Source organism: Microchirus variegatus, assembly GCF_963457635.1.
Source record: "Microchirus variegatus genome assembly, chromosome: 16".
In the NCBI taxonomy this organism is placed as follows: domain Eukaryota; kingdom Metazoa; phylum Chordata; class Actinopteri; order Pleuronectiformes; family Soleidae; genus Microchirus; species Microchirus variegatus.
The window spans coordinates 13544042-13688220 of NC_139817.1; the positions used below are offsets into that span (position 1 = coordinate 13544042).

At 39.7% G+C, this 144179-nt stretch overlaps 3 protein-coding genes across 3 annotated transcripts in view; 2 read left to right on the plus strand and 1 right to left on the minus strand.

The window, feature by feature from the left end:
- Nucleotides 1–17783, plus strand: part of znf618 (zinc finger protein 618) — a 24376-nt gene extending 6593 nt beyond the window's left edge. Inside the window, exons 4-14 of the mRNA XM_083903257.1 lie at nt 2093–2182; nt 3155–3235; nt 3702–3791; nt 4186–4275; nt 4431–4520; nt 6294–6371; nt 7796–7840; nt 8462–8539; nt 9278–9436; nt 11167–12254; nt 13104–17783. Coding sequence (XP_083759383.1) covers nt 2093–2182; nt 3155–3235; nt 3702–3791; nt 4186–4275; nt 4431–4520; nt 6294–6371; nt 7796–7840; nt 8462–8539; nt 9278–9436; nt 11167–12254; nt 13104–13646 — 2432 coding nt within the window. The 3' untranslated portion in view covers nt 13647–17783. The remainder of the gene's footprint in view (nt 1–2092; nt 2183–3154; nt 3236–3701; nt 3792–4185; nt 4276–4430; nt 4521–6293; nt 6372–7795; nt 7841–8461; nt 8540–9277; nt 9437–11166; nt 12255–13103) is intronic.
- A 16191-nt stretch (nt 17784–33974) lies between these two features.
- Nucleotides 33975–115033, plus strand: pappaa (pregnancy-associated plasma protein A, pappalysin 1a; the record flags this gene model as incomplete). The annotated part of the gene is made up of 22 exons (XM_083902231.1): nt 33975–34365; nt 39231–40335; nt 46177–46322; nt 46645–46938; nt 47591–47783; nt 48038–48159; nt 55405–55906; nt 66674–66802; nt 66904–66995; nt 69086–69282; nt 83798–83908; nt 84900–85035; nt 85157–85370; nt 89398–89572; nt 96394–96577; nt 96760–96961; nt 97047–97251; nt 97857–98004; nt 98201–98316; nt 102071–102142; nt 103042–103140; nt 114929–115033. The coding sequence occupies 22 exons, from the start codon at nt 33975–33977 to the stop codon at nt 115031–115033; spliced, it is 4938 nt and encodes a 1645-aa protein (XP_083758357.1).
- Nucleotides 115034–125093: 10060 nt separating this feature from the next.
- astn2 (astrotactin 2) overlaps nt 125094–144179 on the minus strand; it is a gene marked incomplete at both ends in the record, with an annotated part of 321802 nt that continues 302716 nt past the window's right edge. The window contains one exon of the mRNA XM_083902351.1: nt 125094–125331. Coding sequence (XP_083758477.1) covers nt 125094–125331 — 238 coding nt within the window. The remainder of the gene's footprint in view (nt 125332–144179) is intronic.

Below are 144179 nucleotides of genomic sequence, written 5' to 3' on the forward strand. Positions count from 1 at the left end.
AAATTAATGTGGCCAGCCAAAGTGATCATGAGCACTGGTTTTCCAGGTAATTTGGTTTGTCAAAGAAGTAGTATAAGTATTGAAGAATTCTGGCTGAAATGTTGTGGAGGTGTGCTCGGTGTTGGGAGAGATTATTTTGGGAGTGTGGCAAGAACAAGCTCCATGTAATTCTGGCCAAGTAGGCGTTAAGATCATAAACGGCTCTATAATTAAAAATAAAAAAAAATAAAAAATTGAAGGTGGGGTGTGGGGGTGGGTGTTTGGCTTCAGGTAACAGTTAAACCAGAAAGTCACCAAAAAACACCCAGCAAAGGTTTATTCTACTATACCACATATTTTCCTGTTTACACTACTGTTCAAAAGTTTGTGGTCACTTAGAAACGTCCTTATTTTTGAAGGAAAAACTTTTTTTTTCAATGAATATATAGGGCTGGGCGATATGGCCAAAAAATAAAATCCCAAATTTATTTATAAAAAATTTGGTAATCGATTTAAAGACAAAACAAAAAAACTAAAGACAAAATAATTATTCATATGATGTACTATGTGTAAATGCATGACGTTTTACACACACATACACAGTGTCTGGACTAAAATACAGCGACAGCGTGATGCCAGTCGCGGACCAGACTACCGTGTTAAATATTGACATTTTAGATTTTTCCCTGGTAATTTTAAGAGATTAACCCACGTTTTTGGGTTGTTAAATATTTTTAAATGATCTACAGTTCGGCACTGTTCGGTTTGATCGTTGTGTCGGAGGTCTCCCGGAGCAAAGACTCAGTCTGATTTACAGTCACATATAACGGTAGCTCTCCGCTCGTGATCAGCGGTGCTGTCCCTACTTGTGCTACTCCTTTTTGTTGAAATGGGCTTTAAACAAACTTTGCAGCATGCAGTCACTTGTTCCACGTCTGTCGCTGCAAACCCAAACCAGTCCCAAATCATAAAAGATACTAGTCCTTTCTTGAGAACACAATTCTCGCACTCGTGTGCATGTCCGGAGGGGAAACAAGTAGGGGGGGTTCCGCACGGAAGCTCCCGAGGGCAAAAGTTGTGCCGTATTAAGAGGAGAAAACAATCAATGTTTTTATTTTTAAAATCGTCCAGAGCAAAAAACTTGAATTATTCGATGAAATCGATATATCACCCAGGCCTATGAATATAGCTATTTCTGATTAAATGAATCAGAAACACACTCTATACTTTGTTAATGTGTAAAACGACTCTTCTAGCTGCAAACGTCTGGTTTTTAATGGAATATGTACATAGGTGTATAGAGGCCCATTTCCAGTGTTCTAATAGTACATTGTGTTTGCTAATCGCCTTAGAAAGCTATTATTTTATTATTTATTATTATTATTTCTAATTTTGTCAATGTCTTGACTATATTTTCAGTTCATTTTGAACTCTTTTGATGAATAAAAGTGTGACTTTTAATGGAAAGCACAACAAAATTCTGTAGGTGACCCCCAATTTTTGAACGGTAGTGTAGATATTACAAACTAATCTAAAATCCCCCTCAGGAATCCATTTGCCTGAGTCTTTTGTGTCTGTTTTTCAAAGGAAAAACAAATATGCCCTCTCTGCCCCTTTTACACAACTTGGCACCAGAGACGCTCATTAACAAACCCGTTTAATATTGCAGAAAATGAAGAGTGCAATAAGTTACACATCTTCAAAAAAAAACTGTGAAATGACCTATGACTCGGATTCTGATATTTTATACGACACAGTCGCATAGATTTCACAAGAAAATATGCAGTTCAAGTCTGAGCCTAGCACATTTCTAGATGTGCCAGTCACTACTACCCAGATTCAACATTTGGAACTGGGATTTTTTTTTTTTTGTGAATTGAATTACTCTGACTGAATTCATCTTTTTTCCCCCAGGAATTCTTTGATTTTCAGTACAAATTTCAACCCAAGCAAGTGAAGACAAAGTAATGAGGCTTAGAAAACACAGAGAAAACTACATTTATTTATGTTTTAAGTGAAACAACTGAATGACTGCACTGTTTATCATTTCTTGTAATGCACAATGTCTGCCTGCATACATGCTGCCTGTGCTCCTTTGTCTCTTAATCTCCAGGTAGCTTCCGTTACTCCTGTGACATCTGTGGTAAGAAGTACAAGTATTACAGCTGCTTCCAGGAGCACCGTGACCTGCATGCAGTCGATGGTAATCATGAATTTCAAATCGTATTCTTGTCTTGAATGTATTTTTCTTTCCGTGAAACTATTTCGACAGAAAGTTGAAGCTGTTCACGGAAAACTTCACATTATTTGACAATGTTCTCTAGCAGCAAAAGCTGAATAGCACGGTAAAGAGAGTAGACCAAAGGAAAAAAATGGGGCCTCTTTTACTGAAAAATTCAAGCAGTAGCCTGTTGCCGACAATAGTCTCAAGTAGGGATGAAAAAAACATTGGCTTTACAATCTATTACCGAATATACAGTAGGCAGACATGCCAAGATCCTCCGATATGACTAATGACTAAAATAGTAGGCTGAATAGGCGGCTACCGCCCTGACTTCTATGCTGGTGCCCACTCCAACTATTATTTTCTTTATGTTATGTTATTTTGCACAGTGAAAATAAATGTATGTCTTTATCTGCTGCAGCATGAGTATATACGTATTCATTAATTTCACTACAAAAGATACTAAATGACTCTGCACTTAGGCGCAGGGAAAACATGTATTTATATCTGTGTCGGTATTAGTTATTGGTCCAAGCATTCCCGAAATAACAACAGAAAGTCCAAAATTGTGCATCTATAATCTCAAGTGGAGTCCATGAGAAGGTAGAGAAAGTTTAAATATATAAATCAACAGTGGGATACCTCTGTCTTTTTCTACACTGAACAAAAGTTAAACAGATGCACATACGCTTTAGTAACCTGAACATGTATTACAATAAAGGGTTAACTTAACCTTGTCATACTGTGTGCACAGAAGGGCAGGGTAATTTAGAGACATTATGTTATTTGAGCTTGAAGACACAAAGTTTGCGTGAACCCAATGTCGTTTGACAAAGTAGCTCGATGAAATTTGAACGTGTGAATATGATCTATACAGAAAAAAAAAAGCTGAATTCATCAGCATTCACGAGAAACAAAATATCCTCTTTGTTTCTTCCCCATCTCTCTCAGATCCTTATGAACAGGTAGTGTTACCTGTGGATGGCCTTAAAGAGGAGGAGCCAGTCGAACCCTATCAGAAAATTGGACCAAGTAAGACCGTTTGTTTTTAAAGTTAGTTTCATGTATTTCATAGGAAATGGAGGCACAAGGTGACTGGAAACATTGATGGAGACAGTCACAGATCAAAGCAGTATTTACAAAGCTCACTTTAAATATGGTTGTGTCAGAAAGAATTGGGATGATTTGCCTCTGTACTGCATTATCTAAAGGTTATTTGATATTTGTTTCAGGTAATATTTTGCTGATTAGTTAGATCAAAATCTGAAATTTGATTTGAAACACGTTTACTTGTCTTTGAAACTCACATTACACAGCTTGAGTCCACCTGTGTCCAGTTGAGTTCATTGGACATGGTTTGTAATAAAAGCCTTATGTCATGGAGATGATCCATATTTAAAAAAACGAAAAAACGAAACAAAAAAAGCACTAAGCATATGAGCGCTAACTCCACACTGGAAAGGTTTCAGAACATGAGTCCAAAAGTCCTCCTTCGCAGGGGAAAAAGCTCTCGCCCACTTCAGCAGAGACCGTGGGTTCATTCGACGGCAGCGGGTGTCCCTTCAAACACAATTGGCAGTGTTCGCAGGTGGGAAGCCTGCACTTGTCACTGCACTAATGACCTACTGATTTGGATAATGTGAACCTCCACACACAACACAGGGAGCCCTGTGTATTTTTTAATCTTCTATAATATTTTGGGATTAACGTTAAATCTAAAAATTGGAGTTGGGACTTTTCACTTCAGTAAAGATACAATCAGAATCACTAGCCCCCTCCTTCCTTCTTTCCTTCCATAATGTTAGGACTTCCTTTTTTTCCTGCTTCTCCTTAATGACACAAGGCATGAATAACAAAACAATTCCCCCTCGCCTTTTTTCAATGAACGCAACTAATCACACAAATTGGCTATTGAATCATGAAAGAAAACACGCAGAAAAATGAAAACAAAGCCTTGTGTGTGTTTGTTTTCTCGTCTTCAGAAACTGGGAGCTATGTTTGCGAGTTCTGTGGGAAGCAGTACAAGTACTTCAACCCCTACCAGGAGCATGTTGCTCTTCACACACCAATGGGTGAGCCCATTTTTAAGTCCAGCTCCTCGTTGTAGTCATTCTGTTTGTTTGTACAATCATGACCTGTGATAAATATGTGTTATGAAAGTGCAGTTATCTTGTATTTTATTTCTAAATGTTTCTAATTGAACTGCAATTAATATCTCTTGGCACAGGCTCCTTTGATATGAATGCATCACGGGTACAGGAGTGTGGAAGTATGGATATGAGTAAATTTGGTATCAGCCAAGCTGCTAAGATAAAAAGTAAGTGTTATTTATTTTCTTCTCTTTTTGTATTTTTCAGTTAGTTTTGACTGGTGAAAACTATAGCTGGAACAATTAATACTAAATTAACTTAATTAACTATTTTGATAATCGATTAATCGGTTTGAAGCATTTTAGCTTCTTAAATGTGAATAACAAAGAAATCATTAAAAACTGAATCATTTTGGTTTTTTGGACAACACAAGACATTCGACAAGGTCCTCATTTCCAGGTTTGCCAAACACTGATCAATGTTTTTTTTAACGTTTTCTGACATTTTATGGACCAAACGAATAATCGAGAAAATAATCAACATTTTAATCGATTACAAAATAATCGTTAGTTGCAAGTGCAAGTGCATTAGATTAGCCAGCAGTGATGTAGACATTTTTTTGAAAGTGGCTGCAGGTGTTGACTTAACAAATTGTAATTCTGTTGTAAATTAGTCCATTGGGCAGAGATTGATGCTAATAAAATGAAAAAAAAACAAAAACAGACAACCTATATGTACAAAACCATTACTCCAAACAGCACTGTGACTCTTGTCGCCATCGTGTGCACACTCATGAAACTGGCAAAGCTGGATTTGAGGGCTGTCACCATAAAATCACCGTCCTGCTGACAGAATTCTTTAGAAATGGACACACATACCATACTATTGCTCAAGTGTGTTATGTTACACTGAGCGAGTGGAACAAGGATATAAGTTTGACTCTAAAGTGGTGTTTCCACTGTGTAGAACAGTTCGTTTCAGTACAGTGCGGTACGTCATTTATTCCGTTTCCATTAGGAATAGTACTCAAATAACGCGGTGCGGTCAGAGTGGAGCAAATGCCTCTTGATGCTTGATATCGTCCCCCATTATCGTCCACTGTGCTGCGCTCGATGTAGTCGTTCATTGACGTTGCGCCAGTTCGACGTTATGCTCCACGGGCATCGGGCACAGCCGACAACCCACCATTCTAAGCTGTACCAAACTGTACCAAACCGAACCGTACCAACACAGCCTAGAGAGTGGATCACTATGTCCTTGCCACTGAATTGTCTTCCAGACATTATTAACCTTTTGTGAATAGTTTGTGTGTTTTCCTTGATATTTTTATTCCTGCTCATTCTGTTAAACACATAAAATCTCTGTTTAAAACATTAATTCAACATTTTATATGGATTAAATCGATTTGTTATTTTTCTTGTTGTGCTCGTCAAAGCTGGTTTGTTACTATGGATGAAAGATAATGAAGGGAATACTTTAAATAACTAACATCTGTCATAATTATTTCAATTTTAGCCTTTCTTTATCTGAGCACATTATTTGTAGTATGTTGTTTACAATGCAGACACTTTGAAATAACTTTTTTTCTTTGCTTCACCAAAACCTTTTTCTCCAGCTGTCATAAATCATTGATTTTTCTCCCAATTGGTTCTGTATTTGTGGCAAATGAGTCCTCCCAATCTTTCTGCTGAGAAGCACTCTGTTATAAAGAACTATTTAAAGCACCACATACTCACATCTTAGAAGTGGGTCAATAAGATGGATTGAAGAAGAGGAATTAAACCAGTATTTAAATGTAATACAAACATTTGGATCCTTTGTCAAGGCTGTTAGCGTGATTGATTTTTCATGCTAAACTAAAATTAAGTTTAAATTGCATGTCATTGACTTGGCTCCATTTTAACTGATGATTTGTTAATAATTTGAATTAGAAAAAAATGTATGCACATGATTTAGCACGGTCATGTCCCTCATTGTTTCTCCTGCGCTTTCGCCAACAGACAGTCCTTTCAGGCGGAAACTGGAGAGTGCAATTCAGTCGAGTCTGGTTGACACAAATAGCTCGCAGAATTCAAGCGGTGAGCTCTGAATCACTTATTATACATGGATGTGACACTGTGTGTGGAAATGTATTATTTCTGCTCAAAGTGTCAAAAAATATTTTCAGTTTTGCCACAGTGCAAGTAAATGTGAATGCTAGTACAGATAGAAACACTATTTCTGGTGTTGAGGATGTAAAGAAGTTTGTACACTACTGTTCAGAAGTTTTAGGTCACTTAGAAATGTCCTTATTTTTTGAAGGAAAAGCACTTTTGAATGAATATAACATTAAATGAATCAGAAACACACTACATTGTTAATGTGGTAAACGACTATTCTAGCTGCAAACGTCTATTTTTTAATGGAATATGTACATAGGTGTATAGAGGCCCATTTCCAGCAACCATCTCTCCAGTGTTCTAATGGTACATTGTGTTTGCTAATCGCGTTAGAAGGCTATTGGATGATTAGAAAACCCTTGGGCAATTATCTTGGCACAGGTAAAAGCAAAGTTTGAAGGGCAAAATTATTATTTTGAATAGAAATCATTGTTTCTAATCCTGTCAATGTCTGACTATATTTTCTATTCATTTTGCAAGTCTTTTGATGAAAGTTTTAATGGAAAACGCACACAAAAAATTGTATAGGTGACACTGAACTTTTGAACAGCAGTGTATGTCTACCCTGTTAGTTTAGAAAACTCTTTTTGTCATTATTCTACTCAAAGTATCAGCTCAAATTTGACATTTTTCCTTAGTATCTGCATTTTTAACTGACTGCTGAAAGCTGATTCATGCTCGTTTATGGGTGTTTTCTTTTTTTTCATCTTCAGTTTTTCCATGCACAAATTACATAGTGGGAATCTACCGTCACAGGCAAATGCACTCAGATGGTTGTCAAACTCCACTGTTACTGGATACTCCTTTTTCCTTTGTGCCATGCTCTAAATCCTAAAGTGACCACCCACCTAGCAGCCATTTTGCTTTTGCAAATAATAAGAAACAATAGTTGGGAACTCTACTTGGTCTTTGGTCTAAATTAAAATTGATGTGGTCTTAGTGTTTTAATCACTGTGTTTACTACAGTACATGTGATGACTTGTTAGGATTTTACATCTTTGATAAAGGGCCAGTAATTCTGTCTCTTGTGCATGTTTGCTTGGAATTTAAGGAACAAAGTTGTTTGCTTCGGGTAAGATTTCACTCAATATGTGCCAGTAATGTACACCGTGATTCACGTTGCTGACGCTTTTATTGAAAGCAATTATACTAAAAGTGACAGAATAGCTTTGCCCAGATCACAGGGATATAGAGTAAATGCTTTTCATTGCAAATCATGCTTGGATAAATACAAAAATATACGAGAAATTAAATAACACAGCAATGCGATATAAACAGCAGTATAGAATCTTTCACTGTTACATTACATTTTTTTTTTAATTTCCCTTCCTCCCCATCCATAGGAACTCCGAGCCCTCTGGTGGCTGGCTCCTTCCCTGCAACACAGAGTAAGTCCAACCCCGCCTTCCTGCTCAATCAATACATACTGTACTGTATGCATGCAGCACTCCTTCTCATATCACCTTTTATTTCTCGTGTGCTTCATTTTTTTTTCGTTAAACTGGCTGTGTTTGGTGCTTTGGGTCTTTAATCTACGATGATTATACGGATTATTAGCTATAAGTAGCTTTATTATCAGGATGGATCAGTCTTACTGTACATCAGTATCATATATATATACACAAGATGCAGAGTAGCTTTTGTTTTTGACAGGCTGACAGCTAAGCATTTGCTGATTTGTGCTTTTTTCTTTCGGTGTTGTTGAAGCAGACAGCAAATAGGTGGTAGGTGATATGCAACAGAGGACTGTGGAACACAAAATACAAAATCCAGTCTACAACAAATGACACATTACAACACAATTTCTCGATAATCCTTCGGCAGATTGAGCCAACTTGGGCTCCAAAACAAATCACCTTGGTCTAGCTGACTTTCAGGGCTGCTCCATTTGGCAGAGATCCAGTATAGATCAAAGATTTAAAAAAAAAACAGGCTGCACAGTATTTTTTTTTTTTTTACTTTTTCTCCGACAAAGAGTCAACACTCTTCTGGACCTTGTGATTTTTTAGAACCCTACACTTGTGGTGCCTGTGGCATCCAGTTCCAGTTCTACAACAACCTGCTGGAGCACATGCAGTCCCATGCTGGTGAGTCCACGACTACAGATGCATGTTGCGCTCGACAGGGAGACGAATACAGAACGCAGAACACACCCTCCGCTGCTGCAGTGCATGTGAAAGTCATTACGATTACGCATAATCCGTTTATTGTTTGAGGTTTAGCCATTGAATTGTTGAGCAAAATTTGTATAGTTGCAATAATGAGTTAGGAGGGTTGTTGCAGATCTGGATCTGAGGCTGCAGGATGCATTTTTTATTTTATTAAAAATTAAACCTTTAGTGCATCACAAAATAAGACACCTTGTCTTCTCATTATCTCACTGATTAAGTAATCGATTAGTTTATAAATTGTGAAAAGTAACAACTATGTCCAATGGCAAGCACCCACAACTGAAAGTCATGACAAAATAATTAGGTTAATTAATATATGACAACTTGAATATCAAGCAAGCATTTGAGAAGCTTTATCTACTATATTTTTTACTGGATACATTATTCAAATTACAACTGAATAGTATAATCGATTTCAACAAATTTGCACTGCGGTTTTATGATACAGTTTGATAATTAATCGCTGAGGGAGGACAAAGTACTCAGTTATTTTCATTTCCTTTTCTATCTCCTTTTTAATTTTGTGTCACGATATGATTATTTGCTTTTTTTTTTCCACTGGAAACTCTTTCACACACACACACACAGTTTGCCCATTAAATTAGCACAATATCATCACCTGTGCCCCGATCTTCCATGTCTGTGTCCTCTCAGCTGATAATGAGAACCACACCAAAGGGGAGTCTCCCAAAACCTCTGCAGCCACAGGTCCTCAGGAGCAGCTGTGGAGAGGTCCTCAGGCTCAGGCCCATTCCTCAGTGAAACTACAAATCCAGCCTCAAAGTATCTCCCAGAGAAACCACACGCTCCTTCGTAAGTACTGCCATCAACCATTTTCATTGCAGCCTGTTGGTTATTGTATATGTATGGATAACACTTTGCAGCAGGGTGGTTAACAGGCATGCCATATAACTGTAATATCCTTGTTTAAAATAGCAGCAGGGACATTTTGTTTCTTCTCTCTCTCTATATGTCCCTTTTTTTCTACTGTATCAGTCAAATAAATGTTTTCCAATTTCTGTTTTTATAACATTCTCTGTAGGCTTTGCTAGTTTATTGAACACGTGTCACAATTACCTTCCTGATGTGATGCCCGCAACTACTTCTTTGGCAAGGTGTTTGATAGAAAATGGTAGCAATAACATGACGATTATGCTGATTTGAACAAATTCTCACCTTTGTTGGTGCCATGCATGGTTTGCAAATGTCTCCACATTCTGAGTTTAAAGTGAATATATTATCTGTACAATTCTCTGACTGTGTACATTTTCTGTGAATACACTACCGTTCAAAAGTTTGGGGTCACTTACAAATGTCCTTATTTTTTGAAGGAAAAGCACTTTTTTCAATTAATATAACATTAGATGAATCGGAAATACACTCATTGCATATACATTGTTAATGTGGTAAACTGCATTTTGTATGCATATTCTAGCTGCAAACGTCTGGTTTTTAATGGAATATGTACATAGGTGTATAGAGGCCCATTTCCAGCAACCACCTCTCCAGTGTTCTAATGAAGCAGTCCCCAACCTTTTTTGCTCCACGGAATGGTTTAATGTCGGGCAATATTTTCACGGACCGGCCCCCTAACGCTCTCTGGTCGCTATGGTAACACTTAAACGTGCCTTCAAAATAAGATACACAAAACAGCTTTGCAAGTGGGCGTGCACTGCATGTAAACATTTCATTAATTTTGATGTATTTGTTTCAATCACTGAATGAAGCCTGTCATATTTGGGACAAGAGTCAGGACCTTAAATTGCTTGCACAAAACTAATGATCAGCACTCAGCATTTGTTCATCAAAATCAGTATGCGCCGAGAGCGTCGGCGGGGCGGGAGAGAGAGAGTAAAGAGTGTGAGTGAGGTCTGCGGTCTTGGCGATTAGGTCAATTACGTCGCACAAGTAAGCAAGTTTTGCGACCTACTCCTCGTCACTGAAATGTGCTGCCAGCGGTGACTTATTTTCTGAGAGAAATCTCTGCAACGGTTCTCGTAATTCAAACACTCTGGCCAGTGATCTCCCTCGGGATGCGTCAAGAGTGAGTCATAGACAGATTTAAAGTGGGATCCGGTCATTTTTCAAAATAAAACATTGTTCAGACCCCGGTAATAAATAAAAACGGAAATAATGTAAGTTATTTATTCTTTCTGTGTGGCCCGGTAACAAACCAGGGGGGTTGAGGACCACTGTTCTAATGGTACATTTTGTTCGCTAATCGCGTAAGAAGGCTATTGGATGATTAGAAAACCCTTGAAAACCCTCGTGCAATTATGTTCTTTGATGAAAGCAAAGTTTGAAGGGCAAAATTATTATTTTGAATAAAAATCATTATGTCTAATCTCATGTCTTGACTATACTTTCTATTCATTTTGCAACTCTTGATGAATAAACGTGTTACTTTTAATGGAAAACAAAAAAATTGTATAGGTAACTTTTGAACTTTTGAACGGTACTGTATTTCAAATTAAAACACCGCTAATGATGTTTTCTCATTTGCTCTGCTTTCATATTCATCTCACTGCTGTTTGCACGGGCAGACAATAATGGACTGCCTGAGAAGGAGCGACAGCAGGTGGCTGAGCGCCTCTTACGGGTAATGTGTTCAGATTTGAGCATGCTAAATGTGCTCAACAGCAAGGACTTCCTCAAGTTGGCACAAACCCTCGTGGATACCGGTGCTCGTCACGGTGCCTACTCCACCCGTGATGCTCTTGGCAACATGAGTGCCTTGGCACTGCGCCAGCTGCCCCGCATGTACAACCAAGTGAAAGTCAAGGTCACGTGTGCTCTTGGCTCTAATTCCTCACTTGGCATCGCTGTCACCTGTCACTCGCAGATGATTGGACCAGATGCTTGCTATGTTCTCACAGCGTACCAGGTGGAAGGGTCGAGACTGAAGCGATATGTGCTTGGAGTAAGGGAGGCTGAGACGAGGGAAGGGCCTGAGCAGGTTCAACACTGGGTTCAGAATGTGCTATCGGAGTTTGTGATGTCAGACATTCGCACTGTGTATGTCTCAGAGCCAAGAGTGTGGTCAACAGGATTTGTGGGATCAACTCTGGGTAGCAGTGGACGGGGGAGGATATGCCTCCGCTGCGCTGGGTGTTCACTTGGCGCAGTCGTCCAGGCCGTACTTGGGAAGCGCAGTCTCCAGGCTCGAGGTCTTCATGAGTTGGCCGAGCTTCTCGCGACGTGCAGAGATATTGCCTCCTCCACCACACTGGCTTTCCGCGAGGAAATGTTTACCAACACATCCTCAAGCTCTTCTGATGAAGGTTCACAGGTTGTTCCCACTCCGCCTTGCTGGGATCGCATGGCTGAAGCTCTTCTTCAGGTCCATGCCCACTTTGAACAGATCTGTGAGGCTTATGGACGCAGCAAGGCCACAGCTCCAGTACTCCAAGGTCTCAACAAACACCTGCTCGGCACGCTGGCATCTCTCTTGACCCCTTTGCGCCTGGCAGCTCTGGAGCTGAGCAGCCAGAGGAGACCAACCTTACAGCAGGTTCTGCCCGTCTACCTACGCTTGGAGAAGTTTTTCACATCCAAAGCAGGAGAGGCTGGAACTGGCACAGCTAGTAAGCTCTGCCACTACTTCCTAGAGGCACTTAAAGAAAACTTCAAGGTAATGAATTTGTATCACTTCCATCCAAAACTTGTCATTTTGCTGTTTGAGTGTGATTATGCCTTAGTCGGACTGCTTCGTTTTCCAATACATTGTCAGAAAAGTCCTGAAATAATATTTTTTTTCCTCAATACCAAATATCAAAACACTCATTTCTGCTCTTTATTTAATAATTTAAAACATTTTCAAGTGATATGAAGAAATTATTTTAAGTAAAGCCACAAGTCTCACTAGTACACAAGTTTTTGTCATGTACCAGTTTTTGGTACATGATGGGCGTTAAGTTGCTCCCAAAAACGACCCACCTCCTAGTAAATGACAGTGACATTATTTACGTCTAAATGACGTTAGATAGATACTTATCTAAAAAGTGTTGGACACGGTGTCAACATTAACGCATGACGCATTTCCATTACGACTGACCGGAAAAAGACACGCGTGATGTCATGTTTACTCCCGGTTGTTAAAATGAGTCTCTAAAGTAATGCTAAACTTTAAAAACAGAGGCATACATACGCAGTACACCGGTACGCTGATTATTTGTAGCGCTGCTCTTCTCCGTTTAACGCTCCAGTTCAACTGAAGGTGTGCTAACGGCGCTCACGCAGCTAATGGAGCTAACTGGTAAACAATGATTCTGCGGCACGTAAACATGACGTCATACACGTCTTTTTCCGGTCAGTCGCCATGGGAACCTGTCATGCATTAATGTGCATTAACATTGTTGCTGTTAACGTGCCCAGCACTAAAATAAACATACATTTGTCTTAAAATGATTCCAGGGGGCATATAGTTGCATATAATATGTTTTAGAAAGAATTAAGTTCACTGAATTATTTCTCTCTCCAGGTTGAACGTGCTCACCAAGTTGCCATGGTCCTGGATCCACTGCTCAAGCTTCGCTCAGTGCCGGCTTACCAGCACGAAGACATCATTTCACGTGCCTGTGAAATGGCTGCTGAAAACAGGGATGGAGGTATGACGGGTGGTGGTGGTGGTTCAGGCGAAGATCGGGACACCGACGGCCCCCCGACTAAAATAAGCCGCATTGAGTGTGGTGGAAGTAATGGCGGCACCTCAAGGGGGGCATCCTTGTGTACCATGTCTGGTAACGATGAGAGTCAAAACAAGGTTCGACAAGAAATCTTTCAGTACCTGGCCGAGCCTCTTCTCCAAGGTACACCTGATCTCTTCCACTACTGGAGCTCAGCAGTGGGTGAGAAGTTTCCCAGGCTCTCCCGCCTGGCTCTGTGGCTCCTCGCTGTGCCTGCGGTGGGCATACACGGGGAGTGCGTGACTGTGTGCGAGCAGAGCCTGGCCATGAAGAGGAGGCAACAGGTAACCACTGAGGAGATGAACAAACTCATTTTCCTTCGCTCTAACATGGGCTAGAAGAAAAAGCTCCAACCAACCCTAAACAACCGAACCCTCACCTCCAACAAATGACTCAAGACTATTATTTATATACTGTAGGGTTAGATCAACCGTAAACTTCAATGTGTATGGACAATAAATACTTCTCCAAACAGATATTTACAGGAAAACTCACATTGTATAGGTTGCAGACGCCCATAAAAAAGCTTATTACATATTTTATATGGAGAAAGGACTGTTGTAAAGTACTGTGGAAAAAAAATGTAGGGGTGGAACGTTAACTCTCAAAAGGCTGTTGTGTTTGGTTATGCCACACTCGGTTTGGGATGCACATGGAAGCAGGGACTAGATTCTGTCTTCTCTTGGCCAGTCATTTGAATTCCTCCAGGCTATATTGCTGTTGTTCTCACTGGATGATGGCAGAATTTTCAGGTATATTCAGCTTTCGCTGCTTGAAACTACTGTCATAGACCTCTGAAAACAAACTCACGTATCAAGGTTTTCAAAGAGGTCAGTGTTAAATACTGTATCGCTTACAGTAAAGTCATCATTTTCATTGGTGTATGACAAAAAAAGAAATCAAGTAGTGGATCTTCACTGCCGTTGTTTCTCCGACAATTGTGTACTCGGTTTATGATTTACAGATTTGTTTTTTTTCTACCACTGGAAATGACACATTTCATATCCAGCCATGGGAGTTGTCTGTGCTAAAACTATTTACAGCAAATTTGGTTGTTACATCAGTGGTCTTGAAATGTAGCTGCAGATCATTTGCATGCACTGCACTGCACTGCATGCATTTTTCACCCAGAAGGAAAAGAAAAAGAAAAAAAAACAGCTGATAAAACATGAATTCTGGTATGATGCCTCCTCCTTAATTTAGGCAGCGGTCTAAATACTCTACTGTTGGGGATTTTTTGAGCATGGTATCAGAACCTGTTTTGTGATCAGCTTTTAAACTGATTTCATGTAGCCTTACTATATTTCCTTTGCTGGATTGCACCAACAAGGACTTGCGGAACATACTGAATAAATTAATCTTATTTTATCCTTAAATACTTGATGGTACAACCCAGCTTGCATGTTAGTAAATATACAAAAACAACATGTAGAGGCCAATTTGTGTGTTTTTAAATATTTTCCAGGGCTGGCATAATTCAGTAAATGCCACATCAGTTAGCTTTGTGAAAGGACACTTGCGTGTCCATAAGTTCCATTAATACACTTTTTTTTTTTCTATGTTGAAGATGTTCTGCCTGTGCGTTGCCGTTAGATAAACAGCAGTAATGTTATTAGCCTTCAGTTTTAGCTTTTGGACAAGGATTTATTTCTTAATTATATAAATCCTTGTGTGGTTGCCCACTGTATGTGTGTGTGTGTGTTCAAAGCTTAATTAGAAAACTTTTTTCACAGAAAACTTATTATTGCTACCTTTTTATTTATTATTCTTTCTGCATTATTCTTTCTAATATAAATTTTGTCTTCCTTATGTGAACCACATATTTTCATTTTTAAGGCAATAAGCTTTATCACGAGGCACCGTTTCTAACTCTCTCTCGTTTAAAAAAACAAAACAAAAAAAACACGACTGTTGTCACGATGCTCCTGCAGTTTTAATATTAAGAATATATTATTTTCTCTTTGTGAAATCAATGGGATCTTCTCAGGAATGAGTGCACCCACGCAGGCACCGCCACTTTTTCCTCACTGAACCTAAAACTCACACAACTGTGACCTCAACGCCGAGGCATGTACTGAATCGTGACTTTTGTGAAACGTTCCACCCCAAATGCAGTTGGTGCCATTTGCAACAAACGGGAACATAAAAACACACTTTTAGGACAAAGCAAATTCTCACAGTACATTCATTAAAGTTACCACATGCATACTAATGAAGTCAAGTTATTTATTTTTCTAATGGATTTTACAATACATTTACACGAGCTAATACCTCCTAAAAATGACTTGGATGAATGGAAGTTATACTGTAATACTTTGTTTGTTGCCTCTGGTACTAATCGGTCAACTACTAGTTTGTCATTTGTGTTTTTTGGGCCTTAAGTCTCTCTTTCATGCGATCACTTTAATCCCTCAAGTCAGAGCCAATGCCATGCCTTTTTCTATTGCTCTTCGATTGCCTTCTGTTCACCATCTTTTTTCTGAAGCTTGTAGTTTTGTTTTCACTGCTGTCGACTCCACAGGACTCACTGACAAATGGTTGAAACAGTGTCCTCTGGTGGTCTAAATGTGGACTTTTTTTTTGTTATTTGAGAAGTGCTTTATTCCTATCTTCCCAAGTTTTAAAAGGTTGTAAGTGAATGACTTTTTAAATGATCTCAGTTCAATAAAGCAGTCCACTATTAATTGCGACATGGACACACACCCAAGCACAACTGTTCACTGTATGAAAACAGACTCCCTCATGTTTACTATATAACCCACTCTTGACCTAAATGTTAAACATTAGCTGCCTAACATATGCTTTAGATTGTCTTTTTTCCTCATGTTGACGAACTGAAGGCCGCTGTAAAACACAAGGTGCGGTCTCCGTTTTGTTTTTTTCCTGCTTAACAACTCTCACTGTTTTTGGTTGACGATACAAATACTGCTGCACTGTATTTGAAATGAAGAAGTGACTTGTTTAATCCCTTGTCACGATCAAATTATCACACTTAACTGTCTACAAACTGCACCACCGTCACCCCTGTGTGGACTGTTGTGATTGTTCATGCTTTATTTATCACCCACACTGACTGAAGTCATTTTGTTACATGGTTGCAGGAGGCACAGAAGTAATCAGTCTCGGTATGATGATGATAATAATATTTTTGTTCCATCTAAGTACAGCCTCTGTGGGTTTTCATATGATATTCAAAACGCATTTGTCGGCCAGTCTCATATGACAGATGTGCTTTGAGTCACGTTTTTATGTTCACTGCTGTTTTCGACCTGATTTATCTATTCACAAATTTGTATTTTTTAGTATGAAAAACAATTACTGTAGATGAAATTTATTTTTTCTTTTACAGTACCAGTCTAATGTTTTACCTCAGTACTCAGGAGGTAATATTGTAACTTTTACGTGATTGGAAATTAAGTTGTTCATACAAAAAAACAAAACAATTATAGCTTCGGTCAAAGAAGTAGTCGATAAACTGTACATTGGTCTGCCGTTAGAGCAGTGCTACTCGATTGAACTGATGGAGAGGGATTTGTTTCTTTTCTGTTTTTAAATAAGTATTTTAAATAAGATATGCTCTGGGACAAAAATGCCATTGTTGACTTAATGATGTCAACGGAAATTTTACTTAAGAATAACAACTTTTTGTTAATTAAAATGAGAATTATATCTAAGATATGCATGCTTTTAGTAAGAGTACAATATATAAAGTTATCAGCCAGTGTTTCTCATCGGACGGAAGTGAATCATATTGGTGCAGAGTAGACGTTATCTAAAGACATGTCAACGAGAGATTAACAAGCAAACATGGACTGAATTTTAGCTTTCTGAAGGTGAAAGTAGCGACGTTGAGCATGGGTTTGGTGTTAATGGGCTGACATCATCCATTTTCAGAGGATGTATATACAAGAAAAACTGCTGTTTTTATGCCACAAGGGGGCGCCTTTATTTCAGAGATAAAGTAGGGAGCACCAATAACATTATACCTCTTTTTTCTACAGTAGCATTTCAAAAGGTTTTGATATAATAGGAAAACTCAACTTAGATACTGTTGTTAGAAATCAGCTGTAAGTTTTATTTTGTTTCAGGATTTTAACTTATTCGGATAATAAACATTCACTTGTAAAAACAAAAAAAAATGGTATAAGGATGCTAACATGGAGATCTGTTTTACTCTGGATTATAGTCTGTATCATCAATTCAGGTTAAGAAACTAGTGTTGCTTTTATCCTATTTAACAGGCATTTCTTCCTTTTATACTCTGCTAAAATGCAAAAAAAGAAGAAAAAACAAAAACCGTGTTTGATTCTTTTCATTTTTGTCTTTTTTTATCGCAATTTGGCAGCAGATTCCTGTGTAGATTCAGATCTGAGTTGTCTTATTAGTAAGCCTAATTTATACTTTTGTAGCAACACTATTTTTATATAATGGCAAAGAAACAGTTTAGTGTCTTTTTCTTTGTTTCTTTTTTTTTTTTTTTTTCCTGTGTCATATATGGCAGCGCTGTTCAATGTTTCTTGAATACATTACCCACTGTAGTATGTGATGTGTGAATAAACTCCAAATCTGTGTCAGGCTGTTGTGTACATGCATTTTGAGGAATGAGAGGAGTTTTCTTTTATATCCCTGGTAAAGTGTGTATTAAAGGGTTTGGAGCTAAAAAAAAAAAAGCTTCACCTCTGCGTTACCTCTGAGCCGCCTTTGGGGTGCAAGTAGTTTCTCTTAAAAGTCAAAGGGCAAAATAAATGTTTAGAAAACCTGCTTTTGTATTTATGAGCCATGAGAACTCTATAAGTTATTTGACCACCATCTTGTAAAACGAGGTCGGGCTGCGTATATTTTTTAGTATGAATGATGTCTCCCACCTCCAGAGAAGTAAAGCGGAGGTTTCCATGCAGTGGCTGAGAGAGAGACAGAGGGCCTCAAACACATGTAGAGGGGAAGAGGCCTTATATAAGGGCAGAGCGATTGAAGACTCACACATGGGGAGTGAATGTACAGAGGCTGCTTAGAAGTGCGTGCAAAGGTTCCCCAAGGGCTACGGATAGGGCAAAAGTGCGAGGGGGCGGGGGGGGGAGTGAGACAGAAAAAAGGGGAAAGAGCGAGCAAGTGTTCATCACAGCCTGCTGTCGTCGTCGTTTCTTCCTCCTCTCGCACCCGGGTCAGTCGGCCCCCAAGGTGCAGCAGTCTGCAGCCGTGCAGAAAACACTCACACTCTTGTCTCCTCCACTGCTCCCAACACTGGGACTGGAGCCTAATTTGCAGCACATGCGTCCAACTTTGCCCCAGCCCCCTTCCCCACACCACACTCTTCCTCCACTTCTCTAACAACTTCCTTTCCTCTGTACCCCCAGTGCCTGCTGACGCCCCCCCCCTCAGCTATTGTTTCAGTGAAACATCACGTTTGTTTTCACTCGAGTTGACCCTTCGATTGACCTGCCCGACAGACGATTGCTTCCGTTTCCTTGTGGATTTACAAATATGTCCAGTTGCAGATCAGATGTGGAGCAGGTTTACTTTCACACACAAATCATACAAGATTTCTTAGTATTATTATTATTTCTCTGTATGATATTATATAGCTTACTACTGGGATAAATGTAGCAGCAGTTCAGAAGAAAAAGGGGAAACCCCCCTCTGTGTGTCAGTATGTGAACACTAGGTGGCAGTCTCTGACAGATAATGGCATCTCCTGCAGCAGTGGATGTTAATCTGATACAACTATGAACTCAGAAATTAAGACTTGATTTATAACCCAATGCTTTTTTTAAATCTTTCTTTGTTTATTGGTCTTATGGTAAAATGAGTGGACTCTGCTCTATATGGTGAAGATGTCGGGACTGGCTTTACACTACAGGACGATATATTCTGCCGAGACTTTAGAACACAGCCTAACAACCACTCAATAATCCTAAAACTGATTTTGCCTTCATTTAGGCTGTGAGGAGTGGAAACTAGTGTTATGGAGTTATTGGACAGTGAGAGGAGTCCATCCACCCATCTTTATCCTCCATATTCGGGTGCCAATCTCAGCTGACATAGGGTAATAGGCAGGATACACCCTGGGCCTTATGGCGATAAACAACCATCCACTCTCACATTCATACTTGTGGTCAATTTCGAGTGTCCAATTTTCCTAATCCTCTTATTGCATGTTTTCGGACTGTGGGAGGAAGCGAGGGAACCTGCAAACTCCACGCAGAAAGGCCCTTGATGTGACCGGCCCTACACCAACTGTACAGCCCAGTGAGATGGAGTCAACTGAGGAGAATCCCCTGACAGCAGGAAAACATGTAAACACTCCGAAAACTGATGGCAGTGACTCGGTAGGTAGAAGTGTATATTCAGCATTTGTATTTGTTGTTGTTTTTTTTTTGTCCAACTCCATTTACTCTGACAGAGAAAGTTCTGTCAACTTTCCTTTTGCCCTTGGCTGTTACACAACCAAAAAAATTCTGGGGGTTTTTGATTTTCCAAAACCTAAATCTGACGGTGCAATCATGTAACCTTTCTCCCACCCCCGGCACCGACAAGGTTATCACCTTCAGCCCGATGGATGGACATCACAGCTGTCCCCGACTTGTCTGCCCACTGATCATTGGAGGGACAGTGAAGGACAGGTGGAAGGAAGTGTTCTCATCCTCTACTCTTTTGTCCCGCGTTGAGGACTCGGTGGCACCGGCGCTGTAGTTTCTCCCACTCAGCAGGTGTTGACTTTTATCAGTAGTGACATGAATGTACAGAAGTGCCAGGGCGCATCCTCCCAGCTGCTGTCAGGTGTCGTTCCCGCTAACGCTCCACCTAGCCCCTGACCTCACAGGCACCCGGGCGCGCCTGTCTGTTTGCCTGCCTGCCTCTCTCCCACTGCACACCTGCACACATAAACACATTCACACACATCAGACACAGACTCCGATTGAAGTCTTTTTTTTTTTTTTTCACAGAAGGCCAAAAATACGACGTTTGTGGCTTTCTCGCGAACCTGTCAGAGTTTCTGGGTTCTGGGCAAAGTAACATATGATGGTGACACATTGATGCCTTCACTGACACAAATGATGTGCGTCCAGGTGGGTTTTTGCCTTTTTCTTTCTTCTTTTTTTTCCGTGCTTTTGACTCCTCCTGTGTGCCAGCCCACAGTCTGTGAGGAATTTCACTGCCCATTACAGTAAGCAGAGCAGCATTTTGAATATTTCATATCCGAGTCAGAGTTATGAGATGACGCCGAAGTGTGAAAATAAAATGTTTGACTCTTGGCTCGCGGAAAGGCGAATGTGGTCATTGTGAAAAAGCAGGTCAAGGTTAAATTTGCTCTGTGGATATAAATAGCCCCCTCGGTGCCGTCCCCCTGATCTCACCGTTATTATTTATTTATTGCTGCCATGATCTGGGGAACACGTCCATCCGCCGCCCATGCTACTTCACACAGCTAATGACAATGACATGAGAAGGACAAATCTGCATTTCAGAGCCTTTTAATTCAGGCTACGTACGAGGTTAAGTGTAACAGGCCCTATTGTGTTTAATGTAACTTGTCCGTTTGGATCCTGGCTTGCTTTTGCTGTTCCGTTTCCAGGTTATAAAAATGACTCCTGTTCCCGACATGACTCTGCCTTTTTTTTTTTTTTTTTTTTTTTTAAACATAATTTCTCAATTGTATAATAAATTTTCATCGACAGAACCCAAGGCTTGACAAGTAACATTGCACATACCAGTAAAATTGTGTTATTTGGCTAGGAAATGATTCAAAATGTCAGAAGTTGAAAATAATCAACTCCTCTTTCTTGGCTCATTATACGATTGGTTCCTTCTGTTGCAGTTTTTTTTTTTTTTTCTTCCTCTCCTCTGTTTTGTCTCCGTTGTGTCTGCACAGTCTTAGTGGTCCATTCAAGATTTTCATAATTTGAATTGGTCTCAAGTTTTGGTTTGTGTTCTTTTTTGTGTTGCTCGGCTGATTCGACTCAGTTGACAACTTTATATCAGGGTGAAGTGAATTTCAGGTGTCTGATTGAAGTGCTCTGAAGGTAAAACGCAGCACTGATTGGATTTTAAAGTCGACATATTATACCCTATTTCTCCAAGTTTAACTAGTTCCATGGTGTCCTAATGAACATGTCTGTGACATGCTTTGGTCAAAATACTGTAAGGATGAAGCACCACAGCAGTTCAATCACCCTGCCAAAACAGCACTGTTCAGAACGCTCGGTTTTGAGTGCCTGTCTCTTTAAATGCAAAGGAAACTACGTCAGCGTCACTGAGGCTCCGGCAGCTAACAGCAGTTAGCATTTGGAAAAGCCATCATTTGCCGACTCTAGCCGGCACATTGTCGTCATATATAAAATGTATCCACTGGACACGTAAATCCTCAGGCTGGAAGTTTGTGTAGAACTCTGTGCTGCACTGTGCAGCCAAAAATAGAACACTTTGCAGACTTCCGCTCTTCCGGATAATATTGCTCTCGCTTGCACTCTCGCGTTTTTTAGGGACAAAGCAGAGCTCCGTGAGACAACAATTCCAGGAATGTGACGTAGCAATGAGTGCGTAAGTCAACATATCTCCTGTACTTACACAAAAACCTGAAGTCATCTTTTTTCACACTTTGCCTACTCATAAGACCTCCAAATATAGTACCAAATATAAGTATTAAAATTATTAAAAAGTTCATTTTGCATAATACGTCTCCTTTAAAGTGTCATCACTTTTATTTTATATTGTTCCGGCTGATTTTAGAGCGTCCCCCTGCTATGAAATCTGTTTTTATTGCCACATGTCATTGCCGTGTTGTGTATGTGAATATCGCCCCCTTAGTTGCAAAAGAATTATCTAATGCCACTGAACAGCGCAGGCCAGCTTGCACTTTATGCTTGGCTCCTGGCCAATTATGTCATGTGTGGCGTCGCTTTGAAGCCGAGGTAAAGAAAGTATACTTTTAATGATTTAGCATCGACTGCCTTTCTATTCTGTATTCCATTATCTCATTTCCATGATTTGTAACTACTCGGAGGCAGGAATTATTCCTCCGGGAAAATAATTTCTTGGCACGGAGGCGGACACCTGAATTGAAAATACACACTGGGCAATTTTAATTTGAGAGGATACTGAAAAATGACCCATTTGTTAAAGCCCTGTTTGATAATCAAAGCTAATGGATCATTTCAATTTTCATAACACTGCAATTGCTTAAAAAGGAAACAAGAAGCAGCTGCTTGTGTCTTGTAATTTGGATATATGAAATGAGAGGGTTTATAATTAAATGAAAGTATGCTTTTTTTGTGATTGTAAAGCTTAATTGTTTTGGGTGTTTTTTTTTGTAAGTGATTTAAGTTGAATCAATTCATTTTGTTTTAAATGACTGCTGCCAATGAAGTACATGTGTGTGTCTGTGTGTGTGTGTGTTTTATAGAGATTTTAAACTGCCACAAAATGACCAAAACAGCATTACAGGTGCATCATCATGACGCATATCACTCACCAATGTCCCCGTCCTTGACAATGTCACACTAAACTGAGGAACAACAACAATCTTCTGGGATCTGTTCAGTGAGCCTGACATTTTCAAACTCTCGTTTTCTTAGCCCTAATTCTCCCTGTCACTCTCTCTCCTTCGCTTTGATGGTAGCCGGTTTCTCATTGGCTGGAAGCGCAAAGACAAGTTGATTGATCAGGCTGGGGGGTATTGATCAAACTGATCCTCTGCCGTGACCCCTGACCTTCTGATTGACAGCAGCCCCAATAATGAGGCCTCAGAACAGAGAGTGTGGTATGGAGGTGGGTGGGTGAGGGTGGGGGGGGGTTGTTTTGGGAAGGACATCTGTGGGGGGAAAAAACCCAAGGGGATGGGTAACACGCACGCACACACACACCACATACCATACAAGGCCCCAGCTCAATCAACTTGGTGCCATTGTTGCATGGCGTTGCCCCCGATAACCCCAATTTGCATAATCGGCTTTTGCATTGTTTGGCCTAGACACATTAAGGTACCACATTGTATTGTTGACTGCAAATCAGCACGTGCCCATTGTTTGCTCATCTCACTGTAGTGTTATGTATTGTTTACTAATGCTGCAGCATGTGTTTTTCTGCTTACTGACTTTAGCTTTGCACTAAACGCATTATTTTTCTCCCCCCAGGCCCAGACTGTGTGAACGCAAATTGTCCATAAACAAGCACAACGTTGCTTATGTACTCCATAGAGCACTTTGACCAGCTGTGACACCAAAAGAGCATGAGGTATTTCTGTTTTAAGTCCACAGCTTCTTTTTTTTTTTTCTTCTTCTCTTGTTGTTGACTGGGCACCATTTTCTGACATTTTACGGCGATACTGAGCTGAAGGCACTTTTCACTGTGGTATATTTGGACTTACTGGCCTCTTTATTAGGTACACAGGACACTTCTTCTGCTGCAATAGACCAACATCTCTTTTTTCAGATGCTTCTATGTGAAGTCTGGAGATGGCTGTGCAGGAAAATCCTAGTAGATGAGCAGTTTTTGAAAAAAAAAAAACTTGACTAGCCTGCGTGGCACTTTGCGTAACGTAAATCACCTTTTGCCCCCATTCTGATGCTGGATTTGAACTTCAGCAGGTTATTTTGACCACGTCTACACTACCGTTCAAAAGATCGTGGGTCACCTATACAATTTTGTTGTGTTTTCCATTAAAACTCACACTTTTATTCATCAAAAGAGTTGCAAAATGAATAGAAAATATAGTCTTAGATTACAAATAATGACTTTTATTCAAAATAATAATTGAAGAACCAGCAAAACTATTCAGCTGTGCTAACAGAATTGCACACGGGTTTTCAAGGGTTCTCTAATCATCCAAAACCAGACGCTTGCAGCTAGAATAGTCATTTACCACATTAACAATGTATAGGGTGTATTTCTGCTTCATTTAATGTTATATTCATTGAAAAAAAGTGAATTTTCTTCAAAAAATAAGGACATTTCTAAGTGAAAGTAATGCGTTGAAAGGCATTACTCAGCTCTACCTAATAAAGTGGCTGCTGAGTGTATCTGGAACGATGGGTGATACGTGTTCGGAACAAGGAACCCTGTACAATCCATTCAGATAGACGCTGGCTCACATACACACACATACATGCTGAACAGAGTCATTACACTGCAGCCTATTTATGATTCTAAAGCTTTTGGAAGGTTATTTTTTTTTCTTTTATATTGTTCCAAATTATGTAAATATTGTCCTGCCAATGAAACACGCAATCTCAAAGATATTGAGTAATGAGGCTGGGTTGTATTAATACAGGGGGAAACTGTAGTAGGTGTGAGGCTTTGAGATGTGCTTACAAAGGTTTCTTGCGAAAATGTTGACTTTGTTAACAGGCACTTGAGTCAAACTCGTCTGACCTGCAAAAGCCATTTGTTTCACTTTAGTTAGCTTTATTCTGGCATCTACAGTGCAGGAGCACATTGTTCTTTTATAAAGTAGATCCTTTTTTGTTGTTGTTGTTTTTCACCACTTTTCAAAGACCTCCTGACCCCCACAAAACACAATTTAAGACTTTAGCATTACAACTCAACTCGGAAAACATTTAAGCTGCAGTGTATAGTTATTGTACGTCATAACTCGTTTCTGTGCTTCTGTCAAAGTCAATTCATCCTTTCATTTGCCTGTGTGCAAAGTCGTTTCATTAGCATTTCTGGTTAATTTCACATCATTTTCTCATCAATTTCTAATTCAATGAAATAACCCAACATTTTGTGCATGTTTTAGATTGCTTTAAGGTTTCATTATACTATATATAAACTTATATTCCGTTGATGTTTTGAACTTTAACACAGATTGAGCTAAGAATGACATTCGGCCACCACTGCCGTTCACTTGAAGAATGTTCAATAAAACCCATTAACCCGCCCGGTTTTTTTCGCTCCGTCTTCCTCTCATTCACCATTTCCTGAAGGAAACTATTTGTCCCTTTAGTTGCTAAACACTTCACTAAGCTCACAAGCTAGTCGTTAACTTTATCCGTCCATCGTTTGGTGTCAGTTTGATGGCGGTGGTGAGAGTGAAGCAACGCAGTAAAGCTGAGAGCCATAAAAGCAAAACAACCATGATGAAGCTGCTCTAAAACGCTGTCTGAAAACAATGAGGATTTGCCACTTTTTTTCCCCGATACATTTGATCCAATTTGAATGTTGTTTTTTTTCAAAGTTATAAGTTTCAATGGTGCAGGTGCTGATTTGAACAGACCACCAAAGTGGTTAGATATACATTACCATTCAAAAGTTTGGCGTCACTTAAAAATGTCCTTATTTTTTAAGGAAAAGCACTTTTATTTCAATGAATATAACATTTAATGAATCAAAAATACACTCTATACATTGTTAATGTGTTAAACGAATATTCCAGCTGCAAACGTCTGTTTTTTAATGGAATATGTACATAGGTGTATCGAGGCCCATTTTCACAACATCTCTCCAGTGTTCTAATGGTACATTGTGTTTGCTGATTGCGTTAGAAGGCTATTGGATGATTAGAAAACCCTTGAAAAACCGTGTGAAATTATGTTAGCTGAAAACAGTTTTTGCTGGTTCTTTGACTGAAAGAATAAAAATCATTATTTCTAATCTTGTCAATGTCTTGACTATATTTTCAATTCATTGTGCAACTCTCTTGATGAATAAAAGTGTGACTTTTAATGGAAAACACAAAAAAACATGTATTTGTATAAATATACACATTTATTTTACTTAAAAAGCGGGATCAATGTGTTAATATAATGCTGATCATTTTAGTTTAGTGACAAACTTGCAATGAATTTGGCCTTTGCACTCTTTCCCTTAAGTCTTTCTATGCCCTAAAGCGAACCGTTGGTCGCCATAAATGTTTATTTTTAATACGACCAAGCCATTTTTTTCCCGTTCACCTTACCAAACACATTTCCATTCTTCCTTGCCCAGATGGATCAAACTACCACAAGCAATAAGTTCCAGAAATCTTCCAAATGATTCCTTTCCTTATTCCTTTCTTGGAAAGCATTCAGTTTCAGCCATCGTTTGGTGAACTCGAGGCCTGTGCCAAATTGTTGTCTGCCCTGGGGGCTTGATGCCACAACCTGGTTAATACCACTGCAGAAACCACTCTACTTTGTGTTTTTATGGACAAGCGTCACTGCAACTGTATTTCAAGTAGGCCGGCTAATGAGCTTTTTAACCATCTCCATATGGACGTGCTCTAACGTCTAGACGGTGCTGCTGTAGCGGTGGCAAAGCAGCAGTGTGCTGACTGTGCCGTACTCTGCACCTCTGCACACATAATCCTTCCCCACAAGCAGCAGAGTTAAACGAAGGACAAGCCTTCGGTTGCTGTTGGAGACCCATAATGGGTGATTGTTTACCGCACAGCGAACAATTGCAGCACAAAATCCGGGGACGCGAAGATGATGAGGAACACACTGTTCGTGCACATTTACATATGGAGACGACGTGTGATAATCAGCACGGCCCAAAGTGCTGCATTTGCATTCTGACTGCTGTATATATATATATATATATATATTTTTTTTTTTAACTTTGCCATTGCACCTCCACCCTCCACTGGCGGAGTGGCAATAAACCTGTGTACATCTCACTCAGTGAATTATCTTGCCTTGTCGTCTCATGATAGGTCTTGAAAGTGCAGACCCAGGAGAAATACGGCATTTTGTTTATGTGCAGATTAATAATGCTCGAATAAGTTTGATAAAAGCATCGTCTATCTGAGTTGTGGCTGTCTGGAATTGATGCAAATGCAAAGTCCAAGTAAGCTTTTTAAAAAAAAATGTAATTTGCACCTTTTTGTTACTTTTGTTGTTGTTTTTATTTTTATTTTTTTAAAGGGAAACTACCACTACAAGACGGAAGACGCTCTCAGTTTTCACACGAGGTGATATAACTCACCTTTGCACGTGTCAGGACAGACCAAGCAATGACAAATTGATGCTCATCTATTTAGTGGCAAGTTCTTGACTTCATAAAAGGTCCGACAGCGACGACACGCCAATGTGTGACCCGTGTTTGTCTGATGAGCAGCACAACACTGCATAAATGATCTCGGAGAGCAGAAACGGCGACAAATGAGCTTTAACTGCTCGGGTTGACCTCGTTCATGGCTCACCAGATTCTGAAGTCCACTTTCAGATCCATCTGCGTGGAGTATGTGAAGAACCAGTGTTGATCAAGAAGCTGTGCTTTAATTTGTACTTCTTGACTATTATTTATTTATTAATTATTATTATCTGTCTGGATAGTCTACTATACGTCACCTTGGTCAGCCCTCAATCAGACGCTGTTTGACGAAGCCGACCGCCATTCAAGCGACGGCAAGGTTGTAATTTGCACATTTACACTACACATTTAGTCAGAGAGGAAATATAATCATATCCTTCCTCTTACGTTCTGTTGCTCTACAGCTGAAAGCTATGACTAATAAATGATCTAGAGCCTGGAAACCAGAAGATAAAGCGACGGAGTGAAGAGTTGGTGAGGTAGGAATGGAATACACAAACTGTATGTGAGCTGTATTTATGTACAGTTTGTATATCATAACGTAGTGACACGTGTGCACTCAGGAGAGATAATTCAATCACAAATGTGGAAGTAGGACACAGCTTACTACAAAATACAAAAAAATACATGCACAGTTTAATCAAGCTAAGACCGTAGTCAGACTAAGACAGGCAATCGGACAATTTGCCAAATCCGAGTGAGAAAACCGATTTATTGGCAGTGTACGTCTGATTCTGCCTCAGAAGGCGACGTTGTATCGCTATTGAATCAGTTTCCTGTTGACCTTTACGTCACAGAAAAACAAAACGGTGAAAGACGAGATTGATCGTTTTTGTGGTTCTGTACCTGCTGCGCATGTTAATTGTGATACAAATTAGATCGAGCATGGCTCTCGTGGTTGCTGTGTTGTCCGAAGTGAATCGTATTATCCAGATGTGTTAGTCCGACTAAGACTAGCTCAATTTTAGTTGTACTAACGTGTTTACATAACATTAAGAAAATCAAATTATTGTCTCAGTCCGACTAAAATCTGAGATTTAAAATGCATGCAAACGTGTGTTTACATCAGCAACATTCTTGCGCTGCACACAATTGTGGTAGTAAAGCAAAAAACGAGATGGACAGGTTAGAGTACGACTGAAAACTAGTGCTGGACACGTTAACGGCATCAACCGTTAGCTGCGTTAGTTCCTTTAGCACCGTTGGGGCGCCGACAGTCGAACTGGAGCGGTCTGTTTATTAAACGAAAAGAGCAGAGCTACAAATAACCAGCGTACCTCTGTACTGTGTATGTGTGCCTCTGTTTTTAAAGTTAAGCGTTACTTTAGAGACTCGTTTTAACAATCGGGAATCTTTTTCCGGTCAGTCGCCATGGAAGCGTGTCATACATTGTGCCTTAACGTTGATGCCGTTAACGTGCCCAGCACTACAAAGAAGTGCCCATGAAAAGGTGAATTGTATTCCTAAAAAACTGGTTGTACAGCAGTTTGGCAAAATAATTTTTCTTGTCCCTGTCTGGCCCTGTACTGCCACTGTATACAAACACTCCCTCAGTCAGGTCTGATAGTATTTCTTGACAGAGCTGGTATTCAAATGCAGCATACAAATAATGTTACAAGAAAAATCCCCAAAAGCTACACACTGCAGCTCTTATATTAATTTCATATGCAATACAATTTCTGTCTTTCTCAGCAAAATGTCATTCTTTAAAAAAAAAAAAAATTTACTCATCACATCGGGAGTTGATACTCCAATACACACAATGACGGATTCTCTATTTTTAGTGTCCATATATACTATGCCACTGTTTCACTGCCCTTACATGCTAAGCGCATATAACTGACAGCTGTCACAAGCATTAGCACAGATTAAGCCTGATTTAAGGGAATGTATACATTGTCTGTAATCTGTGATATTCTCTTTTAAAAGTAACAAACAACACCTCAGTGTTTGCTACTCCAACCCCACCACCCCAGAAACCGGCTGCACGCCACGTTTTCATGGAATCACTGGAAAAAATTCAACCTAGCACGAGTTTGTAGGTAGCACAGGATTATACTCTTAAGGGCTTTAATGGGCATTCTGTAACGGCATTATATTTAGAAAGGGGCTACTGCCTTACAAGGTTCGGCCTACTGTCATGGAATCCTATTGTCACTGCAGCTTTGCACAACCACTTTCATTTCACTGTCATCTCTCTGGGCCATTCAGAAATTCTTTTTGATTCGCTAATCCCGGTTTTCGCTTGAATGTATTAACATCAGTGACTCTTGTGTAAATCAGTTTTCTCTCCAGAAAAAAAAAGAAGAAGAAGAAAGACGAGTGAAACGCATTTAGGTTTCACTTAAGAACAGTCACAGATTAATCTGGGTGCATTAATGGATTATCTGACAATGTTTTTTCTCTCTCTCCCCCCTCATTGGACTTGCACATGGATGACGCAGTGGGATTATTGTACAACACTGAGACCACTTTTTCCTCCAAACACAAGTGACACGGCCATGGAGGCGCAGTGCAGCCACAGCTTTAGTTTGATCATACTCGGGGGTCTTTGTGTGACATATCATAAAACCTAAAAGACCCTGACACATATTTTACATATTCCACTGCTTTCATTAAATATTAACTTTGAGCTTTATTTTACCCATGTCATCAGGCTGCTACTCTTAGACCATACACCACAGATGACAAGAGTGGGGATGCCGGTACGAATGTGGATAATCCTAAAAGTGTCATTTGTTGTTACAACTCTTAAACTGCAGTTTAGCACAACAGGTGAGATTACTTTACTTCTGGGGGACCCTGTTTCTCACTATCTGTTTTAAATTTCTTGGTATTTTGATATTAATTTATTGAATATATTGCAAATGAGTTGCATTCTATGGATTTCATTTTGGCATCAAAACACAAAATTCTCATCAATCCCTCAATTCCTCGGTCAAAACTGGCTTTTTCTACGTTTTAGACTGATTGAACTTTTCTGTGGGATTTGAAGAACAGTTCAGGAGCTCTGTGACATGGACCAATGATAGTTTGAGTTTAAAATGGGATGTTGACCTGTTTTGAAAGGAAGAGATATTGTGATGCTCAATTATTCCTCATTATCAATTTTTTGAATATATTTCAAATGAGTTACATTAACTTGAAATTCTATAATTCTATGGGTTTAATTTTGTATCTAAGGATAGATGTTTGGCATCAAAACGCAAAATTCAACTCGTGATTCGACCAGAAGATTCTTGGATTATGGCATCTAACTCATCAATCCCTCATCGAAACTTGCTTTTTCTATGTTTTAGACTGATTTAACTTTTCTGTGGGATTTGAAGAACAGTTCAGGAACTCTGTGACATGAACCATGATGGATGGTTTGGATTTAGGATGGGATGTTGACGCTGTGGACCATTTAATCTAGGAATAAGGAAGAGATATTGTGATGCTCAATTACTGGCGGGCAACATATCCAGGGAAGCACACTAAACTTTTTTTTTTTTTTTGATCGTTCCATGCCCTGAGGGCTGTAATGGTGGACGCCAAGACTATACTAAAACAATTGAAGTCAATGTTCTTGCATAATAGAAGAGGAACAGCAAATTACCTAATGTGAGTGTCTTTCACTTTTTATTTTCTTTTTCTTTTTCCCCCCCCCTTTCTAGTCTGTACATGGTGTACCAATCTGGAAGGATGCTAACTGCAAGACGTTATGTCATCAATTCTATCTTCAGCACTCATGATGCTTTACTGAGATAGAGTCACAGTCTGATCTTAGGTGAAGAATGTAATTACAGGACTGGAGAAGTCTTTCACCTCCTGTCATGATCCTTTGACACCATGGTGGGGTTGTGTTTCCATTTCCCTCCAGTGTCGACGTCTGATGCCTCACCAAATTGTATTAAAAGTTTGCAAGCCAGTGATATTTTCAGGGATACATTACGGCGTTGGTTTGGACCTGGCCCGCGTCTCCTTTTGAGAAGATTTGAACCCGCGGTTCATGTGAAACCGCGGGTTCATGTGTGACTTTTTCGAGGTCAAACACCTTTTTCAATATGTCATTTCCCACTACTCCAAAACACAAAAGGAAGTATGTGGCCTAAAGTGGCAACACCATACAAAGAAGAAAGCAAATATTTAATGTTTGTTCTCTCTGCCCTTTATTGTAGGTGGAAAGTTTTGGCTGTCTAAACACACATTTACGACAAACGACCGCGGGAGAGAACGGAGAGCAAAAAAAAAACGCACACACACTGGCATTCCAGCCGACTGTGTCTACGAGGGAAAAAAAAAAAAGAAGCCATTACAGCTACGGTCACTCTCTTTTCTGTGTCAAAATGTTCTCAGAGCAACAGTAACATTAACCAAAGGATTGTTTTACTTTCACTCCACAGCTGTGACGAAGGCTTTGTCACCGGTCTGAAAGGATTACGAACCTTGGTTGGAGAGTGTGGTTTTGAAATTCAAATCCATCTAAGGTGACATGTCGGTAAACACGAGGGTGTGTGAAACAACCTGAAGCCCACAAATCTCTGACATTTTTCTTTAAAAAACACTGAAAAAAAAGTGGTTCACAAACACCTAAGTGACTTCATTTCCTTCAAAATAAAGCAAATAAGTGGTCTCCATACGACTTGCTTACTTTATTTTGAAAAAAAACTTCAATTTATTTGGGTAAAAGTTTGTTTATTTTTTCAGTAAAAGTACAAGATGTTAAATGTCCCTTAAAGACATCCATGCAGGATTAAATAAAGTCAGATTGAGATGGCCAGATGTTATGCACCGGTACAGAAGTGCACTTTATTGTCATATTGTGGTTTAAAAAAAAATAAAAAATAAAAATAATCAAACTATGCCTTTTAAAGTGGAAGGAGAGAGGACATATAATTTATCAAATTAAGTAAAGAAGGGGCAGTAACTGCTGCGGCTTTGTCACTGTGCCATATGTTTTGATCTACTTTATTTTGAGAAGACTTTAATGAGAAACATGATTTTGACAGGAACAGTTGGGTCTACCTTACAATACGTCATACTTTGCCAAACTTTTTTCTTTTTTTTTTCTTTTGGAAAGTCTTCCTTTTGGCGAAAAGAAAAAAGAAAAAGAGAGAGAAATGAGTAGCACAATAGTTTATTTTTCACATTACATAAAAAACACATGTTGTTTTTGTGTGTGTGTGTGTGTGTGTGTGTGTGTGAATGTTCTTATTTGCTGATTGAACAGCGTGGATGTCTAAATCAAAAATGTGGCACAGTGTCTCATGTCATCATTGTGCTTCTTTTTTCTTTTTTTTTTTTTGTAAACATGCACAGAGCACAGCTCCTTCCCTCCACTAATTCCTTCCCTGCTTTGCATCTGGACGAAAGTGAGCGCCAGTATCCATGACTGAAAATGAAATCAAGTGTGGAGCGGAGCTTCTCTTTCAGCTGAAGGTATCACACTCTGGAATTATTCTTTTTTTCTTTCTTTTTTTTTTTTTTTCTTTTTTAAAATCTGCTCAGACTTCTTCTTTCTCGCTTGTGGTCCTCCTTCCTGCATGTGCTCGCTGCTGCTGGTGGAAGTGTTGGATTGTTTAAATTGTAACCGCTAGAGGGATACACACACATATACGCCCTCCAAACTCCGTAAACACCATCCCATCACTGTGCGCCACACAGAGAATTACCGTCAGTGAGAGTTGCCTACCTGTGTGACTTCCCACTTTGAAAAAAACAGAAAGAAAAGAGAGGAAAAAAAAAAAAAAAACACACAGCCCCGGAACATTTGAAACATGAGTTGTTCTTAAAAAATACTTAGAGAGCAACTGCCTCTATAGCGGACGACGTTGCTCCCGACTCCTCCAAGTGTATCTGCTCCAGGCAATCAATGAGGACCGCGATGCTGACTTCTGCAGCTCTCTGCCCCTCTGTCTCTCTCTCTCGCCTTAACCAGATATTGTAGTTGCATTTTCAACTTTTGTGCAGGCACACAGGCACAGCAAGGGAAGTTTGGATTTTTTTTCTTCTTCTTATTCTTCTTATTCTTCTTGGGGTTTGTTTTTTTTTTTTCCCCCATCACAATTTGCCTCTCTTGTTTCCTCTTTAATAAATATGAGAGGTGGCTTTCTTGCCACTTTTCTTTGGAATTTAATATGTGCCATTTCTGGTGCTGTTTTACGGGTAGGATAAGGAAACAACAAAAAGGTGTGACAAGAGCTTGGCGGACAACTGTGGATTTCTGCGAGTAGGCTAACTCTCACCGTCCAAAGGGGATGAGGGGGGCATCGGCCGGACCCCCCTCTTGATTGATTACTATTAGTCATCCCTTTGGCTAAATGGGACCCATTCAAAAGGCACCGTGGAACAAATACATGAATCAAATATTCCCTGAATGTCTCAAGAGTAGTTTTGCTTAAGTGAGGGGGTCGTGGCTTAGCAATATAAAGAGGGGGAAGCAGGATAGGTTTATGGGTTTATTTTTTGACAGTTTCTAGCTTTGACATTTTACCGCTATAAAAAAGGAGAGAAGAGGAAAAAAAGAAAAACTCAAGAGGATTCCAAAGAGGAGAACATTTGTGGACATTTTTTTCTTCTACTTATTCATTTTTTCCCTCCATTCATTATTTTAAATAGTATTATTATTTTTTTTTATTATTATTAATAATATTTTTTGCTGTTTTTTCTCCCGAACAATGAAACTTTGGACATCTCCCTGGGTGTCTTGCCTGGTGATTCTCATCTTGTGTTTTGGATCAGAGTGCGGGACAGCCCGGGGACTGGGGAGATCCAAGAGGGAGTTGGTGCGCATTAGGGAGGCGAAAGCCACCGTACCGGGGGCTTGTGCCACGCGTCTGCCCCGGGGCAAACGCTCTCTCGCCGGCTTGGAGCGACGGGTGCTGCGCCAGCATCGGCGCTCCTCGCACGCGGAGGAAACCTCTCCAGACCGGAGGAAAGCTGTCTATTTCACCGGCAGAGGAGACCAGCTGCGGCTGAAGCCCGGCGTGGAGATACCCAGAGGCAATTTCACTCTGGAGATGTGGATCAAACCCGAGGGAGGTCAACGATCACCGACAGTGATTGCAGGTAGGATAAAGTCAACGCATCCTCCATCCTGTTGTCACCACAACACTTTACACGATCCAAAACTGATGGAGAAGTAAACACGTGAATGTGCAGTGTTTTATTCTTAATGTCATGCTGTGTGTGTGTGCGTGTGCGTGTGTGTGTGTCAGAGAAAGCAACATGCAGTTTCAGCTGAGTTGAAAATGAGTTCATTTATCAGACTAGACAATGATGTAATGCTCCCAAAAGTACAGCGCACATTTTAGTGCAGTGCAAACGCAGGGTCACCGAAGATCTGGATTATGTTGAAGTTTTGCGCTGCAACCTGATGTTTTGTTGTAATCCCACGGATTTATTTGATTTGATTTCCACTTTAATGAAAGGGTTTACGCGCGTGTGCGGGTCATTATGATAGAATCTCAGTGAGGAGGACGCGGGCAGCAGATGTAGGCTACTGCATCAACTGACCGGCAGCTGATGTCACTGTGCGTAAAATGTAATTTTTCTCTGAGCCGACTCGGCTATTTTAAAACTATGATGTAATTGCCAAAACTTTGTGAGCGAGCACGTCACGTCGGGCACAATCGGGAGAGATATCGCTGTGCGCGTGCGTGTGAAGAAGCGCTCAAAGTGCGCAGCAAGCTCTCTTGTGTGTGTGTGTGTCCCTCCACCCCACCACCCCTGATATACACCTTTGGATTGGCTACCGGAGTTACGAGACATGACCGAGAGAACCAGGGTTTCCCTCTCTCTCTCTCCTGAGCGAAAATGTCCTGCTCGTGGCTGCGCTGCATGTCCTCGTGTTGTCTTCAGCTCCGTGTCCGCTTATCGCAGAGACATTTACGCGTAACCATACTGCTATATTCACAGGGGGAGTGTGTGTAGTTTAAGGCAGAATCAGATGGCGGTGATGCATGCTCTGTCCACTGACTACGCAGAGGAGGATGCACAGATTCCCTGCCGGTGTTATAGAGATGAGGCGAGGAGGAGACACTGAGCAGTTGTGTCTCTTTTACGCACGCCTTTACGTCCGACTTAGTCTGCAGCCATGTGTGAAAAGAGCACCAGGAACTTATCATTAATACTGCCCTTTATCGTATGTTTTATTTTGTGCATTACAGTATAGAACAGTCATTCTTTTCGATGCTTTTTCTTGCCGATAGGGAGCGTTGCTCCACACAGCCCACAGTTGTGCAGATGGCTGTCTTTTTACTGAACTGAATTGAACTCGGTCTTGTGCCAGTCTGAACTGTTTGGGGACTTATCCAAACCATATGAGTAAATTTACTTGGTACTTTGCTTTATATCTGTCTGGCACTCTCAAAACAGTCCGTGCGCACGCGCGCATGTGTCTACAGAGATGCAGTGCACTTTGAGGTAGGACTAGCCAAATGGCAGGGACATGCTCTGCAAAGCCAATCCCTTGTGAGACTCTACAATGGGGGGGTGAGAGGGTCTGTTGTGACCTGAGTGACTCTTAGATTTTCTGGGAATGGACACAAATACAGGAACATCTGTACAGTATAATTCAATCTGGTACAATAACAAAAGACAAAAAAATAAATGAGCAACACATTGACTGCAGATTGGAATAAACACCTCTGCGATACGATCTTGACATGAAATGTACATCGGGGGCTTTACAGATGTTGTAATGGATCACATCATTTTGTACAGGTGTTGTTGTTGTAGTGCACGCCCCTCCAGTGTGCTGGCTTCCATGTGACGGGGGGAGAGACTGCAGTTCATGTAAAATCTTTAAGATTTGATCCATGTGTGCACTAATCAGTGAGCTGGAGAGGGGTCCAGAAGAGAACAAATATGATGATCAAACAAATTCAATAAAGCCTAATCTTTTAAATCCAATTCAGAATTCAAAAATCCCAGTGCTCCCCCAAAACACTCCAACCCCTTGTTTTGATCCCTGCACAGGGTTGTTTTTAGTTGCTGGTTTTTTTTTATTGTCTTGTTGTGTTGTTTTTGATCATAACTTCCTTTTCATTCTTTATTGCCTTATATAACCTAAGCGCTTATATTTGGGTCTGTGCAAAACTCAAATTAACCAGTCTTAATGTCTTCTTTAAAAACAGAGTTTGAAGCTGACATTAGATATATGAAGAGTGTGATATATCATAAATAAAGTTGACATTTATCATTGCCGACCATTTGTCGCCAGTGTTTCCTCACTGAGGTATAGAGCAGATGATATGGATTTGTCTTGCGTAACCACTTTAAGGTGGAAACGGAACGCTCACGGATCAATAGCTGCTATTTTAATATTCGACAAATGATTGATTAAACCGTCATTTAAAATATGCGTGGATTTCGTCTCTGCGTCCCTTAATACGAGCCATATGACGACTACACACGTTTCCTGTGACAGTCCTGCAGGGCCACAATTGATCCCAGACGCATATATGTACTCGTGTGCACACACAGGCGCACGATCGGAACATCAAGTCCTTTCTCCGAATGTTATGCAAACTTTGTTGTGCCCTATTAGCCCTTGTATCCGGGTCACGTTACAGTGTCCCGCATCAAAGGAAGAGGAAAAATAAATCACACAACGGATTGGAGGATCTCGTCCATAACCTTCTGCGGACAATTATAAGCAGACGTTGGCAGGTAATTGCTGTGATAACAGTAATACCTTGGTGCCATTATCAAGTGTCCTAATAAACACTCATAAAATATAGATGCTTGTATACTTTTTTTCCCCTGTTTTCATGATAGTCAAAAGTTCAAAAACATGAGTCGTTAATCATCTGGCTTTTGGAATTGTAAAAAAAAATATATATATTTCCTGTCAACTCAATACAGTTATTTTATAATCCACACTCAGGTAATTCACATGTGGGTGAATGAAACTAATATTAATGGAAGTTACAGTGCAGATAAAGTGCAAAAAATAAACACGTTTGAATGCATCTGGTGCATATGTCAAGCAACATAATCAATAATCAATATCTTTGTTATGGTTCAAGGATAATTTTATTTTTGTTTGTTAAATATCTATGGAATTTCTCTCTCAGGTAACTTTGGCGGTCACTTTCATATGACTATGAAAAGTACTTTTCTTTGACCTTTAAGAGCCTCAAAGAACAGCCCAAATGTAAACAGAGTCGTCATTGTTCCTTTCCTCTCTGCATTTTATCAAGTCCCTGTGACATTTTTCTTTGTCTGTGCATACATATATGTAACTATATATATATATATATATATATGCTCTTCTTTTTTCCTGAGTGTGTTTTTCTTAGCGGAAATGGCAAGTGAGAGGAAGGTTGAACCTGGCATGCACAGCTCTCCACTGTAGTGCACACGCACACGCACACACACACTCACACACGCATGCAGATCCCTCCGTATGTGTGCGTTTGTATATCTTTCTGAGTGGATACAAATGTCTACTTCAGTGTTTCAATTTGTTGCTGCCCATGTGTGGGCGTGTATATCTGTATCAGTATGTGCGTACATGTACACGTGTGTGTGTGTGTGTGTGTGTGTAGGCGTGCTAATGTGAGCCCAAGCAGTCGCAGAGCCGGAGTCTGGAAAAGTGTAGTGTGTTAGATTAATTGAGCATGGCAGAATTATGACAGCTGTTTACACTAGGAGCCCTATGAGCATTTTAGCACACCTTTTAGCCTTGAGTGCATTAGCTGACAGATGGAAGGCTTTTTCCTTCCAGTGTAGTGGAAAGCTTGAAAATGTCACCTACCAAAAAGACTGACCTTGACGCTGAACTCAGCCCTCGCTCTTTGAACATTAGTCTGCCGCAATACTAAGTTAATGAATGCATAGTGGAGCGTTCGTCTAATTAGAAACAGGTCAAAGTTAACAACATGTTCATGCAGTCACCATTACCCAGTCACTTACTGCAAGCTGAGGGTAGCGCTAATCGATGGGGGGAACAAAGACATCTGAAGTGGACAAGTGCGCTGCAGCAAAGATGTGACCATCACTGTGATGATCAGCTTATAATTTCACGCCATGCTTAAGACAGAAGAGACACGTATGAAGGACATTTAGACACATTTAGTGCAGATCCTGGAAGCAACAGTAAAAGACACTTCATGTCTGATGTATGTTATATGACATCAACTATCTCTTCATGGATAGATATATTACAGCCTGAAAGTGGTATCCTAGAATTTTAATCACGGTGGAGTACACACTCCCCTCCTTTCCCCCTAGATCACCAGTGAACACAGAGTCAATCACATGCTGAGATGGACATTATGAGGCATGACAAAGTGCTTTGGAACCTTTGGACACTTTTGATGGGGGACTGTCTGGATTTATGCAACACGAAAAAATACACGCACACTCACAGACGTGATGTTGTCTGCCTGCGCACGTACCTTAACAAGCGCTAAACAAACAAACAGGTAGCATTCAGAGATCCCCTAAGAAGTGAAAACACATTACCATGCTGAAGCTGGCTGACAGAGTCCAAGTGAAACAGGAAAAAGGTGTTTTGGTGCCTCTACAAAAACAAGGACTTAGCAGAAAACTAGCCTTTTCTGGCTACCCTGCTGGCAAGGAACATTTGCACAAGTAACTTTAAATGCACTCAGTGTTCACAAAAAAAAAACCTATACCAACACATTTCCATGGGGTCTCCCTTAGCTAAACATGCACTTCCACCCAATTTCCAGGACAGAATTCCCTTAGATATTAAACATATATCATGTTGCATTTCTTGCTCTCTTATCTTTACTACATGTTAAGCCTCTTTGTAAAAAAAAACTGCATTACATATTATGATCAGATTGTATACAGTTAAAACATATTAGCATACAGACTTAGCTATTAGCATTGTGGATTATACAGACATTCACACCTGGAGAAACACATATTAATTGACTTTTTTCCCATTCTTTCCCCAGGCCTATACGACAAGTGTTTCTATGCCTCCAGTGACCGTGGCTGGCTGCTTGGTATCCAGGCAGTTAGTGAAAATGGAAACCGTGACCCCCGATTCTTCTTCTCCCTTAAAACTGACCGTGCCCACAAAGTGACCTCCATCCACTCCAATGCTCGCTACATACCCAACCAGTGGGCACATGTGGCAGTCACATATGACTGCGTATACATGAAGCTCTTCGTCAATGGCGCCCAAGTGGCCGTCAGTCGGGAACAGTCGGGTGAAGTTTTTAGTCCTTTGACCAAAAAGTGCAAAGTCCTGATGACTGGGGGAAATGCACTGAATCATAATTACAGGGGAGCAGTGGAAAATGTGGCTCTATGGAGACAGGCCAGAGGGCAGAGGCAGATTATCAGGGATATGCAGGGCCACGAAGACCCCCACGATCTACCTCAGCTGGTCATTCGTGAAACGTTTCAGCACCCAGGCCGGAAGTGGCTGACTGTAAAAGATGGTAGCTTTCCTCAGCCTGAGCACGCAGGAAGTGGCCGATTGGGGTTACTGGGTGGCGGTGGATTTGGAAGTGCTGATGGATTATTAGACACAACGCTCGAACCCCCAGCTTGTGGCCAAACTGTTTGTGACAATGTCGAGGTTATCAAGAACTACAACCAACTGTGGAAATTCCGCCGGCCTAAGAAAGTGCGATACCGTGTCATAAATATATGGGACGAAGCTCAGACGAGGCCTACTGTATCAGACCACCAAATCAGCCTGCAGCACCAACGGCTAAATGAAGCCTTTAGCCCCTACAATATCACCTGGGAGCTCAGCATTCACAACGTGACCAATTCCTCCCTTCGTCACCGACTGATTCTAGCTAACTGTGATATCAGCAAAGTCGGTGATGATGTCTGTGACCCAGAATGCAACCATCCTCTAACAGGCTATGACGCAGGAGACTGCATGTCTGGGCACCGGAGCCGCTGTCCTGAACACAAACAGGGTAATGGCGTATGTGACCCTGAATGTAATTGGGAAAACTTCTTCTATGACCTTGGCGACTGCTGTAATCCCAATGTGACGGATGTGACCAAGACGTGCTTCAACCGCTCCTCTCCGCACAAGTAAGTTTGCACGTTATAATGTTTTTCCCTTACTGGTAATCGTCTTTGGTTGCTGTTTTATAAACTTAAATTGACCAAAGGGCTTTAACTAACAATGAAATTCCTTACTTTATTTAATATATTTTTTCTTCTTGACATCACTGAATAATTTTGGTAAACCAACTCCACACTATGGACTTACATGCCGAGAGTAAATCCAACAACAAATCTTTCCATACGTCTGTCCCTGAAGAGAGGTTTTCATGTCTAGTCCTACTGTTTCCTGGCCATTTGGGCCGAGGCTGAGTGTAACTCAACTCCCGGCCTGTGTGGCCTGGGAAATCCTCTGGGGGCAGCTAGTCCAATCTAGCGTTGGCTTGGTTCAATCAGTGTTCCACACATCAGCAGTGCAAAAACAAATGCAAGCGGGTGACTTTCCTGGTAGCAAATGTACAGGCCAGATTGCTGTTTTTTTGTAATTCTTTTTCAACAACTCTCTCCACCTTTTTCCACTCTGTGCCTGCTATACCCTGTGGTCATAATTGAGCTGACTTGATTGAAATTGTGAGTTGGTTTGGAAAGAGTGACACTATAAACTGAGCGTCAGGGCAGTTGGAGGTCAGAGGAGGCAGTTCAATATGGCTTTTTGCTCGTAGCAATGGAAATAATTTCAAAGACATACCTCTCTCCTCAGGAAACCACCTACCGAGAAAGTCTCCTGGGGAGGCAGGTATGAGTCCCCGATCGCGGCTGTCTGAGAGGATTTTCCAGGAAAAACAGTGCAGAAAGTTCTTTTCACTTCACAATGTGTGTACCAGTACCAGATAATCTCATATAGGTTTACACGGAGCAAGATATTATGAGGTTTCAGAATACACAGGCCCTCGTGGATGCATGCAAATTTTTGTCTTCTGTGTGTGCTTTCTTTTTTGTTTGTGGTAATCTCATTGTGGCTTGTAGATGATGAGTAAAATCTGGCACGGGGAATAAATCTCTGGAATTTGCTGTATTAAGGTTTATGCCAGACCTCCAGTAGCAGGATTGTTTGCTTCTCGGCATGGTGAAACTCAACACAGTAGACGGAGACATTTTTGTGGACAATGCAGGGGGTCTATAAGGTTATGCCAGGAACAGAGGCTAAAAATGACAGAAATGCAGTTGTTTGCCATTGTTTCTTGCCACTGTCACGTAGGGACAATGGAGGGAAGGAGAGAGAGGAGAAACGAGCAGAGCAGACCTAGTGTGGGATTGTTTGGGTCTTTCTGATATCATGGATCTTAGAAACCAGGCTGTTTTCAATCATAGTTATGCTGGAAGCACTGTCTGTTTGGCACTATCCTGTTGTTTAAAATGACCGCTAAATAGCTAAATAATGACATCTAATTAACAACATTAGAGGGGAAAAGCAGGTGGGTTTGCTGTTGCTTCCATCTCTCAGTTCCCACTTAGTCATCATTAGAAGCTCATTTATCAAGTGGCGGGCAAACCGCTCCATTCAGACATCAGCTATTGGCAAAACGCTTGCCGCTGCAATGTTTGAATTTCCCTATGGGCATTTGAAAGATGGGCTTGTGAACGGAAGGATACCAGTGAGAGAGAGAGAGAGAGAGAGAGAGAGAGAGAGAGAGAGAGAGAGAGAGAGAGAGAGAGACCCAAACAAGAAGAGGACAAGAGGATTTTCACTGTGAAAGATAAATAGATAAAATCTCCTCAAGTGGTTTCTTATTTTGCTTTGATTATGTCTAGAGAGACTTGCAGAGCGCTGGACTACAAACAGTTTGACATTCCTCCTTAATTATGGAATTCTGGACGAACAATGCACTGTGTATGTAGTGGAACAATAGTTTTATGGTCCTGCATTTATATTTGTAGAGTTTGTGGCTGCTGTTAGCGTTTATGTGTAGTGTTTTGCCTGGTCCTGCAGTAGTCGTTCCCCTGAAAATACAATTAAATTAAAGTTAATAATCACCCCTGTTTTCGCCTTCCCTCCACGTTTAGGCTGAGGGGGGAAATATTTGTGTGTTGTGTTTTTGCAGCCTTTGGTTTTGACACTTCTTGCAGTTGTGGTGCCATTCAGTGTTGTCTGACTGCATTTATTTCGAGCCTGAACATTCCGATGTCTGGAACAGGGACACATCTGACATTGTCACTGTAATTCATATCTATTTTAATGTGCAGAAAGACATGGCACGTAGATGACAATGTGTGTTTGCGTGTTCATCAAATATCAACGTGATATCTGAGTAAGTGGATCATAATATCTGAAGAAAGATGGATATACGAACTTGGAATGGCGGATATTAGAAGCCATTTCAGCCTCAATGTGTTTTGGGGAAATGAAGTTCTGGCCTGGCTTTTTCAGAGGCTAATAGGTCATCCATTTTCCCTTGGCCCCTGTCTCTGTCTCCCCTCCTAAGTAAATACCTCTCAGTGTGGCAGGTTAATGGATGGACCACCCTTTCTCCTTTCTTCACTCCCTCTCTCTGCTGTATTCCAGCTTAGAGCAGGGAACTAATCTCCAGGGCCCTTGACTTGGGTGTTTTACAATTGGTCGTCTAAACCTTAAGCCCCTGTCCCATAAAACATAATTGAGTGCTTGGGCATAAATACCAGGACTTTGCACTTCCCCTTTAAAGCCATAGCACACTTATAAAAGCACCTGTTGTTGAGGTTTCACCTGTGCTCTCTTGGGCACTGATAGAAGAATTTCTGCATAACTGAGGTGAAGGTGGAGTAAGGAGGGGTTTTACTCGGGAGGTGGTGGTTCTTTGAATGTACGACACACCAGGGAACTCGGATTATAATGTAGAACAACTTGGTATCCAAACGTGATCACCACAGTGCGTGATGAGGCACTCTTATTTTGGATAGAAGCTGGTAGAGTTTGGGAGAGATGAGTGGAGATGGGGGATTTGGAATCAACCCTTTGCCCGTTCCATAATGTCTCCCAACTCTGAGCTTCTTTTCCAAGCGCAGCTCTCACAGATGAGCAGTCACAGCAGGATCTGTGGAATTTGAGCGTTTACACGTGTCTTCCGCAGAAGGGGAAAAAATAATCAGAGTAAGTTGGAAGGTTAAAGAAGACAGAGTAAGTATAGTAATAAAGGCAGAGATGAATGATGGGTTTTAGGGGCTGTGGTGCTGACTGACTTGATGACAGAGGTGCTGAGGGCCTCCTCCAATTTTAAAAGTGTTCTTGGCTGTGAGTCTGCCGTTGCCATGCCAGCGTACTCCAGCGTTCACACTATGCTGCCCCAGACAATATACACTACCGTTCAAAAGTTTGGGGTCACCTATACAATTTTAATAGGCACGCTTTTATTCATCAAAAAAAGAGTTGCAAAATGAATAGAAAATATAGTCAAGACATTGACAAGATTGGAAATAAGGATGTTATTCAAAATAATAATTTTGCCCTTCAAACTTTGCTGTCGTTTTTTTTTTTACATAGGGGCCATTAATCATACATTGCCAGTAGTAAGTTTTCATCGATCGCTTGGCTCACAGTTCGTTTGTACACGGATTAATCAAATCAAGACACTCCCCCCCGTGGAATGTTCCCCTGTCCTATAGCATTACTTCAAATGTAGGGTAAGTAAACTTAATGTTGAGTCAGCGACGAAGAGGAACAATGAATATACAGCACAAGTGCACTCCATATACTCTTTGAAGTGTTTTTGCTTTCATAGTTATGTCGACACGAGTTCACAAATATGACATTCAGAATGACAAAGCACAAATATGTAGTCTTACAGAATGAAGTGGTGTGTTTTTTTAAAGGTTTGCAATGCAATTAAACCAAATGGTGTTTTTTTTTAGGTGTAACATAGCACTAGCAGCTCATATAAAACCAGTCCATCTCCATTACTTGGCTACAATTTCTTCTCTGTATCTCATATTTATCAGCGTATTTGTTACATTACTCAGCGCCATGACACTGCTTTTCTGTTCGATGACACCTTTATGATCAGGCTTGTGCTTTCATCGGCGATGATTCCAGTATTTAGACTCAAAAGTGCAGACGGCGTGTAATGTATAGTGTTTGTCGCATGTGAGATTACAGTTTATATAATCAAATTAAATCGCTCGGTGTCCTTTTTGTTTGGTTGAAAATTGATCTCACAAGTTAATGCAGTTAATCTTATGATCCAAGCGCACAGGCGATATTAGGTGGGTATTAAGTGGGTCACACAAACTAGGTCAGAACACCCAAAGAGGATCTCATTTGTGATAGTAGGGCCAATGTCATGTTTTGGTCCTGATGAATTCCTGGTTCTGTATCCATTGTATATCGATTTCCAAATGCCCAGAAAGCTAGAAAAAAACAAAAAAAACTGAAGAAACTGTCACTTCAGCATATGCAACAGATTATTGACTCGTCCAAGAGATGACTGAGCTTGCTGATGCTGTTTGCCAGGACCACCAGCCAGGCTCATGGAGAAATCTTTTTTGATGTGTTCATAAAATGAATGACAGTTTCACTGCCGGAATGAAATCTCATTGTGTTGAATGATTGCAGTCGTTAGTGCTGCCGTTAGTGTTTCCAGAGCTGAGACGAAACACTAAATCATGGCATGGGGAGACATCAGAATACCTGAACAATCACTGAAATATCAGGCTTATACTCGAAAAAACAAAGAAAATGTTGAAAAAAAGTTTGTTTGTGCAACAAAAATGCGATGAAAATAAAGGGATAGTGTGTCTCTGCGGAGGCATATGCTGTATTTATTTTTATGGTCATGGACTCATTCATTGTTTAATTCGCTCAGGAGTCCATTCAAATAAAATTCAAGTAAAACATGCAATTTTACTACAGCGCAGTTTGCACAACCAGGGGAAAACAAACATGTTGTGATCTGATAATTCTGTCAGAATTCTGTTGTCCGTTGTCCAGGACTATTTTACTCTTACTAAAGCGGCTTTATTCCCCGCAGCACCTGTTCATTCCTTGTGTCATGACGTTTTAAACTGTAAGCTCAAGAGAATTGGCAAACACGGACAAAACGATGGGAAGAAAAACTTTAATTGAACCGGTTATGGTGGAATTTATTGTGCTCTAAAATAAAACGTACAACATCATGATGCACACAAAACACTGTGGCTTGGCTTTAAGTGTCTCCACAAATGAGAATCCCCAAATCCCAAAGAGCATTATACGCCCATAGCCGCATTTTTGGGGTATTGTACTGATTATTCGCCTCTGCACTTCCTCGACAACAACATCAACAGCATGGTCTGTAATCTCCCTTGTGTTAAACAAGTGAGCAGTGACCGCACTGTAATTGAAAGGAATGGCAGGAAATTATTTGATTGGTCATAATTGATACCATTCCGATTAAAAAAACATGGCCATGATTTTAAAAAAGTTCTTTAAGCTCATTTCGCATCATTCATAACTACGCTGCAGATGCACAGCGACTGCGCCAGGGTTTCTAGACACAACACTATTTAAAGTATCTCTCGGTCCAAATGAGCAGGTGTTGTTTTGATTTTCAGACTACGAGAGTGTTTGTGGTTACGTCAACTTTGATTCCAGTCTACAAAAAGAAAAGTATTCTTCAGGCACTTTTAAGCAGAGCAAGGAGAGATTTTTATGCAAGTAATTTCGGCTGATTTGTTAAAGCACCAACTTTCAAAAGCACGGGGTGAATTAATCCTTCTCATTCTTCCGGTTTAAGGGCCATTGTAATTGGGTGGAAATTCAACAGGGACCGAAGCTCTATTTTCTTGAGCCACAACACTACATAAATCTTTGGAAAGGAACACTGTTGAAATGTGCATTTTCTAGGATGAAACAATGTTAATTGTAGTGTGAAATACTCATTTCCTCTCTCTTTTTTTTTTCTTCTTCTTTCCCCCCAGAGCTTATTTGGATGTGAAAGAGCTGAAAGAGATCCTGCATTTGGATGGCTCCACTCACCTGAATGTCTTCTTTGCCAATTCTTCTGATGAAGATCTGGCGGGGGTTGCCACCTGGCCCTGGGACAAAGAAGCCCTCACACATTTGGGTAGAGGACAAATGAAACCACATACATACATGCATGCATGCATACAGGACGCGCACACACCATGCACATTTTAACCAGATGCACACGTTAATTAACGTTAATTTCGAATAATTACAGTTCGAGCCCTGAGCAATTACGGCTACATCACAGCTCTAACAGGAGAAGGTGATAATAAGGCTGAGGTGGCCCATGAATAATGTATTGTCTGCTCCATTTCCACAACTACTAGACTCAATGGGCATTTGCATTGTGTGAAAACTCACTTGAGTGTTCACAGTGTTTACATTGTGTGCTTGTGTCGTCCTCCTCCTTATTTGAACAGGAGGCATTGTGCTGAATCCCTCCTTCTACGGCATGTTTGGCCACACGGACACAATGGTCCACGAGATCGGCCACAGCCTTGGGCTTTATCATGTGTTCCGAGGTATATCGGAGATCGAGTCGTGCAACGACGCGTGCCTGGAGACCGAGCCCTCGATGGAGACCGGAGATCTTTGCGCCGACACCAACCCGACTCCCAAATACAAAGGCTGCCATGACCCAGAACCGGGCAACGAAACCTGCGGCTGTCGCCATTTCACACACACGCCGTTTAACAACTACATGAGTTATGCAGGTGAGATGGGGGGCCCCCTCCGCATGTGTTTTGGTTCCTTCCTGGGCAAAATTGCTACAGTTAATACCTCTCACGTGTAGGAAACTGACATACAGTGATAGCTGTAAAAATAATTTGTTGGGTCTGTGTGTATACTGACACAGGTGTGGAATTTAGCAGGGACCTTTCATGTGGAAAAACACAGGGAGGGGGGCATCCTTTAATGTTCTGTTTTGCAAAGAAATTGGTGTCATCTAAAGGTGAGACTCCAGATTGTAACAAACAGAGGATTTCTTCACTCACCACTCCCTTTGCCAAGCATGTCATGGGAACTATGGTGGTTTCTTCATCCAAATTGCTGTGAAAAATGTCTCCTTAAAGCAAGTTTCTGGCCTAAAGTACAGCTTTTATGTGTGCACTATCATTCAAAAGTTTGGGATCACCTAAGACATTGACAAGATTATAAATAACAATGTATAGAGGGTGTTTCTGACTTATTTATTGTTATATTCATTGAGAAAACTTACTTTTCCTTAAAAATAAGGACATTTCTAACTGAACGTTGAACAGTAGTGTGCAATTACATATTTATACTTTTCTTATGGGTAGGAAACTTGTGTAAGTCCTTCTCCTGTCACGTGTCAAACAAAACAAATCCTCTTTTTACCCGCAGATGATGCTTGTACAGACTCCTTCACACTGAACCAGATGGCAAGAATGCACTGCTACCTGGACCTCATCTACCAGACCTGGCAACCCTTCTCTAAACCTCCCCCGGTGCCAATGGCACCCCAAGTGGTCGAGCAGCATCATAATTCCATCACCGTGGAATGGTTTCCACCAATTTCTGGACACTTTTACGACAGGTGAAATGAGCTGGATGAGTTGCCAAAAAAAAGACGCTGGTGTTTATGGGGGATAAATAGTGTGACTTAATGTAATGATAGTGTGTAATTTAACATTAGGTGATTTGTTTGCAGACTTAAAGGTGAGCCAGAGTCTACAATTTTAAGACTCTCTTATAATTACTGTCTACTTAGTGTATTTTTATATACATATAAATAATGTGTATTTGGCCTGTATCTAAGTTGGTTGTTGTGCTCGTGTGTTGGTTTCCTAGAGAAGTGGGATCAGTGTGTGATAAATGCACGGAGGGCAGAGTTCTGCTGCAGTACGCCTCAAACTCCTCCTCACCGCGACCATGTGACCCGTCTGGACACTGGTCACCACGAGAGGCTGAAGGTACAGCACAACAACACCTACTTTAACGTATTCATAAGATTGTTTGGAAAGTGTCACTGTAAGGTGGTAGACGTTTGCCGGTTGTCCAATTCTTTGGAATATACACTACTGTTCAAAAGTTTGGGATCACCTTTACAATTTTTTTGTGTTTTCCAATAAAAGTCACTCTTGTATTCATCAAAAGAATGAATGGAAGATATAGTCAATACCTTGACGAGATTAGAAATCATGATTTTTATTCAAACTAATAATTTTGCCCTTTTCCTCAAAGAACCAGCAAAATGTTTTCAGCTGTGCTTACAATTGCACAAGGGTTTTCAAGGGTTTTCTAATCATCCAATAGCCTTCTAACATGATCAGCAAACACAATGTACCATTAGAACACTGGAGAGATGGTTGCTGGAAGTGGGCCTCTATACACCTATGAATATATTCCATTAAAAACCAGACGTTTGCAGCTAGAATAGTTGTTTACCACATTAACGATGCATAGAGTGTATTTCTGATTCATTTAATGTTATATTCATTGAAAAAAAGTGCTTTTCCTTCAAAAATAAGGACATTTCTAAGTGACCCTAAACTTTTGAACGGTAGTGTACAGCAACAAATGCTTATTTTAACAACATTGTTATTGTTTTGTTATTGATGTTTCACTGTGAAAGGATCGCCAGTCTTTTTTAAGTCAATTCCCTGATTGCAATTAAAAAAAAAAAAAAAAAGCAAATTCAACATAAAAGCCATGTCCAATCTTCATCCGCGGTTTACCATACGATAACCCACTTTGATTTGTTGATTTTGTGAGTCAGTGCACCAACATAGAGAAATTTTGGGGACTGACTCAACCCCAAAACATGCGAATGACTCATTGGTTCATGACACTTGGGCCGTGGGACAACATGGAAGGATTGTGGAGGTCACTTCCCAGTGGATGGTGCTGTATGGTACTACTATTCCCATATGAGGACTCAGGCCCCAAACTAAGGCTAAAGATCGTGTCTTAACAGTGAGTCCCCATTAGTTTAAACTTTCACTTTTGGGAAGATTTGAGCCTGACGAATACTAAAATTAGTTTGGTTTTAATTCCTTGTTATTTGTTGGTGAATCTGTATTGAAACAAACTGTATGCAAACACTCTTAGAAATAAAAGTGCTAAGTAGAACCATATAAGGTTATTCGGCTTGTCCTCATAGGAGAACCCTTTTTGGTTTCAGGTAGAACCTATTTATAAAGGTTCCACCTAAAACCCTTAGTGTTACCAAGAACCGTTTTAAAACCCTTTATTCAGGAAAGGGGTTTTAAAGGGTTCTCTGCATCAAAATGGTTCTTACTGGTACCATTAGTGTTACCAAGAACCCTTGAAAAACCCTCTCTTTGGGGAAGGCTTTATCAGAAGCAAATGGTTCCAGGTAGAACCTCAGCCCTTGTAGAAGAACACTTTTGGAACCCTTATTTCTAAGAGTGTACAAAGTGTGCATACTTGACATGAATTTAACACATTTATTTTAAATGTAAGCCTTATAAATAACCATTTTGCATTTAATACCGCAATCATGTAAGTGCTATATTACACAATTTAGTAGCTTTTCAGGATTCTAGTAAACTTAACCAAAGATATGTATATAATCACACGTCTCCATGTTGACATGTGGAACCCTTTCTCATCTATTATCCTCACATTATCCCACATTTCAAAACCTGACAGTGTTGGCCTATTACACCCTGGAACAACCATCGTCAGATCAGCTAAATGTATATGTAAATAAGAGCAACATGTCTACAGAACCATTGTGTGTTTTTTGGTAAAAGGATCATTTAATGATGTGTTTGATACAATTCCATTTGATAAATATTCTATTCCAGCAAAACCAATCTGATTTGATTTCTGATTTAGGCAAATGTGAATTTAACTCCAAAACCAGTACCCGCACACAAGCACAATGGGTGAAAAAGTATGATACTGTACAATAATATCACCACTTTTTGGAAGAGGAGTGTGGTAAGTTGATAAAAAAAAAAAAAAATACACAATATCCCTCTAATGTTCTTCTGCTTGTGAAATAACCATGAAACTAAATGTCAAAACTAAACACAAAAACCCCATAATGGTAATTTAACTATGGCTCAACAGCATTCAAAGTTACAATTAAATAATATTGTGGCAGACACATGCGTGATAGATTCTTATGTCACTCAGCCTTGCCCTCACATGACCATTGTGTGCGTGTGTGTGTGTGTGTGTGGCAAGGGCAAGTCTGGGCTTGTCTAACATGCTGTGTGTGTAAACTGTACTCTGTTTTCCCTCTTGGAAGGGGTCCCTGTTTGTGGCTGCTCCCTATTCCCTGTTAACTCTGCCTGGGCCAGCTTCTCTCACTGGATACCACAGCTGTTGGTTCCTGCTATGATTCCGCATATGCGTCTAAATATTTCTTAATTTCTCGTAGACATTCTGGGAAATAAACCCACTCAAACTTATTGTAAACTGATGTTTTTGGCGTATTGACTATAGTGGCATATAACATCCTTATTGAAAAAAAAACAAAAACAAAAGAAAAACATGCGTTTTTGTGTGACATCCAACATGGATGCATATGCACGGCACCTGTTACTGAAGGACTTGTGGGCCGTGTCCTCAAAGTACTTGACTGTGAAACATTTGCGCGGTCAGAGAGAGCCAAAGTACCACTCATAAATCTTTACTACTGTATGCCCTGGAGAAATATGGCAGGAGGGGGGGGGGGTCAAAAATGAAAAAAAAAAAAATGGCAAAACACACATGGATATGGATTCAGGAAGGGAGTACGGGAGGTTTGGGAGGGGTGGAAACCACCCAAGATAGTTAAGAGAACTGCATGTAGTTAGTGACATTCGCAAGGGAGGATCCTGAGTTGATTGAAAACAGCAGTGTACGTGAATAGAAGCGAAAGGTCCAGGATGTATATATTCACTAGCAGATGTGTGTGGGACTTTCTCTCTGTGTGTGTGTGTGTGTGTGTGTGTGGTGCTCTATGTGCAAACATATTCCTGTTATTTTGTATTTGCAGCATATGAAAAATGCCGAAAATGTTGCCTGTTGGCTTTCCATAAAGCTGTGCCCATAAAATCCAAGATAATATTAGAATCCCTCTAAAGTGAAGTGTATAGCGGGACACAATACAAACAATCCTAACTAACTGATATGAAAATATTTGTTATTTATACACAAAACTGCCACAAAATACCCCTTTTACACCAAAACATACAGCTGTAAATCCAGTAAAAATGCATAACGCTCTTTTCCCATTGTCAGTAAAGACGTTTGCTTAGTTGTTTTTTCCTTCGCTGAGTCATGTTCAACATCACAACTGCATAACAACCCATGTAGACAACAACGTGGCCGAAGGGAAAACCACAATACAGAACACATAAAATGCCATGACTAATGATAATGTTACACTAGTTGCGCAAATTTTACATTTTAACTTCCGTTCCTCTTCCAAACTTAGTGAACTACATATGAGATAGACTGCTGCTCATAACTTGGATTGTGTTTGAATAAACACAACTTATTTGTCATTACCCTCCAACTCAATGATTTCTAGAGCCGCAACTAACGATTATTTTCATAATCGATGAATATATCGATTATTTTCATGATTGATCGATGAATCGTTTGGTCCATAAAATGTCAGAAAATGTTAAAAAAACAAAAAAACGTTGATGTGTGTTTGTCAAACCTGGAAATGACGATGTTCTCGAATGTCTTGTTCTGTTCACAAACAATGATTTTTCTGTTATGTGGAGCAAAGAAATCAGAAAATATTCACATTGAAGAAGCTAAAACAATCAGAAATATTGTTTTAATCATGAAAAAAGCCTCAAACCGATTCATTGATTATCAAAATAGTTGACGATTCATGTAGTAATCGATTAATAATGGATTCATCGCGTAATGTTTCAGCTCTAATGATTTCCCTTCCTTGTATCGGTTTCCCAGTGGTGTCATGTTAGCTTTTTTTCACAATTGTACCTAAACGTAGCACCTGTGCCATCTGCTCCATATGCAGAACAAATAAACACTTTAATTTAAGCGATAGATACAACTTACACACCTTAAGAGCGATGTGATGCTACATTGACTCTGCAGCCACAGATTGTCTGTTGCCTCCATTATGTGTGTTGTCGGTGAGGTGTCTCTGTTTGCGTGTGCCAGGGGGGCTCAAGTGTTGGTTGGGGTTTGACGTCTGCTTTCTGAGTGAGGAAGTGTGTAACAGTGTTTGACAGTGAGTCATTAATAGTGAAAGAGAGAAAGCCAGACACTTCTTAGAAAGCATAAAGTGTGCATGCTTGGACATACCCCCATCTGTTTATTCATCCGCCCTTTGGATGAAGGTGTCTAACCAGATAATGGACTGGCATCAGCATCTACCCTGGAGCTACACTTACCATATAAAGTAAGTTCTGCAAAACATTTTTCATCTCATCTTCTAGATTAGATTAGATCCAGACCAGATACTGATTATTAAATCCCCATATTGAGAACGGTACCATCTTCACCTCGTGCCACAACATTCATGAAAGATGCTTCGTTGTTCAGTTAGTTTCCAGTACTCTGTTCACCTGGCGGTCTTCACAAGGCCAAATATGCCTTGTGAAGACCGCCGTTTTCAAACTTGAATTTCTGACGCTTTGCGAAATTGTTTGCGTTAGAACAACAGCAAGGACAGAACGTCTGGAACATCCAGACTTTTGGTAGCATCTGGCTTCAACATGCAGGATGTAGGACACTCGGTCTTAAATTTGATCTGGGGGCTTTCAGAAGTGCCAGAAGGTGTTTGGATCAAGTTTACATTCTCACGTGTATTTTCAGGAAAATGTTCAGATATCATGTCTGTTAAGAAGTTACCGTCAATTGTGAAGCTGTTGAGTCGTTTTATTGTCTTACCCGTTGACAATCATTAACACAGCCCATTGGATATCTTCTTCTGAAGGTCCATTTGGATGAACTTCTCCAAACCCTTCTTCAACCTTCAGTTTGAATTGCCAGAATCTATTATTATAGGTGGGTGTGTTTATAATATTTTTAGTTAAAGTTGAGTTCATATCCCAAGCCGCTTCAGAGGACGGTGCACTAATTTCACTAGAGTTGAATTTAAAAGGTAATGAAATTAGACTTGCTTTTTATTCATGCTTGTGTATTTCAGTCTTGCTTGTCGGCATTACTGTCAACAAACAAATTGGATCATTGTACCATAAACAGTGAATACTGAATGCTCATATTCAAAGGTCAGGTCTGGATGGTTCCGTCACAAAATGCTAGTTCTAGCTCTGCTCTGCTTTACTCGACTCGGTTTGGTTATCAGACATGTCATTTTTCAATGCTGTAACGCTCTTGCCTGCTTTTAAAAAATGGCAGGTTTGATTGTTGTTCATGACTCTTCCAGCGATGATGGCCTCTGACCAATCAGTGGCCGTCAGTCTGTTGACATCACATTTTAGAACGAGCTCAGCTGGCTCGGAACCTTGCCAAAGCAGGTACCAAAAGGAAAAGCACCAGGGACCAGGTCTGTCACGGAACAGCAAAACGAAGCGAGTCGATTTGAGCCGAGTACTGCTAGAACTGTATAATGGAAAAGCCCCATTGGTCCCTCTTTTTTTCTCTCTCTCTAAGTCCACAGAGCTGGGCCGTTTAAGTTGTAGTGAGTCGCTGATATAGATTCTCGAGGGTCCTGTCTGTTTCTGTAATTTCAGAGGTTTAGAACATCTCTCTTGTCATAGTCATCTTGATATCCTGTTGCAGGTAGTTGTTCTATCTACAGTTATGGAGATGCATATCCTTGTAATCAACAACATGGTTTAAATGTTGGATATTGATCACCATATTTGCAGAGATTGTATGATTAAATATACTGTAGATACATCTTTCATCTCAGTTCATATTGCCTCAGGTTACACAATGGATGACATCCCTACTCTGTCCCCTCTTCCACCTCAAACCACATTAGCAACAAAGCCAGAGTAGGAGTAAGGCCCATCATAACAGCTGACATTACTAAATATTTTCAGTGGCTATAACAGCTTTCCTTGCAATCTCAATGAAAATGTACCCATAAAAACAGGACTACATGAGCCAAGCAGAAAGCCAGAGTCTTGGAGTATCTCATCTCAGCCTCCCCTCTCCTTGTCTCACTCTCTGTCCCCTTTTCTCTCTTTTTCTTAAATTCACCTCCACTCTGGCCACACACACACTTACAGTACAATAATAAATGTGTTGAGATAATGTGGCTTGGAAACCATATTCAGTCCTCAGTTGATTAAACACTGGAATTTTGCATGGTGCCCAGAAATGAGGTTAGCAAATGGCTTCGTTGGTTGCCAGCTTGGAAATGCACAAAAGGAACTTGAGGGAGAACATAGTGTCTGCCTCTTGCTGGCTTCTAAAAGTGCTTGATGAATGTTTAGTGTACGTCACTTGGGATAATGCAAGTTAGCTGTGTGTGGACTCCAAATATGGCTGGAGTTTGACTGTTGGAGGTTGTAATGACTGTGGTGAAGTGAGAACCCTGCACTGGGCCTCTCAGAAGGTACACACCTCAGCTCTGCATTTCCACTGCAGATGGACTCACAATGAACTCTCAGTTTCACCTCTTCCTTGATGCTGCAAGAAATGTACATTAAAGAGACCACTGATGCATTCCTGCTTGTCAGCAATCATAAAAAAAGGCTACTAGCCGTATAATTGAGTTCACCTTGCCTATTTACAACATTTGCCCTGGGTCTCTTGTTTTCATCATTAAATGTCTTTGTGAAAGGTTTGTGTCGGCCATTTTTGTGACTTATGCTAAAGCTCGATCCACATTTTTGAAGATGTTTCTCGAGGCGATTTTCACAATGTACGTTCACGGTGTTTACGTGGAGACAGGTAAAACACAGTGTTTGGCTTGTAACGTCACACTTTGCCCGCCGGTGTCTTCTTTGTTTGACATTGTTGTGCAACATCGTCACATTTGTATATATGAAGTGAGTTGTGTAATCACATTGGACTTAGCCAAACCTTTGGTCATGTTTGAGTTACTAACTGCACATACGTACACAGTTTATTTTTTTTATTTTTGTTGTGGGTACGGTTACATCGTCACCTGCTGACTCGGCACACTCTTTTGGCAGTCTACTTTGCCTTAGTGACACGTATCTCTAATTAATATAAAGTGTCTTTGTTGTTTATAATTTGAGTGTGTGACGTCTCCTTTGATCATTTTAATCCCACAGGTCCTCCAGATGTGGAGCAGGCTTGTGAACCAAGCGTACGCACCTGGAACCCCATTGCCGGAATCGAGCAGCGGGTCATCGGCTTGTCGGAGTGCCCTCCCCAGGGCTGCATGCTTCAGCTGGAGTTTGCTCACCCACTGGTGCCAGACTCTCTCACTGTGTGGGTCACCTTTTTCGACCCAGAGGAAACGGCGCTGCCAGCCATCCACAACATCTTGCTACTGACTGTCAGTGGCAACAACATTTCTTTGGGCCCAAGCAATGTCTTCTGCGACATCCCGCTGACTCTGAAGCTGGACATAGAGGAGGAGGTGTACGGGGTGCAGTTTTTCACCATGGATCAACACCTAGAGATCGATGCCACCCTCTTGGCGTCCAAGCCCAACTGCATACTCTGTAGACGTTGCCAACCACTACGCTACCGCCTGCTGCGCGAGCCGTCCTTCGTCCACGCACCGCATGGTCTGATGCTGAATGAACCTAGCCGTCGATATACAGACAGGTGAGTGACGTGGTAGGTAAATAGGAGCTGTCTCTCACTGGCTGTGCCAGCAACGTGCATAAAGCTCACCACCGCTCTCCTTGATTGTTTTTGTTTTTAAGCTAAGAGACGACTCACGTGGACTCTAGAAGTATGTCCTTGATCAACATTTCATAAAAAAATAGACCAGATTTGGCTTGGCTGGAAACAATTGTTCTTCACTTGTATTTTTAGTCATCAAAAATTGCTGAGTAGATTCCATTTTCCTGCTCAAGTGTGATGCAATTAGGATTGTTTTTAGATTCACCATTTGGAAGGTGTTTATTTGTCTGTGGAAACTATCCACCAAAATATGTTTTTGTATTACCAGATATCCTCTTTAATACCCGCAGGAGCAGCAGCAAGGCTCCGCTGCTTCTGTCCTTTCAAATCGGCTGCCCAACATTTGTTTCCTATGTCACAGGTCACCCGTTGCCCATATTTGTTTTTTCCCATGTTCCATGAAGCAAGGGCAAACGGATATCTTGTAGACGGTATTATCTGCACGCTGTGGTGAGAGTTTAGTGCTTTGCTTTCACGGAATGTGCTGACTTGAGAGAGATTGTGCTATACATGGCACTGCTGCGTGTTATGCCATGTCACTATTGTGCTGTCAGTGCGGTTCACATGAGAAGGAAAGTGCTTGATAAGAGGCGAAAGTGTGAGTAGGCATGTTATGCAAGATGGAGTGATGATACTTAAGTTCCATAAAGTGTCTGTACACAACTTCTTGGTTCAATGGCAGTGTCTGTGGAAAGCTGACTGCAGTGGGGATGTATTTATTTGAGGGTTTTGGCACACTTCAGTGATTACTGATGTACTGTAGGTAGTTTCACTGCTGTGGTATATTTCACTAGCTGTGGTTGCATTCCAGTGGTAGTGGTCAGTGGCACTCGCTGCTTATTTTCTGTTTTGAGAGCATATGGGATCTTGTCTCTGTGGGATGGTCAGAGAGGTTTTATTGCAAGTACGTGTGTTCCAGCCATCAACTCTTTAACTCATTCAAATGAAGAATTGTGTGTGCAAAAGTGGACAAAACACACACACAACCACACACATAGTTACTCTTGAATACTCGACAAAACAAAGATTGTAAATTGGTAATATATATAATCTTATATATTGAGTAGTGTGCAGAATCACAGGGTTGAAATATTTCCCTGGGAAATTCAATGGGATCCCAATAAAATGATTATTAAGTTATGTAGTGTTTAACAGCACAATTCACTTACCTAACTTACAAACCGAGACACGTTGGCACCGTCTTCTCTGTGCCAAATATCCCACTTCTTTATATTACCATTTAATATAGGCTGCAGAATAAGCTGTCAGTCTGTGTGCGTACGTGTGTGTGTGTGTTTGACAGATGGAGAGAGTGCATCGCGGGCAGGGAGACGAATGAAAGGATCAATACATTGCGTTTTTTAAGATGTGTTAAAAAAAAAAAGTATTTCATGTGTTTCGTTTTGCCTCTGACAATCACAAGAACCATGTGCACAGCACACACACACAAATCAAAGGGGGAAAAAAATCTCCAGTGACAGAACAAACCAAAACTGTCTCAGGAAGAGGTTTTTTTACTACTTTATAGAGCTGAAACAATTAATCGATTAATTGATTATTGATGGATTACTACATTAATCATCAACTATTACTATTACTATATATAGCACCGCCCCTTCGCTTCCGTTCATTCCTATGAAGCTGCTCACCCAGCGCACATGCCAAAAGAAGTCTTTGACTTCCGCGTTTATTTCCGGGTTATGGGGCCCATAGAGCATGCGCAGTAGTGTCACTACCATATAAAGATCTATAAAAGCCCGTGTCCATGTCTCAAGGTGTCCTGTGGACACTTTTACTGGTGTCTCTTTTACTATTGCGGTCAATGGGAAAGTTGCTTTTTGGGCTTTTGGGCTTTTATGGGGTTTTCCGTTGCAGTACCCACATTGGCCACCATGCAAAAATTGTCTTCAAGTCAGAGGGGGCGGTGCTCTATCCAGTTCATATAATACATCCATGGTTTCAGCTCTACTACTTAACGACACACGCTAACGGTTGTCGCTGCGGAGGTCTTGAGTTTTCACGTCTTTTCTCTGTGGTCCCCACTGCGACAGTAATGCTATGTATGAATGTGTGTTTGTGTGTGTGTGTGTCAAGAGAAGAGAGAGAGACGCAGCGGATCAAAATGAGGCATTGTAATAGGATGTCAGCTTTAACACCTCATCAGTTACTCCATCTTGTGTTGCGCGCCGCCACGGTTACACGTACGTTGAGGAAACTCGCAAAATGGATTGTCATGAAGAAAGAAAAAAATGACAGAAAATGAAATGAGCAAACGTTTTGGCATTTAGGCTCAAAGCTTGGCCCGGGATGGCTATTTGATCATCAAAATACTTTCTGATTAATGCTGTCAAATTAAATAAACATTCATTCAAACGATTGTTATTCCAGTGTACAGTACTAATCATTAATCTTTCAGCAAACAAATGCTGGAGATCCAACTGCAGATCCAAGAGTCAGACACATGCCAGAGATGTTGCATTCTGTGATGTGGCTTTGATTAGGCATTATTGCCTCTGGCTAAACTAAGGCTTTATCACACACACTGTCTCAAAACAAACATAGCCTTCGACATGGTGGGTTTGGCATTCCACAAATCCAATGTTAAGTGCTCTGTTTGATTGCTGAGGTCCAGCTGTTTAAATGCTATTGTTGACCACACAGTTTGATGCCTCTTCTTTTTCACGGGGGCCCGGACAGGACACTGCAAGTGTTGATGAAGGGAGGTGATGGACCTCCCCCTGGTCACTGGCATTTTACCTGAGCGGGGTCATAATGGAGCAAAAGGGACGGCTGACATGGCTCCATCCATGGGTGGCAGTTTGTTTGGAATGGCTAAGGGCTGAGAGGTCAGGATGGCAGAGTAAATTATGGTGGGGAGTTAAAAGGGTGAAGTGAAGAGGAGACACAGGGGTGGAAGGTTGGACTAGTTAGGGGTAAATCACCGCTAAGGTCAGGGGGGGCAGTAGGTGAGGAGGAAAACATTAGGGGGTCACCAAAGTATGAAGAGAAAGGGTAGGAGGGCTGAGTTTTTTGATCCCGTCCCTCTGAGAAATCTTAGGCCATGTGCTAATCCTCTTCCTCATGTGGGTCTCAGAGCTGTCATTCAGTCAAAGCCTATCTCAGAGATGATCTGAAGAGTTGTCTCAGCCAAAACAGAAAGAGGGCTGCTCCCCCAGCGTCAATAGAAGTCCACACCCCCCTCTATAATTGGATTGTACCTTGCTTCAACACAACGCTTCCCCCATTACATTCTCCATCCATCCCTCCCATCAGCTACTCTGTTGATCAGCTTCTACGTGGGAACACATTTATCTACAGTGTAGGTATTTCTTAGTTAACCTGGCTTTAAGTCTGAAGGCGTATTGATTTTAGTTTGAGAGGCACAGATATATCAAAGAAAATGTTGGTTTTAAACATTATGATAACATTTTTTGATATACTTTTCGATTCCTTCTCATCAGTCCTTTTCCTTTTTTTGAATATATTATTTTTCATTTTCCTCAGGCCCCCATACCGCCACACACGCCTGTTTATTTTAACGAAAATGAGTCTTGAATCTTTAGTAGCTCTTTACATCTAGCCGTATTTTTGTTAGGCATTCCAGAAGTGTAAAATTGATAGCGGTTAAACCTCAAATGCTTGTCAGCTTGCCTCACTGACAAAAGGAGCATTTCACTGTTTGTTTGTTCTCACAGGCTCAATATAAGGTTTTCCTCAACTCTCTGAAATTTATCTGCTTTTCTCATCTGGGATTGCTCCGCCAAGAACAACAACCAGCTACAGAACGGAAACACATCCATATGCATGCTCACACATAAACCTCGTGAAGGCAGGAACACACACAGATGAGTACAGATACACAGTAATGCTCTTCTTAGTAGCAGACGCATACTTTTGCACATGTTTCCATGTGTAATCACCTGGTACTATCAAAACACCTTTTGAAAGGGAAATTACAGTGCCTTGCGCCTGACTTTGTGCACGAGCCAAAATAAAGTCCCTTTCCCTACAGGGGAAGAATTCACTAAGATGCACCAATGAATGAGCGCTACCACATGACACCTTGTCTGTGACAATAATGAAATCTTTTGTGATATAAGTTGCACATGAAATGTATCTCATTTTATCAGTTACAGGTAAAAGTGGGGTTTTCACGAACTCTGGATGGCTGACAGCAGTCATGTTTTACCACATGGGGCAACGGTGGCTCAGTCAGTGCGTTTACATGCAGGCTTTTAGTCGGTTTTAGCCGATTTTAGTTGGACTAAGACAATAATTTGCTTTCCTTAATGTCATTTAAACACATTAGTTTGACTAAAATCGAGCGAGTCTTTGTCAGACTAACATACTTGGATAATGCCTTTCATAGTCTGATTACTCAACTTAGTCGGACTGGATTCGGGCTTGCCATTCTGAGCATGCACCATATTTTTCAATATGCACTAGTTTATAAAGCACGCATGGCCAAAGACCCGGGACGGAGTCAAACAGGAAATCCGAAATTACACTACCGTTCAAAGGTTTGGGGTCACCTATACAGTTATTTTGTGCTTTCATCGAAAGAATTTGCAAAATGAATAGATAATATAGACAAGATTAGAAATAACAAATTGTATTCAAAATAATCATTTTGCCCTTTCGTCAAAGAACCAGCAAAACTGTTTTTATCTGTGCTAACATCATTGCACAAGGGTTTTCAAGGGTTTTCTAATCATCCAATAGCCTTCTAACGCGATTAGCAAACGCAATGTACCATTAGAACACTGGAAATGGGCCTCTATACACCTAAGTACATATTCCATTAAAAAACAGACGTTTGCAGCTAGAATAGTCATTTACCACATTAACAATGTATAGAGTGTATCTCTGATTCATTTCATGTTATATTCATTGAAAAAAAGTGCTTTTCCTTCAAAAATAAGGACATTTCTAAGTGACACCAAACTTTTGAACGGTAGTGTACGCTCATCACAAAATTGCTTCATTGCTTGAGCAGCATAGACAGCATGGGCAGCTCCCTCAACCCTTCAACCCTATCAAAGTGTCTAGACCCAGTGTTGATTCTAGACCCAGTGTTAAGTCCTACAACCCAGCAACCATGGCCCATTTAGACACAACTAGAATGTTTTCCCAATTACGCTGCGGTGGCAACAATGATTGCTGGCTTCTTTCATTTAGAGGAAACTCTTTTTTTGGTTAGTGATGAATAAAATGTTATTTTTATTAACGGCAGCAGAGTGGTGAGGTTCAGTGCGGGCATACAGACCGCACAGCTGTCACTGCTGCCAAACAGCGGGTTTCACGTCCACAGTGCTGTCTGTGGTTAGGTTTTTGGGCAAGAAACCTTTGGTAATGGTTAAGGAAAGATTATGGTCTTGGTTAAATGTAAATAAACACATTCTGTCTGAAGTCACTGTGAACTTACGTTGTGTTGACAAAAAAAAAAGAAGAGTCCTCTCTGAAAACAAACGGAATTTAAAAATGTCACACCGAGACATATACAGTTTTAAGGTCAACTACTTTATTAAGTAGCTTATGTTACCTGGGTGTCATAATGCACCTCCAGTTCTGCAGGGTCAATAGTGCTACTTCTCATAGCGTGATAACAACTGTTTAAATGTGGCTTTCAACCTGGTCTCAATTAGGTGCATGCTTGATTTCTCCTGACCTCACTGCTAACAGCCATGCTGTGTTAAGGCTGCTGTTGGCAGCAGGGAAGAATGAAAGGGAGAGAATGAGGAAGTGGTGCAGATGTGTCACAGGAATTCCTTACTTGGTTAGTGGGATATGCAGCGTTAAAGTTGGAGAGAGTTTAGAAGAACAGTGGCACTGGTTAGCAATAAACATTTGATGAGCAGCATCAACTGTTTATGAGCGACTTATTGATGGTAAATGGTCAGTGTTTACTGTAAATAGCGCTTTTCTAGTCTTGATGACCACTCAAAGCTGCTTTACATTACAGTTTTTGCCATTTTACTCATGTATTGTACACTGCATTTATGTCCAGCGTGTTTTTATCACAAAACTGTCTTGCCCAATGACACATTAGCACGTCGACGAGCAGAGCAGAGAATCAAACCCACAACATTCTGGGTTGAAAGACAACTCCCACCCAGTACGTTTACATGCAGAGCTTAGTCGAGCTGCTGCCGTAGCTTGACTGAGTCAGGCAATCGGGCAACTTGTCGAATATATACTACCGTTCAAAAGTTTGGGGTCATAAAGAAATGTCCTTATTTTTGACGGAAAATCACTTCTTTTTCCCAATGAATATAACATTAAATTAATCAGAAATACACTCTATACATTGTTAATGTGGCAAACGACTATTTGTTTATATATTATATTATATTTGTTTAATATGTACATAGGTGTATAGAGGCCCATTTCCAGTGTTCTTTGTGTTTGCTAATCGCGTTAGAAGGCTATTGGATGATTAGAAAACCCTTGTGACTATATCTTCTATTCATTTTGCAACTCTTTTGATGAATAAAAGTGTGACTTTTAATGGAAAACACAAAAAAATGGTATAGGTGACCCCAAACTAGTGTATAAGAAATGTATAGTTGCTGTCGGGTATGGATTCTGCTGTCAAATGAAACAGCAAACCTCGTTTTTGAATTTCTCAAACTGTTCAAGCTACATTAAGGCTTTGCGACTTCATTCGGGAGAAAAGGTGTGAGGTCCGGGTAAAGCAAACATAGACTGCTATTGCCCTGACTGACTGGTTTACAATTCTTAGCCCTGATAGACTTCCAAAAGAAAATCAGCGTTGACTGTGGGTGCAAACCACAGCCTGTGGTCTGGGGGGGTGGGGGGGGGGGGGTCGTGGTCGTGAGCTCAGTCAGTCACCTCGACTTCCTTTCGATTTTTTACTGCTACTTCCACCTTTGGTGCTACAAGAGACCTTCCATAACTCCTCTTATGGGACCACAAGACACCACTTTTCCGGAAAACGTAAATAAACTATTTTCCGGAAAATCCAAACGAGCAATTAACGCTACCTTTTTAGGTGTCTTTAAGTGTTTTATTGGTATTCAAAGCTCAACCATAATGGTGACGACAGCTGCATTGAGTGGGGGTGGTGAGTTTCACTATAACGGAAGGATATCTGTGGAAAGAGATTAAATAAACCTCTACATAACAACGGATAAATCACTGTTAGTGCATCATATATTTTTTTTATCACATTAGCAATGTATAGAGTGTATTTCTGGTTCATTTAATGTTATATTCATTGAAAAAACGTGCTTTACCTTAACAAATAAGGACATTTCTAAGTGACCCCATATTTTTGAACGGTAGTGTATCTTACTATGACCTGGTCTGTCAGTGCAGTTGCGGCATCACAGCCTGAAATTCCCATCATCCACTATAAGGACATTATTGTACTTCCTTGCTGCAAAGCAATATCTATTTCTCTCTCTTTTTTCCATCTATTGTGTGTTTGCTCTTCTCTGAGATAGCGTCCAACAGCTTGACTTTTCCAGGGGCTAAACTGATTCAATTAGAGGGGGCATGTTTGAGTGTAACATAGAGTTATAGCTCCATGAGCCAACATTGCAGAATAGGACATACTGTAGTATACAAGAAAAAAGTCTGTTGTCAGGTCAAACATTCTGTGTTGATAATAATGAAGCCAACAGAAATATCTCATCCTAGGCACACATTTCGGCTGTGGGGAAATTCATTTTGTTACTTGATCTTCAGGTTCATCGGTTTTTATACTTGGGACAGCACGGTTAACTTGAACTTGGCTTGGGTTTGTCTGCCGGGACTGCAATGAACAAACACAGGAGAAATGGAGAAATGAAGATGGGGGGGGGGGGGGGGTCTCGAGAATTCTCTTTTTGGATATAAATCTGTTTGCACAATACCTGCTTCTTTCATTACACTTCTTTTAGAACATTGTAGTATTTTGGATTATTACTGAAAAATGCTAACCTGGATTGTTTGATTTCAAGCTTGTCTGAGTTTATGCTTCACTCAAAGTCTTTCTCTTGAGTTGATTGCTGACTTATGCTTTGGCCTTGGGTAAAACCATTGTGGTACCAGAGCAATGTTTGCTGCTGGTGCAGCATTGCACCCACACTGGGGGATTATATGGCAGCGTTGGGAATAGTGGTTGGTTCCTGTGTGCTCTTGCTGAAGTCTGAAGGCCATAGTTGGCAGGCAGTGTGTTACTAACAACAAATGTATTGTGTGCTTGTGGATGAGTACTGGCATGTACTGTATGTGTATGTGACTGCATTTGTACACCTGGTATAAATGTGAGCAGTGCAGAATCCTTTCATGTGTCACTGGGCATCCTGAAATTAGCTCTACTGTACTTGATGGTCCACATGAAATGGTCTATTGTTCCTATTTACCCTAATTTACCGATGGCATTCCCAACCCATATCCCCAATTTCTGCTCATGCGTTACGCTCACTCATTCCCGCCATATTGCTGACTACAGACCTTTTTGTTTTTGATATTGTAATTTTCTTTCCTGCTGTTATTTATTCATTTATTTTTAAATACCACAGTGTCTCTCAAATTACAAAAGAGTTGCAGTTTAAGTCCAGTCCAGTGTGTAAAAATTTAGGTGGCAGAGATTGATTATTCTACCCATAAGAATGTCTGCATAAGTGTATGTTTTGGGTTTTTGTAGCCTTAGAATATGGCTTTTATATAAACTTTAGGCAAAGGTCGCCATATTTCAAAAGCAGCCCTAAATCAGCCATCAAACCAGCCACCGTGTGCATATTTTTGCTTTAGAACTAAAGCTTGTTTCACAAACAAAGAAGAACAACATCCTTCCTGGTATGTGAAGGCCACCGTAGTTACCTGATGCCCTCAGGAAAAAGAATGTGTGAGAGGATCAGTCCTATGTTTGTTACAGGCTGCAGTCTCATCTCTATTTTTAACACACAGCTTTACATATGTTGTGATGTAATAATAGAACGATATAAGTCCACACCCAGAATATCACGGTTAAAGCTCACATAGAGTGGTCCTGTTGCACCTATATGTTAGTTATGGAGGTCTACTTACATACATTAACTTGTTTTTATGGTCAAAAACCTCCTAGTTGCTTTAAACGAGCCGATAGAAATCTGTCTTTTCGGATGCTGTGCTCAGCCGCGATATTTCAGACTCACCTCCAGAAGACAGAGTGTGTTGTGATTGACCAGCCAGCATAGAGCCTTCCCAACTGTCTTGTGATTGGCCAATACCCGGAAGTGACGTAATCAGCACACCCACTCTCAAAAGCGCAGCTCCCCCCTCTGAAGGAGTCAGACCCAGAGTCACTGTCGCTCGTGAAACACCTCCACAACGGAAGTTATTCTTCTTCTGCGGTTCAATGTACGCAACTGGATGTGCCCGGACTAGTGCCCGGAGCAGGAGGATCTGCTGTTCAGGAGAAATGCTGTTTTACGCAACCGGACTAGGTTTTTTCAGAGATCTCACTGAGCCTGAGATTACAATAAAACACAGCGTTCTCAGCAGTGGCTGAACTGTTTGTTTAGAACCTTCAAGGCTTCTTAAACAAGGTAATGACGCAGATACACACTAAAAAAACAGCGTTAATTGGAACTTCCGTTCTAGGTCCGCTTTAATAGTAATCAACTCTCGTTTCACAACCTATATTTGTACATGGAAATTAAATCGGAAATGAGTAACTTTCATAATATACACTCTCCTCTGAGGACAGTAATATGTGTTATATGTATGTTGTAGAACCACCACACAAAACCTCAAAGTTACAATGACAAGACATCTGTCTGTATGTGACACAAACACACACTGGTCTAAAACAGGCCCAAAAACGTCTGAAAACTAAAAAAAAAAAAAAAGGAAAGGAAACATGAACGAGAAACCATGACCATAAGTGACAAATCAAAACGACAAGTGAGAAACCAAAAAAAAAAAATCCAAGAGGAAAGAGAACTGTAAACGATGCAGCTGCAAATGAGAGTGCTGATGGGAAATTATGGAGGATTTCAATTTTTAAGCTTTCAAATTCTTTGTTTGCCTTCACATGTCTGGATTATGAAGCTTGTTTGTCTGAGACTAGCATGTAAAGGCAAAAACAACAGATTAGGAAGTCCCGTGTTTACATGATCAAATCCAAACAATAATGACAGCACTCCCACTTGCATTTACAGTTTTCTTTCCTTGTGTTTTCTTAGGTTGCTTTGTGGTTTTGGTTTCTCATTTACAGCTTTGATTTCTTCTTTTGTTTATGGTTTTGGTTTTCTCATTTGTGTTTTTTTTTTTTTTTTTTTTTTTTTTTTTTTCCTTTCAGACTTTTTTTTTTTTTCAGACTTCCTTATCATGGTGACTCAAGAAACCATCATGGCGACTTACACCAACAAAGTGAGTAGTTCCCCCAATATTTCTCCTGTCCACTGTGTATTCACGATGGTTCCTTGATTCACTGTGATAAGGACTCGGAAACTGGACCCAGAGTGGGTAAACTCATCCGCATTAACACATAACTGGATAGGGAGATGAGTGGAAGTGTGAACTGGCACAGATATTATCGCCTCTTTTGAAGACTACAACACAAACTTATTATCTTATTACCCTGTTTCTGCTCTGACTATTAATGTGGAATTTGTTTGAGGCTTCACATAAGATCAATATATATATATATATATATATATTTTTAGTAATTATTTCTTTTTCCCTTCTGTGCAGGGAAGTGCTGTCACACATCGTGTACACCTACCAAGTGCAAACCATCTCCAGCCGGAGTGAGAGTGAGCCGTCCCCGCCTTTGTTGCATGAACTGGGATCACCGCATTGTGGGGATGGACGAATCCAGAGGTGACGGATGCCTCATCATCCAAAAATGACATCATTTTGATTATTAGTTTGGCATATATGTGGGGTTTTTTTGAAGTAACACTTGCTATTTGCTATTTTAGTTCCAACGAAGAGGAGTGCGATGATATGAACTCTATGAACGGGGACGGCTGCTCCAGTCAGTGCAAGAAAGAGCCCTTCTTCAACTGTATTGGTAAGTTTCATGGGTGATTTAAGGGTTAGAATGCTTGTCCTCTCTGGTTTACTTCAAGTAATTATTGTATTGTAATAAATTGTCAGATTATTAAAGATTACATTTGGTAAAACTTGAAGAAAATAAGTTAATTGTTGGTTTTAGAATTCTTCACTGACAGAAAACATCAAACGTTTGTATTTGTATTTATTTATTTATTTTTTGTTTGGCAAGTGTGTGAATGAACAGATCATTGGGATCTGGGCAGCTTTTATCCAAGCCAAGGAGAATAGGAATTCCATTCATAATCACTTTGAGTGATGAAAAAATAAAATAGAATAAATATAAAATAAAATCTTTTTTGTCTTATTTTACTCAGTTGAGTGACTGGCATCTTGTTTTGTCTTATGAATAGATGGATGCGCTCCTGTCCAGTTCTCCTGCTGTCTGACAATCTTTTTGCCCCCTGTTGTGATCATTCATTTTGATTGTGTTTGTGTGTGTTGTGCGTGTGCATTTACACTACACATGCATGCACACACACACACACATATATGAGCCTCTGTGAAGTGGCCACTTAATCCCTGTCAGACTGCTGGATGACTGCATTGGCTGCACTGTTTTTCCTCTAACTGCATTTCTCAGGGAAGTGTGTATGTGTGTGTGTCTAACACAGTCTGACATAGTTGTAGTTTTGCGCAGAAATCTGACACTATAATGAAGGGACCGTCTTGTCTATCTGTCTGTATTTGTGAGCGAGTGCCTGCCTGTCAGTGTGTTGGATAGTGAACCAGAGAGCTGGATGGAGAAACTGACACTAACTATACAACAGGGCCAGCGAGCTACAGTTTGGAACGAGATTCAGTGGGGTTTTCGCACAACTCAATCATATTATATCTGGAATTAATGAAATCAACAAGTTCTTTTGCATCTGGCTGTACAATCCATGTTGTCTTACCAGGGCTTCAAGCCACAGCAAACACAGGGACAGATAAAAGCATAAAGGAAAAATGGAACATGTTTTTCTAAGTCTTTTTCTCTGTCTTGCATTTACTCTGTATTTGTAAAACGGAGCATGTTGGGTATAGGTTTTTTTGGTCAGGCCCTGCAGTTCCCTTTTCTTTCAGCGTTGTTGAACTCATCACTCATTTTTCCTCCAACTTTTTGAGCTGCACTCAGTCACCTTTCCATTTTTTTTCCATTATCTGTTTATTCTATCCCTGCCCACATATTCAAATACTGCAGCAACACTGTTCCTCCTTCTCCATCCTTTTCCTCTTTAGCTCACGCTCGACTCTGTTACCCTGCAGCTTCCGCAAGCCACTGATCAAGATTCCGCTTGTCCCGGTCGCGCTGCTTCTCTTTCTTCTTCTTTGCCTCTGTTCCTGCTGAGTGAGTGGCGGGAGTGAATTCTGTATGCCCCCTCAGTAGCCCCTTGTTTCACCATTGCCAGAGCACAGAACTGACTTGAGTTTTTGGCTGTGCTGGGGAGGGCTGGAATTTCGAGGAGGAGGCCCCGGCCAACTTGGCACAGAATGCCGCCTTTCCCCCTAACTGGAACCCCACCGGCTGACACTGCTTTAGCTGAGAGCTGAGTGCAATGAGGCCCAGGCAACCTCCCTGCTTTGCTCCCCACTCCTCCACTCCATAAGCTCCCACTTCCAAACCTTAACTCCGGGTGTGATGTCTGGAAAGATTACTGCTGTATCTTTCTTTACCTCTTGACTCTGTCTGATCCTCCCATACCCCCTCCTCACTGTGTTTATTCTCTAGCCTACTTATTTTATTGCCCTCTTGCTTTCTTTCCTTCTGTTTCTGTTTCCTGACCAAAACATTATTCTCTCATCTCACTGTGTAGCTCCTCCTTGTTTTTGGTGTTTTTTTTTCATCCACCTTTATTTCCAAAATGATCAGGCTGTGTGTATGTCCCATAAAAAAGGATGAGAGAAGTGGTGTTTTTTGGCACATGCAAATGCATGCTGGACATGCGGGAAAGCAGGGTGCTCGTGGGATGTGATCAGCTGATAGTAGATGTATGTGATCCTCGCCTCGCTTGAAAAGTCACAACAAAACATTTAATTCGACGCTGCATCTGTTCCCTCCACCTGCAGAGGAGCCGAGCATGTGCTACTACTATGACGGCGACGGGGTGTGTGAAGACTTTGAGCGGGAGACTGGTGTGAGAGACTGTGGCCTCTACACCCCCAGTGGTTTCCTCGACCAATGGGCGTCCAATGTCGAAGTTTCCCACGAGGAGAAGCCTTACTGCTCCGGTGAGGTGGCTGCTGGCTACCCTGCTGTTACTAAAGTAAGTCCATACACAGTTTGTCCTATGAAACAATGACTGCCTGTTAAGTGCTGTATCTAGCACACGCTACTAACACCTCAGGGAAACATAGCCAAGTTTGATGTGATTTGAGATGACGTGAAAATGCTCATGTTTTGAAATCAGAGACGCATGGACAGATGCGCTTGTTTCATATTAAACACATGACCAAAGTGGACCTCTATGTCTCTGAAACCCCCTGTTGACATTGACAGCTGTTTTGTTATGTTGTTATTGTCTGACTCTCTTTTAGACTCATGGCTTTTTATGGGGGTTTCTCTGCAGCACAGGAGGGTTTGTAGTTCAACAGTCAACAGTAGGGCTGCAACGATTACTCGAGTGATTCGAGTAACTCAATTACAAAAATTCCTTGAGGCAAAAACTCTGCCTCGATTATTCGTTTAATTCCTATCTCGCACGGCCTGTTCAGAACAGGGATCATTGTTCCACACGAACCGTTTTAGCAGACGCACACCGCACATCCGGATTTCAGCTGGCGCGATGGCGGAGATCGAAGTGTGAAACAGCCCGTAAAAAAGGGCAGAAAATTTCCAAAGTGTTGGACCATTTCACGATGAACCAAGAAGACAACAAGGTGCAGTGTAACCACTGTAAACTACAACTGGCGTACCACAACAGCATGTCAATGATTCGGCATCTGAGCCCACAGCATCCAGTTGCTTCTGGCACACGCTAACGTAAACATCGATGTTTGCTGATTTAATGTAGCTTACAAGGCTGCAGCTATCAAATAAATCAAAATTTTTTGTAATTGAGTATTCTACCGATCATTCCTCGATTAATTGAGTAATCGGATTTAGAAAAAATTAAATAAATAAATAAATAAGAAGAATTTTACAAAAATATTCGATAGCTGCAGCCCCAGTCAACAGGATGTTATTTGTCAAAGTCTTCGTTCAGATATGTCATCCTCACTCGGATCACTTGATTTACTTTATGCTTCAGTGATGCCACTCATCATTGTTTTGCATAACGAAGATAATTGGGACTCACGTATTGCAAGCTACTGGCACAAAAAAGTGTTTTGCTCTTTAAGAGACTGGGACATTTAATTAGATGTCTCCTATAAGGTGAGTTAAGACTTTTTGCTGCTCTCATTAAAGCAATACTTAATGAAGACAAGACAAGATGCCATTGATTCCACCGAAGCCCAGTGGACGCATTGATCTGTGGCTGTCACAGAAAGTGGCTGATTACCCAAAACATCAGGCTGAGACACACAAATAGACACACACACGGCTTTGGACAAAATGTGCACTCGGCTCAATCCTATTTGATCCGTGCACCACACTATGGTCAGTCAAAATTAAGCCAAGTATCTATTTTATATCTCCTTTAAAGGCACTATTTCTTATTTTACTTTCTTATTGTCCAGTCTCTTCGCCGCTTTAATAGCATTTTTGATTTGAACCAAATGTTCAAATAAATATCCTCTACTATCTTACTTTGAAGGGTGACATCAATATCCATTGTTAAATTTTATGATCATAAATATTTTAACCCTACGAATGAGGGAGAGCTTTGGTTGTACTTTATTCCGGCACACTGACAGTGCAACTCTGTGTGTGATGTTGGAACTTGAACTTGTTTCAACTGCTGATGATGCATTTTACAAGGCCAATGACCTGGTAATTCCAAAAAAGCTGTGTTCAGGTGTCTTGGCACTTTGGCAAGGTTTTAACACAAACAGAGGAAATAGATTGACCAATAGAATTGAACGCATTTAATATTCACAGTATATGGCATCGGTTCTGTCTAGACCAAAACAGCCAAGGTAGCCAACCAAGAATATTGCAGATGTTTGAGACACTAGTGGAACGTGTCCACATAACCATAAAGAAAGGATTTCTGCTGTGAAGGACACATTATTCTTACAAGACGGACTTTTACTGTGGAGAACACACTGTTCTCCAAGGGTCATATGTGATGAGATCACCTCTTTACAAGGCCACTGAAATTTTGCATTCTGTGGAAACACAAGTGCAAGTGTGGAAAAAAATATGCAAAAAGCAGGTTAACACAACACAAAGGTCTTGTTACTGTTGTTCTCTGGTTTTTCCGTCTCTCGTACGTTCGCGTACATTACTATATCGTCCATCAAGGAGGTGGAAGTCGGTGTCACTATCAGAAAAAAACTGTGTCCCCGAAGGGCATTCCCTCTCACCGGCAACATGTTCTTTCTCAAAAGGTTCAAGTATACTGATCACACAAGTAAACAGACCAACAAAAACCGTTTATGTGCTCTTGCACACGTATACACAGCCAGCAGTCCGTTTGATGTGCACGAGTGCGGCTATAGTGAATGTCTGGGAGGCTCATACCACAGTTGAAGGATGTGAGGCTTGGTCCTAGAGATGAAGACCAGGCCAGTAGGCATGTTTTTGTCAGTGGATCCTGTTTATACATTATGGGGCCGCTTGAGACCAACACACAAAACACCACAGGAGATTTTTTTTAAAGATTCTATTTATTTGGAAGAAGCTACCGGTGGTTTTCAGTTGTCCAGTCTTTGTAATTGCTGTTACTCTTGATGGAAACCAGGAATTTATACGCCAAAAAATAATATTTTCTTTAGACATCTGGACAGCATTTTCTAATAAGAGAATGTATGTTAATGTTTTTAAAGATATTGTTTGGCCTTTTTGCCTGTATTGAATAGAGAGAGCACATAGCATGAAAGTGGGGAAGGCGGGGAATCAAGCCTGGGTTGCTGCACCAGGTTTGACCCATGCGACACCAGCTCTATGAAAAAATTAATAATCCGTGAACCCTAAGTGTGATCATTTAGGGGTTGGTTTTCCTTGGTGACACTTTGCCATTGGCCAACATGCATTTGATATGAGATCAAATGAGATCCAAAGCTCAAGCCTCCAATTCCATAGTTACGTTCAAAGGTGTAAATTTGATGTACCAACTGAGGCTTTTGGTGCAATTATTGGAGTTGTGTGCCAAAAACTCTTTGCCTTGATGATTTGATTTAGCTTTCTTAGCACAAAACATTGAAGTGCATTTCCACAGGGAAACAAACCTGAGATAATCTGGCTCTTTATTTAGCAATTAGTTGTACCTCCTCACACACTAAACTCTATATACATTTGTTTTGGGTATTTCTGTCTTTCTTCTTAACCGATCTTCTCAGACTTAGTCAGATTGGAATGGGGCCGTCGATAGGGACACTCATTTCCACATCTCTTCAGATATAGTTAAATAAGTCAAGGCTTTGGCTGGGACATTTCAGGACATATTTTCTGGGGTTACCCCTGAGCCTCTCTTGCACTGTCTTTGCTTAGTTTTCTATTGGAAGGTGAACCTCTAATCCAGTCCAAGTTCCTGAATTCTCTAAGTGATGCTGCCACCACCATGCTTCACTACTGGGATGTTTTTTGGGGCAGGTGATGAGCAGCACTTGGTTCCTTCGAAACATGCCACTTGAATGTTCAATCTTGAAGTCATCAGACCAAAGAATATTCTTTCTTACAGCCAGACAGTCCTACAGATGTTTTTGCAAACTTCATGTGGGCTTTCATGTCTTTCCATCTGGCTACTTCGACATAAAATCCAGATCAGTGGTGTGCTACAGTGATGGTTATCCTTCGGGAAGTTTCTCCCATCTCCACACAGGATGTCTGGAGCTCAGCCAGTGTGACTATCATGTGCTTGGTCACTTCTCTCAGGAAGGCTCTTCGCCCCAGTTGCTCAGTTTGGTCCAAGAGGCAGCTCTAAGAGGAGTCATTTTTGTTCCACACTTCTTCCATTTTAGAATTATGGAGGATACTGTGCTCTTGGGAACCTTCATTGTAGCAGAACTTTTTTTTTTGTAGGACTCGGCAGAGTCTTTGAGCTGTAAACAACTCTACAATGAAGCAATGGAACAAATACTCTGTTACTACATGTTAACATGAGATGTGTCGCACATTTTATTTGCATTATTATAGAACTTCCACAATAGAGCTGAAACAATTTATCGATTTTTAACCGATTACTAAACGACTCGTCAATTATTTTGATCATCGATTAATCGTTTTGAAGCTTTTTTCATTATTAAAACAAGATTTCTGATTGTTTTAGCTTCTTAAATGTGAATATTTTTATAGTTTCTTTGCTCCACATAACAAAGAAATCATTTGGTTTGTGGACAAAACAAGACATTTTCGAGAGCATTGTCATTTCCAGGTTTGACAAACACTGATTTTCGGACATTTTCTGGACCAAACGATTAATCGGGAAAATAATCGGTAAGGGTTAACATAGAGAAATGAATAGATTTGTGTGGGCCATGGTCGAGATCGACTTGCTGAAATAAAACACTGCTCTTAAACCATATAGTGAATATTGTAAGCCCCTGCACCCCAAAGGTTCCTGGACACAATCCCCTGAGCAGGAACTTTTGGGGGGTATAAAAATATTCACCTGGAATTTAATGTAGACCCTGGTTCCTGCGGTCAGAACTTGGCTATAGATACTTTAATAATTCCTGGAGGCATAAAACATGCTCTGCAAACTTTGCTGCACTATTATAATATTGTCGAGCACAAATGAGTTTGTGCAAGTTGTGTTCACTGACAGCATTATTGTCATGTCTTGCTAAAAGCTCACTTTTTCCTTTGTTGTCTAATTTAATCATGTTTTGTGGCTCACAGGTCTTTGGTAAGAGTTGGAGATGTTCTTTCCTGATACAGAGTAGTGTGTGTGTATAGGTGGGTGGTTGTGTTTGTTTCTGTGTGTGTGTGTATTTGGGGTGGGGGGGCAGTTGATTGCACAGACACTTTTTTTGCTTCTAATCCTGTAAACAAATCCTGTATCGGCATTTGTATACCTGCTTTGTTTGATGTCTAAAGACGGTGTTGATTCTAAGTGTGTGTGTGTGTGTGTCCATGTGTCTTAGAAAAAGGAGAGCGGGAGCAAAGCGGGCAGCAGTGATAGGGATCTTTGCGGATGCAAGAAAGCAATAACAGCACAGGAAGGCACTTGAGGAGAAAGAGAGATCATGTATCTGCACGAAATCTCAAGTGCAATGTACTAGGTGGTGCGTGTGTGTGTGTGTGTTGTAACCTGTTTTCTATTGTCAAGGCGATACAGAAAGACACACAATTGATCGACTTTATACTACCAACATGAATGGTCAGTGTGTGAAAGCTGAACTTTTTCATTCAACATTTGAATTGTTATGTTCCAGAGCAAAGCCAAGGAGGGTAAATGACTGCTTCAACATTTACACCTAGAAACTAGTGGTGAGAGACACAAACACAAACACAAACACTGCAGTCCACCTCACAGAATGTAATTGTGTGCTAGATCTTTATAAAGATGACACACATTCATTTTTGGGTCACGCAGTGTGAATCCTAATTTCTAAAATTATAGCACTTCACTTATATTTTATTACCGGCTGAGACAGAACCTGTACTCGCATGGTTAAAAAATGCAGTGCAAACACAAAACAATAATGAATATTAGAACATATTAGTAATGGGCACGGTGGGTAAGGGCTTCAACTTAAATGCACAATAACGCATGACGCTGCTACAAATAACCACTGTACCTGTGTACTGCATATGTTTGCCTCTGTTTTTAAAGTTTAGCGTTACTTTAGAGACTCATTTTAACAAGGAGTCACGTTAACATGACGTCACGCGTGTCTTTTTCCAGTCAGTCGTCATGGAAACAAGGCATGCGTTAATGTGCATTAACGTAATCCGCTGTTATTCGCCGTTAACGTGCCCAGCACTATCACACATACAACAATTAAAGATGATCGCACAAAAACTTTCGGACAAGTTTGTTCAAACACCATTGGTGCAAAATCGCAGGAAATCAACAAAATCACCGTTCGTGCACGTAAGATAAATTGCTGTTCAGGGTGAATTTGGACAGGGGATGGCACACTTATTGGCCCCTCCCACATCCAATTTTCGACGTACATTCCCCGAAACTTTTCAGACCTTTTTCTACGCACCTTGTGCTCGAACCCTAATAATAATAATAATATCATGATGATTATGATAATGTGGGCAACCCAAACCATAAATGACGAAATGACTGACTGATGAACAGATGGGCTCAGCACTTGTAATTGGAGGTATAATAATCCAGAGTTCAGTTTGACTGACAGTCTTACTGCCGTCAAATGAAAATACATCACTGACTAAAAATGATTATGAAAGGAGGAAAACGGTCCAAAACCACTTAAATGGGCCCATTCCCACATTACAATGTCCTCAAACGAGCAGTTCCGTCCAATCACAACACCATATGGACGCCGGAGAATGTACGAAACGTAGACACATTAATGATCCCAAGAATGCCAAGCTGTCAGTGAAAAAGAATCTGTCCAGGTTTAATAGTCGTGTTGTTCTTAACCCTATATGCTGCGCTCCCTCTTTTGATATCAGACTTGTGCGGAGGGACATCTAATTCGAGGCTACCTGTGAATAAAATGAGCTTGTACAAAGATTCTCCCTTGTCTCTTGATACAACTCACCCACAGGTACACACACACACACACACACACACACACACACCACAGTGCTGACTCCATGCAGGATTGTAGGGCATGTCCATAGGGGACTGAAATGTACTACTGCTGTCTTTGTGGAGCAGAACATAATGTTCCCCCCACTACCACACGATGGAATATGGCGAGCCAGCTCCACTTGCTCTAGGGGGATTGGATTGGTTAACTGGCCCTAGCAACTAACCTGTGTGTGTGTGTGTGTGTGTGTGTGTGCGTGCGTGCATTATGTGCCTGTGTGCTCGTAGTGTGCGTGTGCACACTGCCTGCCCTCGCGGACATGTGTGTAAATGAGCTTGTGTGAGCAAGGGGAGGGTGCATGTGCATTCAAACCTACAGATCAAACAGGAAGCCAGGTAATTTCTCCTGAGAAAGCTGCTGCCCCGGCAATTTCTGACGCAACCCCTGTGTACCCCTGGAGAACACTCCCCTTAATTATACATAAGCAACAGAAGGGACAACATTTTAGTCCTCTCACGCTGCAAGAAATTGCCTATATACAAAGGTCACCCATCTCAAGATGTAAAACAAAGATATGTGCATGAGGCCTGGACTGAATAACATCTCCTGCTGCTGTCATGCTTAGCTTAGTAAAGGAAAGATGATGCTCTGTAAGGGGAATAAAAAAAAAAAAAAAAGGAAACAATAACTGGCCCAGATTTGTCTCAGGTCCCAATAAAAAAAAAGCAGGCAGTGCATGTTTGTGTACCTAAGTGGAGGATGCATGCTGTATATAGGCTACTGCAAAGTGTAAACACATTTATGCACATTTTCCCTTCACTTGCGTGCAAACAAACACACACAAACTGACACGTGCTGTTGCACAAGCTGAGATATGCACACACGTAAATGCATGCCCCCGCAAAAGCTCATACAGTAGCAGCGCTGTTGCTTTTTAGCAGTACAGGAGGGCCCAGCTTCTCTGGCACTGCCTCCCTTCACCAGCATTTCCCCCAAACCGCACAGCCCTCGTCAGGCACTGTGCCAGTGACATAAGTGTGTGGTAACATTAAAAAGAAACCTCTGGGATAGCGTTCCTTTTTCCCTTTTACTTTTCCCGTTTCAATTATTATTGTGGTAATGCCATGTGGAAACCTCATCGCGGCTGCTGTTGTTGTTTTTTTAATTATTTTTTTTTTATTTTCATGACACTGATGACCCCTCCAACATTTTCAAGCTGGGTTTCGGCCCTGTTTTATTAAGGGGTGTGGTGTGGGGCACTGTCTGAGGGACATTTGCAGTGTATTCTTCACCGATCCATCTGCTCCATCACCAATCCCAATGAGTTTTGAGCTACCACCCAGTCACGTCTGTCCTGGTGAGAGTGGGATAGGTAAACTGCATAATTGCAGCCACTCACTCACTTTTTACAGCCCTATTCTCATTATAGGCCGTGGAAGTTGCCCATCAGTTGCCCCTGCACCAATAAGACGGTGAGCTTCAGTGGGTATGGGTGGGGCTCGGTGACAGGACATTACCTCACACACCAGTCGCTCACCAGCATTCCAGTAAACCATGGGATGGTGCTTGGAAACTCATACTAGTTTCTCTCTGTTGCTCTTTCTCCTTTTCTCTCTCTCTCCACAAATGCCTCACAGATGCTCACCCCCTTGCTTCCAATGCTCATGCTCTTCAATGTTTTACATGACATTAACAAAGAGAAACAGAAAAATACCTGTCGTTGAAAATCAACACATATTCAGGAGGCACAGTGGCAGCGTAACAGTCACACTCATGCAGTTTGCTTGTGTCCAAAATTTCCACCAAACTAGGTCAGTGCCTGACGTCACAAAGTCACACAACAGGATGTGAAACGAACAATAAACTCTGAAATTCTCAGCAGGTATGTTCGGCTCCAGGAGAGCTGGCGCTTGCACCGATGATGACACCGGCATGAGTCAAAATGAATCAACATTTTATTTGTTGCAGTTATTTCTTCTTCTTTCTTTTTTTTTTTTTTTTTTTTTACAACTAAAGTCTAAAGGACTGAGCGAAGACAAGAACATATTGGGACTCGAGACAATGGGGTTGGAATCGTTTTGGAGAATGGGAAGTTGCAAATTATCATTGACAAGCGGGGAAAGTCGGTTGACAGAGATAGAGTCCAAAAAAAACAGTCGTAACAAAAGAAATGTTCGAACGAACCAGCCCAGCGATGATGGTGATTTTGTGTGTATGTGTGTGTATGTGTGTGTGTGTGTGTTGTGTGTTGTGTGTTGTGCTTCCCGTCACACGAGACATTCTGTTGTCATGATGGCGTCCTCATGTCTGTCTGTGAGTCGATGTGATATATTCTCATGACTGCCATTTCACATTTCCGCAACACATAACCACAGCTTAATCTTTTTTTTTTTTTTTTTTTTGTGCTGAATACCAGTATAAAAATGACAGATTATCATGAAATGGCCCCCGTCACCTTAACACAGAACCACTTGAGTTCACATATTCATACCACATGTGATCCGTCAAGACATGAACGCAAAAATATTTGCGAGCCAATGTGTTCTCGTTTAATTATTGACCCCCGCTAGGTGAGGCGTGGCGTCATAAAAGTGCAAAGCTGAGTCGGACTCTTCCTTGGGCTCCTGTGCTGTCCTCTAGTGTTTGGAGGACACAGGAAAGGACCTTTGTGGGGCCTCTTGAATGTCTGAGGGCCTCAGTCGTTTTTTTGTTTTTTTTTGGAGAGCATCTGGCCCATGAGTGTTTGCGTGTCAGTGAGGTTTATTGATTTGACTCCAGGAGTGGACATTTTGAAAATCTGGAGGCTTCAACATCAGTAACTGAGCCTAAGTGGGCGTAGCGTGTGTGCATGTTTGCACAAGGATATGTGTTATGTGCAGGCATTCCATATGACGAGGTCATCTATCTTCATCCTGGCAACCAAATCTCCATCACAAGGGAGAAAAAAAGGCTGTAGTTGAGGTACATTATGTTATTAGAGACATTATTATTGTCATTACTCTGTTTTTCTTTTTACAAAACAGCAGCGCTTGACCAGTTTCCTCCTCTCCACGTTTCTGTTTTGTTGTTGCGATGTCAAAGCGCGCTTGTGCCGACCAGACATATTCTCACAGTAATGAGTCTGACAGTTGCACTCTTGTTCTCCTCACCTTTATCTCCCCCCGCTTTCCCCTCGGCTCAAGACACTTAGAGCTCTCTTTTTATCTGAAGTGGTGATTTACAAACACAGACCAGTCTACAGACCAGGAGTTGGCTGTTGTCTGCCAGTCTGAGTAGCCAGCTGGTACATATTAAGACAAATGTGTGTGTGTGTGTGTAGAGTTAAGATGTTGAACTCATCTCCTGTGTTTGCTGTGACTCTGTGAAGGAGGCGAGACGTTGTTTTGAACATTCAAAATTTGCCTCACCTGGAATGATGTCTGCTGTATGGGTGAGGACAGACTTGCTGTTTTACTAAATTAGCATCCCCCAGCTTTGTACAACCTTTAAAATCAAACATGGTTAACACAGGTGTGACACGCTTCGAAGAGTCAAAACATTGAATTAATCAATTCCTTCACGTGTCACAATTGCAATCATCCTCATTCATTCATATCTTCCTGTCAATTTTGTTGTAGGTTCTTGGGACTCTTCTGTTTTTTGTCAGCACTTCCTGCTGCGATATTGTAGTTGTAATCAAGCAATGCATTTGAATGTCTGCCGGCAGGTGGTATATTTTATAGGAGGAACAGTTAGAAGTAGGTCAAACAAGATCAAGTCTTTAGTTTTCTTTATTTTCAGAGTTTATTGTTCCTGTTTCTTATACGATACATGCAAACTCAGAAGCTGAAAAGTGGGAATTTTGTGTTAACTTGGTCTCTCTGTTGTTCCTTTGCAAACATTCACTTCAATGTTTTATTGTTATTTGGTGATTGAATGTTTCTAATATTAGGAGCAGGCTGATTGATCGGGGCTCGCAGTTTGTCCGTGTCAATACAAACCACGTCTTTCTTGTTTGTGTCATCGGATTCAGACGATGAATTAGACACTAAAGTTTGTTTTTTTAAGAACACAGCGTGTTTGAAGTTGATTGTTTTAAAAAAAAAAAGAAAAGAAGGCACAGAATGGGCTTGCCAAATACTTTGTTAGTAACAGGTACATTGTGTTTTCGCTAGGATTAGGCAATGCGGTGATAATGTGTGGCTGTTTAGTGCACACTTTAGTGTCGCGCTGCATCTCCTGCAGCCACACTTCGTTAAAGTGGTCGGAGCAGCGTTTGTGTACTGGCAATCGCAGCCGTATGTTGTGAAGTTGCACTCCTGTGTAAAATGATCAGCTTTTGTTACTTAACCTGTGATAAAGTGAGTGCTATAAATATTTCTTGGCTCCCGTCCCTCTGTTCTCGGTGCATTAATCAATGCACGTGCCTTTTTAACACCCTCGGGGACTTACTGTTGAGAATGCATTTACCTCAGCTCTTGAATAACATCTCATCATAGTACACACAGGACAGGGATGTTCATGCACTATATCCAACAATGTGACATATGTTAAATAGGAGAAGAGCTTTCCACATCATGAAAACATTTCGATTAAATATTCTATCCTGATATTTTACACACCGTGTCGTACAAAATGTGTAATGATGCTCTGTAGCAAACCATAAATCTTCACTTTATTGAGTTAAATACTGTATTCTGTTTGTTCATGAAAGCCTTAAACAAGGTTAAGAATTCAACATTCGTCACTATTTCTTTACTCTATGATCACAAAACGAATGAATAAACATTTGTAAATTTGATTAACATCCGTCCTGGCAATTATGGTCACAAATCTACACTCAAAAATAAGAATTAAATTGTTAAGTATAATAAGTGTGAATGAACCATTTCAGAGCTGGTCGATCAGAACAGATCCAGGTATAGGTCTCAGTAAAATGCTGCATATCATGCTAATGTGGCTGCTGATGTGACAACCAGGCAAAAAATGATCTTTGTTAAAAAAAAAAGAGATAATGAAAATTTGTGTTTGCATATCTTACAGGTCACTGAGATATGATCACGTGGTGTTACTAAGAACAAAATTCATGAACCTACACCCAGGGATTAAGAACCTGGACCTTTAGATTCATGTTGTCATGTTTTGGTAGCACTGAAACCCAAAGTCATACAGGGTAAGACTATTTGACAACTCTAACTTGCTTATGGGATTTGGGATTTTATCGTATAATCATGTTCACGGGCGCTGAAACATGCCCTCCCTAACCCTTTAGAATGTAAGGCTGCATAAGTGGATTACGAAGTGTGTTCCCAAAGTGGAGGACGCGAAATGAGCGAAGGGAGACTTGTGAATGACCTCCTGCTGGTGTGATGCTGTTTCAGGGGCGTTTGCGTTTGAGGGCAAGGGTTTGCCACTCAATGTTTGTTCATCTCAAACGATAGGACAGAAAAAAAAAAGGGGGGGGGGTGGTGTGAGAGGAGGAGGGGTGTGGAGGAAAGTGTAGCGTGGTGCCACCTGTGTTTACATGAATAAGTCATCAGTTTGCACATGGAAATGGTTTTGTCACCTGCCACACCAGCAATGGAAACAGTTCCTCTCCACTTGGAGTCATTAGCAGACCTGAAGTCCCTTTGAAGCTTATTGGCTGCGGCTCAGTCATCCAGCAAGGGAGTGTGAGTCAAGAGGTGTTTGTTTTGTTATTCTTGTTGAATGTCATTCTTTTAAATACTACATTGAGCAAATGACCATCGTCCGGTGACTGTATCTCACAGATACCGGCGTGTAAACGTAGCTCTATTCAGCCGCAGTCAAGTGGGGCCAAAGTCCCATGGCAACTGATCTCAGGTGTTTTTGCACCTGCATTTCATATTTGTGCCACTTCAGCTCTCAGCGGAAAGGTCACATCAACACATCCAGGGGACAGAGATATGGACAGATAGCTGGTGTTGCTGGTTTTCCACAGTGGCAGGATCTTACAGTAGCCTGCCCAGCAAAACTCTCATGTTACCGGTGTCTCATTTCACTAGCTCAGGGCAACGTGCGAAACTCACCGTCCTTGGGTATCTGCCCTCTCTCCCCTTTGTCTGTGTTTATCTACTTGCTCAGTAATCTTTGACCATCTATTAATTCTACTTGTCTGTCTGTCGCTGCCACTTCATTGTCATAAAAATGCTACATATCATGATCGTAACGTTAAGGGCCATAAATCCTACCATTCCAAAGTTTGGGGTCACCTATACAATTTCTTTAAGTTTTCCATTAAAAGTCACACTTTTATTCATCAAAAGAGTTGCAAAATGAATAGGAAATATAGTCAAGACATTGACAAGATTAGAAATAATGATTCATATTCAAAAAATTTCCTCAAAGAACCAGCAAAACTGTTTTCAGCTGTGCTAACATAATTGCACAAGGGTTTTCAAGGGTTTTCTAATCATCCAACTTCTACCGCGATTAGCAAACACAATGTACCATTAGAACACTGGAAATGGGCCTCTATACACCTATGTACATATTCCATGAAAAACCAGACGTTTGCAGCTAGAATAGTCGTTTACCACATTAACAATGTATAGAGTGTATTTCTGATTCATTTAACGTTATATTTATTGACATTTTTAAGTGTCCCCAAACCTTTGAACGGTAGTATTAGTAAATCTTGGGTGAATGAGGATGAAGGGTCATATCTTGATTAAACCGGATTAATGATAAGAAACAGCTTTTCTTTGATTTATACTGAGTTTACAACGTAAGAAGGGTCTTACCTGAAAAATGCAGACTGCATAGGATGCATGTGATTCAGTGACGGGCAAGCAAATGTAGGGCTTTAAAAGCAATTATAATTTCGTTGGACATGATATCATCCTGTCTCCGAAATGTGTTCAAAGTTGGAATGCATGGGGAAAATGTCGTAATAGATTTTTTAAGGTATTTGGTTAACGTTTTCAACCTTCCCGATGCCTTGGTCTGAGGCTGTGGTCACACCAGAATTGGCCGAGGGAAAATGACTCTAACATTGTGGTTGGAAGCAAGAGGGACTGGTGTGAAACTTGAAATGGATGGTTAGCATTTCTAAACCATGTTGTCTTTTTTTATAGTAGCTTTTAATGCAGCTGTAGTTTTTTTTTCCCCCAACTTCTGATTGCTTTCACAGTGTAATGACTTAAACAACTTGCAAACCTTAACCATCTTTGAGTGTGCAAGTATTTGGCGAACACTGCAATAACAACAACAACCTCTGGGAATTTTTCAGATTTAAAATAAAACGAGCTTTATTGAAGGTCAAGTCTTCACTGCGGGTCAGATTTCAGTTGAGTTTAAATTGAACAATTATGTTATTTAATATAATCCTCCAAATCTTATATTTTCAGATATTAAAATGCCACTCGATGACTTCTCCTATTATATTACAAGTATGACGACAGAAAAAAAGATGATATCATCACCTCATTTAGTTTGCCTCTCTCCAAAACCAGTCATTATCATCAGTTGGAGTTTGTTTCAAATCCATATAACAGCTGGTTAGTAATGTGGTACATCTGTGTGTGAACCATGCAAACACTCTCTGAGGGCTTCTAGTGGACAGGTGCGACATGGCAGGGTTTTATAATGCAAGCACATGGTCAGGGGAACCAAGTTTGGAGGAAGAATGAGAAGAAGCGTGGCACGTTCTTCGGTGCATGACACAAACACAAACAGCTCTGCTCAGAATCCACGTCAGCTGCAACCTCGGCCCGTACAGCTGACAAACAGCTGACATTTGTTGAACACAGACTTTTTTTTTTTAAAAGACCCAGACTGTAACCTAAGTTTAAATGAAAAAAAAGAAGCAATAACTGACACCCAGAGAGAAGTTCAAGCACACTGTCATTATTTGTCATTGTTAGCATATCCATCTTTTCCAGAACCAAAATGACACCTTTACGGCCTGAAAGGAGTTCACACTTGTAAAGACAATTACAGGTAATAGATTCAAAAGCAAAACCAAATTAACAAATTTACTTCTTTTTTTTTATGTTTCCGTAGACATGTCAGTCCAAGGTGTTCGATCTGTCAGATGGAGTGTCCCAGTACGCATGGTTCCCCTGTGGTAATGTTCATGAGACATCCTGGGCATATCCTAGCTATTGGCTGAAGGTAAGACTTAAACCCATTATTTATTTATTGCTCAGGTGAAAACAGGCCTCTGACACAGAGATGTATTACATCAGTGATGCACCTGTGAAGAGTTGTTGAAAATCTGCATTAGTGTGCAGTATTATTGCTTTGTGTGGAATTAAATGTCTATTCAAAGCCCGATTTCAATGGGCATTACGTTAGTTATTTGTGTTTAACCCTTTAACACCTAATCCTCCAAATGTCCGTCTGGACTTTTTTGCTTATTTTAAGCATAAAAGGGAGCCAGAAAATGTCATGAGAGTAAGTGCTTTAGCCCATTTTTCAAGAATAACTTTCAATATCTGGCGATTATTTACAATATACTGCATGTTAAAATGGTCTATTAACAATTCAAAATTAAGAAAAACAAAAAGTTTTATAAAAAAAAAAAACAACACACACAGTAGTTCAATAGTAGTACATGAATGTAAAATTTTGCGTGTTAAACATATTTAAAATAAATAGTTTAGAGTTTTTGGTCTCAATGTCCAAAAAAATGGAACCTATGTACAGGCGTTCTTCCAACTTTTTCCCATTCTGGTGACAAAGACGCTGATTCGCCAGGTTCCTGCAACAGCGTGAGTGGAAATATTGTAATAACCACACGTTGGCTTTAGACGTGCAACTTCCCAGCTTTTAGAAACCGCCTGAATTTTTTCCGATCGCACAAAGCGTCGCATAATTACGGTAATGCAAATACGTGGTTTGAGACGCTCACTGTTAAAGGGTTAAGGATATATCTAATGACAATTATATGAAATAAGTTTGTTATAAGATTTCTTTCCAGCCCTGAATCCTTTTTCAATTATCTATCCATAATTCCAATTTTTTGCATTGTTCATTGGACTTCCAATTATCTATCATTCATCATGAGTGTGGCGACAAAAAGAAACACACATGTTTTTAAATGGTAATAAAATATAAACATGTAACACTTTGTAACTTAACTTGATACATTTTCTTCATTCAGGCTCACTTTTCGCATCCCATGGTGGCGGCAGCAGTGATTATACACCTGGCTGCTGATGGGACGAGTTTACTCGACCAGACTCAGTGTAACATCACCGTTCAGCTCGTAGACACCAAGGAGGGCATCCATAGTCTTGGTAAGAACGACTGTCTTGTGCATATTTATCAACTGAAAGCCTTGTAGCTAATTCATCTTTGGTGTCAGATTGTTGAATGTCCAGCTTTTTTTTTCCCATTCTGTCCTCACCTGTCCCACAGGTGAGTGGCGCCTCAGCTGCCGCACCAACCCTTTGGTGATCCCAGTGAACCACGACCTGTCCGTGGCCTTCTACCACACCAAGGCCATCCAGGTCATGTTCGCCTCTCGCCTCGTGGCCATTTCAGGTGTCGGCCTGCGCTCCTTCCAGTCCTTTGACCCCATCACAATAAGCGGTTGCCAGAGCAATGAGATCTACAATCCCACAGGACAGAGGTGAATTCAGTTATTGTAATTCTAACAGTTATTTCACCATGTAATTATTGAAAGAGTAAGTCGACCCTGACCACATGACACACACATACAATGCAATGCAATTCAATGTTACAATTCAAAATACCCTACCGTTCAAAAGTACACAATGTTTTTGTGTTTTCCATTAAAACTCACACTATTATTCATCAAAAGAGTTGCAAAATGAATAGAAAATATAGTCAAGTCATTGACAAGATTAGAAATAATGATTTTTATGCAAAATCATAATTTTGGCCTTTCGTCAAAGAACCAGCAAAACTGTTTTCAGCTGTGCTAACATCATTGCACAAGGGTTTTCAAAGCTTTTCTAATCATCCAATAGCCTTAAAAACCAGACGTTTGCAGCTAGAATAGTCGTTTACCACATTAACAATGTATAGAGTGTATTTCTGATTCATTTAATGTTATATTCATTGAAAAAAAGTGCCTTTCCTTCAAAAATAAGGACATTTCTAAGTGACCCCAAACTTTTGAACGGTAGTGTATAACAAAAGAGACCCTATATGCTAAGATGTAGGGTCCGTGTGCTCCCATGTTCACATTTGAACACGAGAGAGAGAGAGTCTTGCGTTAAGGAACGGTGCCAACAAGCTGTGGAATGTTAGACGCCTGCCCAAAATTACAGCTAAACTTTAAAACAGTCAAATTTACAATCATGTTGGACGTCTTGGTGAGTTCTGCACATTACCAACACTGGAGCGCGCGCCACTGCTTCCAACATTAATCTTGTTTACTTTCTTTTGCACTTCAGCACACGTTGTATAAAAATATTTTTTCTAGAATCCCTTCCAGGCTTGAACCGTAATAATTCTCGCATTCTACCCCTGAGTCTGTCACTTGCACTTCTATCCATTTAGTTAGTTACACTGCCGTACAAAAGTCTGGGGTCACTTAGAAATGTCCTTATTTTTGAAGGAAAAGCACTTTTTTCAATGAATATAACATTAAATGAATCAGAAATACACTCTATACATTGTTAATGTGGTAAATGACTATTTTAGCTGCAAACGTCTGGTTTTTAATGGAATATGTACATAGGTGTATAGAGGCCCATTTCCAGTGTTCTAATGGTACATTGCGTTTGCTAATCGCGTTAGAAGGCTATTGGATGATTAGAAAACCCTTGTGCAATTATGTTAGCACAGCTGAAAACAGTTTTGCTTGAAGGGCAAAATTATTGTTTTGAATAAAAATCCTTATTTCTAATCTTGTCAATGTCTTGGCTATATTTCCTATTCCATGACCCCAAACTTTTGCACGGTAGTGTAGTTGAAAAAGAACCAAGAATCAAACGTGATGCCCCGTGTGTTACAGCATCTCTTGTGTGAATAAAATACAGCAGTTTAAAAAAAACAAAAAAAAAACCCTGCAGTCACTGAGCCAGAAAATAAGATAATCAACGAGACTCCTGCTGAATGTAAAAAAGCCCTGAAGAGCTTTTGATGACATCTCTAACAGTTGTTGGCAAAGCCGCCCAAAAGACTTTAAACAACCTCTCGGGCTGTAAACTCACAGTTGTGAATGTCCTCTTTCTTTAATTTTAACGACGAGCTACATGATGTCAAGTCGAGCGTCGAGCTCCTCGCAGACCAGACAACACCCACACACACACACACACACACAGTCTGGTTTCCATGACTTCAGAGGACGATGCATTGACTCACATTCATTTCCTGAAGAATTAGTCTGACCTTAGCCATAATTATTGCCTGACCCTTACCTTAACTTAACCCTAACCTCAGCCTAACCTTAATAAATAAAATGTAGTTTTTTTTTTTCCCTCACAAGGAAGATAAGGGCCCCCTAATGAGACTGTGTGTCCCCACAACATTAGGAATACTTGGACCACACACACGCAAATACATATATTTATATGAAAGGAGTCACAATTTACCAATTACCACACCAATATCATGCATGAGACAATTCAAACTGATGATGCTCCCGCAGCCCTTTGAAAACGAAACGCAGTAATGGACACCATTAAACACAAAGTATGGCTGGTCTGAGGTCTGTGTGGAGAGATAGAGATATTTGTGGCTTTTGTTGTGTGCCAGAGAAACATCCAAAAGCACCTAAATGGATTAAAACTGTTGTGCATCTGCATAAGCCAGGAAATTGTTTGGCACCGCTCGCTCTTTCTTTCATAGTCTTTCCACTTCATCTAATATCCAGAGGCCTCTTGAAAAAAAAAAAAAAAAAAGAAAAAGCGATCATGTTTGTGTGATGGAAAGTTAACCAGACATGGCCAGTTATCTTCAGAAATTTAGACTTGAACCCGCTACAAACAGAATATTACAGTATAATGTGATATTACGATCAGTTGTTATTCACTAGTGTGCCCTTACATCTGGTCGGAATCCTGGAATTCTTTTTTTTTCTTTCTTAAATCAAATCCAATTCATCGTCTGCATCTTCTCATTTATTCCCCAACTTTCCAAAATTTCTTATCTCCTCTCTCCATTTTGCCTCCTCACTTCACCCGTATTCCCACCTCAGCTGAACTCCTCCTCCCCTTCATCATACCCGTCATCCGTGCTGTCTTGCCATCCTTTACTTTCACATCATCTTCCCTTCCCTCTCACTTTTTTTTTTGGCATCTCCTTCTTCTCAATTCTCCCCTTTCTGTGCCTCCTGCTCCTGGTTTCCTTCGCTCCTTCTTCTCTTGGGCTGAGCAGCACATTTCCAGTAATACTTATGCCTCCACAATACACCACATCCCATTTTCCCTGAGTTGTTAACAACATGAGCTATTAGCATGACCCAGTCTTATGTTACTCTTCTGTTAGCACATGCACATGTAAAGTATTCCCTTTCACATAGCCAGTGTTATTTTTAAGTTTTTGTTTCATACTTTTTGAGTGTAAATTGTATAATCTGCCCTGTACTTCCTTTTCTATTATTATTATTCTGTGTTTTTTTCCCTCATACGTGTTCTTTTATTGTCCTGTATACTGTACTTGTGGAGGAGGAATGTTTTCCAGGTAGTTAATTTTAATTTATGTCAGAAACTCCAACCACAAAGATATTTTGTTCCAAGTGAAAGTGTCCACAGGAGGAGGCTTCTAGGTTTCCCTAATTTGTCCTCAAGAACCCTATATATGTACAACACTGCTACTCACATGCCTTATTAAGGAGCTCCCTGCTACGCCTTACAGCGTCTTGTCAGTTAACTCAAGCATTTTAATTATGAGCTTCAAAATTTACCAGGAGCCCATATGGTGTTACTTTCTGGGAGGGGCAGTAGGAAACATGTACAAGGACAAATGCTTAATATATTTTAGGTTTATATAAGGTTTGCATATATATATATAGAGAGAGAGAGAGAGAAAAGCACAAGTCAGAACAGAGCCAAGTAAACAACACGGAGCAAAATAGAGATTCCATTTGTGCAGGAGTGAGTTTAACAATGTTTCCCCAGACTTACATCCCCTCTCTCTCTCTCTCTCTCCCATTTTCATAATCTGCTTCATAATGTAACCCTATATCGTAGAATGTGGACTGTTGTTAAAAAAAAAAAAAAAAAAAAAAAAAAGGTGCCTTGGGCATCCGCACATTCCAAAAGCAATAAATGCCTTCTTCTTCTTCTCCGTCAGGGCTACCAACACAGAGCCGCTGTGGCCGAGCTCTGCCACTGTAGCCTGCACCATAATAGACGCCGTCTCTCTCCATTCTCAAACACACACACACTGTTATGTGCACACAGACGTCCCTGTCATTTGCATAGCAAATACGGGCCATCTCCTCTCCATGTGGTTTATTGATTTGATATGTTAAACAGTCATTGATGGATGGATGTTGTTGCCTTAGTATGCAGCTTTTTTTCCCCCCTCCTCTTTGTGAGCAAGTATGTGAGTCCACATACGCTCATCTGCAGTGTTCTTTTATATGCCATGCTTATGCTGCTTTTAACTTTAAATGTCTTTTTTTTTTCTTTTACTTCCTCCCCCCCCCTACACACACACAAACATGCACTCTCTCCTCATAGTTGTGTACATTATTCGTGCGAAGCCATTGACTGCCAGGAACCTTTAATCCGCAATGCAGAGCTCAAGTGCAGTAGCCCCGGCCGCCACTTCTACAATGGGGACCGCTGCACTATATACTGCAACTCTGGATACGTCCTACAAGTCCACCAGGATGATGACATCATCAAGAGCCAGGTGCGCACACTGCCACACACACACACACGCACATGTTCTAATGCACACAGGCAGTTAAAGAGCCCGGTGCATTAAAGGAAACATGAGTGCATAAATGTACGCATGCAATAAGTGCAAAAGCATTTTCTGCAGCATATGGCGAACCGCATGCGAACATGAATTTGTGAACGCACACATGAACATGCATTGATGCAAACTCAAGTATACACACACACACACACACACACATATGGTCATAAGAGAGAGAGGTGCTCTCTTAGCTCTGCATTTATTTTGTCACCTGCAACAACGAGGCTCGGTATGGCAGGCCTCTTGGGAGGATGACATCATGAACATCCAGGTAGATTCGTGCTGCACTGAGAGGAGAGGAGATGCCCCAGCCTCCTCCCCCCTCCTAGTGCTGCAGACACACACACACGCACACGCACACACACACACACACATAAAACACAAGCCACACAAGCACAAGCACAGGCTTAATAGTGTTTAGTCTCTTGCTGAGCATACCGCACCATCACCTCAAACAGTCACTTTGTATCGCTACTCCACTGGGACGATGACATCATCGCATAGTGTCTGCTCCCTCTCCCTCACTCCCTCCCTCCCTCACTCCCTCACTCCCTCCCTTCCTGCTCATTTTGCACACATTGAATCCCCTCTTAAAGGGCAGAGATTTTGCTACCGTTCTCACCCATGCAGCAGCACACATTCAATGCTTCCATGTATGCACGTTCAGTAAAGCAACGGGCACGGATGCAAATTACAGTACACAAACAAAGATATTATGTGCACATCACAAGTAAACAGGGTGGATGATACTATATCATAAACCTTTTGGAGTGGGACCAAGCTGCTGTAAAGGCACTTTATCCTCCTCTGTGGCTCTGTAAAAACAGTTTGCTGGACAATCTTTTAACGCGTCCTAAGAGAGATGTGAGGTTTTAACGAATAACGTACATTTGGTCTGAAAAATAGCTGCTTTATATACTGTGCACTGTCCACAACAATTAAATCCTGTAATTAGACTATCACATGTGTGTAGTCGCAGTTATTTTCCAATAAAACTGTGCATCACTTCATTAAACTGGTTTTAATAATGCGGCGGGATCTCCGGACTGTACGTGTGCATCATGCAGTTGCGTGTGAGGTGATGTATGAGTAATGGACCAAAGATTTAAGACGAGAGACAGGGAGGAAAGACAGGAAGTGTTTTACCAAATGAAAAAAGTGGGATTTGGTATTTGGCCAGGATTCTGACGTGTTCTTCCTCCCATCCTTGCCATGTTTGTTGCTGGGATCTGTAACGTTGCCTAATTGGAGCGTTTCTGCGACCACAAAGTGATTTAGCTGTCCCACTATCTTCCTCTAAATGTAAATGCTTACATATGTACTGTATATCCCCGCTTAATTATACTATATGTGTATATGTATGCTACACTTAGCGTTGTGTGCATTCTTTAAAGTATGTGGTGCAGTGGTTAGTGGGACCTCATGGCATGAAAGTTGTGGCTTCAAAATCCTGTTTCTGTGTGGGTTTGATTGTGAGTTGTGAGTCTTAACACAGCACAGGGAAGTGGGAACAATAAACAAAAACACTAAAATGTCATTCCTTTTGTCAACATAAACAAAGATATATTGGTAAAAATGTGTATTTATGAATTAAATGTGTCTTAATTTATGACAATATAGTCCCTTAGTGTTTTATGGTGTTGGCCATTTTGACATTTTGTCATGGAAATTAAGGTTCTTGGAAAAAGTACACATGCACAACTACCAAAGAGGGTTAGGGCCACACAGGGAAAAACATATTTGAGTTGTGACTTTATTCTCAGAATTCTGACTTTATTCTCTGAATTTCTGACCTTATTCTCAGAATTTCTGACTTTAAAATTCAGAATTCTGAGTTTACGTCGCCGTACATAATATCTACCTAAAAACTTTAGCAAAACATAGTTCTCCACGGAGTCTGTCCAGAGAAGTTTTTAGATTAGATTTTGACTGACAGTGCACTGGGTGGCTATTCATCAATGTCAGTTCATTTAATGATAAATGCTTTTCAGAGAGAGAGAGAGAGAGGTTGGAAACAGAGTAAGTTGGGGTGAATGGGGATAAGAGAGAATGAATAAATGTCACAAGGTTTGCAGATTGCCACAAACGGTGACTGGCAGGTCAAAAAAATACTTACAGGAAACACTTGTACATTATTGTTTGTTTCCATTCATTCTACTAAAAGATGCCAGATAAGTTATTCTGAGTTCATTTAACCAAATTTTTAAACAAATTACATGCAAAATACGTCATAAATAAAACTGTTTTGGTATTGTTTTACTCCAATGATAAGTTGTGTGCAGTTGCTAAGATACATTCCTTGGTGGGGATGATGGAAATAATGTCATAAGACGTATTCAGAAGTCAAACTGCCAAGATCTTCCCTCCTTAAGTTCCCAGATCATGTTAAATTCAACTATGTAAAGCCAATAGCAAAGTAAATCACTGTTTCTCTGCTCAAAGAGATCCTGATGCAATCTCAACTTGCAGTCTGAATTGTGTCTGTCGGTGTCATAGCAGGAGTGCATGCTTCACGAAACCTGTTGATCCGAGCCAATTCCTGTCTTTTATCCCCAAGGAATGACATTAGTCTCTTGGAAAAAAAAAAATGATTTCACCAGTTGCTTATTCCTTTGATATCGCTTTTGTTGTTACTTCAGCGCACTGCCTTCAGGACAGAACTGCATTTTAAAAAAAAAGATGATAAAGAATTGTAAGAAACACTGCACACATGGTAGAAAAGATAAAGAAAAAGATAGAAAGGGAAACTGTCCTATATGATCGAAAGCTAGATTGTGTGATAGGAATGCACACAAAGATATACGAAAATAAAATTGAATTGTGTCCTCAATACACATTTTTATATCCCTCCTTTCGCCTCCCAGCCACACAAGTGCTCGCAAAGACGCTCACAACTCGTCACTAAGGTGAAGAAGTGCAGCACGGTGGCACAATCTTGTCTCCTTTCATTAGCCAATTATATTTTAGTGATGTCAAAGTAGTTCTCGGAACACCACCCTCTCAGAGGAATATCTCCAGGACAAATCTGCTTCCCTCACTTGCGCGCGTGTATTTATCTGTATATTGCCGTCTTGTTTTGCACATCTTTCTTTGTTTTAAGTGGTTCGGAAGAACAATGACTGCTGCCTGGCACGGAAAAAAGCCAGAGTCGGGCATATGGGGTTCGACCAGTGTCAGTGAGCTGTACGACAGTAAATGCACAAGCTAGATTTACAGTCGTTTTGTCTATTGTGTTATTGTTGTCAGTGTGTCCGCTGATGTCTTGGTAAATCATGATGTCAGTGCACCAGTCACTTTAGCAACATATGAAGAAAACTCTGAATTCAGGTAGATGAGTGGGTTTTTATACCACGTTGGCGCAGTGCTGCAAAGAAAACTGCAGATTAATCCTGACATACACACTACCGTTCAAAGGTTTGGAACAGACTCTTAACTCTGTCATCCTGTTGCTCCTTAAGCCTCTGAATTTGTGGACACATACTTGGGATGTGATTCTCTCTGACGACGGGCATGTGAACACAGATTTCAGTGTGCTGCACACCAGCGAAGGGTTAGAGTGACCTAACTACCTATAAAGTCCATCCCAATACTCCACGTCTGCTAACGGGAAGCATGTGAGAAGTTTTCGTGAATTTGCATTCACACATTTAAATTCTTCCACATGTTGGAATAACATGGTAAATTGTAACACAAGTAGTTTTGAATTCCACTCCGTCCAGGCAAATGTGGTTATCATTTAACACAAAACTAACCCTTCCAGAATTTTATCTACTTAGATCCATTCTTCTGAGTACTGTTTGATTCTCTGTAACACCCCACTGTTATTGCTCTGAACACATTCTTGCCCAGAACTGGTTCTGGAACTTAAAGTGTGTATATTCTTGGCAAATAAAATCACTCTGTTTCTAAGCAAAACAAATTATTTTCCTCCAAAACAGTCTCAAAAAACCTTCTTTTTTTTTTTCCATGAATACTAGGCAATAACAAATTATACTTAATTCCTTAGTATTACTGCAATAAATCTTCCCATCAAAATATGGCACTATAGATCTTGTATGTGCTTAATGATTGGGTGACATCGGAGTGAAGGTAAAGGCACTGTCACTTTGTCAGTTCATCTGTCTGTCCCACATTAGGTAGGTACACGAGCCAAAGGTTGTGACAGTTGCTACTGGAAGAGAAAATATTCAAATTTTTTTTAAGAAGGAAAATCCCCACAAATGTACATAGAAATGCAAAGAATAATATTCTATGTAATGATAATAATAATATTCTATGCATCGATAAAGTCATTGCTTTATCCACCAACTAAATTCCTAACCCTAATCCTTAATGGTCCAAATTCAAACCCAAACCATAAAATCAAGTTTTAACCTTCAAGAGCCTGCACAAACATAGGTTTTGGATCAAAATGTGTCCTCGCAGCCTATTACTACTGGGGTTAGGGTTAGGGTTGGGGGTTGGGGGTTGGGGTAACTACTTCTACTACTATACTACTACCATTACTACCCAAATTAGGTAGCTGGACGAGCCAAAGGTTGTTACATTTGCTACTGGAAGAGAAAATAGCTGTCACTTTTCTTCTTTTTTTTGAATACGCAAAATCCCCACAAATGTACATAGAAAGGCACATAATGCATCAATAAAGTCATGCTTTATCAACCAATAACATGCACAAAGACATCATTTAGCTAACTTATTAAACATCCTCTCCGCACAACTGTCAGCATATTAATTCTGAATGGATTTTTCCACATTTCCCCTATGCAGTCAGTCTTTGTCCACATCCTCCCATCATGACCCACTCATTCATCTCCATACCCATTTTCTTTTTTCTTTTTGAGTTTTCAGTCGGCACTTGCATGTGATGCATATGTTACTATGTTGGATATCCAAATATGAGAGGCTCTTATTTGTTTTGAGGGAACCTGATACTGTTATGCAGTATCATGTAATTAGGGAAAGGATGAAAGATAGAAATACACGGGAAGAGAGAGAGAGAAGTTTATGAAGCGAGAGATATGTAATGCTAACTGAGCTCTGCTTGTGTGGCCTCACAATTTGGCCACTGTCTAAAAAGATGTGTGTAATTAAAGTCAACCAAAAGCAGGGGTAGACGGTGAAAACACAGGTTTCCCTTTTTGTTCTTAGAGGGAAAAGTCAAAATGATTGAGCTCTCACAGCTTTGTTGAGAGATTTCTTGGCTCCACTTTCAATTTAAGCATTCCCGTTGTGTTACACGATTCTGTTTAGTGGAAGAGGATGAAAAACGTTTGAGGTTATGATGGAGTGGCTCCCCCATTAGGGTCTCATCTTTGCAAAATGTCAAACCACAAGCCAAGTTATTTACAGGAATCACAACTATTTATTATAAGAAATGGACCTAAGATCTGGTCAAGAGAGGAAAGAGGTCAGGACTGATCCATTTTGGAAACTTTCTACTTCTGCTACTTTGCGTTTCCAGAAAGCCATAATGATGATAATAATAATGATAATAATAATAATTTTATCTTATTTATGTAGCGCAGCAAATGCAACTCAAAGTAGCAGCCAGTGCTGTGACGTTACTGTCATATTGTACTTTTGTACAATATGACAGTTGTTGCAATCCATCCGCACCAATATTTTTATCTGATGAGTTCAAAACAACCCAAAACTCGGAGAAAACTCCACTCCACTCAAACTCGGCACGGCCAAAAAACGTGCTGCACAAGGCTGTGCTGTATGAAAGTGTGACTGCGTGTGAATGACAGGACTGTCGTGTAAAGCAGCTTTGAGTGGTCATCCAGACTAGAAAAGGTTTATATAAATACAGACCATTTACCATTGTGCACACAGCCACACTTGTACTAGACCTTATCCTACCATCACAGCTAAATACCTTACCCTAATCCTTAATTTAACCCTATCCTCAGGCCCAAACCATAAAATCTGGTTTTAACCCTCAAGAACCCTCACAAACATAGGTTTTTTTTAATCAAAATGTGTCCTCCCAGCCTATTACTACTACTACTACTACTACCACACACACACACACATCAGCCTTGCCATGTCATGGCTCCTTCAGTGGTATAGAAAATAATCTAGGATTATTCTCTATACCGTAATAGGTCTATAATGGAAATGTAAGGGATGTTAATCTACAATATCAGGTCTTATACCATGCTGTATAGGCTTTATCTGGCCTTCATATGTCATAGCAGAGCGGTGTTACCTAGGTTTGGTGGATTATTTCATGTTCTCCTCGTGTATGGATTTCCTCTTGGTGCTTCAGTATCCTCCTGCATTCCAACGACATGCAAGGCCCCCAGTTGCACAGGAGACACTCTGTAGACTTGAGCATGTGAGACAGTCTTACATAAGGACAAACACAGCACATGTTTGTTTTTACTGTGGACAGCAGGCCACTGCAGGGTAACCACTGTCCATCATAAGCAATGCACCATAATGTAAGGTTTGTGCGAGGACTGCCGACTACTTCATCCTTCATTACCATCTTAAGAGTGAGACTGACTGCTTGAGATTGCTTGGTTGTGCTTTTTTGAGTGTACAATAAAAACCATGTGTCAAAATGAATATTTCTTAGTAATATAAATCACCAGTAGCACTTACTTACTGTTAAGTCGAGCTTTGTAGCACATTGATCAGAGATGTTTTTGTGAGGTAAATGTGATGATTTAATGATTTAATCAGTGCAGAATGAGCCTAAACCTATAGTAAATTAATCTATTGCTTTACATTTTTTTCCCCAGTCTGACTCTTCGGTCACTATAACCTGTGCAAATGGGAAGTGGAACAAACAGGTGTCATGTGAGCCAGTGGACTGTGGTCTTCCTGACAAATACCATGTTCATCCTGCACATTTCAACTTCTCAGAGGGAACAACCTACGGCAAGAAGAGTACCTTTCAGTGTCGAGAACCTGCCCAGCTTGTAGGTGAGAGGAGCAGTGCAGCATTACACACAGACATTTGGAGTTAGGATCCATAATCCTTCATTCCACAACTGCACATTTTGCACAGTAATCTATGATTTGCATCGATTCCGTTTCTTCTTTAAAGCCCTTTTAAAAGTTGCTGTCCAACACCATAGGTTTTTTATTTTTTCATTTTTTGACAGGTACAAACAACAGCCTTACATGCCTAGAAGACGGTCTGTGGTCCTTCCCAGAGGCACTTTGTGAGCTCCGTTGCCCGGCGCCCCCTCCCGTGCCGAACGCTGTGCTGCAAACCAAGCGCTGCAATGAGACGGGCCTCAAAGTGGGCACTCTCTGCAAGTACAAGTGCAGGCCGGGCTATCATGTCACCAACAAACCTAAGAGGTTAAGAACTCGTTGTGCACGTGGCTCTCCATCCAGTTGGAAGAAGGTGGAGAAAGTGTTCACGAATCTTCTCGTTCCTGTTTAGGCGTGCGTTTAAGCGGCAGTGCACGGAGGATGGGAGCTGGCTTGAGGGAGCATGTGAACCAGTGACTTGTGATCCCCCGCCTCCGATCTTCCACGGCTCTTATTACTGTACTGACGGCTTCCGCTTTGACAGCGTCTGCAGACTCAACTGCACTGATCCTGCTGGTAATTCTGCTTACGCCGCCGCAGGAGGCTCTGCCCATACGGTGAGGCTGCTGCACGGTCCATGCAAGCAGGTCTGTCCTTCTCTTTCCTCTCTTTCTATTCTTGATTTACCTATGTATTTGTCCTCTTTTTACGTGTTTATAAAAAAAACAAAAAAACTTTCTCTTCTTTTCTTTTCTTTTCTATTCTCCTATTCTTTGCTTAATAATGGAATCAAAAAGAATCAATTACAAATCAAAAATCATATCTTTTGCCTAATATCCATGGGATGCTAAATGAAAGAACTGATGAGTGCACTGCTCTTTTATCTGATTCTTCTTCCACTGTCTGAACACTTGTCTCTCTGTGCCTGTTTCTCTCTCTGTCTCCCTTAGCCCTACTCAATTTGATGTCATGTTAATAAGATTGCTATTGATTTCAAGAATAGCCCTGCTCCCACAGCCTTTTGAAATGTATACACCTTTTAATCTGCTCTGCCTTTCGGGCATTGTGGGTCAGATGCCTGATAACAAAATTTGGATCATATTTCCCCCCTTTGCAATGGGATGCTTTCTCAGTGTCCTTGGCCTGCCAATGTTTGTGCATCAATGTGTGTGAGTCAGTGTGTGTGTGTATAACTGTTTGTCTGTCAATATAATATTTTCAGGGCGCAGCATCCAATGCTATCCGTTGCAGAAAGGATGGAAACTGGACAGGGTCATTCCGGTTATGCCCACACATCAAAGGCCAGTGTCCTTTACCTCAAAACCTCCGTTCCAGCCTGCAGTACTCAAGAGAGCGGGGACACAACATAGGTATGTGTGCACAAGTTTACTATCCCATGAACACATCACGCGTTGTTTGTATTACACACAGCTTTTTGTTGAGGCTGCTTTTATCCTTAAAGCTTAATGTCATGTGAGAGTAAAAGGGTAAAGTGTAAAGATATGTTTGTGCATACTCTTATTGTTCTTGTTTGTCCGTCTCCTCCTTGCTCACACATTCACACAGGTGAGGAGTGCGAGCTGAGTTGCAGGGAGAGCAACAACGACGTGGTGTTCCTCCCTCGCAACATGTCGGCCGAAAGTATACTTAAAGAGCACTGGAGGAACCCGCCCATCGTCAAGGTAAGAGAGTTTGTGTCGGGCCTCATAGCTCTGACAGACGCACTTCACAAAGTTCTGTGATCCACATCTCTGCTGAGAGGAATTTCACATGTAGTGTCTACATCCTGGCTCGACTATTCACAATGCAAAAAGCCTCATGTTGGTCTTTTGTGACCAGTGTCATTCTAATGTTTGTTTTAGCATCATGGCAACGCTTCAGACATTTTAATTCTGTTTTGGACATGCAAGCTCTGTCTGCGCTGTCCTTTTGCAACACAGTTGTCAGTATTACCTTCTTAAAGAGGCTGAAAACATATTTTTGGATCAAAGTGTTGGTGCACCGACACACAGTCAACTGTGCCCTTTTGAACATCGACTTTACCACATGTTTTTCTTAGTAGCCAAAATAAAATCTGGTTAAAATGTGGGTGGTGTGTAAGTACACTACACTCTTAGAAATAAGGGTTCTAAAAAATGGTTCTCCTATGAGGACAAGCCGAAGAACCTTATATGGGTCTACCTAGCACTTTTATTTCTAAGAGTGTACCGTTCAAAAGTTTGGGGTCACCTATTTTCTTCTGTTTTCCATTTAAACTCACACTAAAACTTATTCATCAAAAGAGTTTCAAAATGAATAGAAAATATAGTCAAGACATTGACAAGATTTGAAATAATGATTTTTATTCAAAATAATAATTTTGCCCTTTCGTCAAAGAACCAGCAAAACTGTTTTCAGCTGTGCTAACATAATCGCACAAGTGTTTTCAAGGGTTTTCTGATCATCCAATAGCGATCTAGCAGTGCGGTGCACTGCAAACACACCTAACGCAATTAGCAAACACAATGTACCATTAGAACACTGGAGAGATGGTTGCTGGAAATGGGCCTCTATTTACCTATGTACACATTCCATTAAAAACCAGATGTTTGCAGCTAGAATAGTCATTTACCACATTAACAATGTATAGAGTGTATTTCTGATTCATTTAATGTTATATTCATTGAAAAAAAAGTGTTTTTCCTTTAAAAAATAAGGGCATTTCTAAGTGACCCCAAACTTTTGAACGGTAGTGTAGGTAAAGTGTGCTTAGACCACACCTTCTCTCCAGTTTCAGTAGGTTAATTTCAACGGTGTGCAATTTGTTGTGTTTTAGTCGGCTTAAGTCACCGTCAGAGAATTTCAGTATCAGGTTTTGTAACTGGAGAAGAAAAGAGAACACATTGTGTTTTTCCCCCTACAACTCCTATTGTTTTTGTTTCAGAGTCACACTGAGTCAGCAGCTTTTTGTGGTGGATATTGGGAGAGAGGAGTGGGTTTGGCCACGTGGACATGAAATGATCTGTTTTTCATGGATTTGTGTAACTGATACGATTTGTGTTTGGTGGTAATCCGACACGTGAAGCCATGCTGTTTGGGTTTAAAGAATACGAGAAGTTAGAGAAGTGAGGATGGTATTTTAGGGAGTTTTTTATCCGATTGTGTGCACATCCTGTGCAACTATTATACTGTATGACAATACAGCGCATTGATAATATAGGTAATGGACCGTTTTTGCAATACAAGTCAGAATGAAAACAACAAACATGTCATTATTTGTCTTTAATCTAATTTCTAACTTATTCTAATCTGTCTTTAATCTAATTTCAAAGCCAAAAGTAAAAGGGAATATAGCCAATACTGTGGTTTGTCTCGAAATAGCTGACCATTTAATTGTTCTAAAAAAAAAAACAGACATCAGGAATTGCAATAATGTTTAAGAGCAGAAGAGAGCAGGTGCATATGACTCCGATATTCAGTACAAGACCCAGGCTCTCACAAAAATTGTATTAGGAAACCAGAATGGGAGGAGGCTGCAGTTGTAGTGACTGTGGGAATGTAGTAAGTAGGAGCAGACGCCATGATATGCTTCTAAATTCCCCTCTAGGATGGGATTCTTCATATCACATCCTAAAGAAACCTGACCTGAAATGCACTTTCTAGTTCTACTTTGCTGAGTTGGAGGTTAATGTTGCCCACCATAACAAGTGATGTTGATTTATTGCTTTTAAATAAGTTGTATTTCAGTTCTTTGTATGACCCACTTAGAATTTCCTCCTGCTTTTCTACCTCCACCTCCTCCTCCTCTTCTTCTTCTTCTTCTTCTTCTGCACCCCTATATCTAACGGTTCTGCACCCCGAGCACGCCCCCCCCCCCACCCTTCTCCTCCCCCTTTATCAGCAAAATTACCCTGTCGGGCTTGCTGTGGAATTAGTCATTTTCTATATGACATGACCTCGTCTGTAGTGGCGCTGAGATAGGGATCTATTTTTATGTGGTATCAGCGCCCCGGGGAGGCTTCAGAGGGTGAGGATCCCAAACGTGGTGAGGGGTGAAGCCAGGCCACAATCATGGATTATCATGATTTACGGCCTCGCTGTGAGAGGAGGAAAAAAAAAAAAAAGTGAGAAAATGAGAGAGAGAGAGGGAAAAGGAAGGAGTTTCTGGATGACATCACAGCATAAAAGTACAGTAGTTGCAGAAAGTTTCACCTCCAAGACAAAATAATGTGCTTAATCTTCCACCACATAGGGACGGAGACATCGTACCGCTGCACAGACGCGTCGGCGTCGTGCGACGCAGCACTGCATCACAGTAGTAGAGTAGTACTGTTACGTCTGCGCCTCTAAGCTGTCGTTAGATGCCGCGTTCCCTTTTTACCCGACCCCATCGTTCGCTCTTGCATTGATTTGCTGACAACGTCGAAATGAAAAATACCTTAATTCGCAGCCATATAAGAAAAACAAATCACATTTTGTGCCATGTTGGGACACACGGGGGCTTCTGAGGAGGGATTATTTCAGGTCAGCTAGTTCACGCACTTGTGATGTAAACAAAACCTTTCTCTGTACTTGAGGTCAGGTAGTATAGAGCTGCAACTAACTTTGATTATTTTCGTAATCGATTAATCTGTCGATTATTTTCTCAATTAATCGTTTGGTCCATAAAATGTCAGAAAAAAAAAAAAAAAAAACGTTGATCAGTGTTTGTCAAACCTGGAAATGACGATGTTCTCAAATGTCATTTTGTCCACAAACCAACATGATTCAGTTTTAATGATTTCTTTGTCTTGCCGAGCAAAGAAACTGTGAAAATATTCACATTTATGAAGCTAAGACAATCAGAAATATTGTTTTTATCATGAAAAACGCTTCAAACCGATTGATCGATTATCAAAATAGTTGACAATTAATTTAGTAATAAATTAATAATTGATTCATCCATTAATTGTTTCAGCTCTACTGATAAACTGTATGTGCTGCTGTTTTATGGCAACAGAGCTGAGACACGAGAGTCATGTGATCATACGTGGTGCCGTTTTGCCGTTTTGTGCACATTCAAGTGTGCATTTGCACACAGCACTGCCCACCTCCCTGGAGCACAAGTGTTTTCTGTTGCGTTACAATGAAAAGCACATTAGGAGAAACAGGAGGAGATTCCACACATTCTGCAAAGATATTTGATGGCACGGTGTGCTTAAGCCCTGGCTCTCTAACCCCTCTCTTCCTCCTGAGGCTATGACTCAGGTTTGAAAACATAATTTTTAAGTTATATCTTGTCAAAGATCATTTCGAAGAGCTTTGTTGTACGGTGGACAAGGGTCAGCGTAAATCAAAGGCGGCTTCATGATGAAAGTGACCATGTGTAGCACTGTCTTAAGTGTGTGCGTGTGTGTGTGTGTGTGTGTGTGTGTGTGTGTTTAACCTTCTGATTTGTTTGTTTGTTCTATTCTACAGAGTATAGTTTGTACAATGGGGATGCAATGGTATCCAAACCCACAGTTGCTCCATTGTATCAAAGGATGTGAGGTAAGGACTCAAGCTGATTTTGACTAACAGTCTCATCTATCACTCACTTGATCACTTGATACTAAAATTCTTCCAATTTTCCTGATCCTAAATCTAGAATGCAATGTTGTATAAAGATTTATTCGTTGCACCTGGCCAGTGGACAATGGGTTGGCCATTGCTTTTACAAGTATGGCATTCAGACCGAACCTGTGGGTGAAGACAGATCTCTTGTCAGAATATTTTTGATCCGTAATTTTTACGAGAGGTAGAACTGAGATCTGAGAGGTCGGTTTGATTTTATTGTTTTCTTTCTTTCAACAAGCTATGGGAAATCAAACACATCGGTTTATGATAACAGCAGCAGAGGACAGCACCTAATGCTGTCACTGTGTTGTTATCTGTTATCAGAAGAACTGATGTTCACGTTGAAACGCGCCGTCGGTAAATTGATGTCATTTTGGCTTTATTACCGCTGTAATATACAAATCTGTACACATGCACAATAAGAGTCTTTCATCAAGAATGATATCATCGACTCAAGTTTAGGCCAACTTTATAACCTGATTGTTAACCCATGTGGAGGGTGGGGCCAACCAAATAAATCACCTTACTGGAGTGTTTTTGTGCAGTGGATAGTTTATGGCATCCTCACTTTGACTTATGGGTCTGGCCCACTAAGGCCTTAAAATGTCACAATGAAAGATAAGGGAAATTTAATGTTTCAGATTCATTAGCAAATCCACCCAGAGACCTCTAAAAGGTCCGGAAAAGCTCAAGAGGAAACAAAACACTAATCTTTTTCAGCAATTTTTCCTTTTAACCGTTATCTTCTAATTAGGATATATCAGGCTAAAAGGTGACACCGTTTTGTTTTTTCTTCTCTCTCCTCACATGCCATGTGTGTCTCTTGTGTGCAGCCATTCATGGGAGACAACTACTGTGATGCGGTCAACAACAGAGCCTTCTGTAACTATGACGGAGGAGACTGCTGCCAATCCACTGTCAAGACCAAGAAGGTTAGTGCTTGTGTCTCGGAATGAAACCCACATTTCAAACACAAGGATGATGTCTGATTTGGGCCTGGTAACACTGATCAACAGTCCGTGTTTGTCCCCCCCCCAACTCTGGAGTCACAAATAGTTTGGAAGGGAAAAAAAAAAAGAAGTGCACATGTGAATGTTTTTCTCTTCTACATTCTGGAGGTTGCATATTTACTTTTTCGCTTAAACTTTACCAGTAATAATTTCTGTAAAAGGACATTTTCATGACACTCAAGAATATACCTTTCAAGACTGTTTTATTTCACCCCTTGGAACATCTCTAAACAGATTCTTCCTTCCTTTGCTCCGTGTCCAACCTTGTATCACTGGTAGACAGATTACGGGTTCCATATCCAAGAGAGTGGGAGTTTTCAGAGTTCATCAATAGCCTTTTCCTGGGTATTCTGTTTCTTATTTTCTTTTTGTAATGTGCCTGCGTTTATTCAACTACCCAACGTGTTGAACTTTAAAAAAAATAAAGATTTTTAAAATCTTCGCTGTGTTCACTTACATGCGACTGCCATGAATCAGTGCAGTTATATTTCCGTATCAAGATGTGCATTTCACAAAGGTTTGGTCATCGCTGTGGTAGGAACGTTCAAATCTAAGAGGTGCATTGCCTGGCTCGCTCCATGCAGCTGCTGGCAGGAGGGATCCAATTGAAAGTGAGTTGTAGGTTCTGTGATGCTACATCTGCTTTTCTGGCGTATTCCACACGCAGCTTTGACCAGATCACTGATACCTCTGCAGTTATTAAGAATTACTCAATGTCTGACTAATGCTGTTTTGAAAAATGAGGGAAAACGAGGTCAATAACCTTGGATTCTTTTTTTTTTTTTTTTTGCCCTTTATCCATGGCTTAAGTGTTAGATTTAAGGCATCACATCCCCTGTTCAGTGACGGCAGGAAAGTCGGTGAGTAGCCCACTGGGAAGTGACCTTACTCCTGAAGTGGTTTCACTGCTGTTGATTGACGCTATCTCATCTCCACATCTCGGCATGGCCCCAATCCAGTGCAAGGGTTCAGCCAACACTTGCATAACTCACTTTAAGTGAGAGACCCCAATGGGAGGATGGACTCTATTGAATTACTGCAGCAACAAGAGGTCGAGCCGGGCAAGAGGAGAGCAGACAGTAGGTCTTGTTGAGTGGTTATGTTGTACATCAAAGGACGCTTTTGGTCAAGTCTGTCACGTTGGTGTAAAACTAAAATATAAAGATGAGACAGTGAGTCAAACGAGCCAGAGCGCGGCAACGCTTTATTATAAGTACACACTATTAGCATTAGTTAAGCATGAATAAATATTGAATTTGTCATTTATAACGCATTAATGCTCATTGGTATTTAGTTTATAAACACAGTTATAAATGTTTTACTCAACAGTGTCCAAATAGCTGCTGTACTCAAGCAGCCAATCAGCATCCACCTCTAACAAACAAGCTTTTTGATTGACTTACAAGGGACTGCTCTCTCACCTCTCTGTGTGTCGAGCAGTCGCTCAGTACATGCCAACACTTCAGCACATGAGGAAAACATTTATAAGTGTGTTTATAAACTTCATACTAATGGGTATTCATGCGTTATAAATGATGTATTCACTATTTATTCATGCTTAACTAATGTTAATAGTGTGTACTTATTATACACAAGTGTTACCCAAAGCTCTTCTTTGGGCCACACGGCATAACAGTGGCTAGCGTTTTAGCATTGTTGCCTCACAGGAAGAAGGTCACCGGTTCAAACCCCCTGTTCAACCTACGGCCTTTCTGTGTGGCATTTTTCATGTTCTCCCCCATGTGTGTGTGTGTGTGTGGGTTCTCTCAGGATACACATTCATCGCCACTGTTCAGAAAAACACACATGTTGGTGATTAGGTTAATTGACCATAGGTGTGAATGTGAGAGTGAACGGTTGTGGCGACCTGTCCAGGGTGTACGCCGCCTTTTTGCCCTATTTCCGCTGGGACTGTGGAGGATGATGTAGATCGTCATGGGGAGGATAAAGTGATAGAAAATAAGTTGGTACCTCCAATCTTTTGCATTAATATGTTGCTCTTGCACATTTAACTGGACAAAATATCACTTACACTACCGTTCAAAAGTATGGGGTCACCTATACAATCTTTTGGTGTTTTCCATTAAAACTCACACTTTTATCCATCAAAAGAGTTGCGCAATTAATAGAAAATATAGTCAAGACATTGACAAGATAAGAATTTTTTTTTTTATGAAAAATAATAATTAGCGATTAGCAAACACAATGTACCATTAGAACACTGGAAAAAAACGGACGTTTGCAGCTAGAATAGTCGTTTACCACATTAACAATGTATATAGTGTATTTCTGATTCATTTAATGTTATATTCATTGGGAAAAAAAAGTGCTTTTCCTTTAGAAATTAGGACATTTCTAAGTGACCCCAAACTTTTGAACGGTAATGTAAAACGTTTACATTTACGTGTCAGAATTTTGGAAATCGTTTTATTTCCATTTTTGTTCAAACATGAACACATGCCTTGTCCTTTAACTTGTCTAACAAAGAACGGAGAACAAAAAAAAAACATTTAAATGTGGAAAAGTGCTCCCGCTAACTTGACTTTTCAGGCTACATTGCCAATGATCTGGTCAGGCACTGCACGTTAAACAGCATGTAAACACTTGTGCAAATATCACCTTGTACTGTTCATAGGCTTAAAACAATGTCTGCTCATGGCCTGTAAGCTACAGTGAAAGTTTATTTATTTTGTCTTGCATTGCCCTGGCGGGGTTCAGCCCGCCAGCTGCTGTCAATCACGTATGGATACACAGAGGAAAAGGGGGTATTTCTGGTAATTCCCACCCAATAACCCTTTTCTTCCTTAAAAGTATAGAAAAGTGTTGATAACACATTTAGAATAACACTGGCTTTATTTGTGATCACAAGAACTCCAGACTGCTTGTGCAATTTCTAAATTGAAGGCATTTGGTTCCTGGCTTTATTCAAAGAAAACAGTCTGGCTGGTGTTTTCCGCTTGTGGGTCCCCATGAAACTATTCAGAACGATATGAAGAGTTATTCTGAAATGAGCAATTGTAATGTTATTCATCAGCTGCCAGCAGCAGGCAGCGAGGAAGGTTGTGGTGGGTGAACAACAAAACGGAAACACTAAGGAATGGAGCTGATATGTGAAATTGATATGGCAGCAGAGGAAAAGCCAGATGTTTGATATAATCCCTTTCATTTCGTACCCGATTGCCTAATTGATGCCGCTTACTTACATCCACATGTTGCTTGGTGCCTCGGCTAAGCCTGAACGTCAGTGTTAAATTATTAGTCAAATTCCCTTCCTGATAACTTAATCATGCTACTTTGATATTTCCCTTTGTCCACATTTGACTTCCCTCTGTATTTATCATCATTTCGGTATTTGCGTTTAGTTAGGCGTTAACATTCGGTTGTTTATTCCTCTCGGACACAGCCTTCATAGTCATCCCTATTTGATCAGCTCTGTCAAAACAGAAACAGGATATTTTGCACCTGATTCTGATTTTCCACCAAACTAAACACATGCGTGGCAGGCAACGAAGGATGGGGATGCATAAAAACAAAAGAAAAAGACAATGTATGACAGAAGGAATCTGTAACTTGTTTATGAGTCCTCCTCTGAGCTGCTGAGTGATTCACTTGCTGGGTGACAAAGACAGGCAGTGTTTTCCTCTTTAGCAGGAAATCAATGTTCTCTTCCAGACCACAAGTACAGACCTTTCCCAACTTTTGTAATTACTTCTGAACATGGTTTTTGTTGTCATAGATTCTGTTCTCTGTCAGAGTGAAGATTCTTTGATGTGACATCTGTGGTGGCCATGTTCAAAGCCAGGTCTTTACCGTCTTCATCAGTCACTGGAGTTGTTGAATCGTTGAATTTGAGAAGGTCACTGAGAAGGAAAAGTAGACGGAGGCAGAAGAGAGAGAGAGAGAGAGAGAGAGAGAGAGAGAGAGAGGGGGGGAGGAAGATCTCAGTGATGCAACACTGTGGATGCCAACTGCTGTAAAACACCACCAACAAACAGCAACAACTGAGATTTATTCAAAAGATTAATTCATCAAAGCTTTTTCGTGTATGACCTGGAGCTCCAACTGTGTAGTCTCAATTTGAGGAAAAACACCATAATCCTTTTATAATTTGTGATATTTTAAATGTTTCCTCATTGAGCACTGGACAAAATGCAGATTCCTACAGACTTTCGAGTCTTTTTTAATTTTTCTCTTTTATATTACCTAGTTCTCACGGTCCCATTCAATGAATGAATCACTGAGTGATGAACTCTTTTATCTCAATGTCCCCCAGGGCTCACATTTCTCTTACTTATTTCTCAGTCACCGATTTGTTTGCTCCATAACGTATTCTGATCTGTGACCAAATCAGTGTTTTGCGTCGAAGTGTGTGAGTTGTTATTTTAAGCGGACGCGGTGGAGTGGTGGTTGGCGCTGTGGATTTGCAGCAAGAAGACCCAGGTTTCCTCCCATAGTCCAGAAAACAAGCGTAGGTGAATTGGACACTCTAAATTGAACATAGGTTTGAATGTAACAGTGCATTTTTGAACTTGTGACCTGTCCTGGTTGTTTTTTTCACACTTTTTGCCCTATGTCACCTGGGACATAGCCCCCCCCCCCCCCCCTCCCAAGTGTTTACATGCTGTTAGAAACCACTTTCTAACAACCCAATATATGATACGCAGAGAACGACCATGTTTGACGTCACACGCATCTTTTTTCCGGTCAGTCGTCATGGAAACGCATCATGCGTTAATGTGCCCAGCACTATTCATTTCATAAACATACTGCATTCAACACATCCATTCTAAAGAAAAGGTTTAGGGCACGCAGAGGTCAAGCTTATCTAATAGGTTAGGCTATGAAACATAACCCCACCCAAACCTAACCCCCTCACACTCATTTCCTGGAGACTTACTATAACTCTAACCTTAACTACTACTATCTTAACCTTAACCTAACCTCTATACTAATGACCCCGAAAATCGTCTTTGTTCACGATTAGCTGCGTCGCTTTTTGTCCCCAAGTAACTTGTGTGAAAAACGTAGAAACAAACGTACACTAGTTCACACTGTCACTCGTTCATAGTAAGTCTTTGACACACTCAAACAAAGACACTGCAGATGATACTAGTCATCGGTCATGCACTGCAAATGCGGTGGGAGTCTTAAGGCCACATTATACTTCTCCGACTGCGTATGCGTTATCCGTCTGCGTCACCACGGAGACGCCTCGAGCATTTATACTTCTGCGTCGTGGTGACGGACACTCGCTGCAATTTCCCGCCCGATCAGTAGGGGTCGCTGCGCAAGGTTGTTGTGCTTCTGGCTACAGTGAGCAATGGCGTCCGAGAAAGAAAGAGAGAGAAAGACTGTTGTTGTTGAAAAAGTGGCCGTTTCTCACTTTTCTGTGTCACGGAACGCAGTTTTAAGATAATTTGAGGCGAGAAATTGGCCATTTAGAGTCTAAACATGTGCTGTGTGTGTTAAGATATGACGTATTTATCGTTCGGCAGCGGCGTTATCAGCGGGGATCAGCTCCGCCTCTGTCAGGACGCCCGGAGCGCACTGAGAGCCGGCACAGAGCAGCTTAGCTCGGCCTGTCCTGAGGACCAATCGCAGCTCTTGCCGTCTCCGTAGTCCCTTGACGGAGTGACGGACACTTAAAAAATATTTCGTGCACCCGGAGACGACGCAGAGGCTCTTCGACAGGTTCTGCGTCGACGCAGAGGACTCTGCGTAGCTACGCAGAGCACTTTACGCAGGAGTATAAATTGGGCTTTAGTGTTTTATGTTTTGACACTGTGCATAAGAATAATAGTATGACCCCCTTCCACTCAACGATAAGCGCAAACACACACACACACACATGCACGCCCAGACACAAATATTATTTGTACTATTGCCAAACCCTTTTTCATCCACTGTTTCCCACTTATCCTTGGTAATGAGGTAAAGAGAAAAGAACAGGACAAAATGAAATATTACAACAGACTTTCATTCTCCCTCATCATTGTAGCCATATATCATTTTGTCCTCTACGTCTGTCCAAAGGTTAAAAAAAACCACAAAAAAAACATCTTCTTTGTCTCATCTGTTCTTTTCTTTGACCCAAAACTAAATGTGCATACCACTACTGTCTCCATTCAACTGATGGAGGAGAGACAACACAGCGCTGGGAACATCTGCTCACGCCCACTTATAGACAGTAAATTATTATTTATAGACAGTTATTGGACAATAAAACGGCTTCTTTACAGCATTTGCGTGATTATTATTATTATTATTATCATTATTGTTTCCCAACATCAAATATTATGCCTTTCAAACACGAAATGATTCAATTGTACAATATGAAAAAAAAAAAAATAATAAAACCTTTTGGAATGTGATACATCTTCTTCCAGACACAACAACTGAGAGGCTTCTGCTCCTCTCAAAGCTGAAAAGCTGTTGTCGGAATTAGGTTATCAATCCTTAAATATTTCCAGATTACTCCTGAAGAGGAAAGCGATGGGAGTCAGTCGCTCATTTACTTTGACTTCCCTTTTCCCAGCAAACGCTGCTCTCATCTTTTATTTTGGTTGAGATTTGTGTATTAAGGAGTTCTGGATGACTTGCTGTGTATTATTTCACCCCAGGAGCTTTGAAGGTGCAAGGACTGGCTGCACGTAAGGTCACCACAGGATCTCCCCTTAATAGTTGCAAGCTGTTGGCTGGATTTGGAGACGCAGGGAGGAGAGCAGGCCAGCATATGCCTTTCTGAGGGTAGACCCGTTTTGTAGCCCCCCCCACCGCAACCTCCCCCAGTTTGGAAGGAATTCCTTTCTTGAATGCTGGAAGCAGTACGCAGAGGACACCGATTATATAGTTATATGGCTTGGCCTCTTTAAAACAACTATTTCTAAATGTGCCTGTATGTTTTTTCTGTCTGCGTGATGGCGGGGTTTTGGGTCAGTCCCTCGCCCCTGGTAACAACTCTAATTCTGGCAAAAGTGCGCTCCCTACGTGACTTTCCATGTGGCTCAATTGATGTTTGTGTCTCAGCTGATGGTCCATGATAGCCACCCCCCTGACCAATAACCTCTGTGTGTCTGTGCTGGTGACTCACAGATACAAAGTTCAAAATTGATTCCCTGGGATTTATATTTATTCATCATACATATATATGTAAATGTTGTTGTTGTTTTTTGCTGATTCACGATCAGGTCTGTCATTTTTAACAGACATCTATCTAAGATAAACAATCCAATGGGAAACACTTAACATAATTTAACAGTACGAATATAGTAAGTATGGAAATAACGACGACTAACACTAATAGGGAAGTCTTTTCATGGCAAGACACTCTTCTTACTTCTTTAGTAATCACTCAGTAATAGCTTGGCAATAGCAATGGGGAAATGTGTGCGGAGAATACAATCGAGGGCACGTACATAATACACTAAATTTATAATATAGTAATTATCAAATGTTGACTCACAAACATGATGATGGTAGCCTGGAAATTGCCAATACCAAGCTTACCTGGATTTTACTCTGGAAATAACATGGTGTTATTTATTGTAATGTTGTCTCTTTATCGCCTATTACTTTTGTTTTTCCCAACCTGGAAACTGCATTGGAAATAAGACAGTATTTACAAAAATGAACACCGTATACAGTACATTATATTAGTTATTTTCTCCAAAACTTAGCTACAAAAAAAAAAAGTACATGATGCCAAGAAAGCAATCCCATCAAAAGCTCTTTATTTTTTTTAACAGCTTTAGGCAGCTACATTTACTTGTTTCCCCACTGCCAAGGTCCTGCCAGGCCCATTAAAAGGGAGGAGGAGGCTGAGGCACGGATAGGAGCAGGCGACTGCATGAGTGTTTCTTAGTCATGGCATCAAGAATTACATTGTTTCCCCGCTCTTATTTTGTATGTTTTGTTAATTCACTGCAAATTAGTGCTTATGGCAAATCATTAACAGCACCACCGTACCTTCCTTGTGTGTCTGTGTGTGTGTGGGTCGCAGGGGCCGAGTATAGGGGGTGCCAATATGCATCCGAGCATGAGGGGAAGTGAGGATAACAGGGCTTTTCTATACAACTGAGCGTAGGTAGTTACACACCGGGGGGGCACTCGGGTGGGGGAACTCCCCACCGTGTTTAGGAGCTTTAGATGTTTGCTGATGCCAAGTGTTTGCACTAACTTTCCCAAACTAGGATATGTGTTCTTTGCTCTCCAGTTGCTTGTTCGGTTCGCCTTTCTTAATGAGGTCCTGCTTTGTTTTTTTCCCATTTATACATTTCTCCCTGTTTTGTATATATCGTTCTCCTTTAAATACTATGGCTTTTTCTCAGACGTCACGTTTTGGCTCGTTGGTTCAAAACAACAAATTGTCTGAAGTCTTTCTACATCTTGGCGCGCTGCATTTAAGTTTTCTTTCTCATGTAGAGAATGTTGCGTTTCAAATAGACATGCTTATTTTTATACAGTCGGTAACTCTTTAGATTAGGGAACACATATTCACCATTAACTAGGTGCTTACCAACATATCACCAACAAGTCGCATACTAGCCCTTTATTAGTAATCATTAAGCACATTTTAACACCTTATTCTACATAAACTTATTCTATCTCTATTATGACATAAATTAAGAATTTTTTCCTACATACGGTACATTAATATGTGCTTAATATTTACTAATAAACGGCTAGTATGCTACTTATATGCATGTTTGTAAGCACCTAGTGAATGGTGAATATGTGTTCCCCAGTTTTAGCCTCTGTAGATCAGCAAGTTCTCATTTTTCCTAGGTAGGTGCCCCATACATCACCTTTTTCCCTGTGAGCACTGACACAGTGCACAAACAGAAATATGGAGAGGAACTTGATGTTAATCTCCCTGAGATGGAAGGATATGGCTTGTACAAGGTCTGCGTTCCTCAGAGGGTCTTTCATGTTGCTGTGAGTGGTTGTCTCTCCCCCCCCCCCCAGCCCTCTTCTAGCCCTGGGACATGGGGCAGAATGAGGGCCCCAAGGCCCACAAGGCCAGCTAGTCCCATTTCCCAGCCACCCTGTGAGAACCCTAAGTTAAGGCCAGATGTGGCAGCTGGCCCAGCCACCCTGAAGGTCAAGGTCAAAGGAAACCATGTCAAATTTGCCACCCACCATCATTCTGTAGATTGGAGAGATAAACAGAAGTGGCCTTGGATGAGAAGTGAGGTGTGGAAGGGAGGTAGGTGTGCTGACGGAGAGAGAGCGAAAGAGAGAGTGGAGGGAGGTGGGTTAAAGCAAGGCAAACTAAGGAAGAGACTCTAAAAGAGACATGCCGTTTTTTTGGCTCCAAAATTTGCAAAAGAGGAAACACCGCTCACGCGGTTGACAGCTGTTACTGAAGTGTGTCCGGCCCTGGGCTTGTAAAGTCGTCACATGCAGGCCTCATTTTCTGGGCACTGCCCACCTGGCCCTCACATTAGGGGAACCCCCCCACACCACCACCACACACACACACACACACACACACTAAAAACGTATTTTATACCCCATTTCAAAGGGGAGCCTGCGTCACTGGACCTTAGTGACTAGCATGCTCCCCCGTGTCATTCCTCAGAACTGCCGTCGACAAATCCTGCTCGCTCACAAACCATTGGGACCGTTTCCTGTGTTTTGCTTTTACCACTGACTATAACATTTTACATTTTCGACATTTACTTTACTGTGCCATTGGACAGTAAAATGGGAGACTAATTTTATGATGCAACTACGAAGTGGTAAATTGTTTAATGGTAACATAACTTTAATCTTAACTCAGCGAAAGAGCCTGAAAAAAACAAGATTTTGCCCAAATAATTACATTTTATTCGCCAGTGTGCCAAAGCTTATACCATCATTTTTAAGACTTTTCCACTTTTTTTTAGTAGTATAAAGGCAAAGAGAGTGAGTACAATACTGTGGACACTACAATGTGTTAATTGTTATGGTGTCAACAATTCGACTGGACTCGATGACGCATCACAATACATCTCATCCTTAAGTTTCTATATTAATGCACATGGCTACTTTTCTATCGTCCTTTATAAGCAGTTAGATTAAAATGTACTTTAATGTGAATTTAAACCTTTCTTAACATATCCAACATTTAAATGTTCCATTCCAACAACTTCTTCCACAGCACTCGGACAGCTTGTACTGATAGCAGTGAATTTGAGAAGCTCAGATACAGTGTGCAAAAAGCACCAATAGCATTTAATCTCAACAAGACAAAGTGACATTGCCTGCAGGCCTCCCACAGATTGATCTGATAAGCTACCAGGGCACAAAAGCAGACACGGCCTTGGTCTGCTGCCTGCCTTCCATGACTTGGACCACATGTGTTCCTTGTTTAGCCTGGAGAGGAGGGACGCATTTTGCGTATCTAAACAGCTGAAGACGGCCCCCTGAGACACGAGCAGACGAGGCAGCAGCAGCTGGTGCTGGTGACGCATTGGCAACACTATCCAGTGACGTCAAATGCCAGGGGCAATGGCCAATGATCCTCCAGTTCTATTTTCACCTTCAGTATTTAACTTTGACATCCGATTATCAGAGAGGCCGATCATGATTGATCTGATATTCAGGGGCTTGGACGTGGAAATAGATCATCTGTGATAAATTCACAGAGAAACACTTTCCTCAGACGAATGGTCGCAATAGCAGCGAACGCTGAGTACACTTTGTACCCAGCGTTTGTGTACCCAATAAAAACCGAGACAAAGAAATTGATGAGAACCACGCCGGTTCAATTTCAGACCCGTTTGATGTCTCAGAAAATTTGGTCTACATCAGTGACGATGAGCTAGCTTGTCTGGGCACATATGGCAGAGATAAAGAAATGTGGAAAACTAAATGGTGTGCAAGTCGGCTGAAGGCATTATAAAAATAACAAATATAATAGGGCCATAAAATAAAGTATTCATCACATTAAACAACAGCTTTAAAGGAGACGTATTATGCAAATTCAACTTTTTAATCATTTTTATACTTTGGGACTCTGAGGAGGCAAAGTGTGAAAAAAGATGACTCACTCATGTTTTTGTGGTCCACCTCGGTATAAGTACAGGAGATAAAACACGCAATGTTGACTTCCGCACTCATTGCTACGTCACAATGAGACATTCCTGGAATTATTGTCTCGTGGAGCGTGAGAGTGCAGGAGAGGGCAAAAGTATCCGGAAGTGTTCTATTCTTGGCTGCACAGTGCAGCACAGAGTTCTACAAAAACTTCCAGCCTCAGAGGATTTACGTGTCCAGTGGATATGACGGCAATGTGCCGGCTGGAGTTGGCAAATGATGCCTTTTCCAAATGCTAACTGCTGTTAGCTGCCGGAGCCTCAGTGACGCGGACGTAGTTTCCTGTGTCTCATTTGCATTTAAAGAGACAGGCACTCAAAACCGAGAGTTCTGAACAGGGCTGTTTTGTCAGAGTGATTGAACTGCTATGGTGCTTCATCCTTAAGGTATTTTGACCAAAGCACGTCACAGACATATTCATTAGGACACCAGGGAACTAGGTTCACTTGGTAAAATAGGGTATAATATGTCTACTTTCAATGTTTTTTGGGGGCGCCAGTTTATTCGGACAACCATAATAAGGATGATAAGGCATGTTGTATTTGACCTTTGACCCACCAAATAGATATTTGTGATGCAGTGAAAAGGTCAGTTAGCAATCAGACTGTGTCTTTGTCTCACTCCCGTCCAGGTGATTCCTTTCCCCATGTCCTGCGACATACGAGATGAGTGCTCCTGTCGGGACCCAAACGCGATCGAGAACAGAAGGGATGAACATGTCCATTCCCTGGGGTGACCAACCTACCAACCAAACAACCCCAGAAACCTTGCTCCAACACAACACAGCCAGAGCGGCCGAGGCAGAAACCCTCCTTCATCCTCCTCTCGGCCTCCAATTTCCTGCACATGCTGCTTAAAAGGCATACCTCTCCGTCCATACTGCAACCCCCGACCAGCTGAAAAAGGCCTCCACCTCCACATCGCAGAAAGATCTAGGAATGAAGATGGGACTCATGAGAACTCCACTGAAAACTCCATTTCTCACCTACTACTCTACTCTAAGGAAAGTAACCCTGCAATATCATCATCATCATCATCATCATAATAAAAAAAAAACAACAGCATATATAGCAAAAGGAAAAAAAAAATCTGAAGCAGACATTTTTTAAAGAATAACAAAGCAAACACAAAAAACATAACCAAGCCTAGGTAGCATGCTTTTTGTTGAGTTTTGTGCCGTGGCTTCAGTGTCTACTTTAGTGACCTTGCTCTACAATTACATGATCAAACCTATAACGGTAACTCAGACGTTGGGGGGCGTGGGGGAAGAGTTGTTGGCATTGTGTGTTTCAAATATGAAGGAAATCAAAACAAATCTAAAAAAGAAAAAAAAACATTCTCTGACACTTTGCAAGGCATGTTCTACCTAGATTTTTGGAGTGAAGGGAAGACAAGCGTGCGCTTCTGTCGTTGCTGGTTTCACACCTGTCAGACGTTCTGTATCTCTTGTGTCTTTTTCAGTCGTGTGCGTTTCCTCACTGGCACATCAGACGCTGTGGTGGTTATATATCGAGCTTCACTGGGAATGAGACAGCCATATTGATAGGCGAGACGCCACGGGTGAATGTGATTCAAACAATTAGTACAACAAGCTTTAAAGCATTACCATCATTTTCCCATTTAAATGTAACTTTGAACACATAACTTTACCTTACGTTATCTCCACAGTAGATGAAGCTTGGTCCTATATTGGTTATATATAATATATATATTAAATGTGTTTATACAATATTTTTTTTTATAGTGCTGGTCACGTCGTTAACGGCGTCAGCGTTACAACAACTGACCGGAAAAAGACGCATGTGACGTCATGTCCAGGCACCGTTTACCAGTCAGCTCGCGTTAGCTCCTTTAGTGCCTACAGTCGAACTGGAGCGGTCTGTTTATTAAACAAAAAGAGCAGCGCTGTAAATAACCAGCGTACCTGTGCTACTGCTTATGTGTGCCTCTGTTTTTAAAGTTTATCGTTACTTTAGAGACTCATTTTAACACGTAAACATGACGTCACGCGCGCCTTTTTCCGGGCAGTCGTCAGTTGAGAAATCCGGTATAGATATTGTCTTAGAAACTACTACTTTACAACCCAATATATGATACGCAGAGAACAACAGTTTGCAGGACAAAGAGTTTTACAAAAGTACAATTTGATAACACAGTCGAGTAAAAATAAATAAAAAACACCTAAGCGTGTATTTCAACTAATGGGAGGTATGTTTTCGCCTGTGGTGTCTCGCCGTACGTTGAGCCACAGATTCCACACAAAAGCTAATTGTTGACCCACCTCACACACGCACACACACGCAATTTCCTCCGAAAACAGTTTTATACTTTGAGCAAAACCTTGAATGCGTAACTAAAACCTTTGTGTGTGTGTGTGTGTGCGTGCGCGCGTACGTGTGCATGGCTTCTGCTTCTATGTCTGCTGCTAGACATCCAATAGGGTTGTCTGCCTTGCTGCTTAAAGTACCTCTTGATCGCATCCACTCATGCTTTGCACGTGTGACATGAAATGACCTTACCGCGCATGTGAACACATGTCGCTAATACCACGTTATGAAATGCACTAAGAACTTTAACGAACAAACGAACAAAAAAAAAACAAAAAAAACTCAGAACCTCACTCGTCATTCCCCCCGAGAAAAACAGTATGTACGTTCAGACCACGACGTAAAGAATGTCACCCATAACACCTCACTTTGGGTTGGGTTGATTTTTGGTTTCAGTTTGAACTCCTCCCTCACGGACGCTCGATAAGAACCCTTGTTTCCTTCGAGCACCGATTTTAAAATGTTTAAACTGAAAATAAAATGATCCCAGCTGTTTTCAGAATGTAGTCAAATCTTGTAAGGAGTCTGTGGCTTTTTTTTTTTTTTTTTTTTTTTTTTTTTTTATTGCACAGTACAGTCACACACAAGAGTACAGAAATAAAGGGCTGGATAGAGGCCATGGCTCTGAGTGAGAATGAGTATATAGGTGGGAGGAGACCACATCTGCACACACACACACATATAAACAACACTCGTTCACTCCCCTCTTACGAGTACGGGACGATCAGCTCTACGCACACAAGCAACGATGTACGTAAACATGACATTTGGATGTATATGTCAATACAGCATTAGCATTCCCAATATGATCAATGGTCACTGAGACTCACCAGTGAGTAATTAGTTTTTAGTTTATCTCTGCAGTAAAAAAAAAAGAAAAAAAAAGTGCACTTTGTCGTGATTGGCACTTTTCAGTATTGTGAACCTGGGTGTCCGTCCCCTCCAATTAACTTCAATAGATTTCATGGCTGCTACGACTTGCTTTGTATTTTGTTATTCGTCGTTCCAGACGCGCACACACACACACACACACACACACACACATACGCACGCTTGCTTTTATTCGTGCTCATTCAATAATGAAAGCTGCTTGGTACATTGGTCTAAATGTTGCTGCTGCTATTTGGCTGAAAGTGAAGTCATGATTACAATCAGCGTGACTCTTAACTCGCCATTTCATTTGGGTCAGCGTGGCGCGGGCCTTTCTGACTCATATTAGGCTGCTAAAACATTCCACATCATTCTCAAGAGCGGGGGGAAACAATTGTATACAACAGACTGTACAACAAAGTGGTAATGTAAGACCAATATCATGTCTTTTTTTTTTTTTTTTTTTTAAGCGAGAGAACGTGCAGAGAAAGGTATTATTTTCCACCAGATACAGCAAAAAAAAATATATAAAGAAAAACAAACATTTTGTAAATATTACTTATTACTTTATGTTCTTGAAGGACAGGAGATGTTTTTTTTTTCTTTTTTTCATTTTCATGTTTTATTTGTGTGTTTTTATTCCAATAATGTCATATTTAATCAGTGTTTGTATAATTGACCTCAGTTACTGCACTTTTTTTTTTTATAGTTGCCGTGTATGAAGAAAACAAAAATCTTTCAAAAAACGTTTAGAAGCTGCTATTGTCAGAACGGTGATCTGAAACAAACTGTACAATGTTTTGTCATCTGACTCCCTGTGTTCCTATAACTCTTCCTGTCATTTGTGTTTTCGTTGTATCTGAACCTAAATACTCCTCCAGACCTTAACTATCATCCTCCATCACTCTTAAGAGGCCCCAAATCTTACTAAAGGGGGCCCGCAATACATTATATATAGAGGGTATATTGTATATTGAAAGTATATTGTCACATATGTAAGGTCTAGCTAGATTGAAGATATTTGTTTTGTTTTTGCCCTGATATTCCTAAAGGTGAAGGTGTACATTTTTGGGTGAACCTGCAAAAATGAAGGAAGAAGCTCAAATAGAAAAGAAGAAATCCCCCGTTCGAAGGTAACTTTGTAACTTTTATGAAATATGAAACTTTCCAAGACCATTCTTAAGGCTACATCATCGTCAACGATTACATTTAACACTTTATATGAAATCATTATAGCCTAGCCATGGTTTAAAGAAAAAATTATAATTAAAAAAAAAAAAAAAAAAGCAAAGAAAGAAAGAAAACAAAAAGAGACCTGTATTATGTTGATTTGTAGATTATCAATCTATATCATATAATTAATCCAGATATTGCTGCTTTACATAGAACTGCCACCAGTGGGGAGAGAGAGAGTGGTTTATCACTCGACGTCGTTCCGGCCACTGAGTGAATTTAAAAAAACCTGTCAATGGATCCTTCATAACCTTCATTCCTAAACGGAGTTGCTTCCACATTCTTTGACTCATTTCTATCCTCAACAATCGCTTTTATCATCCGTCTAATTGTGTCAGAAACATTACTGCTAATCCGTCGCCATGACTGATTCTATTCTTAACATCGGAGAAGGTGCCCGTAACCCACAGTTAACCGAGATACTAATTGAAGAAAGTATAAGATTGCTTATTGGATGAGGACATCGCCTCTCTACTGTAGTCTTCACAGGATCCCTTGCTGTACCTCATGCCTGTAATGTTTGCTGCTTCTATATTTTTTTTGGTATTTTAGTGACATTTTTTTTTCTTTCTTGCGTCTCATAACAATGGTGTACATAGTAGAACTATTTATTGAGAGTGTTATACTTTTTTAAGTTATATTTAATGTCCATGTAAGTTATTTTTTACATTGTTCTTATAAACGGAAACGTGATTTGGTTGTGAGTAAAAAAAAAAAAAAAAAGAAAGAAAAGAAGAAAAATCTGTCTGTCTGTCTGTCATCACACTCTGTCGCAATCATTGCTGTCATGCATGGATCAAATGTACAGTCTACGTCGAACCCACAACCATACAAAAAGAAAAAAAAATCCAATGAGGATTCGTCAGTACAGTGTATAGTTTTCCCTTTAAATCCAGAATGTAAAGTTTTGTTTTTTTTAAAACCTTAATTTGCTTTTTAAAGTATATAATGGCCAAGTACAAAAAATCCATCATATAGCAAATAATATTTTCCAAGGCAAAGGGAATGCTTTTACACAACCAGCTGAGGGCTAGTGGCAAAGAGAGGATTCAAAAACTGACTGGAGGTCAAAAGGCAGCCAGTGGTGCCTCAGATAGAGTGATCTTGGAGAGGCAGTGGAGTGGAGGGGTGGGCAGGGAGTGAGGTAAGGATGGGTGGGCTGCTTTTCCTGGCTTGTCTAGCTGTTTGTCCAGGTGTGAAAATGTGTACTCACAGAGGCTGCCCCTGGGCCAAGGGTGGCTGGTGCTGACTGGCAACAAGCCGAGGCCAGTGAGTCAGAGTTTCTCCTAGGGGTGGCAGCCATCCCCTCTCTGGGACTCTCCACCACTCCTCCTCTGCTCCTACCTCTCCTCCACCTCCTCCCCCCGCTCCTCCACACACACTGCCTCATCTGTCACTGTCAGGTATGCCTGCACAGAGCCGCTAGGGTCAAGCTGGCCCTGTGAAAATGAGAGAGGATGTTTGCCCAGCTTACAGAGTCTTTTGAAGTTAGGCCGAAAGGGAACACAGTTTCTTCTCACACGCACACACACACACACACACACACAGCCCTATGCGTGTCATATCACATGATTTGGGTCGCGGGTTTTGATAAACACCAATAGTCGCTCTTTTGTTTCTAATTTAACACCAGTTTGTTGTATTGCTCGTCTAAAACAACAACAAAAAAAAATTGGACGAAAAAAAAAACTGTGTGGCGTCTAACTCATTACAGAGTACAAAAAAAAACGAGAATCTATTGATGTTTCCGCTCAGATCATTGTGGAGAAAAAAAATGCTGATGTGCCATCTTGTTGTAAGACATTTTCTTTGTGTATCGTACCACATGAAGTACCTCTCACAGGCCTCTGGTTATAGAATGGTCCACTTATGTCTGTTTCCTAATCTCTCATTAAATATAAAAAAAGAAGTGAATTGTCCTTTTTTTCTAAGTGGGAAAGTACAAAAAAAAAAAAATGTATTTACATATTATGTGGATAACTAGTGGTATTACTGCGATGTTTCGTACCTGATTGCTCAACAAATATATTTTAAAATGTAAATAATAATATTACATGATGATTGTATTCGCAAACCATGTACTAACTGTTTGGGAAGTAGCTCTTGGATTGATTTTTTTAAATCATAATTATTATTATTATTATTATTATTATTATTATACAAAGAGATGAACCGTGAATAATGTTTGTGCATTGTGTCAAAGTATCACCTGCAAGACAGAAAGAGTAAGACAAAAAAAAAAAAAAAAAAGACCTGTGATGCTTTACCACACCACTTGCTGTCTGCATTTATTTGTTCATCAAGGCTTAAGTACAAGCACTGTTGTCTAAAACCATGAATTTATCCATCGAGTCATAAATTATTTATTTGTTATTATCAAGATGAATAAAAACCCATAATGGTCATTTGTGGGTCGTTGTTGAAAGTCATCCATCGACTGTTTATTTGTCAGATTTGTCTGAGTTGACTGGCACCAAACCATCGATCCTCCTCACTCCATACTGTACATCGTTGAGTCTTTTTTTTTTTCCCCCAATGCCTTTGTGTTTGCTGAGGATTTCACCAACACTGTAAAGGTCGCCATCAGACCCAGTGGTCCTTTCCTCTCTCTCTCTCTCTCTCTCTCTCTCTCTCTCTCTCTCTCTCCTCCCCCTCTGATGGCCTCCTCCTTCTCTTTTTGGTTCTTACACAGTATGCACTTTTTCTGGCACATAATACAACAGATTGGACTTTTATGTTTTAAGTTGAACGTTTCTCTCTGTTACCACAGTTGCAATTATATATATTTTTTTGGTGCTCTGGTACATGGAAAAAAAAACAAAAACATGTGTACTATATTTTCATAAGGAAGAGTCATAAAGATGAGTATCATGTTCATTTTTGCTGTCATTTATTGTGTAGAAATAAAACACTGGTTAAAGTGAACATAAGCTGGTGGAGTGTGGTTCATTGAAACGGAGCTGTTTTACATTGTTGTTGTTTATTTTTTTGTGTGTTTTTCGCTCCCTCTGGATGTTGAGATCCACAGTGAGGCCTTTCAAAAAATAAATAATGGGTCTGAGGTGGTTATAAAAGAGGAACTCATTCTTTAAGCCTCCATTGATACATTGGCATGGAAATGTGAGTTCTGTTCCTGGCACCTCAATGACGTTAATGGCCTAATTTGTGAGAATGAACATCAAGCTACTGATTTTTAAAGTGCAGTTAATGTTGCATGACTGGAAAGAAACTGGATCTGAGCTTAAAGGAATAGTTTGTTGAGGGAGATGGAAAAAGAAAATGCTTCCCAGCAGCTCACATGCAGAGAGGCATAGTCACCTTCAGTTAATGATATAAATTGGAGTAATTCATAGGGGATATAGCTGTCTGTTATTTCAGTGAATTTCAGCTCAATGTAAATAATTTCAATGTGGAATTGTGTTAGGTAGAACCTGGGGGAAAAAAAACCCACAAAAACCTATAGAATATGAATATTTCATGAATGTTCCAATCATGAAACCGCTGCTTAATTCAGATCCTGATCCTATGTCAGGACACATGAACCGCATCAACTGATCAAAATCACATCGAGTTACATTTGCCCACTTAAACGAGACGGACTGTGAGGTTGTTCCCTCATGCTGGTGTCGACGGTCCGAGTGGATTATTAGCCGTAGACGAGATCACTGATATCAGTCGAATAAATAAATACATTCTCAAAAAATCAAGAGGCTGACAAAAGATCTCTCTGATTGCAGTATTTTTCACCGAGCCTCATAAATTATAATTTTTAACACAAAGGGTTAACATCGCAGGGTCACACACAAATTTCAGGCTTGTTGTAAAAAAAAACAACAAAAAAAAAACGTGTGAACAAAAATATGCGTTGCTCGTCGTGGATTCTGAAGCCAGGAATACAATTGGTCTCGTGGATGAGTGGGTGTTCTGACATGTGTTAACACTTTGAGGCAACAACATCCCATTCTTTGGTTTCCTCTAATATGACGTTAACACACCACAAGACGAGCACTCGAGATTACACGGGGGGGGGGAAATGTGGGAATATCGAGTACCAGCTTATCAAATGGGCTATTAACTACCATGCTGTGGCAATTAGCTCTAATAAGATGTCCACTGGCAGGGTGTTATTGTTAACGTGACGCGTTTGAGTCACTTTCTTTCTTTTTTTTTTGTTGGTTTGAATGAGTTCCTCCACTGGACTGCATTAGTGATTCAAACCGAAGGGTATGTTCGGTATTTCTAAGTAAAGCAACACAAAATAAGTCACAATGCGACCAGGGAAATAACTACCAGGTGGGTAATAATCGATAATATTCATGGAGATCGGGGGTTGCAGTTAGACAATCGTCCATAAATACATGAGGAAACCATCTGCACATGTGATAAACAATTTTGGGAATGAATTATGTTTGTGGTGGAATTTAAATTGTTTTGGAACTCGCGTGTTAGAATAGGTTGAGATAAATGTTCCGCAGCTGTTCGAGCACTAACCTAAATCAATGTCGTCATCCGTGATATAATCATCTTATTATATAGAGCTGAAAGAAGCGCCTTTTTTTTTTTATATATATACATTTTTTTTTAATATTTCACATTCTTCAGAAAAAAGACAATCAAAGCCACATGATACAGGTGTCTGGTTTTTTTTTTTTTTTTTGCAATTTAAAATGTACAATATCATATTCATTATTACAATTCATTTAATATGAGATGAAAATACTGAGACAAAAAAAGGCATTGTTTTCCGTTAACACAATATCCATGGCTTTAAAGTTATGACACTGGCCTGGAAAGTAAGTGTATTAGAAGGACCACAGGTGACCGTACAATCAGTGATCCCTCACGTTTCACTACACTCTTAGAAATAAAAATGCTAAGTAGAACCATATTAGGTTCTGCGGCTTATAGGAGAACCCTTTTTGGCTACCAAGAACCCTTGAAAAACCCTTTCTTCGGGAAATAGTTTTTCAGAAGCAAATGGTTCCAGGTGGAACCTCAGCCCTTGTAGAAGGACCCTTTTGGAACCCTTATTTCTAAGAGTGTACCTCACATTGTTACCATTGGTTCAGCTGTTTAGTTTTAATAAATACTTTGTTCTGCCGAGACAGAAACGTTCTAAAAATGCAGTTGGCACCAGTGCCGAAAAACTGTGATGGCATGACATTATAATACTTATCCCCTTTAGATTTCAGCTCTAAATTTAAATTCTATGAATTAGTCTTTGCATAATTTTCAACAGGCCCCTTTTTATCGAAACTTCTCGCCACACAAAGCCTCGCAATTTCAGTTGAGTCCGTTAAATGTGGACTGTAAAAAAGAAGTTGAGAAAACTCAAAATTTCAAGGCAACTTACTGCAATCAATTTTTGAGTTTACAGCCCAAAAAAAGATCTTGAGTTTTTAAAAAGTTCCATTAACTAATATTACTTTGTTTGTAAGTTTGTAAATTAAATTTTTAAATGATCTGAGCAAAAGATTAGCAAAACTTTTAGCTTAAATTTTTGAGTTGGCACAACTCTAACTTACAAGTTTGTCTAACAAAATAATATATACATAAAAACATATACTATATATATATACATATGTGTGTGTATTAGTATATAATAACTTTTTAAAAACCTGAGATCTTTGGGCTGTAAACTCAACAGTTGATTGCAGTAAGTTGCCTTGAAATTTTGAGTTTTCTCAACTTTTTCTTTGTACAGTGTAATACACGACTAATAACTACAAAGATTCTGACATAATTGAATTGATGCCGATTTTTTTTATTCTATGCAATAACGTAAACTCGAAAAACAAGTGAGTGATTTCCAAATGGCTTTAACACATTTGAGTTTCACCTTTCAAATGAAGGTAGTAAAGGCAAATAAGTTATGCTATTGATTTTTTCCTCCCCCCCCCCCCCCCCCCCCCCCCTTCTGTGTTATGTGTTCCAAATAAGCCTCAAAGCACCAAAAAGGAACTACAATAATACATTCAAAGTACTTAAGCCAAGCAGTTTTCTCTTGGCTGGATGATATTTAACATGTCCACACTGCAGTCTCTCCTTGATATGTGCACTCACTGGCATTTTGCATTTGTGACATATCTTTCTTCTTTTTTTTTGTCTTATAATAAAAGTAGGCCACACAAAAATACGTTTTTTTTTTCGGTAGCTTTACCACAATGTCCAGTGAATTTTGTGGGAGATTTTTTTTTTTTTTTTTTGGGTGGGGGGGCAGGGGAGGGGGATGGGCTCTCCTGGTTTTCAAAATGTACCAGTCACTCGAGAGACACCTGCTGCAGAGTGGAGCGACCAAGTACATCAATCAGTGATGTCATTTTGCAACGGGGGAAAGACGCGCCGATCACGTCCGACACTCTCGTCTCATCGGAGTTTGGTGTTGCTGTATGTGTTGCGCTGCACCGAAATGAGCTTCTCCATGCAGGAGGCGCGTCTTTCGTGTAACGAGCCATGCCCAAAGTTGCCGGGAGGTCGGCCCTCCTCGCTCCGACAGAAGACGTACGCCATGGTGTCGGTGCGGCTCTGGATGTGGTTGCTGCGCAGGAGAGAGCGACAGTAGTGGCTGATCTTCTCCACTCTGCGAAGTATCAGGTTGGCTTTTCTGTTTGAGAGGGAGTAAAAAAATTAAAAAAGTGTTCAGCGGCCACATACTGCACAGTTTGATCTCAAGTGGGCCGGACCGGTCAAATAATAGCATAATAACCTATTAACAACAAGCAGTCAAAGTATTTCCCTTTGTTTTACATTAAATTAAGTCTCTTTTTACAAAATAACCTGAAATTTCTTGAGAAAAACAAGGGCAATTTCAAAAATATTATGCCAAAGTTAACCATTTTACAAAGGCACAAAACTTTTAGCCACAGGTATCTGGAACTGAAAATGTAATATTTCGCAGTATGATTAGATTCTAATCATACTGTGAAATTTTCACAAATTCATCCTGGGGGCCGGATTGGACCCACTGGTGGGCCAGTTCTGGCCCGCAGGCCATACGTTTGACGCCCCTGGATTACAGGAACTTAGAACAAATTATAATATTGGTAAAACGGACATATGCAGATAATAAATCTACCACATTGCACCAAAGGCTGAATGAGCAGTTAAATCTCTACCACATGACACACTTACTGTATAGTGCGTTATTTATGAAAATCATGAAATCATAAAAAGAGTTCCTAAAACACTACAGAGGCGTGTTGTAGGTGGTTCAAGAAAGGTTGGCGAATTGTGTCGGTTATCACAACTTTTAGTCCGAACGGGACACACGACCTGATAAGCGAGATCAGATTTGCCACTTCACTCTCCAAGCTGGTGGTTCATTTCATTTGTTGCCACAATGTTTTAAAAAAAGAAAAACTAATATCTTAAACGACACAAAAACAAACGCTATAGTTGGCTTTCATTTGCACTTTGTCTGACTCCATGTCTGCATGAAACTAAAGCGTTCTGTGTTACCAGTGTTATTATGTCATTCTGATGGTCTTGAACCCACTTTGAACCCTGAGGCTCTGACTCCGTTGAACAGTGCACCAGAGATAGCTTGTCTAGAGTGAGTTAAACCAAAACCAATTTGTCTCCAGGTCAAGAGTCTGGACTTGCCATTTATGATGTGAAGGAGGCCATATGTCAGCTCAATTTGGAAAAAAAGATGAAAAGTTATAAAACTTGCAAAACAGAAATATACCTACAGCGTAAGGACTCAAGGTTGTTCGGCTCATATGGATACCGAAATGAGGAAAACACACGTGGAAAAGGGCAAAATTCCATTTGTTTTGAAAAAGCAGTGTCTGCTGAGCATCAACATCTGTCTTTAGTTTAGGAAAGGAGTACAGACATCCTTTTCACTTATTTGTTGAAAAAAAGGGGGGGTGGTGGGGGGGTATTTTCTCATTTCCCTTAAATTCTTACGTCTGAAACAACAGAATACCAAACACATAATGAAGGGTGGCTTGCAAACACGTGCACTCCGGACAAATTAAACACATTGTATGTCATTCAAGATGGCAACAAAACACGAAAATGAAAGAAAGAAAGAAAGAAAGAAAGAAAGGAAAGACTAATTATGTTATTTATGCATAACCTTCCATGGTACAACCGTGGTATGTCAGTAAAAGTAACTCAAGCAACTGAATTCTTCTGAAGTGATAACAACACCAAACACCGTTTCTATGAAATTAAATCTCAGCACCAAAAACAACACTAAATAAGGGGAGACAGATTTGTGGGAGAAGAATGCTTAAGTACAAGATAATGGTTGTATTTACAGTGATTTATTTATGTTATTTTTATTTTTTATTTTTTTTAAAGAAGATCATAGCACATCCAGAGAACAATACAATAATGAAAGGAGCTAGTGTTCAGGTGAAACAATGCTGGTGGACATTTGGGAGCTCCTGGGATTCTCAACTCCTGACGGAGTGCTGACTATGCTAATGTTTCACTTGGCCATTCTGTTACCTTTTAAAAAGCACCACCAATAGAGCCTGCTTGTAAATTACCCCAACGAGGCTCAACCCTGCCAACTTCAGGCAGTAAATAATCCGTGCTCGCTCATCCAAAAGTTGCCCCCACCTCTCACACGTGCCCACACACAAACACATACACAAACACACTATTTGACCACCTTCAATCCCCATATTAAGTCTCGGTGGCCAACCCGCGCCTCCCACCCCCCTTCACCAATCAGAGAGAAGCATAATCTTTCTACAGACGAAACTTATTCCACAATTATTATATTATTTATGGCTTGAAAGGACTGCTTCCAGGCAGTAGGGGTGGACAAACAAAAACATTGGACCATAATCGGACAAACCAACACATAGACCAACCAAAGCAGTTGGTTCATCATCCCTGGATCAAATGCCTTGTCATGCATAAATCTTCTAAGTTTTATACTTTTTTATGTATTGTTTATTACCCCTCTGTGCAGTTTAGTTAGTCAGTAAACATTCCAATGTATCCATGGTTGACGTAATGTCTGTTCACACAACAATCCGTCTGTGGGGGTGTCCCCATAAAGAGGGTCATGAGTGAGGGGATGTCAGAGTGGCACGATGTGGACATGAAGGAGCATTTTTATGAGAAAGAAGAGGAAATGGGAGTTAGGAGTTGAGTTTGGTGTTAGGTGACTATCAAATTTAGTGTTTGGCTTAGCCGTCAAACACTGTTTCAGCATCACACTGGTAATTTGAGGAGCAACAGTAACTGTAGAGTTTTCATGGTGACCTTGCTCGCTTGCTTTTCAGAAGAGGTTTCTGGAGAACGAGGGGAAAGGAGGAGGGACAGGCCGATTCATCAACAACGCCAGTGCTTCGTGGGAGCGCAGACAATACCATGAGGAATGACTGAATTGTCTGAATCTGGCAGCACCAGTCCAGACAGCTTGTGCTTTTGTTATGTAAGAAACCTCAGGATGACTGTAATTGATCCTTAACAGCACGTCATTAAACAAGATGACAAGGAGACTCATATGCGTAGTGACAGACTGGGAAAAATAAGTACATTTCGAGACGGGAAAACAACTGTTACACATAAAATCCTGGACAGACTTTTTGGACGACATACTTTACAAGACTTTTTCGTCAAATTTGGATGACATGCTATAGTATGACTTTTTGGTCAAATTTAGGACGAAATATTGACTTTTTGGTCAAATATGGACGACATACTATAGTATGACTTTTTCGTCAAATTTTGGACGACATACTATACAATGACTTTTCTGTCAAATTTTGTACGACATACTAAACTATGACTTTTTGGTCAAATTTTGGACAATATACTAAAGTATGACTTTTTTGTCAAATTTTGGAGGACATGCGAGAGAAAGACTTCAGTAAAATTTGGGACGACATTATAGTATGATTTTTGGTAAAATTTTGGATGACATACTATAGTTTGAGTTTTTGGTCAAATTTTGGATGACATACTATAGTATCACTTTTTGGTCAGATTTTGGACGACATATAGTCTGACTTTTTGGTCAAATTTTGGACGACATACTATAGCATGACTTTTTGGTCAAAATTTGGAAGACATGCTATAGTATGACTTTTTGGTCAAATTAATTTGAAACACTGGACAAATGGACCAAAGTTTTAACCAATTTTTAAAATTTTAAAATGGTCAAAAATGATCAAAAATGTCATAGTATAGTATGTCGTCCAAAAATGGTCAAAAATGTCATAGTATAGAATGTCGTCCAAAAATGGTCAAAAACGTCATAGTATAGTATGTCGTCCAAAAATAGTCAAAAACGTCATAGTATAGTATGTCGTCCAAAAATGGTCAAAAACGTCATAGTATAGTATGTCGTCCAAAAATGGTCAAACACGTCATAGTTTAGTATGTCGTACAAAAATGGTCAAAAATGTCATAGTATAGTATGTCGTACAAAAATGGTCAAAATTGGTCAAAAACGTCATAGTATAGTATGTCGTACAAAAATGGTCAAAATTGGTCAAAAACGTCATAGTATAGTATGTCGTCCAAAAATGGTCAAAAACGTCATAGTATAGTATGTCGTCCAAAAATAGTCAAAAACGTAATAGTATAGTATGTCGTCCTAAAATGGTCAAAAACGTCATAGTATAGTATGTCGTCCAAAAATGGTCAAACACGTCATAGTTTAGTATGTCGTCCAAAAATGGTCAAAATTGTCATAGTATAGCATGTGGTACAAAAATGGTCAAAATTGGTCAAAAATGTCATAGTATAGTATGTCGTCCAAAAATGGTCAATAACGTCATAGTATAGTATGTCGTCCAAAAATAGTCAAAAACGTCATAGTATAGTATGTCGTCCAAAAATGGTCAAAAACGTCATAGTATAGTGTCGTCCAAAAATAGTCAAAAACGTCATAGTATAGTATGTCGTCCAAAAATGGTCAAACACGTCATAGTTTAGTATGTCGTACAAAAATGGTCAAAAATGTCATAGTATAGTATGTCGTACAAAAATGGTCAAAATTGGTCAAAAACGTCATAGTATAGTATGTCGTACAAAAATGGTCAAAATTGGTCAAAAACGTCATAGTATAGTATGTCGTCCAAAAATGGTCAAAAACGTCATAGTATAGTATGTCGTCCAAAAATAGTCAAAAACGTTATAGTATAGTATGTCGTCCTAAAATGGTCAAAAACGTCATAGTATAGTATGTCGTCCAAAAATGGTCAAACACGTCATAGTTTAGTATGTCGTCCAAAAATGGTCAAAATTGTCATAGTATAGCATGTGGTACAAAAATGGTCAAAATTGGTCAAAAATGTCATAGTATAGTATGTCGTCCAAAAATGGTCAATAACGTCATAGTATAGTATGTCGTCCAAAAATAGTCAAAAACGTCATAGTATAGTATGTCGTCCAAAAATGGTCAAAAACGTCATAGTATAGTATGTCGTCCAAAAATAGTCAAAAACGTCATAGTATAGTATGTCGTCCAAAAATGGTCAAACACGTCATAGTTTAGTATGTCGTACAAAAATGGTCAAAAATGTCATAGTATAGCATGTCGTACAAAATTGGTCAAAAATGGTCAAACATGACAGTTTAGTATGTCTTACAAAAATGGTCAAAAACGTCATAGTATAGTATGTCGTACAAAAATGGTCAAAAATGTCATAGTATTCTATGTTGTCCAAAAACGGTCAAAAACGTCATAGTATAGCATGTCATACAAAAATGGTTAAAATTGGTCAAAAACGTCATAGTATAGTATGTCGTCCAAAAATGGTCAAAAATGTCAGAGTTTGGTATGTCGTCCAAAAATGGTCAAAAACGTCATAGTATAGTATGTCGTCCAAAAATAGTCAAAAACGTCTTAGTGTTGTATGTCGTCCAAAAATGGTCAAACACGTCATAGTTTAGTATGTCGTACAAAAATTGGTCAAAAATGTCATAGTATAGTATGTCGTACAAAAATGGTCAAAATTGGTCAAAAACGTCATAGTATAGTATGTCGTACAAAAATGGTCAGAAATGTCATAGTATAGTATGTCGTACAAAAATGGTCAAAATTGGTCAAAAACGTCATAGTATCGTATGTCGTACAAAAATGGTCAAAAATGGTCAAAAACGTCATAGTATAGTATGTCGTACAAAAATGGTCCAAAACGTCATAGTATAGTATGTCGTCCAAAAATAGTCAAAAACGTCATAGTATAGTATGTCGTACAAAAATGGTCAAAAACCTCATAGTTTAGTATGTCGTACAAAAATGGTCAAAAACCTCATAGTTTAGTATGTCGTACAAAAATGGTCAAAAACGTCATAGTATAGTATGTCATACAAAAATGGTTAAAATTGGTCAAAAACGTCATAGTATAGTATGTCGTCCAAAAATGGTCAAAAATGTCATAGTTTGGTATGTCGTCCAAAAATGGTCAAAAACGTCATAGTATAGTATGTCGTCCAAAAATAGTCAAAAACGTCATAGTATAGTATGTCGTCCAAAAATGGTCAAACTTGTCATAGTTTAGTATGTCGTACAAAAATTGGTCAAAAATGTCATAGTATAGTATGTCGTACAAAAATGGTCAAAATTGGTCAAAAACGTCATAGTATAGTATGTCGTACAAAAATGGTCAGAAATGTCATAGTATAGTATGTCGTACAAAAATGGTCAAAATTGGTCAAAAACGTCACAGTATAGTATGTCGTACAAAAATTGTCAAAATTGGTCAAAAACGTCATAGTATAGTATGTCGTACAAAAATGGTCAGAAATGTCATAGTATAGTATGTCGTACAAAAATGGTCAAAATTGGTCAAAAACGTCATAGTATAGTATGTCGTACAAAAATGGTCAAAATTGGTCAAAAACGTCATAGTATAGTATGTCGTACAAAAATGGTCAAAATTGGTAAAAAATGTCATAGTATAGTATGTCGTCCAAAAATGGTCAAAAACGTCATAGTATAGTATGTCGTCCAAAAATAGTCAAAAACGTTATAGTATAGTATGCTGTCCAAAAATGGTCAAAAACGTCATAGTATAGTATGTCGTCCAAAAATAGTCAAAAACGTCATAGTATAGTTTGTCGTCCAAAAATGGTCAAAAACGTCATAGTATGTCGTCCAAAAATGGTCAAACACGTCATAGTTTAGTATGTCGTACAAAAATGGTCAAAAATGTCATAGTATAGTATGTCGTACAAAAATGGTCAAAACTGGTCAAAAACGTCATAGTATAGTATGTTGTACAAAAATTGTCAAAATTGATCAAAAACGTCATAGTATAGTATGTCGTCCAAAAATGGTCAAAAACGTCATAGTTTGGTATGTCGTACAAAAATTGTCAATAATGTCATAGTATAGCATGTCGTACATAATTTGGCAAAAATGTCATTCTATAGTGTTTTGTCAGTGCTGATATAGCTTAGTGGTATAGTCAGCGGACCTTGGTGTGGAGGGCTGGGGTTCAAATCCCGGTCAGGTTGACTCAAAGTATAGTCAAAATGATGTTGTCCAAAGATAGTATAGTATCCCATCCAAAGTTTGACAAAAATCTCATACTATAGTGTTTTAGTATGTCATCCAAAAATGGTCAAAAACGTCATAGTATAGTATGTCATCCAAAAATGGTCAAAAACGTCATGGTATAGTATGTCTTCCAAAAATGGTCAAACACGTCATAGTTTAGTATGTCGTACAAAAATGGTCAAAAATGTCATAGTATAGTATGTCGTACAAAAATGGTCAAAATTGGTAAAAAAACGTCATAGTATAGTATGTCTTCCAAAAATGGTCAAACACGTCATAGTTTAGTATGTCGTACGAAATGGTCAAAAATGTCATAGTATAGTATGTCGTCCAAAAATGGTCAATAACGTCATAGTATAGTATGTCGTCCAAAAATGGTCAAAAACGTCATAGTATAGTATGTCGTCCAAAAATGGTCAAACACGTCATAGTTTAGTATGTCGTACAAAAATGGTCAAAAATGTCATAGTATAGCATGTCGTACAAAAATGGTCAAAATTGGTCAAAAACGTCATAGTTTAGTTTGTCGTACAAAATTGGTCAAAAATTTCATACTATACTATGTCGTCCCAAAATGGTCAAAAACGTCATAGTATACTATGTCGTCCAAAAATAGTCAAAAACGTCATAGTATAGTATGTCGTCCAAAAATGGTCAAACATGACATAGTTTAGTATGTCTTACAAAAATGGTCAAAAACGTCATAGTATAGTATGTCGTACAAAAATGGTCAAAAACCTCATAGTTTAGTATGTCGTACAAAAATGGTCAAAAACCTCATAGTTTAGTATGTCCTACAAAAATGGTCAAAAACGTCATAGTATAGTATGTCATACAAAAATGGTCAAAATTGGTCAAAAATGTCATAGTATACTATGTCGTCCAAAAACGGTCAAAAACGTCATAGTATAGCATGTCATACGAAAATGGTTAAAATTGGTCAAAAACGTCATAGTATAGTATGTCGTCCAAAAATGGTCAAAAATGTCATAGTTTGGTATGTCGTCCAAAAATGGTCAAAAACGTCATAGTATAGTATGTCGTCCAAAAATAGTCAAAAACGTCATAGTATAGTATGTCGTCCAAAAATGGTCAAACTTGTCATAGTTTAGTATGTCGTACAAAAATTGGTCAAAAATGTCATAGTATAGTATGTCGTACAAAAATGGTCAAAATTGGTCAAAAACGTCATAGTATAGTATGTCGTACAAAAATGGTCAGAAATGTCATAGTATAGTATGTCGTACAAAAATGGTCAAAATTGGTCAAAAACGTCACAGTATAGTATGTCGTACAAAAATTGTCAAAATTGGTCAAAAACGTCATAGTATAGTATGTCGTACAAAAATGGTCAGAAATGTCATAGTATAGTATGTCGTACAAAAATGGTCAAAATTGGTCAAAAACGTCATAGTATAGTATGTCGTACAAAAATGGTCAAAATTGGTCAAAAACGTCATAGTATAGTATGTCGCACAAAAATGGTCAAAATTGGTAAAAAATGTCATAGTATAGTATGTCGTCCAAAAATGGTCAAAAACGTCATAGTATAGTATGTCGTCCAAAAATAGTCAAAAACGTTATAGTATAGTATGCTGTCCAAAAATGGTCAAAAACGTCATAGTATAGTATGTCGTCCAAAAATAGTCAAAAACGTCATAGTATAGTTTGTCGTCCAAAAATGGTCAAAAACGTCATAGTATGTCGTCCAAAAATGGTCAAACACGTCATAGTTTAGTATGTCGTACAAAAATGGTCAAAAATGTCATAGTATAGTATGTCGTACAAAAATGGTCAAAATTGGTCAAAAACGTCATAGTATAGTATGTTGTACAAAAATGGTCAAAATTGATCAAAAACGTCATAGTATAGTATGTCGTCCAAAAATGGTCAAAAACGTCATAGTTTGGTATGTCGTACAAAAATTGTCAATAATGTCATAGTATAGCATGTCGTACATAATTTGGCAAAAATGTCATTCTATAGTGTTTTGTCAGTGCTGATATAGCTTAGTGGTATAGTCAGCGGACCTTGGTGTGGAGGGCTGGGGTTCAAATCCCGGTCAGGTTGACTCAAAGTATAGTCAACATGATGTTGTCCAAAGATAGTATAGTATCCCATCCAAAGTTTGACAAAAATCTCATACTATAGTGTTTTAGTATGTCATCCAAAAATGGTCAAAAACGTCATAGTATAGTATGTCATCCAAAAATGGTCAAAAACGTCATGGTATAGTATGTCTTCCAAAAATGGTCAAACACGTCATAGTTTAGTATGTCGTACAAAAATGGTCAAAAATGTCATAGTATAGTATGTCGTACAAAAATGGTCAAAATTGGTAAAAAACGTCATAGTATAGTATGTCTTCCAAAAATGGTCAAACACGTCATAGTTTAGTATGTCGTACGAAATGGTCAAAAATGTCATAGTATAGTATGTCGTCCAAAAATGGTCAATAACGTCATAGTATAGTATGTCGTCCAAAAATGGTCAAAAACGTCATAGTATAGTATGTCGTCCAAAAATGGTCAAACACGTCATAGTTTAGTATGTCGTACAAAAATGGTCAAAAATGTCATAGTATAGCATGTCGTACAAAAATGGTCAAAATTGGTCAAAAACGTCATAGTTTAGTTTGTCGTACAAAATTGGTCAAAAATTTCATACTATACTATGTCGTCCCAAAATGGTCAAAAACGTCATAGTATACTATGTCGTCCAAAAATAGTCAAAAACGTCATAGTATACTATGTCGTCCAAAAATAGTCAAAAACGTCATTGTATAGTATGTCGTCCAAAAATGGTCAAAAACGTCATAGTATAGTATGTCGTACAAAATGGTCAAAAACGTCATAGTATAGTATGTCGTCCAAAAATAGTCAAAAACGTCATAGTATAGTATGTCGTCCAAAAATGGTCAAACACGTCATAGTTTAGTATGTCGTACAAAAATGGTCAAAAATGTCATATTATAGTATGTCGTACAAAAATGGTCAAAATAGGTCAAAAACGTCATAGTATAGTATGTCATACAAAAATGGTCAAAAATGTCATAGTATAGTATGTCGTACAAAAATGGACAAAATTGGTAAGAAATGTCATAGTATAGTATGTCGTCCAAAAATGGTCAAAAATGTCATAGTATAGTATGTCGTACAAAAATTGGTCAAAAACGTCATAGTATAGTATGTCATACAAAAATGGTCAAAATTGGTCAAAAATGTCATAGTATACTATGTCGTCCAAAAATGGTCAAAAACGTCATAGTATAGCATGTCATACAAAAATGGTTAAAATTGGTCAAAAACGTCATAGTATAGTATGTCGTCTAAAAATGGTAAAAAATGTCATAGTTTGGTATGTCGTCCAAAAATGGTCAAAAACGTCATAGTATAGTATGTCGTCCAAAAATAGTCAAAAACGTCATAGTATAGTATGTCGTCCAAAAATGGTCAAACATGTCATAGTTTAGTATGTCGTACAAAAATTGGTCAAAATGTCATAGTATAGTATGTCGTACAAAAATGGTCAAAATTGGTAAAAAATGTCATAGTATAGTATGTCGTCCAAAAATAGTCAAAAACGTCATAGTATAGTATGTCGTCCAAAAATGGTCAAAAACGTCATAGTTTAGTATGTCGTACAAAAATGGTCAAAAATGTCATAGTATAGCATGTCGTACAAAAATGGTCAAAATTGGTCAAAAACGTCATAGTATAGTATGTCGTACAAAAATTGGTCAAAAATTTCATACTATACTATGTCGTCCCAAAATGGTCAAAAACGTCATAGTATACAATGTCGTCCAAAAATAGTCAAAAACGTCATAGTATAGTATGTCGTCCAAAAATAGTCAAAAACGTCATAGTATAGTATGTCGTCCAAAAATGGTCAAAAACGTCATAGTATGGTATGTCGTCCAAAAATAGTCAAAAACGTCATAGTATAGTATGTCGTCCAAAAATAGTCAAAAACGTCATAGTATAGTATGTCGTCCAAAAATGGTCAAAAACGTCATAGTATGGTATGTCGTCCAAAAATGGTCAAACACGTCATAGTTTAGTATGTCGTACAAAAATGGTCAAAAATGTCATAGTATAGTATGTCGTACAAAAATGGTCAAAATTGGTAAAAATGTCATAGTATAGTATGTCGTCCAAAAATGGTCAAAAAAGTCATAGTATAACATGTCATACAAAAATGGTCAAAAAGTCATAGTATAGTATGTCATGCAAAAATGGTCAAAATTGGTCAAAAACGTCATAGTATAGTATGTCGTACAAAAATGGTTAAAATTGGTAAAAAATGTCATAGTATAGTATGTCGTCCAAACATGGTCAAAAACGTCATAGTATAGTATGTCATACAAAAACGGTCAAAATCGTCATAGTATAGCATGTCATGCAAAAATGGTCAAAAACGTCATAGTATAGTATGTCATATAAAAATGGTCAAAATTGGTCAAAAACGTCATAGTATACTATGTCGTCCAAAAATAGTCAAAAACGTCATAGTATAGTATGTCGTACAAAAATTGGTCAAAAATTTCATACTATACTATGTCGTCCCAAAATGGTCAAAAACGTCATAGTATAGTATGTCGTCCAAAAATAGTCAAAAACGTCATAGTATAGTATGTCGTCCAAAAATAGTCAAAAACGTCACAGTATAGTATGTTGTCCAAAAATGGTCAAAAACGTCATAGTATGGTATGTCGTCCAAAAATAGTCAAAAACGTCATAGTATAGTATGTCGTCCAAAAATGGTCAAACACGTCATAGTTTAGTATGTCGTACAAAAATGGTCAAAAATGTCATAGTATAGTATGTCGTACAAAAATGGTCAAAATTGGTCAAAAACGTCATAGTATAGTATGTCGTACAAAGATGGTCAAAAATGTCATAGTATAGTATGTCGTACAAAAATGGTAAAAATTGGTAAAAATGTCATAGTATAGTATGTCGTCCAAAAATGGTCAAAAACGTCATAGTATAGCATGTCATACAAAAATGGTCAAAAACTTCATAGTATAGTATGTCATGCAAAAATGGTCAAAAATGTCATAGTATAGTATGTCATACAAAAATGGTCAAAATTGGTCAAAAACGTCATAGTATACTATGTCGTCCAAAAATAGTCAAAAACGTCATAGTATAGTATGTTGTCCAAAAATAGTCAAAAACGTCATAGTATAGTATGTCGTCCAAAAATGGTCAAAAATGTCATAGTATAGTTTGTCGTACAAAAATGGTCAAAATTGGTCAAAAACGCCATAGTATAGTATGTCGTACAAAAATGGTCAAAATTGGTAAAAAATGTCATAGTATGGTATGTCGTCCAAAAATGGTCAAAAACGTCATAGTAAAGTATGTCGTCCAAAAATAGTCAAAAACGTTATAGTATAGTATGTCGTCCAAAAATGGTCAAAAACGTCAAAGTATAGTATGTCGTCCAAAAATAGTCAAAAACGTCATAGTTTAGTATGTCGTGCAAAAATGGTCAAAAATGTCATAGTATAGTATGTCGTCCAAAAATAGTCAAAAACGTTATAGTATAGTATGTTGTCCAAAAATGGTCAAAAACGTCATAGTATGGTATGTCGTCCAAAAATAGTCAAAAACGTCATAGTATAGTATGTCGTCCAAAAATGGTCAAACACGTCATAGTTTAGTATGTCGTACAAAAATGGTCAAAAACTTCATAGTATAGTATATCATACAAAAATGGTCAAAAACGTCATAGTATAGCATGTCATACAAAAATGGTCAAAAACGTCATAGTATAGTATGTCGTACAAAAATGGTTAAAATTGGTAAAAAATGTCATAGTATAGTATGTCGTCCAAAAATGGTCAAAAACGTCATAGTATAGTATGTCATACAAAAACGGTCAAAATCTTCATAGTATAGCATGTCATGCAAAAATGGTCAAAAACGTCATAGTATAGTATGTCATACAAAAATGGTCAAAATTGGTCAAAAACGTCATAGTATACTATGTCGTCCAAAAATAGTCAAAAACGTCATAGTATAGTATGTTGTCCAAAAATAGTCAAAAACGTCATAGTATAGTATGTCGTCCAAAAATGGTCAAAAATGTCATAGTATAGTATGTCGTACAAAAATGGTCAAAATTGGTCAAAAACGCCATAGTATAGTATGTCGTACAAAAATGGTCAAAATTGGTAAAAAATGTCATAGTATAGTATGTCGTCCAACAATGGTCAAAAACGTCATAGTAAAGTATGTCGTCCAAAAATAGTCAAAAACGTTATAGTATAGTATGTCGTCCAAAAATGGTCAAAAACGTCAGTATAGTATGTCGTCCAAAAATAGTCAAAAACGTCATAGTTTAGTATGTCGTACAAAAATGGTCAAAAATGTCATAGTATAGTATGTCTTCCAAAAATGGTCAAAAACGTCATAGTATAGTATGTAGTCCAAAAATTGTCAAAAACGTTATAGTATAGTATGTCGTACAAAAATTGGTCAAACATTTCATACTATACTATGTCGTCCCAAAATGGTCAAAAACGTCATAGTATACTATGTCGTTCAAAAATAGTCAAAAACGTCATAGTATAGTATGTCGTCCAAAAATAGTCAAAAACGTCATAGTATAGTATGTCGTCCAAAAATGGTCAAAAACATCATAGTATAGTATGTCGTCCAAAAATAGTCAAAAACGTCATAGTATAGTATGTCGTCCAAAAATGGTCAAACACGTCATAGTTTAGTATGTCTTACAATAATGGTCAAAAACGTCATAGTATAGTATGTCGTACAAAAATGGTCAAAAACCTCATAGTTTAGTATGCCGTACAAAAATGGTCAAAAACGTCATAGTATAGTATGTCATACAAAAATGGTCAAAATTGGTCAAAAATGTCATAGTATACTATGTCTTACAATAATGGTCAAAAACGTCATAGTATAGTATGTCGTACAAAAATGGTCAAAAACCTCATAGTTTAGTATGCCGTACAAAAATGGTCAAAAACGTCATAGTATAGTACAGGGGTCACCAACGTGGTGCCCGCGGGCACCTGGTAGCCCGCAGGCAGCCAATACGGTGCCCGCGGGCTCACTTCACTTCACCTCACTTGCATGTATCCATATGATCGCTCAGTAAAATATCTTTGATATTGTTTATAAAAACTGGTTATCGTTAGGAGTAAGCACTGGAATGAATGTGTATGCAGTTGAATGCATAATATAAATAATTTAAATGGTAAACAAAAATATGTTTTTAATGTGGTAGCCCTCCATATTATTCTTTACCCTTAAGGTAGCTCTCATCTCAAAAAGGTTGGTGACCCCTGGTATAGTATGTCATACAAAAATTGTCAAAATTGGTCAAAAATGTCATAGTATACTATGTCGTCCAAAAACTGTCAAAAACGTCATAGTATAGCATGTCATACAAAAATGGTTAAAATTGGTCAAAAACGTCATAGTATAGTATGTCGTCCAAAAATGGCAAAAAATGTCATAGTTTGGTATGTCGTCCCAAAATGGTCAAAAACGTCATAGTATAGTATGTCGTCCAAAAATAGTCAAAAACGTCATAGTATAGTATGTCGTCCAAAAATAGTCAAAAACGTCATAGTATAGTATGTCGTCCAAAAATAGTCAAAAACATCATAGTATAGTATGTTGTCCAAAAATAGTCAAAAACGTCATAGTATAGTATGTCGTCCAAAAATGGTCAAACACGTCATAGTTTAGTATGTCGTACAAAAATGGTCAAAAATGTCATAGTATAGCATGTCGTACAAAAATGGTCAAAATTGGTCAAAAACGTCATAGTATAGTAAGTCGTACAAAATTGGTAAAAAATGTCATAGTATAGTATGTCGTCAAAAAATTGTCAAAAACGTCATAGTATAGTATGTCGTCCAAAAATAGTCAAAAACGTCATAGTATAGTATGTCGTCCAAAAATGGTCAAACACGTCATAGTTTAGTATGTCTTACAATAATGGTCAAAAACGTCATAGTATAGCATGTCATACAAAAATGGTTAAAATTGGTCAAAAACGTCATAGTATAGTATGTCGTCCAAAAATGGTCAAAAACGTCATAGTATAGTATGTCGTCCAAAAATAGTCAAAAACGTCATAGTATAGTATGTCGTCCAAAAATGGTCAAACACGTCATAGTATAGTATGTCGTACAAAAATGGTCAAAAATGTCATAGTATAGTATGTCGTACAAAAATGGTCAAAATTGGTCAAAAACGTCATAGTATAGTATGTTGTCCAAAAATAGTCAAAAACGTCATAGTATAGTATGTCGTCCAAAAATGGTCAAAAATGTCATAGTATAGTATGTCGTACAAAAATGGTCAAAATTGGTCAAAAACGTCATAGTATAGTATGTCGTACAAAAATGGTCAAAAATGTCATAGTATAGTATGTCGTACAAAAATGGTCAAAATTGGTCATAGTATAGTATGTCGTACAAAAATGGTCAAAATTGGTCAAAAATGTCATAGTATAGTATGTCGTACAAAAATGGTCAAAAATGTCATAGTATAGTATGTCGTACAAAAATGGTCAAAATTGGTCAAAAATGTCAGAGTATAGTATGTCGTACAAAAATGGTCAAAAATGGTCAAAAACGTCATAGTATAGTATGTCGTACAAAAATGGTCAAAAATGTCATAGTATAGTATGTCGTACAAAAATGGTCAAAATTGGTCAAAAACGTCATAGTATAGTATGTCGTACAAAAATGGTCAAAATTGGTAAAAATGTCATAGTATAGTATGTCGTACAAAATTGGTCAAAAATGTCATAGTATACTATGTCGTCCAAAAACGGTCAAAAACGTCATAGCATAGCATGTCATACAAAAATGGTCAAAATTGGTCAAAAATGTCATAGTATACTATGTCGTCCAAAAACGGTCAAAAACGTCATAGTTTAGTATTTCGTACAAAAATGGTCAAAAACGTCATAGTATAGTATGTCGTACAAAAATGGTCAAAAACCTCATAGTTTAGTATGTCGTACAAAAATGGTCAAACACGTCATAGTTTAGTATGTCGTACAAAAATGGTCAAAAATGTCATAGTATAGTATGTCGTACAAAAATGGTCAAAATTGGTCAAAAACGTCATAGTATAGTATGTCGTACAAAAATGGTCAAAAATGTCATAGTATAGTATGTCGTACAAAAATGGTCAAAATTGGTCAAAAACGTCATAGTATAGTATGTCGTACAAAAATGGTCAAAATAGGTCAAAAACGTCATAGTATAGTATGTCGTACAAAAATGGTCAAAAATGTCATAGTATAGTATGTCGTACAAAAATGGTCAAAATTGGTCAAAAACGTCATAGTATAGTATGTCGTACAAAAATGGTCAAAATTGGTAAAAAATGTCATAGTATAGTATGTCGTACAAAATTGGTCAAAAATGTCATAGTATACTATGTCGTCCAAAAACGGTCAAAAACGTCATAGTTTAGTATGTCGTACAAAAATGGTCAAAAACGTCATAGTATAGTATGTCGTACAAAAATGGTCAAAAACCTCTTAGTTTAGTATGTCGTACAAAAATGGTCAAAAACGTCATAGTTTGGTATGTCGTACAAAAATTGTCAATAATGTCATAGTATAGCATGTTGTACATAATTTGACAAAACTGTCATTCCATAGTGTTTTGTCAGTGCTAATATAGCTTAGTGGTATAGTCAGCGGACCTTGGTGTGGAGGGCTGGGGTTCAAATCCCTCTCAGGTTGACACAAATGTCAAAGTATAGTCTTTCATGATGTTGTCCTAAGATAGTATAGTATCCCATCCAAAGTTTGACAAAAATCTCATACTATAGTGTTTTAGTTTGTCATCCAAAAATGGTCAAAAACGTCATAGTATAGTATGTCGTACAAAAATGGTCAAACACGTCATAGTTTAGTATGTCGTACAAAAAAGGTCAAAAATGTCATAGTATAGTATGTCGTACAAAAATGGTCAAAATTGGTAAAAAATGTCATAGTATAGTATGTCGTCCAAAAATGGTCAAAAACGTCATAGTATAGTATGTCGTCCAAAAATAGTCAAAAACGTCATAGTATAGTATGTCGTCCAAAAATGGTCAAACACGTCATAGTTTAGTATGTCGTACAAAAATGGTCAAAAATGTCATAGTATAGTATGTCGTACAAAAATGGTCAAAATTGGTCAAAAACGTCATAGTATAGTATGTCGTACAAAAATGGTCAAAAATGTCATAGTATAGTATGTCGTACAAAAATGGTCAAAAACGTCATAGTATAGTATGTCGTCCAAAAATAGTCAAAAACGTCATAGTATAGTATGTCGTCCAAAAATGGTCAAACACGTCATAGTTTAGTATGTCGTACAAAAATGGTCAAAAATGTCATAGTATAGTATGTCGTACAAAAATGGTCAAAATTGGTCAAAAACGTCATAGTATAGTATGTCGTACAAAATTGGTCAAAAAAGTCATAGTATAGTATGTCGTCCAAAAATGGTCAAAAACGTCATAGTATAGTATGTCGTCCAAAAATAGTCAAAAACGTCATAGTATAGTATGTCGTCCAAAAATGGTCAAACACGTCATAGTTTAGTATGTCGTACAAAAATGGTCAAAAATGTCATAGTATAGTATGTCGTACAAAAATGGTCAAAATTGGTCAAAAACGTCATAGTATAGTATGTCGTACAAAAATGGTCAAAAATGTCATAGTATAGTATGTCGTACAAAAATGGTCAAAATTGGTCAAAAACGTCACAGTATAGTATGTCGTACAAAAATGGTCAAAATTGGTCAAAAACGTCATAGTATAGTATGTCGTACAAAAATGGTCAAAAATGTCATAGTATAGTTTGTCGTACAAAAATGGTCAAAATTGGTCAAAAACGTCATAGTATAGTATGTCGTACAAAAATGGTCAAAAACGTCATAGTATAGTATGTCGTCCAAAAATAGTCAAAAACGTTATAGTATAATATGTCGTCCAAAAATGGTCAAAAACGTCATAGCATAGTATGTCGTCCAAAAATAGTCAAAAACGTCATAGTATAGTATGTCGTCCAAAAATGGTCAAACACGTCATAGTTTAGTATGTCGTACAAAAATGGTCAAAACTGTCATAGTATAGCATGTTGTACAAAAATGGTCAAAATTGGTCAAAAACGTCATAGTATAGTATGTCGTACAAAAATTGGTCAAAAATTTCATACTATACTATGTCATCCCAAAATGGTCAAAAATGTCATAGTATAGTATGTCGTCCAAAAATGGTCAAACACGTCATAGTTTAGTATGTCGAACAAAAATGGTCAAAAATGTCATAGTATAGTATGTCGTACAAAAATGGTCAAAATTGGTAAAAAATGTCATAGTGTAGTATGTCGTCCAAAAATGGTCAAAAACGTCATAGTATAGTATATCGTCCAAAAATAGTCAAAAATGTCATAGTATAGTATGTCGTCCAAAAATGGTCAAACACGTCATAGTTTAGTATGTCGTACAAAAATGGTCAAAAATGTCATAGTATAGTATGTCGTACAAAAATGGTCAAAATTGGTCAAAAACGTCATAGTATAGTATGTCGTACAAAAATGGTCAAAATTGGTCAAAAACGTCACAGTATAGTATGTCGTACAAAAATGGTCAAAATTGGTCAAACACGTCATAGTTTAGTATGTCGTACAAAAATGGTCAAAAATGTCATAGTATAGCACGTCCTACAAAAATGGTCAAAATTGGTCAAAAACGTCATAGTATAGTATGTCGTACAAAAATGGTCAAAAATGTCATAGTATAGAATGTCGTACAAAAATGGTCAAAATTGGTAAAAAACGTCATAGTATAGTATGTCGTCCAAAAATAGTCAAAAACGTCATAGTATATAGTATGTCGTCCAAAAATGGTCAAAAACGTCATAGTATAGTATGTCGTCCAAAAATGGTCAAACACGTCATAGTTTAGTATGTCGTA